Source organism: Uloborus diversus, chromosome 4 (genome assembly GCF_026930045.1).
Source record: "Uloborus diversus isolate 005 chromosome 4, Udiv.v.3.1, whole genome shotgun sequence".
Taxonomy (NCBI): domain Eukaryota; kingdom Metazoa; phylum Arthropoda; class Arachnida; order Araneae; family Uloboridae; genus Uloborus; species Uloborus diversus.
The window spans coordinates 188,171,728-188,315,906 of NC_072734.1; the positions used below are offsets into that span (position 1 = coordinate 188,171,728).

General features: G+C 33.9%; 2 protein-coding genes across 3 annotated transcripts in view; one reads left to right on the forward strand and one right to left on the reverse strand.

Annotated features, from left to right (window-relative positions):
- The first annotated feature begins 49,958 nt into the window (after positions 1–49,958).
- On the forward strand, positions 49,959–86,803 carry LOC129221414 (erlin-2-B-like). 2 transcript variants are annotated; one of them, XM_054855897.1, is made up of 14 exons: positions 49,959–50,107; positions 52,606–52,690; positions 59,030–59,130; positions 63,061–63,083; positions 63,673–63,753; positions 65,878–65,924; positions 68,052–68,113; positions 71,078–71,203; positions 72,533–72,665; positions 79,690–79,781; positions 79,865–79,954; positions 83,421–83,500; positions 83,786–83,938; positions 86,552–86,803. In XM_054855897.1, the coding sequence occupies exons 3-14, from the start codon at positions 59,043–59,045 to the stop codon at positions 86,594–86,596; spliced, it is 1,020 nt and encodes a 339-aa protein (XP_054711872.1). In that variant the 5' UTR covers positions 49,959–50,107; positions 52,606–52,690; positions 59,030–59,042; the 3' UTR covers positions 86,597–86,803. The 2 variants fall into 2 exon arrangements, with proteins under 2 accessions (XP_054711872.1, XP_054711873.1); XM_054855898.1 differs by lacking the exon at positions 52,606–52,690 and having other exon boundaries at positions 49,960–50,107.
- Positions 86,804–109,135: 22,332 nt separating this feature from the next.
- Positions 109,136–144,179, reverse strand: part of LOC129221055 (ATP-binding cassette sub-family C member 3-like) — a 140,974-nt gene continuing 105,930 nt past the window's right edge. The window contains 8 exon segments of the mRNA XM_054855492.1: positions 109,136–109,612; positions 109,790–111,204; positions 116,115–116,205; positions 132,079–132,225; positions 133,322–133,423; positions 133,520–133,646; positions 135,232–135,431; positions 142,845–143,155. Coding sequence (XP_054711467.1) covers positions 109,136–109,612; positions 109,790–111,204; positions 116,115–116,205; positions 132,079–132,225; positions 133,322–133,423; positions 133,520–133,646; positions 135,232–135,431; positions 142,845–143,155 — 2,870 coding nt within the window.

The window sequence follows — 144,179 nt, forward strand, 5'->3', positions numbered from 1 at the left end:
TTTATTTTTGAATAGCAGCATAAAATGAAGTCTACAGAAAAGCGTCTGTTTGTTTGAACGCGCAAAACTTGAGAACTACCCGGTCGATTTGGCTGAAAGTTTCTCAGTATCATTCTTTCAGCACCGAAAAAGTTTACAGACCAGTTCGAAAAAAATTCGATAAGTAGTTCTTTTTTTATTCCAATTTAGGCCCAATTTTAACATAAATTCCTAAATATGGTTGTAAACAATTACTTCTATATATTAATATTATATATCGTTGAAAAGAGTAGAATTTCCCGCGTTCTACGCATTTTGTTTCAATGCTCTAACTCAATTACAACAGGAGTTATTTGCGTTTTCAGCTCGAATTTTTTTAGGCTTAGCTGAAATTTAGGCACTACTTTGTTCATTAAATCTATCAATTCAAAGTGAAGGAATTGTCCCACAGTTTTCTTTTTGACACCATTGGAAAAATCGACAGTTTTTGCTCCAGATCTATCTCGACCTATGGTCGAAAACTAAGCTTCTATCTCCAAAGGAAAAAAAGCTACAAGAGTTTTTAAATCAAGTTCGAAAAGTGTCATCTTCATTCAAGTTGTTAACTATTTTATTTTCGCGTTTCCACGATTATGCGTTTTGAATCCATTGTTTCTTTCCGTATTTTGTATTTAATTTCTTAAACTTATTTTATTCTGTATTTCCATGGTTACGCTTTTAAAATTCATCTTTCGCATTTTAATGTCTTAAAAGTATTTTAATATCAGTCGGCATTGTTTGGAAGGGAAACTTTCCATGATGTCTTTTTTTCCCCTTTAACTTAATTCTGATTATTGAATATACGTTACTTGACACAATTTTCATTTTCAATTGAGACCGGAAAAAGCCAGGCAACGCAGCGAGTGAAAAACATAAATACCTTGTTTTTCTTACTTTGACGACCTGCCATTCGTCTGAAAGAGCGATTAGTTCCAATCTCAACCTCTGTATGGTCCCCAAAAACTTTGAACTTGAATATCTCCTTGAGTTATGGTCGCACAAATGTCAAACTTTTTGTGTCAGTTTTTGTTTTCAATGGAGATTATTTCCCTGAATATATGCTAGGGGACCTAGGGCCCGTATAAAAAATTAAATTTGTGTTTCTTGATTCGTTTTAATTTTTGCTTCAAACTTTCAATGTCTTAACTCTGCATCTGATTTTGAACATTTCTGCAATAGGAAGTATGCATCTAGGACAAACGGTTGCGAAAATAAAGGTCTTGAAGTTTAAAACGGAGCACCCTGTATAATGAATCACACAAGGTACAGTTTTAATGAACCAGACACCAACTAATGTACACCAACCATGTTTAGACGTACTTATTGCTTTAAGTTATTGAAAAACAGATTATTTAAAAGGTGTAAAAGTAAGCATTGTCGGTATCAACGTCAGATTTTTTGTTTCTTTAATAGGTTTATATCTCAATCTCGATTGCGAAAATTGAGGTTTAATTATGTCAAAAATGAATTTATATGAATTTTCATGGTATTTTTTAAATTTCTTATTAGTTTTACCTGGGAGTTTTCGGGATTTAGGTCCCTACCAGCAGATATCAAGTCATCTAATTCTAAACTTCCTCTACTTATTACTTTCTTCTATATCTAATATATAGAAGAAAGTATTGGATTCGTGCAAATTTTCGAATTTTGACGGATTCGAACGTTTTGAGGTGTGCTGAGTCCATTTCGACCATTTTTGGAAAATGTGTGTATGTGTGTGTGTGTGTGTGTATGTGTGTGTGTGTGTGTGTGTGTGTGTGTATGTGTGTCACGTCTGTGTGTGACCAGTTTTTTGTGGCCGCTCTACAACAAAAACTACCGCATGAAACCGAACGAAATTTAGTACACATATGTGCCCCTATGTGAACTTGTGCCCATTAGTTTTTCGCGTGAATTCCTCCAAGGGGGGTGGAGCAATGGGACGTTTTTCGAGTTACGCGTGCTTGCTATTCCTCAGGAAGTAACTGGCGGAATCAAACAAAATTTGGTCCATATGTTGGTATTAACAGGAACAGGTGCTGATTCAATTTTGGTGTCAATATCTCAAACGGGGGTTGAGTTATAGAACGTTTTTTGTCGTCAATTTTGACTGCTGTATCTCAAGAAATAACGAACGGAATCAAACAAAAAATTTTTGACTAGTAGCCCTTAGTGGGTATACGAGCTGATTTTATTTTGGTGTCAACAGCTAAAAAGGGGGTAGCGCAATCGCCCGTTCTTTTTTTCCATTGTGAGTGCCCTATCTCAAGAAGTAATGCTACGTTCTGGATGAAATTTGGAATATATGTGAATCCATATGTAAACAGGCTTTGGTTCAATTTTGGCTCCAATCGCTTCAAGAGGTGTTGATTTTTTTGTTTTTTTTTTTTTGCGAATAAAAATAGTTTTATTAATGCAACAATAAGAAAGATAAATCGTAATAGATTGTCGTCTGCGTATTTCTCGTGATTTTAATTGTATGGAAATGATCGGAAATATTATCTCAATGATTTAAAATTTTTAACTGTTGCCATCTTACGTTTGTTAACAAATAAAATATTTGTAATTAATTCAAGCAAGGCTTTTAAAATAACTTTCAATTTTCGCTCTTTGCTTTGCTTTTGCAATAATTCAGACATTGGGATAGTCGTCAAGTTTTTGCATGTGTCATTTTGTTTTTGTTGGGAATATTGCTTCCTCGTCAAGCATGGGGAGGGATCAGAAAAAAAAAAAAAAGAAAAATATAGAAGAAAGTTTCGTGATGGCCACAACATACTAGTTTTTGTGTTAGCGTACACATATAAGCACGTAGTCACGGGTTGTTTAAGTATTGAAGTTGTGGCGTGATATTGCTAGGAAGTCACCAAATGACATGCATAAAAACAAAGGAAAAAATCCTGGTTACAATTGAGACACTTTCTTTTTGCGTAGAATGTTAGTATAGCAGAATGATGAATATTGATGCATTTGCGTAATGTCAATGATTATGTTATTTTCACACAAATTAACTCTTAATGTTTTACAGGTTGCATTTGTTCCGCAGCTATTGGCTATCATTTCTTGCGCAGCGTCTACCAAACGAGCCATGTTGATTCACTACACGGAACTGAATGAGAGTCTCAGTTTTTCGTCCAGCGGAGGGATTTTCTGTTTTGCCTACTGCGAAAAACTCAATTGCATTACAACTGGCGGAATTGATCACGCAATTAAGATATGGAATCCCACAGTCAATACCTCATACAAGGTAAGTACACTTGACGTTAAATCCCGGTTATCACAAATTTGCCATTTCAACTGCGCTTGCGCGCGGACTTAGCTTTTTGGGCTTTCTGTTTTAAGATTTCGTGTTGCTTGTTTATATTTAAGCTGAGCGAGAGTCCCACCAAATTAATGAATGCGATTAGAATATTTTCACAGCGACTTCGTGATATATTATATGAAACTACGGATATGAATAACTGGTAATCTTAAGAGAAAAATGACACTTCAATATTTATTAGTTTGGAAATATTTATTTAACATAAATGTAAAACACGTTGTGTACTTCAAAAATGATTGGAATATTAGTACAGAAATCCGTCTTTTGCGGGTATTTTACGTTAGGCGTAAACAACTTAGTATTATACATTTTTATTTAGGTTGAGGGTTCGGCTTTGTATTAGAAGTGATGCTGCAATTCTAGTACGCTCTTCTGAGGTTAAAAATTTGGTCCTGAAAAGGGACAGACGATTCAGACACCGAATCCATTAATAATTAAGACGCAAAATTCAATCTTTACCGAGGCCTAAAAACTGAATCAGAAAAAAACTTTGTGATTTCTAATTTTTATCTTTTGCCATCTCATATTTATTACCAAATTTAAAATGTGTGTAATTAATTTAGCAAGAGTTTTGAAATCAGCTAAGTCCGCGCGCAAGCGCAGTTGAAATGGCAAATTTGTGATAACCGGGATTTAACGTCGAGTGGTAAGTACAGCCGAATCCCGACTTACGCGAGGAATGCGTTCCAAGACCCCTCGCGAAATTTCGCGTTGTAGAAAAAAATGTGTAAAGGTATATAATAGTACACAAACACAGCTATGTTCAGACTAGCACGGTGCATGAACTTCCGCTGCCAGCGATGCTAAAGGGATGAAGGACCATTAATATTTTTAAGAGCCAATAACAAAGCCGACATTTTCACACTGCGATTCCCTTCTAAAAGTTCTCGTGCTGCGGGCGGGGAATTTGCGTCAAATATTAATTAGGTCAAATATTATTTACTAAAGAAAAACTCGCGTTATAGCCACTTCGCGTAAGTCGAATCGCGTCGCAGCGGGAGTCGATTGTACTACCACAGAGATGTTTTAAAGTGAAAAATGAACATTTTAAGGCATCCGACTAGGTTGAAACGGTGCTTTTTGACCAAAATTCGCTTTTTCTTAAAAGAATTTAATGGAACAGCTCAATTTTTACTTTCTTCTATAATATATAGAAAAAAGTATTGGATTCGTGCAAATTTTCGAATTTCGAATTTTGACGGATTCGTACGTTTTGAGGTGTGCTGAGTCCATTTCGACTATTTTTGGAAAATGTCTGTCTGTCTGTGTGTGTGTGTGTGTATGTGTGTGTGTATGTGTGTGTGTGTGTGTGTGTGTGTGTGTATGTGTGTCACGTCTGTGTGTGACCAGTTTTTTGTGGCCGCTCTACAACAAAAACTACCGCATGAAATCGAACGAAATTTTGTACACATATGTGCCCCTATGTGAACTTGTGCCCATTAGTTTTTGGCGCGAATTCCTCCAAGGGGGGTGGAGCAATGGAACGTTTTTCGAGTTACGCGTGCTTGCTATTCCTCAGGAAGTAACTGGCGGAATCAAACAAAATTTGGTCCATATGTTGGTATTAACAGGAACAGGTGCTGATTCAATTTTGGTGTCAATAACTCAAACGGGGGTTGAGCTATAGAACGTTTTTTGTCGTCAATTGTGACTGCTGTATCTCAAGAAATAATTAACGGAATGAAAGAAAAATTTATCGGCAAGTAGCTCTTAGTGGGTATAAGAACTGATTTTATTTTTGTGTCAACAGCTAAAAAGGGGGTAGCGCAATCACCCGTTCTTTTTTTCCATTTTGAGTGCCCTATCTCAAGAAGTAATGCTACGTTCTGGTGGAAATTTGGAATATATGTGAATCCATATGTAAACAGGCTCTGGTTCAATTTTGACGCCGATCGCTCCAAGAGGTGTTGATTTTTTTTGCGAATAAAAATAGCTTTATTAATGCAACAATAAGAAGATAAATCGTAATAGATTGTCGTCTGCGTATTTCTCGTGATTTTTACTTTCTTCTATATCTAATATATAGAAGAAAGTATTGGATTCGTGCAAATTTTCGAATTTCGAAAGATTCGAACGTTTTGAGGTGTGCTGAGTCCATTTCGACTATTTTTGGAAAATGTCTGTCTGTCTGTGTGTGTGTATGTGTGTGTGTATGTGTGTGTGTGTGTATGTATGTGTGTCACGTCTGTGTGTGACCAGTTTTTTGTGGCCGCTCTACAGCAAAAACTACTGCATGAAATCGAACGAAATTTGGTACACATATGTGCCCCTATGTGAACTTGTGCCCATTGGTTTTTGGCGCGAATTCCTCCAAGGGGGGTGGAGTAATGGGACGTTTTTTGAGTTACGCGTGCTTGCTATTCCTCAGGAAGTAACTGGCGGAATTAGACAAAATTTGGTCCATATGTTGCCCCTAACAGGAGCAGGTGCTGATTCAATTTTGGTGTCAATAGCTCAAACGGGGGTTGAGTTATAGAACGTTTTCTGTCGTCAATTGTGACTGCTGTATCTCAAGAAATAACGAACGGAATCAAACAAAAATTTTTTGACAAGTAGCCCTTAGTGGGTATAAGAGCTAATTTTATTTTGGTGTCACCAGCTAAAAAGGGGGGTAGCGCAATCGCCCGTTCTTTTTTTCCATTGTGAGTGCCCTATCTCAAGAAGTAATGCTACGTTCTGGTTGAAATTTGGAATATATGTGAATCCATGCGTAAACAGGCTTTGGTTCAATTTTGACTCCAATCGCTCCAAGAAGTGTTGATTTTTTTTTTTTTTTTTTTTTTTTTTTTGCGAATAAAAATAGTTTTATTAATGCAACAATAAGAAAGATAAATCGTAATAGATTGTTGTCTGCGTATTTCTCGTGATTTTAATTGTATGGAAATGATCGGAAATATTATCTCACTAGCCTGCGTGCCCGGCGTTGCACGGGCTACTTAAAAAATGAAAGAGCTGTTCAATTGATGTTTTTGTATTATTCTGACATCAGTTTCTAAAGCGCTAAGGAGTAAATAATTACTCGTAATGCAAATTTTGCAAAACACCAGTTGAGCATATTTTTGGCAAAAACCTCTTTAACGTTAATCATATTTTTCAATAATACAAGTTATGAGTATTTTCAATTAGCACAAAAGATGAAAATATATGCATTCTCAACTATAATATGTGCTCACTTTAAACTGAATTAAATCTGATAGAATACAGTGGCTCCCAAAAGTGTTCGTACACCTTGAATTTTTTTAGAAAAACCAATATAACTCGAAACTGAATTCGAATATGAAGTTCAATATTTTTTCACATCATTCCCATGTAAATTTAAATACAACCCATTGGTTTTTTCAAAATATTGACGGATCTTCTTTTTGAAATGGGTCAGAAAACGGAGAGACAGAGAAATAACACGCCACATAAGTCATCGTACACTCTAATATTTTCGAATAAATTCATGATTAAAATTATCATATGCCGTTTTATTAATATTTTTGCATTGTGTGGACCCTTAAGAGTCATTTGGCTTTGATTTTTTGTTTATTTATTCCTTAATATTGTGCTTATTACTGTAAAATGGCTGGTATTCGTAAAAACCCACAAACACAATTCAAAATTTAAATTTTTCCCCCACAAAAGTGGTAAATTGGTTTGAAAGGTCTCTAAATTAGTTAATTTATTTGTTTGTATAGTAAAGTGCTTGATAAAATGCCTTAAAGAAAGGAATCGGACCGAAAACAAGGTAGAAAAGGTCAACCGGCAAAGTTGACAAAACATGATCGGAGATTTAAAGTTAAAAAAATCATGAAAAATACACATTTGAATGCTGTAAAAGTTTCTGCAGAGTTAAATGAAACATTTTACATTTAATTTTCACTTAAAATTGTTCGCCGAGTTCTCTGATTAACTGGATTAAATAAGACCTCTTCCCGCAGAAATTTTCTTGGTCGTGCGAAAAACAGAAAGCTTACGCTTTTCGCCACAAAATCAATGATAAATAAGCTAAAAACGTTTTAGAATCACGTCTTACTTACAGATAAAAATAAATTTAACATTTTTGGTTAAATTGTTGTATAACTGTAAGTAGAAGAAAAAATTAGGAACTTAATCTTAAGAACTTATTTGGATCAGTTAATCAGGACGGTGGAGGTTTTCTAGTGTGAGGGTGCATATCAGCATCAGGACTTCTTAGTTTGTAATTTTTGATGAAATAATGTATCATGCTGTTCCTTTAAATATTTTAAAAACCAATTTTGAACTCTTAGCCAAAAATTTGGTTATTGGAAACAACTTTGTTTTTCATCAAGATAACGATAAGAAGCACACGGTTTTCAACGTTTGCGTCTAGTGCCTCGAAAATTGTCCTGAAGTTTAGAAAATACCCCCCTCAATCTCCAGATTTTAACTTAATGTAACGTATTTAGAGATACCTGGAGGCTAGATTACGAAAATAGGGCTTTAAAATGAAAATAGAGCTAGAAACAGTAAGCCTGGAAGTGTGGTTGAACCCTTACTCAGAAATTACGCAAAAAAAAAGAAAGAAAAAGAATGAAATCTATTCCCAGACGTTTTAAAAGGTGTTATGAATACTGTATGATATTCTACTAATTAATAACTTAATCAAAAGTTAGATTATTCAATAATATATAGACATTTTATAAAGTGTACGAAGACTTTTGTGAGATAAAATTTCCGGCACTTTTTGGTTTTTGATTTTTAAAAAATTAAGTTTTAATATTTTTTAAAAACTTTTCATGTAGTTTTGTTAAAAATTGATCATAGATCTTATAATTAAATACTCATTCCGAAATATTAATTCTAACCAATGGGTTGGGACCTATTTCGTTGAAAGTCATAGGTGTACGAAGACTTATGGGAGCCACTGTATATCTGAAATATCTATGTACAATTACAATCAGCTTTTTACATAAAATGACACACACTTTTTTATTGATTACGTGAAACTAAAACACTAAGACTTATTAAATACCAATAAGCATTAATTTAATATCAAGCCATCAAATTCCAACTAAGCTTTAGTTAAAATCCTTAAAAACAATCTTTTTTGTTCAACTCTGTTTTACTTAAAGAAATCCAAACAATCTTAATTTAACGTGTTCTTTTAACGATACAAACTGTATTGCAAAAATCGAAACAGGAAGGAAAAAGAGATTTATTACAATTCGAAAACTCACCCATGTGACGGAAAAAAGTCCAACAAAATAAACATAATTAGTCGCACATCCTAAATGTACCCAAATATGAGGCCGGTGAATGATAAACTTACATTTCAATCAATTAACATTACTAAAGAAACATTTTTCATATGCTGAAAAGAGTTAAGAACGTTGAATGTGAAAAAATAAGAAAGGACAGACGATAAATGTCCGAATAGAGCAACCAATTTTAAACTAATTAAAAATGAAATTCTAGATGGAAACGTTGTTTTAAGATTTGGACAGCAGCCAAAAAAATCTCTTTTGACACAATTATTAGAATTTTATTTGCTCACCCATATGCAAAATGGCAACAGGAAAGAAATAAAAATTCCTGAATAGCGTTATGTTAATTAACGTTTTAATTAATATCTCCGCTAATTAAAGTCGTACAATTATGAAATTGGTCCTATTGTTTTCTTTGGAAAATTTTGAATTGATCGGTATCTCGTTTGACTCCCGATTCGCAGTGGTTCTCGAGAAGATCGATCTTCAGACAGACAGACAGACAGACAGACGGACGCGAACAGATTTTAATATTATAGTGGATTATCCATAGACTAATAATAAGAGTAGACCGAGCTTTCTCATTCTTGCTGATGAAGAAAATTGGTTCATAGATGTATCATGTGACTAGTGGAAGGGCTTGGCGAAGACTTTGGCAGCATGGTTGCTAGATGGCAGCATTATCTACAGTTTGGCACTCGACATGTATTTTAAGACAATGTGTTTTCATTAAAAAAATCTTCCATGTGCAGAGATTGAACTGTTTTTCTTTTAGTTATGCATTATTTTGACATTAGTAATAGTTTTTGATCAGTTTTCGGTAACTTTTATTTCATTTGGAGCTGTCAGCGTTGGCGTGAACGAAATGGCGTAAACGCTTTTCGTTAAGGCAAAAATGTACTAATCGGTATCTTAAATTGAAACTGTAGGTAAAAATCTTACCGTTTGCTGATTCTTCTTTGTCGCTTGCATCTTTTATTGCTTAGAGAGTTATTGAAATTGACTAAAGAAAATGCACAATACTATCTAAACGAAAAACTCACTATATTAACAAAATATTTACAACTTAGAATAACAAATTTACAAATCGGACTCCATAAAAGATCATTCTTCCGTGTTCCATAAATTCTATTTATTTTATTTCGCGCTGGCGTTGATCGTCTGCTACGATTAACGCCAGCTGTTGCTAGGCTATCCACCAGTCACATGGTTTGGTTTATGAGCAGCAAAAGGGTTGCCATAGCTCGGTCTACTCTTATTATTAGTCTATGGGATTATCTCAATGATTTAAAATTTTTAACTGTTGCCATCTTATGTTTGTTAATGAATAAAATATTTGTAATTAATTCAAGTAAGGCTTTTAAAGTAACTTTCAATTTTCGCTCTTTGTTTTGTTTTTACAATAATTCAGACATTGGGATGGTCGTCAAGTTTTTGCATGTGTAATTTTGTTTTTGTTGGGAATATTGCTTCCTCGTCAAGCATGGGGAGGGATCAGAAAAAAAAAAAGAAAAATATAGAAGAAAGTTTCGTAATGGCCACAACATACTAGTAATTGTATGGAAATGATAGGAAATATTATCTCAATGATTTAAAATTTTTAACTGTTGCCATCTTATGTTTGTTAACAAATAAAATATTTGTAATTAATTCAAGCAAGGCTTTTAAAATAACTTTCAATTTTAGCTCTTTGCTTTGCTTTTGCAGTAATTCAGACATTGGGATGGTCGTCAAGTTTTTGCATGTGTAATTTTGTTTTTGTTGGGAATATTGCTTCCTCGTCAAGCATGGGGAGGGATCAGAAAAAAAAAAGAAAAATATAGAAGAAAGTTTCGTAATGGCCACAACATACTAGTAATTGTATGGAAATGATAGGAAATATTATCTCAATGATTTAAAATTTTTAACTGTTGCCATCTTATGTTTGTTAACAAATAAAATATTTGTAATTAATTCAAGCAAGGCTTTTAAAATAACTTTCAATTTTCGCTCTTTGCTTTGCTTTTGCAATAATTCAGACATTGGGATAGTCGTCAAGTTTTTGCATGTGTAATTTTGTTTTTGTTGGGAATATTGCTTCCTCGTCAAGCATGGGGAGGGATCAGAAAAAAAAAAAGAAAAATATAGAAGAAAGTTTCGTAATGGCCACAACATACTAGTTTAAGATTATAAAAGTTTTTGGATTTTTAATCTACGTGAATTGGAACTGAAATCATGACCATTTGAATGCTAAGTGTCTGCAGTGTAACGCGTGTTAAGTCTAATCTTTATTTACGTTTTTTGAAGAATGCAATTTCCGATACTGGAAATGGAAAACATGATTTTACAAATTATATTCAATACTAGCTCTTACCCGCGGCTTCGCTCACGTTGATTTAGTTTTTTTCAATTGATTTAAGTTAATGGTCATTACAGGCAGAGGACAAATAGTTACCAAAAAATTGTTTGTCTCTAGTTTCGCCGACATTTCAAATTGTCTGTCCCCTTAAATGTATCAAAAGGTATGATTAAAACTGAAAATTAGGGGGAAGGGGAGTAAATGAAATGTCGGCAAAACTGAGAAGACACCCAAAAATCACAAAAAATAAATCACGAAAACGTTCAGGAGTTGTAAAGAAGTCATGGGTAATTCCCAAAAAATCCTATTCGAGTGAGGTCAACTATTCTTGAATAAAGTGAAACAGTTCCCTTATAATCCCGATCTCCATCAAATGCATAATATCCAGCGCTACACCGGCAATCTAAATTATTGTATAATGTATAACTTCTTACCGTAGAAATCGTCCCAAAATGGGATCAACAATGATGCTACCCGAAATGTTTCCAATAAACAGTAAAAATTTGGCAATTGTTTGAAATTGTGTGCAAAGACAAAGTAATGGAAGTTTTTGCGCTGTTTATGAATTTGCGAATTAGTTGGCAAATTATTTACATGTTAACAAATTTAAAGAAAGAAATATTAAAGAAATGGCGATATTTGGTTACATGGTGAAAACCGAGAAACACAGTACTGCGTATTCTTTAGCTTCAAAAACAGCGACAGTTGAAAAAAATGCCAAATGCCTTAGCTATTGAAATGATTCCACAAAAAAAGTTTGGCTAGATTCCAGCTGATTGATTAAATACCCAGTCAATACAAATAATTAAAAAAAACCATTAATTGCCTCAAAGTTGCATTAAAATGGAAAAAAAATCAGCCAAATCCATGTATTATTTGCCAATCTTGTGCAAAAATCTTACTTCAAGATTTGACTTGAGAAAAGCCTTGAACAGTCACGAAAAGCAAAGATAGTCAACAATACAATAGTCGCTATCGACAGGGAGTTGAGATAATACACTAAATATTGTATTGAGTTAAGGAAAGCCTTCGAACATCGAACTAAAAAGCTCATAACTCGTTTTTTATTCTACTTAGAAATTTCGAACAGGTGCCATCTTCAGCAGAAAAATCAGAGCTTTCGATGGACATATAATGTCAATATGTGCAAGTATTTTTTCATCCCCATATTAGAGAATTTATACTAAAATTGTGTTTTATTGTCCCCCCTAAGGGGGTTTTGCACCCCATAATGGGACGAAAACTACCCTATGTGTTATTCTGATGCATAAGCTATACTATTGTAAAGTTTCATCAAAATCCATTCAGTAGTTTTTGCGAGAAAGAGTAACAAACATCCATACATCCATACAGACAAACTTTCGCATATATATTAGTAGTAAGATTGAAGCAAGAAATTTGGCATGCCTCCCTTGTAAGTACTTATGAGTGTAATAGACCGCAGATTATGTAAATTATTAAATGTATTCTGATATGCAGCCTTTTTACCAAAAAAAAAGGTGACTAATTTTCGAGAAATTTCTGGATAAATTCCCGTAATTTCTCATAAATCTTAAAATACCTGAAATATTTCTCTACCTGCGGTTTGTTTCATTTGTAACATTTATAGATGTGAAATAACCTAAGCATATTGTATGTAACTATTTATTTATTTTTTTTTAGCACAGTGTTTCTCCTAACTGGTAACTTTCAGTCATTTTTACGGAAAAGTCACCCATTAAAAAAAAGAATTATATGCCTTTTTTAAAGCAAAATTGATGTTTTAAAATCCTTCTGTTTCTAAAAAAAAATTAATATTATTTCATAATGTGGTTTTAAAAAAACTGCTTCGAACCTAGACGGATACCATAAAAGCACTACCCGATCAGTGAACTTGCGTTACTGCCTCAATTCCCTTTTGCAATCACGAAACTCCAAGAAGACATGTCACTTTCCTCATTGTCACGTGATAGCTCTTCGCGCACTCATGAGCTGATTAATCGATTGTTACTTTAATTGTTTTAACTTCAGTTGAACATTTCTCGCAAAACAAGAAAGCAACATTCCATGAGCAGTAATTTAGAAACATACATTTGAAACTTGATAAATGAAGTTCAGAGAACAAAGCAATCAACTTCGATTTTTATAATACTACTAGCGTTGCAAGGGCTACCTAAAAAAATGAAAGACATATACAGTTGATTTTTTTGTATTACTCTGACAGTTTCCATAAAGTGTTAAGTAATAAATCAATACTCGTAGTGCAAGGTTTTCAAAACACCAGTAGAGCAAATTTTATGCAAAAATCTCATTAACGTTAATCATAGTTATCAATGATACAATATATGAGTATTTTCAATTAGCACAAACGATGAAAATATATGCATTATCAACTACAATTTGTGCTCACGTTAAACTGAATTACATCTGATAGACTATATCTGAAATATTTATGTACAATTAAATCAGCTTTTTACATAAAATGACACGTACTGTTTGGCTGATTACGTGAAACTAAAGCACAAAGACTTAATAAATACCAATAAGCATTAATTTAATACCAAGTCATCAGATTCCAATTAAGCTCTAGCTAAAATCCTTAAAAACAATTTTTTTATTCAACTCTATTTCACTTAAAGAAATCCAAACATAGAGTTACAATTCAAATATTACGATTATTCCGAGGAAACAGACATACTAATTTTGCGTCTACACATTTGCTCAACTGTTACTTTAATATATTAAATTTTCTTAAAACATCAAAAGCATTCGTAAATTTTAAATGTAAATTTATTCGAACGCAGATGATTTATTCTCAAAATGTATACATATAAATGTATACGCATAAAATAAGCTGTTTGCCGCTATTGCACAGATGCATTCCCGTAGACAATGGTAGGATCTCGAGCTGAAATTCGGACTTTGGGCAATTTTTCGGTGTTTTAGGGAGGTTTTTGCCTTTTGAACTTTGGAAAATGATTGAAAACTTGTAGATTGGAATTAAAATATATTTGTTCTTGCGCGGGAGATGTGTGAAGACCGTTAAAACCCATTTTTTCAAAGGAAAAACCTGAAAAATAATGTTTTTTATGACTTATACGGTGGAAAAAAGCATTTCTAAACACCCGGCAGCGATCAAAAGTTGTGTTTTATCATCCGATTCCTCGATTTTTACTAAGCATTGAGCCACATATCAGGAAAAAAATATGGTCATACTTTTAGTTTTCAAAATCGCGACTTGAGTCCATTCTGAGCTCTTCGGGGCTTAGGGGGTTAAGAAATTCAAAATTGTAGCACCACTACGAAATAGTCGAAGAATTTTGCCGCATTTTGAGCCATAATAGAAGATCCTAGCTCAAAACCCGCGATTTCGGTGGATTTTTGCCCACTATGCCACACTGTGCGCCGTTTCGGCACATTGCTGTTACTCAGTAAAGTTCTATATTACGCGTTACTCATTTGTCGAAGAATTTCTACTGTATGTACTGCTGTCAGAAATCGATAGACAGCATGAAATTCACACTTTACTGAGGATTCTTTTGTTCAAAGTAGGTTCACGTGCTCACTGCGAACTCAGAAATGCCATCTGCTTCCCTAATGTGATAGATCATAACCCCACTAATACGCTTACGGGCCTTGACAATTTTTGACTTTTCTGTGTGAAACCGATGCAGCTCATGCATCCACCAATCATAATCAATGTTTCAAAGATTGTTTATATTTTTGATTGGACGTCCCTCATTTTGACCGCAAGAGGCGCCACTGGGAACCCATGCATCCACCAATCAATGGCAAAGTAATGGAAACAGGGTTGCCCTGTAGCGCCCTCTTTGTTGCCAAGGGTTTCAGCGATTTCCACGGCCTATAAGAATTAAGTGGGGCCATGGTTAGATGAATATGCTAGAAACACTGCGCGACACATTTGTGCGCAGCGCCATTTGGTTAATGCGGTAGTTTTTATTTTGCTATCTTTCGGACTTTGAAAAAACAATAGCGCTCGTTGATGGAATTGTCTGTAGTGTTTTCCTTTAATATTTTAGTTACAATAAAATAATTAGTACTTAATCGAAACTTAAAATACCACCATGTTTACAGGAATCGTTAAACGGTCACACCTGTCCCGTTAACCACGTATTGGTTAATGAAAAGGAACTCTTTCTTATTTCTGCTGATCAAGAGAATAACATACGAATTTGGGATCTTTTGCATCCAAACTGCATGCAACATGTGAAGTTTGGTGAAAGTAACATTCCTGTTAGGCACAGTTTTGCGGCTATTTTCTTCGATTCTGAAACAGGTAAGATCAGCTGGCTAATTTAGCTTGCACATTGCTTCCCACTGCAAAAGTTTATGATTCTATATAGTTCAGTAGATTTTTGAACGGTGTATCATTTGGAGGACTTTACCATGAGCCTCTAATCTATCTAGTCTTTAAATACATCACAAATTCTCCAAGATACATACAGGATGGTGCAAGAGAAACTTCTCCTATTTATGAATCCCTATCTGTCTATCCGCTGAATTAATCAACCGAAAATTTCACATATGGTTGTTGAAATTTATGTGCTTGTTTTTGTGTTACTTTTAAGCACTGAAATGTTCACGGTTACTGTTATAATGAGAATATTTCAAAATTTTCGAATGGCAACACCCACTTTTTCCTTGCGCAAATCAATCAGCGTATTTAAAAAAACAGAAATGGTGCTATAACGATAGGCATCAGACGAAAATTGTCAGCATCAAGATTTTTATAGAACAGCATTATAAAAGACAAATGATAACATGATAGAGGAGGATTATTGACTAACTAGCACGGTTAGACAATAGTAAAAGCATCAATCACACAACGCCACAAGCAAAGCATTATTTGGGGGGGGCGGGATTTTAATAAGCAGTTTGGACAGATTGTTTCTTCAGTCAGATGTTCGAATGTGCCAACAAGTAATTTTCGTCTCAAATCAACCGTTCCAACACCATTTGTAGTATTTTAATATGATAATCCATTTGCACGTGGAAAAAGTGGGTGTCGCCATGCGAAAATTCTAAAATCCTCTCACTGTAACTGTAACTGGGAGCACTGCATTGTTTACAGTTATAAGCACCATTTTCAGCGCATACCTTCAAACAAACTTGAATGAAATTTTTACTCCAGCGGATTGTCCAATAGGGCTTCATTTAAAGGTTAAGTTTCTTGCACAGCATCCAGAATAAAATTATTAATATGAGTTTAATCTTTTTACTAGGTAATTATAAGAATTATTTTAAGCTACGTCTTTTTAAGCTGTTATTCTCTTTCGATTGGTACTTATATTTAGATTTTTATTCATTTATTTATTCATTAATTTTCATTATTACCCAATTGTAAAGTTTCCTGGTTAGCTCACTTGCTTTTCGGCTATGAATATTCAGAAAAGATCAGCTCCAATGATAACGCCCACTACATTTCCGCATTTGAATGACATTATTATTTGGCATGTTTGTGGAATCAGAAATATTTGCTGCGTTAGGCTGCGTAACGTACCGTTTCAGAATGAAATCGAGTATAACCGCGGATTGAACCAGAGAATATGTAGAAAGTTTTTCTGCGCGTTAGTGCCTCCTATCGGAGACATTTTGTACTGAATTTCTTTTATTCAATAAATCACAAGCGCATTATTTGGAGCATTGATGCCCATCCTTTTTTTTTAACTGCGGGCCACATATCATATTAAGAAGAGTCTCACGGGTCAGAAGAAAAAAAAATTATTATACTATTTGAAGTTTTTCTAGATAACACGAGAAAACAAGGAAAATGAAAGGCAATTACAAACCAAAAATTGCTGCCATCATTGCTGCATGTTTATTTTATTAATACAAACTTCGCACATGTTTTTAGAAACCATTTTATGACTGCAGTCGAGCCCGTTGGATGGAATAGCCAATTTTCCACAAAAAAGAATTCTAATAAGCGGGATATTCCATTAACCGTGACCAAAAACGACAAATTACAATGGTTTGGCACATTGAAAACGTATTACATTAAGCAGCATATTCTTTTAACAGATAATCTAGTAAGCGTGCTCGACTGCGCTTGGTTTTAAATTTGAAACAATCATTCGTAACACTGAATAAAGATGATCCGTAGTTTTGGAAGGATTCTGAATATATTTTTCGTTTCATAACTTTGAACACAATGACGAGCCATATAAAAGAGCTTCTGAGGCTACATTTGACCCGCGAGTCGTAGGTTGGGTACCACTGGTTTGGAGTGTTTGCTTTCTAAATTCCATATTGTTATGATCCATATGAAGAAAATTTAGGCACTGTCCAAAATCAACTATCTTTATTTTCAGTCTTGAATTCTAGAAAGGGTTTCCAAGGTGCTCCTACAAACTAAAGTTGCCAAAAGGCGACGAAGATCAAAACATCAATGACCTGAGACATTAGACGAGATTGAACAGAACATTTACGTTCACTGGCTCATTTATACAAAATGGGAAAGTTTAAATCGCCTTTTTGTGTACAGGAAAAACTAAGATTAGAATAGATGGATATTTTCTTCAATAAAGAACTCTAGTCAAGTGACTCAACTACGACGAATGATTGACACGTTTTGCGTGAATACTGGCAAAAAAAAACTTTTTTTTCCGGTGCTTCCCTTTAAACTCTATCACGTAACATGGAGTCATTCCTTCACGAATAAAAATCTTCACTCCCTCCCTATTTTCTCCCTTCTCGATGATATTTTCCACATCATGCAAAGCCTAGCACATGCCCTCTGAGTTGGGGAAGAGTAATTTCGACAGCCCTATACACATGCTCTTTATTGCGCGGTAGAGCCGGATCAAACCTCCTATTGGCTTCTGAATTTTAAATATAGTCAAGTTATTGTAAAAAATCAATTGCATAGCGAACTTATGGGTCAGTTTTCCTTGCATGGTAAAATAAAGTTAAGGGCATCCGTCGTTCTGTGATAGAAGCTTCTTCTTCTAGCCGGAGGTCGTGTGTTCGATTCCCGCTGGTGCCCTGGGTGTTATTTCCTTCTCTTGTGTTGTAAATCTTTCCTGTGTGTGTCCCGAGGCAAGGTGCTTTGTATGCAGTCCTCTATGCATGTGAAACTGTTTAGCCTGAGCAAATAAATAAATAACAAAGATGAAAATAAATTAAGCTTTAATTGCTTTTTTTTTTCTTTTAAATTGTTGCTGACGTTTTAACGTGCTTCACAGTCAGTACTACACGGTACAGACAGCATAAGTTCGAAATACACCAGAAAAGGAGCAAATAACACCCAGGGCGAAGACGAAAATCGACGAAAACTGTGTGTAGGCAGTTGACGGAGCTGGTACTTCTGACCGCTCGGCCACGGAACTTATTTTAATTGCAACATCATAATTTATTTCAGTTATGTTTCATTAACTTCGGCTTCTTCTTTTCAACAGGAAAATTAATTTTAACCACTCACCGCATTGCAGTACTAGAAGTGAGGCCGTCTGCTCTCCGAAAAAAGACACATCCTGGAAGCGAGCTGATAGTCTTCGCAGGATACGTTGGCATTTTCGACTGCATCGTCACCGTTGGAAGCGCCTCGTCTGTTGGGCTGTGGGATTTCAAGTCAGGAAAGCTCATCTACGAGTTTCAAAATGCTCACGAGTTTCTAGACGCTGACGGGTTTCCAATAGAATACAACGTTACACAAGCAGGGTTGGATCCATCTAAACGCAGACTTATCACAGCAGGTTAAAAAATTTACCACTTTTTTTTAACATTATTTCAAAGTGAAATGTTTTGAAGCACAAAAATTGCAGACACTCTGTACGCACCAATTTTTGGTGTATTTATAGTCGATTTTCCATAAAATGCTGGGGCAACCTCATTATTATAATAAAAACATCGCAAACTTTTAATAAAAAACTAAAATAGAGAATAAAACCGAACAGAATTAAAAGAAGAAGAAGAAGAAGCAATGGATTTTGTAGACTAACAGGGACAGATTTAAAGCCTTACCAGTTGACCCGTGCAAAGATTTGCTTTAATGCAAAAATTTGGGTGTGTTTTAGAATTTTATTTCAAAAAACAGCCAAAATATAAATTTTTTGTTTATTTTTCGCCTATAGTAGTGAAAAGAATCTTTAAAATGATGTCTTACTTATATAGGGTGATGAAGAGTTAAGGAAGGTATTGCGTGCCCACAAAAAAGCATTCTTGAGAAACAATATATGCCCAGGAGTATCCCAAAATAATGATATTCAGATTTTCACCCTTTCGATGTACTGTTTCCATTTTTCTTGGAAATACTGAGATCAATTATTACTCACGAACTAACTGAGGTAATGACTTAAAATCACATAATTTTTCGTAGTGGTATGTGCTTAATGGGCGTATGAAGTTTCAAGAAGTTGTGTGCATTATTGTTAAAGATGTATTAAATATTTCACTTTTGTTAGTCAACTGAAAAGTAGGAAAAGGTATGAAATGACTAAAAATTAACCAATTACTATATCAACTCGAAAAATAAGTCTAAATGTAAGCCATTGGAGCTACTTATAATATTAAAGTTTACGCGAAGTATTGAAGAAAAATATTTTTATTCTTAAAAATTGATTAACTTTCCCGCTTGATATTACTTTAACCGTTATTGCTAATCCCTTGGCAGCAACCAAGTTCTGATTTGTAACAATACAAGCGGAAATTTTTAATCTAACGGAACGATTTCATCGAAAATATTGTTTCAAAGGGTAACTTTTCAAAACTAGAGACAAAATGGGAAGTGTTTGTTTATTTCTCGACAATAGTTGTGGGTTTTATTGATCAATTACATTGCTTATTGTTCTCATTTGACGGTTTTGATGTTCCTATGATTTTATTTCTCCCCCCCCCCCGCCTCCCTCTACAGCACCACCGTCGACCGGCCCCCTCCCGATGCTGCTCCTCTAGCGAAAACAGTCTCCAGGATGCGTCCATATCCTACACACACGCGCTACACAACTACAAACACGCACACATACACGCGTACACACACACACACGCATACACGCACACACATACACACACGTGATTGCGAAAAACATAATTTGAACACAAGATGTCAAAATTCAATTTTTTTTTCCGAGCAATCACGACTGCTTATTGTTCTCACCTTACTGTCCTTGGCGTTACGCTGATCTTATCCCCTCCCACCGCCTCCCTCTGCAGCACTCCCGCCTGCCGCTCTCTGCAGGCGCGGCTCCTCCGGTTCCGAGCAATGTCCCCCGAAATCCGCTTCTCCTGGTCTTTGGCGTCTATGTCCTACACACGCACGCTCATACACACACACACACACACACACACTCACACATCTACGTGCATACACAAGTCTATGCACACACAAACCTACACATGCACGCGCACCTACACACGCACAACTATACACACGTAACCGCCCAGGAGAAGGAGCAAGTTAGGGGGGACAGGAGCAGTTTCTAGAAACAATAACTCCAATGAGTAGGGTCCTGTCGCAACTCGTGATTGCAAAAAACATAATTTGAATTAAAAATATCAAAATTCAAATTATTATTATTAATATTTTAATGATGCCTTGCGTGAGAGTTTGATGACATAGTTAGGAAGTTATGACGTTACAGCAAAAAAACGCGGTCCTGAAAAATAATACAGACGATAGTTGCAGAAAGAGTTCATTGCTTAAAAATGTAATTTTTCACACTGACAGAATAAATCTCTCTCACCTTGAAATAACAAATTTTAAAATGTATAAGGTGTGTTCAGAAGTTCCTCCACCTGTTAAAAATCTTCATAATAACTGAAAATGAAATTAAAAGATGAATTTCTTCTATGTTGCTTCGAAAAACTTCAGAATGTATTTTTGCTTTAATGGAATTGCGTTAGATCCGTAACAAAAGTGAAACAACTGAAAATTTTTAAAAATCTCACTAATTACTGATTTAAAATCCAAATTCAATACGCTTTCTTGCCTCAAAACTCCCATAAAGTTTGCTTAAATTAGAAGAAAAGTTTCCGACCTTTAAGTATAATATACTATTAATTAAAACTACGAAAACCTACCATTACATCACAAATGTTTTGTGCGCGTACTGTAGTGCATTGGAGAATAGTAGGGGTAAAGTTAGTTTTCAGTAAAGCACCTTTCTCTCTCTGTGTATGTGTGTGTATTCCAGGGTCATATCGCAATTTGTGATAGCGAAAAACATATTTTGAATTCAGGAGGTCTAAATGGGGTCGTTTCCGAAATTTTAAAAGTATGTTTTCTGCAACAGCTTGCGTAAAAACGTAGGATTTGACCATTTTTAAAATCATTTCACAAAGTTCAATATTTTTTAACAATTATTGCAATCGGTGCGCAGATTCATTTTCATATTTTACGCTTTTGCACATGACATCACAAGTGATGAATTGGTATTCACTGATGCCATTGAGAGCGCAATATTTAATTCACTTCTTTACTCACATGTAGTGGCAGCAATATGGTTGATAGCAAGCGTAGAGCGCAATATTTAATTCATTTCTGAATTATCATAACCTGGAAACGCGGTAGACAGTAAGCATAAACATTTAGCTCGCCAGTGGAGATGCGCCAAGGTTCATCCTTTGTGACGTCATAAAGACCACGCCTTATTTGAAAAATCTACGCTTTAAAAAATTAATTAAAAATTGAGCGTTTAAAAAAAAAGATTTTTTCATGCTCCATGTTTTTTTTTTTTTTTTTTGCTTATTCCATCAACTTTAGTGACTAAAACTTTTGACTGATGGAAACAACTCAACACTTTCTTTCTTTCTTTATTTTTTGCTTTCAGATCGAGTGGGAAACATCAAAGTATGGAATTACCATCTCGGTATTTGCCTTCGCCATTTTGAGACGAAGATTCCAGTGCTTGCTTTGTCTTTCGTTGGTTTCCATCTGTACATTTCAGGAACCTCCGGCGAGATAGTTGATATTTACGACAACGACGAGGATGAGATAAAATCCACCGTTTGGGACAGAATGCATGAAACCACCGTAGTCAGCATCGACTGCTACAGACGAACTCTTTTAGCGTCTGCTTCTTGTGATGGAAAAATTGTGGTGTGGCTGAGGAAGAGCGCCAAATCCAAGTTTAAACTGAAAGACTTTAAAAGTAAGTACAAACCTGTTTCCGTGCGGTCTTTCTTTTTTCTTAAATACAATTTTCATTTTTATTTTTACTTTTTTTTTTTTTTTTTATTCTTTCTTTATTTATTTATTTATTTTGTGCGGTATATGAAAATTTCAACTAGATTGGGACTCAATTGACGAAATTATTTGCAAAACGAGTGTGAGGTAGTATCTTCACGTGACGACAGGGGTACATCGATGGGAAGTCACTGGGACCTCCCGGAAATTTTCTTATTCGGGAAATTTTGTCTTACTATTCGTCAAAAATTTCGATATTAGACTTGCTGCGTACGTAAGAGAGCACGTAACCTAACTTTGACCCCGAATATTGAGGATTTTTTGGTCCAGTGGTTAAAGCACTGGGTTAGTATCACAAAGGTCTGTGGTTCAAATTCCGACCCGGACAATCATCTTCCACGTTATGATGATCATGTATGCCACAGACTAATACTTGAAAGAAAATTTCCAGTTGAGATCATACAGAGCCCATGTCGTCAAAGATAACTTAAAAGTGCACTATTAAGACTTTAATTTCAAAAACTTTCTGGAGGAAAGCTGATTACCCGCCTATTCTTCTATAACTTGGTCAAATATAGCCTAAAAGGAGCCTTTAAGGATTAAGTATTCAAGCAATTTCCAGGTAGAAGATATCGCCCCTCTCGTCACCTGTCTAACTTCTTCAAAGGAAACTTCAATATAAATTTAGAAAAGAGATATCTTAAACTTCCTACGTGCTCCCCTCACATCGTCAAAGATAACTTTAAGTTGCGTTTTAGAGCCTCATTGCCGAATTATTTCCGGGAGATTTCTGAAATCCAGTTCCTTTCCCTGACGTTACCAAGCATAGCCTTGGTGCATTTTTAAACTTTCAGTTTTAAAAATGATCCGTGCGTGAGCCCTTAATCCTCGGTTTAACCTTATGCTTAGAAATGTGTTTTAAAAGCTTCAATGTCGCAAAATATTTGGGAGCAGCTCCCGAATTCTGATCCTTAGTCTAACGTTACTAAAGGTAGCATAAATTGCCTTTTTAGGACATTAATTTCTAAACTTTCCCGGGCGAGGGTTCCTAAACCTCTGAGATTTCAATTTTGAACAATTTCAGATGACGTTCATCCCTAACCGCCACCTACCACTTAATGCCTGAAAAATATCAATGAATTGAATTTTTAACTTTCGAAAACCGTTCGGAGGAGGGCCGACGAACCGTTCCTTCCCAAATATAACCTAAAATTGACTTAAAATTCTGAAAACAATTGGAGGGAAACCCCCACTTTGTCCCTTCTCCTCTATCATTACCAAACACATGACCTAAAGTTGCCCTTTAGTATCGAAAAATTTCTGGGGAGAGCCTTGTAGTCTTATTTTCTTAACGGCACAAAGATAGCCTTAAAATGAGGATTTAAAACTTCAGTTTCAGACAGCTTTTCAGAGAAGTCACGATCCTCTAATGTCTGCAAAACTTTAAAATCAGCTTTAATTCTGAAGAGTTTCGGCGGGAGCGTAGGTTTTCCTTTTTCCTATCTTTACCGAAAATTGCAATTTTCTACTTCAATTTTGAAAACTTCTTACAGGTAGTGCCCTACCCCTCCCCCACTCCTCCTTCTAACACCACGAATGCTTGACTAAAAAGTATGCTTTTAAATCTTTAATTTTGAAAATTCTCCGGACGTCTTCCACAGCTAACCCTTTTTTCTCAACTGTTTTCTTTCAATTTCTTTCACTAGATTCACATTTTTGAATTTTTACATTAAGGTTGTTCGGACAAAGAATCTAAAACTTTCTTGATCATTTGTTATGGCGTCATAATTGTCAGTAGAGCTTGGAAAAGGGGGTAAGATGAAATCCTATGAGTATTGTGGAACACATCAATATTTTACCGCAATTTTTAGTGAGTAGACAGTAGCTGCCGCAACTTGTGCTTGTTCTTCAACTGAAATCATATGAGTTTCTTTTTTTTCTTCTTTAGAAGGTGATAAAGTTGAAGTAGATGAAGAATTTCTTGCCAAAAGTATAGTTGATGAACGTCGCCAATGCAGTATAAGCAAAATTTTGTTCCTCCAAAACCGAGAAATGGATTCCTTCGTAGGGAATTTAGTATCTTGTGGCTCGGACGGCAAAATTCGTTTCTGGAACATTTTGTGCACTAGTAAAGTCAACAAAGGGCAGCTAACGTCAAAATTCCAAGGCGTTGACAGAGACTGTGACTGGGTAACAAGTATGGCAACTGACAGTAAAAACAATTTTCTCGTCACCGGTGAGTGAATTTATCACTAAGGATTTTTTTTTTTTTTTTTTGGAGGAAATATCTGATGGGAAACGGGCTTTAAAATCCTCAAGTGGTAATGGCTGTCCGCCGATAATGATGCACGTGAAGAAGTGAAACCCAATCCCTAAAGAAAGCATAAAGTGTATTCAGCTAGAAGTGACACGACGACGACGCAACGAGACACTTGGCGATACCATTGTCTGCTTGGCGCTATGATGACTAAAAACAGCGCGAATCAGTGCCAATGTTAATTAACCGAATCGCCAATTAAATGCATAATTCATGAAAGTGGTAATTGTTGGCCCCAAACAGCAACCCTCTTTGTTTACTTCCGCTATCACTTCTTCCTGAATGCACCATAAATCTGCAAATAGCGAGGAAACGTTACGTGCCCTAATTTTATATGTTTAACAAATGTTAATTTTTACTTAAAAGCGGTTTTCGTTTTCCATGCAAAAATTTCATTACTGAAAAACATAGATTAAAGAATGCTAAAAGCACATCGAATGCTAAAAGCAAACAAGAAAAAAAGGAACTGAAAATTCCCGGTATTGTTTATATGTAAAACCCGATAATGGCCCGTTAAATCTGTTGTAGCCACAAAATCCTTAACATTCCCATTTCAAATCAATACCTCTGGGGTTGCTCGGCTCCTGATTTGGATTAAAAAATACACCTGTCTTCAGGGCTCCATCCAACTAGTTAAACAACGTACAGTGGAAGTTACGGGGTACCCTGGAATGTTGAGTAGCGTAGCGTAGGGTAAGTGGAACGAAATTTGCAATTTTTCTATGATAAAATGTTTCTTCAAAATTTTATTGAACAGACATACATATAAAACTACTAATTTTTTTCTGGCAAGCTGCATGGGTAATATCCATGTACCTGTTCTTTAAAAAAAAGTCTGAACCAAATTAATTTAACCTTCTGTCTGACCACCGATGAAATCTTTACTCTGTGGATGAGATGGAAAGACAAACATCTGGTTTACAGGTGGAAATGGACGCATCTATTTGTTTTAAGGGATGTCAACTTTTACAGATGTGTGTGTTTTAGCCTCTAAATTAGACACAGCCACATTGAAATGAACTAAACACGCGCATTTATGCTCCCCCCCCCCCTTCATTCAAATTGACTCGTCTTAGCTGGCTGATCAGTAAAGCGTCGGATTTATGACCGGACGGTCCCAGGTTCGATCCTAGCTGGTCGAATATCCACCGTCTTCATTAATGGTGACTCGGGGACGTTAAATATGCTCGTGGCCCCAAAGTCCTCCAAGTGAAACGATACCTCTGGGGGTGCTGGACCAGGGATTGCTCGGTTTCTGGTCTGATTCAAAAAATCAGAGCTGTCTTTAGGGTCCCATCAAACTGGTTAAGTTACAAATAGTGGTAGGTACGGAAGACTCTGGAGTGAAAAGTGAAAAGTAGTATTTCTTTCTCTTTTTTTTTAAAAAAAAAACCCTGGTTTGGCATTTTTTGGAGAATTTTTTTTTTTATGTCGTGTAAGATAGACATTATTAACAGTGTTGGTGAGAACTTGATGACGTCTGCACTATCACTTGTTATCAGGATAAAGAAAATTTATGTGTGTGTTATGTTTTTTCTTGTTTTGCTTCAACTTGATTATAAGATTTATTAACCTGTTACACAGGGGACACACTTGGTTTCATCAGAGTGTATGATCTGGGTAACTACTATTCTAGTTACGGCTCTGTCCCCAGAACTGATCTGGAGTACTGTCCAGAGCAAGAGAAAAGATTTCCTTTCCTGCGACTGAAGCGTTTGGTTAACCAAAACTTCCCGCACCTCTCCAAGTCCAGCGATGATTGTTCCGTGGGTAACGTTCCATTCCTGCTGAACCGGTTTCGAGCTCACTTAGGATCAGTTCTTCGAGTGGAATACTCAGACGAGAAAGATCTGCTCATCACGGCGGGCAGAGAAGGCTCCGTACGTTTGTGGACGTTGGCGGGAGAGTATATTGGTTGCCTAGGATCTAGCGAGGAAGAGTGGGGGCTGAGGAAAGCAACGACCAGGCCGGCGAACATGCCTGCAGATGTAAGGGCTGTTGCTTCGTCATTTACACTCTGCGTAAGTGATGATTTTGAGCAAGGATTTGTTGATTCAATTGATTTATTACTGCTTTTCGTCGGAGAGAACTGTTTTTTACTTCCTTTTACAAAAAAGGAAGTATTGAATTCGCGAACAAATTTTCACTCAAAAATCGACCTTTTGCTCGCCCCCGAATGAACGTTCAGTTTTTTTTTTTTTTTTTTTTCCCCGATCCGACCACACGTGCATGTATACCTAAGAAGTTATAGACGCCCGAAATATCCATTTTGACGATTCCCGAGTTAATTACAACGAGTTTTCTCGTGACGTCTGTATGTACGTATGTATGTGTGTATGTATCTCGCATAACTCAGAAACGGTATGTCCTAGAAAGTTGAAATTTGGTACGTAGACTCCTAGTGGGATCTAGTTGTGCACCTTCCCTTTTGTTTGCATTCGGATGTTCCTAAGGGGGCCTTTTCCCCTTTTTTTGGGGGGAAATCATTGTTAATTTCTGTATAAACTCAAGTGGTGTTATCTTTACTAATAATAAAGCTGAAAGTCTCTCTGTCCGGAGGATGTCTGTAGGATGTCTGTGACGCGCATAACGCCTAAACCGTTCGGCCGACTTTCATGAAATTTGGCACAAAGTTAGTATGTAGCATGGGGGTGTGCACCTCGAAGCGATTTTTCGAAATTTGGATGTGGTTCTTTTTCTATTCCAATTTTCTTTACTAATAATAAAGCTGAAAGTCTCTCTGCCCGGAGGATGTCTGGATGGCTGTAGGATGTCTGTGAAGCGCATAGCGCCTAAACCGTTCGGCCGATTTTCATGAAATTTGGCACAAAGTTAGTATGTAGCATGGGGGTGTGCACCTCGAAGCGATTTTTCAAAAATTCGATGTGGTTCTTTTTCTATTCCAATTTTAAGAACAAAATTATCATAGGATGGACGAGTAAATTACGAAATTATCATAACGTGGAACCGTAACATGGGCACAAGCCAATTGGCGAGATACGAAATTATCATAACGTATAACCGGAACATGGGTACAATCCAATTGGCGAGAAAATTCACCATACATTATTTGTAAATATACAAGCGAACCAAAAGACCTTTTAACTTTTCTATTACGGGCAAAGCCGTGAGGGTATCACTAGTAATTAATAAGTCATGTGATGCACACATCAGCCCACATCGTGATCATCGCCCTCTGACGGTCGCAGTTTGCATTTTCGGCCACAAGTTCCCTGAAACAGTTCAACCACGGATTGTATTGACGTCCATAAAAGACGAGTCTTTCTGAATGAGCGGAAAAGTAAGAGTTTGACGCGCGTGTTCCGTTCAATTGAACGAGACTCTTCTTAATTTGACATCCCTAGAAACTAATAGATGCGTCCATGTCTACCTTTAAACCAGATGTTTGACTTTTCCACACAAGATTTACTGTATGACGGTCATACAGTAAATCTTGTTCATCATGACATGAACAGCTTGTTAAGTTTGTAAGCGATCTTTTGAGACACCCTGTGCATTTACGTTCATTTATTTATTATAGGCAATAAATAGCGGAGCAACACCTTTATGGAGCCGAGCAATTGTAGCCTTAAGACGCTGCCGTCTGGGTCAGCAACCAGAAGATGCTGTGGAGGAACCCTTTCAGTGGAGAACTAAGAAATTTCTGCCGGAGCTAGAAAAGGTAAGTCAATCTGTGCGTCGTTTTTATTTTTCACTTTTTTTTTTTTTTTTTTTGAGATGGTATTGTTTCTAATTTCTGAATTATATAAGTATCATTATTTAATATGTTTTAATATCCATCAGTTTTCAAAGTAAGACTATGGTAAGGTCAACAGTAAAAAAAAGTATTGTACTTTTTTTTGCAATTGGCCTGGAATCCAAAAACCTCCTCTAGTTGATTGGTTTATTTAATTTTTATGGCACAAGAGCCCTTGAGGGCTATACTGCGCCAAACGTTTTCTTTATTTAATATTATTTATATGAAGTCATGGCATTGTAAAAGTAAATTTGTTTTGAGGTAAACCTCCTCTACATTTTAAAATATGCCTAAGGTAAACACACCGGTAGTGGCCTATGCTGCAGAGTGCTTCGGTAGTGGCTACTTCAAGGTTTATTTTTGAAATAATTAGGATTCTATGTTTCGCAATGGTTTCAAACGTGCAAGAGGTTACTCTCACCGCTTGATGCACACTTGATGACTCTTACCAGGAGGTTACTGACACCGCTTGATGACTCTTACCCGTTTGATGCACATTTGAATCCATGTGGAAACCTAGAATCCTAGTTTTTTCAAATATAAACCTTGATGTGGCTACTTCTGAAGCACTGGCCTCTACCGGTGTGTTTACCTTATTCTTTTTCGGTTCACGGGAAATCGAAATATGCGAAATTCGTCCTTTGTAGTGCTTGAACAGTTTGGAGCTGAACAACCAGTCACATTTCAAGCTAAATATTTTTAAAAACACAAAAAAACCTATTCACTGAGTTTAATTTTTGGCTTTGACCAATTTGGCGACGTTTGGTAAGGTCCCGAAGCTTTACGCTGGTATCGATCCTTATCTCTGCAACAATGAAAAATTCGATCCAAAATGCGTTGTGTGTTTGCTCGTCTATATATTTTGTCTTATCCAATCGCTTTAAGCAATTTTTCTACTGTCACCAAGGTAGAAAATAAACAAACTGACAAACCAAGTGACGTACCTTTAATAGTAAAGAATAGAGAAACAACAGAAACACAATCGAAATTTAAATTTACAGTGCATATTTTTCTTTTTTTTTTCTCGTGTGTGTGTGTGCGCGCGTGTGTTTGACAAAATTACAGATGAAATGCTTTTTTTCTGAACAAAAAAGTTCAGAAAAAAAGCATTTCATCTGTAATTTATTTAGGGCAGAATTACTTTTCCCTAGTTTAATGAATATAATAAATTTTCCCCAAAAAAATTTTAAGTTTTAGCATATAACATGGAACTTAAAACAGTCCGAATACAATTTTGTAAAAATCTACTCATACAATTTTTCTTGGATTCTATGAATAGTTTTAAATCACGTAACTTATGGTGTTTGCGTCATCGCAAAATTTACTCAGAGCTGAACTGCAATGACTCAGAGCACACTGAAGCAACTCTCTCGGGAGCAACTGGTCTGAAGCGTTTTGAATGTTGTCAGCGGTAACGTCGCCTGGGGAGCAAATCATCAACGACATCAAAGACTTCTTGGCTACAAATTTCAGTCAAATCTTGATTTCGAGAGTTTTCCGCCAAGCTGCTAGTCAGACAGTTGCTTAATCGACTAAGAGCTGGCTACACAAAAAAAAAAACCATAAGGTACATTTAAAAAAACTTGTATGAAGAGAATGTATATGCAGAGACTACCATTTATCGCCCGGGCGGGTAAGGGACGGCGTGGGGTGGCGACTGGTCAAAGATCGCAGATTTTCAGCAGAAAAACTGCAGATTTATTCATAAAAACTGCAGGTTTTTTTTTTTTTCTTAAGGTACTCAATCCTCAAATCTTTAAAATATCTGCAGAATTCTTTAAATTTTCTTCAGGTGTACTTTTGCAGATTTTGTAAGGAAAACGCAGCACATTTGGCTCTTTCCGTTTAAAATTAGGCATTTGGGTGCAAAACAAGATGTTGTACTGGTAAGATTAAATTGGTTGCATTAATGTGTTTACATACTTGTATTTTAGTTACAATTATGTCATAAGATGACGTATATGGGCGTGTTTCTCCTACTTTGCAGAATGACAAGGGGTCGTCTCTTAGTAAGCGAGAGGGGGGGGCTTGTTCATTTCACTCTTAAAATTTTTAATGGAGGAGAGGTAGGGGAGATTTTAAACTATTAATAGTGCGACAGATTTGGCTATGGATTTTAGAAAAAAAATGCTAGAATGATTTTGGTGATGGCAGATGGATTATCCCTATTGCATGCCTCAGATTTCAGACGATTTAGCTAATGGTCCTTCCCCGGAAACGATATCTCCCCCAAATGTTGTAGAGCACATCCCCCTTCCTAAAAATATAAAGTAACTCCAAAAGATGTAGACTGAAACCACGTTCATAAATCGCCACAAAAATTTAAAACTGAGCATTCTGCGTCATAACCAACTCCCCTCATCCCCCTCCATTGCCGCCATTTTTGGTCGCCAATGATATTTAATGATCTTTAACCATTATTATTGGAATAAACTGCTCAAATGATTTTCGAGATGGCCGATGGCTAATCTCTATTACATTTCTTCATATTCAAATACTTTAGGAAGGGGTACTCCCCCCCCCTCAGAAAAGACCACCCCCACACATTTTGCAGCACTCCCTCCCCCCTAAAATTTAAAGAAACTCCAAAAGAATGAGACAAAACCACGTTCGAAAATCGCCATACAACTTTTGGAGCACCAATGCTCCTGAGCCATTTTTAATATTACAATAATGTGCTGGTAAGCTTTTCGAAATGGCTGATGACTGTTCTCTATTGCATGTCTTAATATTCAGATTCTTTTAGAAAGGGTACTTCCCCCTTAGAAAATGCCCCCCCCCCATTTTTCAGCCCTTCTTAAATATGAAGAAACACCAAAAGAATGCGACAAAACCACGTTCGAAAATCACCATACAACTTTTCAACTGCGTATTGTGCGCCATGCCCCCCCCCCCTTCTTCAATGTCATTTTGGAACACCAAAGCTCTTGAGCCAATATTATTATTACAATAGCATGCTGGAATGCTTATCGAAATGGCCGATTTCTCCATTGCATTTCTTAATATTCAAATACTTTAGGAAGGGGTAATTCCCCCTCAAAAAAGGACACCCCCCCCCCACTTTGCACCTTCCTCCGCTAAAATACGTAGTAACTCCAAAAGAAAGAGACAAAAATTGCTTTCGAAAATCGCCGTACATCTTTTTAACTGCGCATTTGGCGTCATGCCCCCCCCCCCCTTCACCGCCATTTTGGGGCACCAATGCTCTTAAGACATTATTTTTAGAATAACGTGCTGGAATGATTTTCGAAATGGCCCATGGTTGTTCTCTATTGCATGTCTTAATATTCAGATACATTAGGAAGGGGTGCTTCCACCTCCAAAAATGCCCCCTCCCCCATTTTGCAGCACAACCCTCTAAAATATAAAGAAGTTTCATTGGCAGTTCCCAAACGTGGTCTTACTCTAATTTTTCTGAGGTTTCCTTATTTTAGGGGGGAGAGGGATGCTCTGCTAAATTGGTGGGTGCACCATTTTTTGAGGGGGAAGTACCGCTTCCTAAAGTATCTGAATATTAAGAAATGTAATAGAGATTAGCCATCGGCCATCTCGAAAATCATTCGAGCACGTTAATCTAATAATAATGGCTAAAGAGCATTAGTGCCCAAATATGGCGGTGAAGACAGGGGCGGAGGGGGGGAGACATGACGGAGAATGCGCTGTTTTTATTTTTCAATCTGATTTTTAAATCTGCTTTTATTCTCAGCCTTTCAGAGGGTCTTTCTTTTTTGAGGAAGGGAAGGGGGGTTACTATGCAGCGTTTGAGGGGTGCATAGTAACCCCCCTTCCTCCTCCCCATTTTGGGGAGGAGGAACCTCTGCTAAAGTGTCCGATTATTACAATGCGCAAAAAAGATTAGCCGTCGGCCATCTTGAAAAATATTCGAGCAATTTATTCTAACAATAATGGTCAAACAGTATTGGTAACCAAAATTGGCGGCGGTTGCGGGGGGGCAGGAGTGCTGACGCTGAATGCTCAGTTTCAAATTTTTGTGGCGATTTATGAACGTGGTTGTAGTCTCCATCTTTTGGAGTATCTTTATATATATATATATATATATATATATATATATATATATATATTTTTTTTTTTTTTTTTTTTTTTTGGTTGGAGGGGGGGGGGGGTGCTATGCAACATTTGGAGGGTTATCTTTTCGAGGGAAAAGACACTCAAATAAATTGTTTGAAATGTGAGACACGCAATAAAGATTATCTATCTGTCACCTCTAAAATAATTCCAGATTTTTTTTTTTTTTTTTCTAAAATCCATAGCTAAATCAGTCTCGCCTCTTTATAGTTTGATATCCCCCCCCCCCTCCCATTTTCAAGAGTGCAATGTTCAATATGACAACCACCGCCCCTCATACAGATCACCCCTTGTTGCTCTTCAAAACAGGAAGAAATACGGCCATATACGTGTACTACGTACACGCCCATACACGTACTCATGACATAACTAATTAAAATACAAGTATGTAAACACATCAATGTAACCAATGTAATCTTATCAGTACAACATCTTGTTATGCACGAAAATGCTTACTTTTAAACGGAAAGAGCCAAATGTGCTGCGTTTGCCTCACAAAATCTGCAGAAGTTCACCTGCAGAAATTTTGAAGAATTGTGCAGATATTTTAAAAATTTGAGGATTAAGTACCTTCAAAAAAACTGCAGTTTTCATGTAGAAATCGGCAGTTTTCCTGCTGAAAATTTGCAATCTTTGACCACCCGCCACCCCGCCGGGTCCCTTACCCGTCCTGGCAGACCAAGCGATAAATGCTTCGTTATGTATATACTTTCTCTCCATATAGAAATTTTTAATGTACAGTCATAGAAAAAAAAACGAAACACTTTTAATTATTCGGCCATTACACATGCTAGAAAGGAAAGAAAGGTGTCATCCGACTGGGTTTAAAGTCTTCTTTAAAACTACGTAGGTAAAATTTTGATAAGGGACCATATACAAAGCAAAATGAGCATCAACTCTTGATTTTCAAATAAGAACCCCTATTTTTTCTTACATGATTATGTTTAGACCGCAAAATACAGCCAGGGTACGAAATTTCACTGCATCCCGTGCAGTAGAACAGAAGTTATTAACGAAAAACGTTTTAGGGACCGTCACCACATTGAAAACGCTTCTTTCAAGGTCACGGCTTATCAAGTAACGGAATGTAAACAAAGAAAAGATCGAGATTATCCAGCTTAATTCATTATTTTTTGAAGTTCCCGTTTTTCTCCGTAATTCGATACTTTTTGGCCGATAATGTTGCGCCAAAAAGCAATTTACGGTCGAAAACTTTTTTTTTTTTTTGAAAAAAAATTAAAATATTTACTGATTTTTGTCTATTTGGATTAACCTAAGAAAGACGGATGGGGTTTGACTGGTCCACCGTATAGATCGTTGTTTAGTAAATCTAATAATGACAAATTAAAAGTAATAGAACTTTTTTCCTTTTCTATTATGAACCAATTGGATTGCTTATATAATCATTCAGCAAATTAGCCTCATACAAATGCAAATATCCAACCTTATATCTAGAATCATGATGTGAATATGTTTAATAAATGTGTTGTACCTATGTTACAGGTTTTTTTTTCGAATGAATAGAAAGTCTTTTGATGTAAAATGGAATTGCGAGCTTTTAATTTGGCAGAACATCGACAGAAGTTTGGGCCATCGCACACAAAAATATAAAAAATATACAGCACAACGTGAGAAGACGCAGCATTAAATAGATTGGATACACGAGCGAAGCAAGGTCCATTTATTCCGTGAAAATTTGCTCTAAATACATAAAATGAACGAAGTATCAATCTAAAAAATAAAACAGAACCAGGAGAATACCCGTTAATGCGCAAACCGTTCACACTCGAACTTTATTTGGGAAAAATTTGGTTTTTTGAATAAACAGTGGACAAACACAGTATTTGTTCTAGCGGCTTTTTGGTAATCAAAAAAGGAGAATTTGTTTCAAATCCAAATTTGACTCGGAAGATCATAATGCGTGATATTACTCAAAAAGCATAACACAATTGGCAGTTTTAGTTAAACATGTAATGGTTCTTAAAAGCAATTTAGGAAAGTTATTTCCCAATGCTGTTCCTGTCAACAAGATTCGAGATGGTCCATCCCGAAATTTAAAAAGAGGAATGTTATTTTAGCTTAAACTACGGTGAAACGAAATCAGACTTCTTGTCATTTCTCTGATTTTATAACTTTGCACTTGCAAAAAAAACTTAACATTTTTTTATTTTGTTTCGCGCACTATATACCGGCAAACGACATTTTCTATAGTATCAGGTATTAAGCTCGCGCACCTATTGCAACACTACACGCAGCATACCCGACAGGCGGGTTAGAGGCTACTTAAAGAATAAGATCACAAAGTAGAATTATAGTGCCAGTGTCATAAAGGTGGAGCCGAATATTCAGATATTGGGTTCTGAAAAACATGCATTTATATAATAAGATAGGCATCTAGTAGTTGATAACAATAATTTATTATAACTCTTTTTTTTTTTTTTTTTTTTTTTTTGTCGATATTTTTCCATGTTATTCAAAAAAGAAAATAATTTGAAATTTTATCTTTGTCTTGCGAGAATGTTTTTAATGTGAAATGCACGGACAATGACAGAGAAAGTAAATAGAAAAATAAGTATTTAAATTATAATTAAGAATAGACAAAAACTCAACTTAATCTAACACACAAATTAATGTTTTGTTAAATCTTTGACGAAGTCAAAAAAAAAAAAAGTTCACAATTAGCCACAACTACTACTTTTGTGCAGAATACGACTCAAAGCACGCGGCCCACTCCTGCGACTGACATTTCCTCTCCTAGATCTTAACACATTGAAAATTATTCAAACACTTTTTTCAAAAAAAAAGAAAAAAAAATCCTAAAAACCAGTAAACTTATCTAAGAGCAAATATTACCTATTGACCCATCTGGGATACTGTTAAAGGCAAAACTTCACACTGTCGGCTATTTTTCGAGTGCTTTTTCCCGATTTAGACAAAGCAATAATTTTTCCTTTTTGCAAATTATCACCGGGAAGAGCCATTAATTCTGCACTGTCTATTGCAACATGACTAGCAAGACAATGAGGTTTTATTGTATGTTTCTGTGAAAAAGTTGCGCATGTTAATTTTTTTTCTGAGTTATTGTTTTACAAAAGGCAATGGCTAAACGCAGAAAGAAAAAAAAACAGAAGTATTTTAAGTGTAGCTTTAAATTTAAAAAGTTCTATAAAATATTCTTTTATTAGACAATGAAGTAGTGTTTCGCATTATTTACACATTGACGTTTTAGCGATATCCACAAAAAACTGACGGTTGCAATATTGTGTTGTTCTTCTGCAGTGACAGCGAATAAATTTATGCATTTAAAAAATTCATAGCCGTAACTCTAAAGTAGAAAAACCACGTTATAATTGGTTTGCTTATTTTGTTGAACAATTTTTTACTTTTTTTACGAAGAAACCAACTTTCATAATTTCTGTTTTCAAAAAGTATACGGTCCCCTAAAGTTGGAAAAAATGAACTTTCAAGCATAACGCAAAAACTACTGAATATTTTGAGCTCAAATTTTTCCCACATGAAAGCTCTTCTAGATTGTTTTTCGGTTAAAATTTAATATGGTTTCAGATCATATTTTTTTCAAAAAATATTAAGATAATTCATAAAAAAAAAACTAAAATTACATTTTAGGTGTTGTAAATTATGTTTTTATTATTGGGTCAATTCATATTTTGATATAAAAAAACAATTTTTGCCGTGCCTTATCTAGTTTTTGTGTTATGAGTAAAAATATCAAAATACGTTTTAACATTACGAGAGGAATTTTTCAAAACTCGATTCTGAAGTAACGGCTGGATCGAATTAAACGAAACTTTGTATACAAAGTTAAAAAATGATGCTGATCACAAATATGTGATAAAAAAAGGGGGTTCTCATTGAAAAATTTAAAGTTGATGCTCGTTTTAATATGAAGACGACCCCTTAACAATTTTTTAACATAATTATGTAGAACTTTTTATTCCTGAAACAATAACACCTTAGACGTGTCTCTAGCGTTAATAGTTTTCAAATACGATCGAGTGTTTCGTTTTTTTTTTCTATGACTGTACCTTATGATCATTTTTTTTTTTTTTTTTTTTTTTTTGTGTAGCCATCTCTTGGTCTATAACTTGTACAGCAGATCGTCAAGCTTCGCTTGCAAACTTCTCCCCACAGTGAGCTTTTCTGGCATTATGTCCTGAAATTCAGCCAGCTTCTTTTAACTGGTTTCGTGAACATGCTTGATAACTTGGGTGGCTCTGTCGCTGTCCTTTTAGAAGTTGACCTCGCCCGCTCTGAAGATCTGCCTCTACTTCCTCGTTTTGAAACTTTTGGTAATCTTTTTGCTCTTTTGGCTGCTTCAACTTTGGGCTTTTTGGGCTCGTAATCCAGCATACCACTACTGAAAGCAGACAGCTGCTTCCCTCCATGAGCCACAGCAGGCTCCACAAGCTCTTCAGGGAGCAAATCTCTCACGACATTGACTATTTCTTGGCAGCCGTGTTCACTTAAGTCCTTATTTTGCGATTTTTGTGCAACGTTGTTTACTAAGTACTCATTTAAGTTATATGTATAGCATATCGCTAAGCTTCGATCGAGAATTAAGTCTTGTGAGCTTTTGCGAATTTTGTGAGCATTCCTGGATTTTGCAAAATACGTAACATAATTAAAAATCATCGTATTTAGAAGCAAAAGATTTGCATATTAAATTCCTTCGCTGTTTGATAATTAATAAAGTTCAAAAAAAAGTTACCTTTTCCGAAAATTACATTGTAAATAATTTAAAATTTATTCAATTGTTTTAATTAAGGTTTAAAATGTCAATCCAGGTCACATTCGAAATGTGGATTCAAAATTTGCTTGTAAAGCATTAAGATATAGTACCTTGAAAAGGTAAATACATTTCTAAAACGCTCTCGCATATTTGTGATGTTTCGACGTGCGCAAAGATATCAATACGTTGTAACGAGTATTCAAGTAAATAACCAAAAAAAAAGTAAGTAACCAAAGGTATTATAAAATATTTTTCAAAAAAGGGAAATTTTGAACTATATTTTAAATTTCAGGAAATGAAGAAAACCTTGAATTTAGGAGCAGAACTTTCAAAGAGATTATCTCGAAATACCGGTATGCATCTCAGTAAAGAGAAATTCCGGCATGACTATCTCCAAACAGATTCATAACCTGATACAATTTAAGTTTGAAAAAAAACTCTTCCGTCTTAATGTGATAAATAAAAAAAATTCTACCTCTGTCTCTTTGTTTTTTTCAGATTATATATTTTTCATATAGTCCATTAAAACTGCAAGCTGCAAGACAAGTAGTTAGAAATCAAAATTTCTACTTTCAATGGACTGAAATTGAAAAAATAATAGTTTAAAAAACTAAAAAAAAACACGCTTTCATAGCAAAATGAACTAAAAAGTGAAAAATAATCTTTGGATGATAGTATTTGACCAATCACTTAATTTTAATGTAATACAAAAAAGCATGGGGTGCTGTCTACTAACATTTTTGCTTGGACAACAAATGGTGGAAATTCAAGACAACTGATAAGAAGCACCCCACGCTTTTTTGTATTACATTAAAATTAAGTGATTAGTCAAATACTATCATCCAAAGATTATTTTTCACTTTTTAGTTCATTTTGCTACGAAAGCGTGTTTTTTTTTTTTTTTTTTTAGTTTTTCAAACTATTATTTTATTTTTCTGTTTTTTAGTCTTATGTTGGAGAATTATCAGGCGACGAAATTATTCATAAAACGAGTGCGAGGTAATATCTTAAAGTTAAAACAAGGGCACCCCGATGGGAAGCTACTGAGTCATCGATGTAGTTTGCGGAAATCATATTTATATTACTTTGAAAATTTGAGATGCATTTGAATAAAAGTTTTGCTCAACAATGGTCTGATCAGCAATGAATTTCCCAATTGAAGGCTCACCTAAATTTTGGCATGAAATTAGTTAAAAACAATTATATTTCATGTTCTAATTACCTTGGAACATTGGAACAAATTTTGTCTGATGCAGAAAAATTAAAGGGGTTTTCGTAGATACTATTTTAAAATAATTTTTGCGAGCATTTTTTAATGTATTTTTTGAAATTTTTCCTTTTTCACATTGTTGGATTTATGCCAAAATATTGATTAAAATTAGAGGAAACTAACAATTAAAAGAGTTAATTAATTAATTAGATTATAGAATATTGCACTGTCATCGGGTCTGAGGTCGCGTGCCGAATTTCAAAAGAATCCGATCGCAGGAAGTAGGCGAAATTTGAGCTGCAAGATTCCGTTACAAGATACATACATACATACATACATACATACATACATACAGGTGAAGCTAATAAAAGCGTGTTAAAAAAAACGCACAAATTCGCTTATCAAAGCAACAAGAAATTCCGTCTAGAACTTAACAAGCCTACTTTCTCGTGTATCGAAGTGTATCATTACATCAATATTGTCCCAACTGCCTAATAGAGCGCATCGGCCCGCGGGCCGAGGTCCAGTGGACCAGTCCACCCCTGCATGGTGTTGTTGTTCCGTCTTTTACGTTCCCATTTCTTGTTTTATTCTACACATATTTTGCAATTTCCTATTGCTGTTTTCTCATCGTTTTTCAGGTTTTTCCTGCATTATATCTTCTTTGCCTTTTCTTTAATGTTAAAATAACCTTTACAGTTTTTACTTCTTTTTACAAACGAGCTGATGTGTGCATCACATGACTTCCTTTTACTCCAATTTAATGTCATTTCCCCATTATTCGCTATTTTAATGTGATTCAATTGTTTAACATCTAAATATCACCAACAATGGCCAAATTGAAACAAAAAAAAAAAAAAAAAAAACTCCGCCAAATTTGTCGCCAAGTTGGCGACAAAACTTGGCGACCAAAAGACTGGCGATATATCGCCAAGTGTCCGACAAATTATAACGCCACTTGAGTTTACATCGAAATTAACAATGATTTCCCCCCAAAAAGGTGCAAAAGACCCCCTTAGGAACATCCGAAAGCAACCAAAAGGGGAGGTGCACAACTAGACCCCACTACGAGTCTATGTACCAAATTTCAACTTTCTAGGACATACCATTTTTGAGTTATGCGAGATACATACGCACATACGCACATACGCACATACATACAGACGTCACGAGAAAAGTCGTTGTAATTACCTCGGTGATGGTCAAAATGGATATTTCGCGTGTCTATACATTCTTAGGCACTTTTCCGCATGTGGTCGAATCGAAAAAAAAACTCAACATTCATTTGGGGGTGAGCAAAATGGAAATTAAGGGCGATTTTTGAGTGAAAATTTTTTCGCGAATACAATACTTCCTTTTTTGTAAAAGGAAGTAAAAAGGAAGTATTGTATTCGCGAAAAAAATTTCACTCAAAAATCGGCCTTAATTTCCATTTTTCTCACCCCCGAATGAGTGTTGAGTTTTTTTTTTCGACCGACCACAAGTGGATATATGCCTAGGAACCTACAGACACCCGAAATATCCATTTTGACGACCCCCAGTTAATTACAACGAATTTTCTCGTGACGTCTGTATGTACGTATGCATGTGTGTATGTATCTCGCATAACTCAAAAACGGTATCTCCTAGAAAGTTGAAATTTGGTACGTAGACTCTTAGTGGGACCTAGTTGTGCACCTCCCCTTTTGGTTGCATTCGGTTCTTTCTAAGGGGGTCTTTTGCCCCTTATTTGGGGGGAAAACATTAATTTCGATGTAAACTCAAGTGGTGTTACAATTTAGCGGACACCTGGCAATATATCGCCAGTCTTTTGGTCGCCATGTTTTGTCGCCAACTTGGCTACAAATTTGGCGGGTTTTTTTTTTTTTTAGTTTAATTTCAGTTTGGCCACTGTTGGTGATATTTAGAGAGTAAACTATTGAATCACATTAAAATTGCCAATAATGGGGAAATGACATTAAATTGGAGTAAAAGGAAGTCATGTGATGCACACATCAGCTCGTTTTATCGACCCGATCACACGTGGATAAGTGCCTAAGAATGTATAGACGCCCGAAATATCCATTTTGACGTTTCCCGAATTAATTACCGCGAGTTTTCTCGTGACGTCTGTATGTACGTATGTATATGCGTCTGTACGTATGTGCGTATGTATGTCGCATAACTCAAGAACGATATGTCCTAGATAGTTGAAATTTGGTACGTAGACTCTTAGTGGGCTCTAGTTGTGCAACTCCCCTTTTGGTTGCATTCGGGTGTTTCCAAAGGGGTCTTTTGCACCTCTTTGGCGGGAAATCATTGTTTATTTCGATGCAAACTCAAGTGGTGTTATAATTTGGTGGACACTTGGCGATACATCACCAGTCTTTCGGTCGCCAAGTTTTGTCGCCAACTTGGCGACAAATTTGGCGATATATATATATATTTTTTAAATCTGGTTTCAATTAGGCCACTGTTGCTGATATTTAGAGAAATAACCATTGAATCACATTAAAATTGCAATAATGGGGAAATAACATTTAATTGGCGCAAAAGGAAGTCATGTGATGCACACATCAGCTCCTTTCTAACATGAAATTGATTACTAATTTATTCATCAACGGTTTCATTTTGTCAGCAAAATTTATTATTATGGGATTTTTGGAGAAATTTATTGCTTGAGGGCTTTTTTTCTCGAAGGGAGTCGTGTGTATCTTTCGTCTCTGAGTTCCATTTTGTCTTGTTTGTTTCGTTTTCGCTATTTTTTTACCATTTAATTTGTCCTGTACCAAGAACGTTTGACTCAACTTATCAGAGAGGCAGATTCAAATGATAATGTCAATGAGGAATGGGATAACATCAAGAATTTGATCCAGAAGGCTGCATCCGAGGCGCTTGGAAAGAGTAGAAAAAATATACAGAAAAAATGGCCTGAGATTTTGGAACGATTACATTGAGGAAGCTGTCAAAGAAAAGCAGATGTCTTTTAGGAATATGCTACAAAAGAATATAGGGTGAACCTACCTTATTTCGTGACATACCTTACTCTGTGATACGAAACATTTATTTTACCACGGAGTTAGGTAGGTTGTGTACACTTAATTTGACATGTTCCTCATAGATGTCAGGGTGTTGTCCAAACCCAGGCAAAGCTTTGGAGGTCTCCGGCAACCGGTTTATTGTGTAGCCATTTTGTCAGTTAGAAGAGAACAGTGTGCACGTGGTGTGACTCCTTGCAATAATTAATGTAAGTTTTTATATGTAATCTCTTAAGAAAATTAATATTTCTTACACTAATATTTAAATTAATACTATAATGAATGTGGTATTTATATTAGTTTCTTGTTTTTGTGTGTAATAATCGTAACGGAGGCTTACAAAAACACAGTTATTTCTTATGAAATTTTGCTACTTTCAGACAGATGGCGCCTATTTACAGCAAGCTAGCCGGTGGGAAAAAAGAGAAAGGTGGGAACAAACGGAAGAAATACTCAAAGGAAACACTTCAACTCTCAGTGAGGAAGGTAGTGGATGAAAATTGGTCAGTGTGCAAGTCTGCAAAAAATTTTTGGTTAAAACCTGTTATCCACAAACGTGGATAACAGGTGTATGGATGAAAATTCCCTGTCAGTCAGCAATGCACCTGCTACAAAGGAAGGCATCGATGATGTGTTAAAACTACCTGAATTTACAGCACGTTCTCCAAAACCTGCAAGGAAGAGGCGTGATCCATCAGCTGCAGTTCATCTTCCAGGGGAGAAATCATGTGGTAATACTTCCACCGCCAGTACCAGTTCCAGTACTAGTGACACTACCAAATCCTGTGTCAGTGCCAGTACCAGCAGTTTGGTTAAAGCCAAAAAGAACACCAATAAGAGCAAAGGTGAAGCTGAAGATGAATGGTTCTGCCCCAACTGTAATGAAAGTTACTACAAAGGACATAACAAGAGCCCATGGATCCAATGTTGTTTTTGTTTAAATTGGTATCATGAAAGTTGCCAGGCAGTTGACTCAAAAAATCCACCAACAGTGTTCATGTGTAGTGTATGTGCACGTAATGAAGAAAATGACAGTGACAGTGATTAAGTCATTACCACGAAGTTAGGTACACTGACTCACGGAATAAGGTAGACTATCACGAATTTAGGTACATGTGATACTTTTTTGGAAAATAATTAAATTACATTATATTATCATGTATTAATTCTGTTTGATGGTTTAATAATTAAGAATAAAGTTTACTATGTCTATGGAAAAAATATCAAGTCAATAAATTCAGAAAAAATTATCGATTATACTGTTTGAATCCTTAGTATCACGAAATTGGGTAGGTTTACCCTACATGAAACAAGAGAAATTTATAAATAGAAAAGAAATGTAGCAAAGAGAGCATCATACGTAATGCACACAAGGAATCGTGGGACAAATTTATTAGTCATATTAAAAATGATGTGCATGGTAGGCAGACATTGGCTTACGAGATCCTTAGAAAACTGATTAAGGAGGAAAGAGACAATGCGGACATTAATCTTATATCTTTAAACGAGCAATTCTTGTGGGTATGTATATATATATTTATCTTTCTTATCTCGGAAACGGCTCTAACGATTTGGTGAAATTTTGTATCTTATCTTATACTAGCTGCGTTGCCCGGCTTTGCCCGGTCTATTTTGAAAAGAAAAATTGTGACAAGTGACGTATATTCAACAATCAGGCATAAATAAAAGAAAAACAATCATCATGCAAAATTTCCCCTCCAAGCAATGACGACAGATATTAAAATACTTTTAAGAAATTAAAATAAAATGAGAAAGATGGATTTAAAAAGCGTAACCATGGAAACACAAAATAAAATAAGTTTAAGAATTGAAAATGAGAAAGATGGAAATAATGGATTCAAAAAGCGTTACCGTGGAAACGCAAAATAAAATGGATGAAAACTTGAATAGAGAACAGATTTTTGAACTTCATTTAATTCGCTTGTAACTTTTTTTCTAATGGAGATAGAGGGTTAAACTTCCGACCATAGGTCGAGTTGGATCTGGAGTAAAAAAGGTAGCTCTTTTAAATGGTGTAAGAAAACTGTAGGACGATTCCTTCACTTTTTATTGATAAATTTAATGAAGAAAGTAGTGCCTAAATTTCAGCTAAGCCTAAACAAATTCGAGCTAAAAACGTAAATAACTCCCGCCACAATTAAGTTAGAGCGTTGGAACAAATTGCGTAGAACGCGGAAAATTCTTCCCTTTTCAACGATATATAATATTACTAATTGCGAGTAATTTTTCACCCCCATATTCGGGAATTTATGTGAAAATTGGGCCTAAATTGGAATAAAAAAAGAACTATTCATCGAATTGTTTTCGAACTGGTCTGCAAACCTTCTCAGGACTTAAAGGAACAAACTGTGAAAATTTCAGCGCAATCGGCCGGGTAGTTCTCGAGTTTTGCGAGTTCAAACAAACAGACGCTTTTTGAGGACTTCATTTTATACTATGTATACAGTGGCTCCCAAAAGTCTTCGTACACCTACGACTTTCAACGAAATAGACCCCAATCCATTGATTAGAATTAATATTTCGGAATAGGTATTTAATTATAAGATCTATGATCAATTTTCAACAAAACTACATGAAAAATTTTTAAAAAATATTAAAACTTAATTTTTTAAAAATCAAAAACCAAAAAGTGCCGGAAATTTTATCTCACAAAAGTCTTCGTACACTTTATAAAATGTCTATATATTATTGAATAATCTAACTTTTGATTAAGTTATTAGTTGGTAAAATATCATGCAGTATTCATAGCACCTTTTAAACGTCTGAGAATAAATTTCATTCTTTTTCTTTCTTTTTTTTGCGTAATTTCTGAGTAAGTGTTCAATCATACTTCGAGTCTTACTGTTTCTAACTCTATTTTCGTATTAAAGCCCTATTTTCGTAATCTAGCCTCCATATATCTCTAAATACGTTTCATTCAGTTCAAATCTGGAGATTGAGGGGGTATTTTCTAAACTTTAGGACAATTTTCGAAGCACTAGATGCAAACGTTGAAAACTGTGTGCTTCTTATCGTTACCTTGATAAAAAAAACAAAGTTGTTTCCAATAACCAAATTTTTGGCTAAGAGTTCAAAATTGGTTTGTAAAATATTTAAAGGAACAGCATAACTCATTACTTCATCTAAAAATTCCAAACTACCAAGTCCTATTGCTGATATGCACCCTCACACTAGAACACCTCCACCGTCCTGATTAACTGGTCCAACTAAGTTCTTAAGATTAAGTTCCGAATTTTTTCTTCTACTTACAATTAAACAACAATTTAACCAAAAATGTTAAATTAATTTTTATCTGTAAGTAAGACGTAAATATAAAACGTTTTGAGCTTATTTATCATTGATTTTGCGACGAAAAGCGTAAGCTTTCTGCTCTTCGAACGGCCAAGAAAATTTCTGCAGGAAGAGATCCCGTGTAATCCAGCTAATCAGAGAACTTGGCGAACAATTTTCGGTGAAACTTAAATGTAAAAATTTTCATTCAACTCTGCAGAAACTTTTACAGCACTCAAATGTATATTTTTCATAATTTTTTTAACTGTAAATCTCCGATCACGCTTTGTTAACTTTGCCGGTTGACCTTTTCTTGCCTTGTTTTCGATCCGATTCCTTTCTTTAAATCATTTCATCAAGCACTTTACTATAGAATGAAATAAATTAACTAGTTTAGAGACATTTCAAACCAATTTACCGCTACTGTGATTAAAAAATTCAACTTTCGAATGGTGTTTGTGGTTTTTTACGAATACCAGCCATTTTAAAGTTATAAGCCCAATATTAAGGAATAAATAAACAAAAAATTAAAGCCAAATGACATTTAAGGGTAAAAACAATGCAAAAATAATAAAAAAAAACGACATATGATAATTTTAATCATGAATTAATTCGAAAATATTTGAGTGTACGATGACTTTTGTGGCTTGTTATTTCTCTGTCTCTTCGTTTTCTGACCCATTTGAAAAAAGAGATCCGTCAATATTTTGAAGAAACCAATGGTTTGTATTTAGAATGACATAGAAATGATGTGAAAAAATATTGGACTTCATATTCGAATTCAGTTTCGAGTTACTTTGGTTTTACTAAAAAATTTCAAAGTGTACGAACACTTTTGGGAGCCACTGTAGATATTTAAACGAGCAATTCTTGTGGGTATGTATATATTTCGTATCTCGAAAACGGCTCTAACGATTTGGATGAAATTTTGGATTTAATTGTAAATTAGCATTCTAAGTTGATCTACATCAGTGTTTTTTCTGTAAAAACGCGATTTTTTACAAAAAAAGGTTTTTTAATACAAAGTCTAATTGAGTTAAGCCTTGAAGTAAACTGTGAATTGACGCATCAGGCAGACGATTTGCAACCATAACAATGAAAATTTGTCTCTTCTCGCTTTAAAGTTTTAAACTTGCTTAGGGTTGCCAGGCTTGGTGTGATATTGGCCAGTTTGGCTAATTTCAAATACACTTGGCTGAAAACAAATTCAAAAGCATTATTTAAGTCAATGTAAGGCTTTTTTCTTTTTTAAGTGAAACTATTGATTGACCATCCTATTTTATTTTATTTATTTATTTTCTTTTTACACTTCGAATAGTTTAACATGTTTTTTAAATCGCTCATCTAAATTTTATTTCGGAAAAGCGTATATGTCTTGAGATTGTTTATGTTTTTTTAAGTCAGTTGTTATCATTCGTTGGAATGGTTTGTGGATCATCAGTTCTGATGGATATCATGCTGTTATGTAGCATTTTCTGGCGTAAAAACTAAAAGTACTTATTCAAAAAGAAAATCTCGATTGGGATAAAATCGTGAAACGCATCATAGTATGAAAGGATTCGGTTAAAAATTGATTTCACCGTAGCAAAACTAAGGTCAAAATATTTTAATTACTGACAAGAAAATTGTATAGTGGAAACATATGTAACAGATAGTTTAAAGCAAAATGTTGATTTAATTGCATTCAGAATCTTCTTTGTTTGTTACTTTAGTGTTATAAGAAGGTCGAGTGCTTAATATTTCGTTAACGTGAAGCTTTTCAAGTATATTTGGAAAAGTATTGAAATTTAAAAAAACACGATTTGACAAAAAATAATTCTTTTAAAGCCGAGCGAGGCTCTGTCGTCTAGGTACTATTCGCAACTCCAACGAACTGTAGGGGGCACTGAAGTCACTGTCTAATGGCGGAATTGAAAACTAAAACAAACGCACATGGTAACGAGGAAAATGCTAAAAGTGTTGTGATTTTTGTTCGTACGTATGATTTTTTCGCTTTATTCTTTTTAAATTAATTTTCAAAGTCTTGTGGATATTCTGCCCCACGTAGAAAGAAATGAGAATTCAAGAAGCATTACTAAACGTCAAAGATTAATGCAAACTACGTAGTTCGTAGTTCTAAGCAGCTATTTCCATGATGTTGAATTCGATATTTATCAATTCTTGATAAAACTAAATAATAATTGTGGCCTGACAAGAACAACAATTAATGCTAGAAAATTCAATATGACATTACAAATTATTATCGAAAGAAGATGATACTTTTTTGCCTTGCTTGGCTAGCGCTTATTGTTTTCCATTTGTAGCTGAGTTATTTCTCTCGAATTCCCGAATCGGTTAATTTAAAAATTTTCTGTTTCGATTTTTCTAATTTCTGAGTTACGATTTAATTGTGTCATGTTATGCAAATCATCAACAAAATTCTCACGGATATATGGTGGTAGTTTTCTTTTCAGTTGATTGACCATTATTTCTTTTCACTTATCGAATTCTGTAATCTTGCTACCATTTTATTCCACTCATGATAAAAATTAAAAATGGTTTAACTAAAAACGCGAAATCTCGCCAAGGCTACTTTGCTCGCACAATACCAAAATTATAACCCTAAACAAATTTGGCGAAACCTTTCAGCTGAGAATAAAAGGAATAAAGTAAATTCTTTCTGGGTTAAACATTTTTCATTTTGTTCTACGATAATAAATCCAAGAAAATATTTTGCATACTGTCCATCCAACTAAATGCTGCTGTAAAATATGATTAGTTAAATTAATTTAAGATTAAAAAAAAACTCATATTCTTACAAATTCATACAATAAAAAATTTTACCTGGTATAACGTTATCCAAATTTGTTAATCCAGAGTTTTCTTGTTTACGCGTCCACCGTTTAATACTTTTTTGAAAGAAATAAGGAAAACTAACATTATTTTGAGAAGCTCGAGAATACTCTTAGGGGATGAATTAATTTCTGTAGCTGAAAGCAAACTAAGACACATCGATTGCGTTAATAAATACTCAGAACAAACTGCCTGTGTTTACATCAACAGACACACATGGAACTAAAACGTGGCAATGTTTTAGTTCCATCGGCAGTTTTGTAAATCACCGCAAGGTAGCGTATTCGAGCGCTGGAGTTCCGAATCTTTAAACGAGCAATTCTTGTGGGTATGTATTTATATTTCTTATTTCGGAAACGGCTCTAACGATTTGGGTGAAATTTCGTATTTAATTGAAGTTTAGAATTCTAAGTTCATCTACATTAGTGTTTTTTCTGTAAAAACCCGATTTTTTACAAAAAAAGTTTTTAAACATAAAGTCTAATTGAGTTAAGCCTTGAAAGGAATTGTGAATTGACACATTAAACAGACGGTTTGCAGCCATAACAATGAAAATTTGTCTCTTCTCTTTTTAAAATATTAAACTTGCTTAAGGTTGCCAGGCTTGGCTGATAATAGCCACTTTAGCTAATTTCAATCACACTTGGCTAAAAACTAATTCAAAAGCACTATGTAGGTCGATGTAAGGCTTTTTTTTTTAGCAAAACTATTGCTTGACCGTCTTATTTTATTTTATTTACTTATTTTCTTTTTTACATTTCAAATAGTTTTATACGTTTTTTTTAAATCACGCATCTAAATTTTATTTCGAAAAAATATATGTCTTGAGACTGTTTATATTTTAGTGTTATAATTTGTTGGAATGGTTTGAGGATCATCAGTTTTTATGGATAGCATGCTGTATCTAGCATTTTCTGGCGTAAAGTGACCAACTACACTAAAATTACTTATTCTGAATGAAAATCTCGATTGGGATAAAATCGTGAATCGCAACTTAGTATGGAAGGAAGTTTTGGGTTAAAAAATAATTCCACTATAGTAAAATTGGCTCCAAGTTCAAAATCTGAAATAATAACATTGCTGATGAAGTGTTTACATGTACAGTGGCTCCCAAAAGTGTTCGTACACCTACGATTTTCAATGAAATAGGACTCTTTCCATTGGTTAGAATTAATATTTCGGAATAAGTATATAATTATAAGATCTATGATCAATTTTCAACAAAACTACATGAATTTTTTTAAAAAAATACTAAAACTTTTTTTTTTAATCAAAAACCAAAAAGTGCCGCAAATTTTATCTCATAAAAGTCTTCGTACACTTTAAAAAATGCATATATATTATTGAATAATCTAACTTTTTATTAAGTTATTATTTAGTAGACTATCATGCTGTATCAAAAACACCTTTTAAACGTCTGCACTGTTAAAACTACAGGTTGCATTTGGCACCTTTCAGGGGTGAAACGCTTGTTCACCAGCGGCACCTAATACGGAGCCGAAATTGCACCTCTAACTAGGGTGAAAAACTATTCATACAAAACAATAAAATTTTTTACCTTGTATAGCGTTATCCAAGTTTGTTAATCCAGTTTTCGCTTTCACCATTTTCAAACAACTCATATTTTAGAAGGAAATAAGGAAAACTAACATTATTTTGAGAAGCTCGAGAATACTACTAAGGGACGAATTAATTTCTGTAGCTGAAAGCAAACTAAGGCACATCGATTGCGTTAATAAATACTCAGAACAAACTGCCTGTGTTTACGTCAACAGACACACGTGGAACGCAACGTGGCAATGTTTTAGTTTCATTTGCAGTTTTGTAAATCACCCCAAGGTAGCATATTCGAGCGCTGGAGTTCCGAATAAATTCTAATTACGTGTCTATAATAAATGACACAAACAGATAAATTTAAACATTTTATTTTTTCGATATAAATATGTATTAGTTACCTTAGTAAGCAAAATGAATGAGGAATAAAAACATGAACAATATTTACATGTATTTTTCTATGACTTTTTTAGAAAGTCTTTTTTGGTTTGTATGATGTTGTAACAATCCTCACAAGTTGATATGATACTAATTTTACAAGTCTATGTTTCAAATGACAAAGTAAGTGTCCAAAATAATCCTTCAGAAATAATAATTTTTAGACCTTTTTGATCATCTAATCAAATTTATCTTTTTCCGGGACCTGAAGTAAACCGGCCGAGACACCAGGGACACCGGGACTTTGCCCGAAAACCGGAAATGTGCCGGTAAAACCGAGATGTCAGGCAAGCCTATTTTTACCGAATGACTTCGCATCCAGAAACAAAAAGCTCACTATTTTGAATTGAAAAGGGGTTATCTGTGACTCCGAAACACGTGTATGCAGTAATCTGATAATTTTGTGCCTCAAAACGTTTTAGAATTTACTTCTCTGCACAAAAGTATTTATTACTTTCTTATATAAAATTTGTCACATCTTGGATAAGATCCTTTAGTCACGTGACCTCAGTGAGCTGGCATAATGATCATTAAAATGTTAATCTATTAAAAAAAAAATAGCTCTTCATAATATTTAAACAGAATAAATACTTATGAGTTTGGCTAATTTAACTCCCCATTATCTTTGAAAGTCAATAAAAGTTACCTTTCTTATCTAAAATCTGTCAAATGTTTATCTTTCATTCAAGTTTGAAATGAACTGAAGTCAAACCTCGTCTACTGCTAATGTTCCGTTCCGGTTTTTTTGTTTGGTGGGTATGGAGTGAAGCATTTCGTTTAAAATGAAGAGACACTTTTCTTTATTTGAGAGAGTAATATTTTCGCTACCATTATGTGTTTAGAATTTTGACAATTTCTAGTCTTTACAGGTAAATATAAGTCTTATTATAGTTTCTTGAAAAATTATCAATTTGAATGCATTGTTGCACAACATTCGAAACGCCAAACTTGGTCTTTTTTATTGTTGTAAACCTCAACAACGTAATAATTTCTGGTTTTAGAAGTTTTTCGAGTTTCTAAGACTTATTACGGGTATGAAATTTTAAAAAAATGTATCCTCCCATTAAGTTATCAAAATATGCAAATCAGTATGGAGCTTATTCGGTCAAGTTTTGAGAAATCGGAGTTCGATAAAATATAACGTGTTTTCCTGCACATCATATGGGAATGAGTGCCATTCAATAGACCAATCATTTTTTATTATTCCCTACTGGACAAAGAATTAAATTTGCTGTTCGTAATAAGATTTAAATCATTAATTTTCTGTTTCATTTGGAAAATTAAAATGGCAAGTTTTTTTTTTTCCTTTTTTAACAAAAAAAATCCTTTCTTTTTTTCTGAAAAAGTTCATTTTGATGGAAATCCTTTTTGATTTGAGTTGCCTAAATGTTTTTTTTTCCTTTCAAATTTTCCCCTACATTGTGTTTTATAAGAAAGAATGAGCGTGACAGGTGAGGCTGAACATATAGAGGGGGAGTTGAGGCATGTTGGTCCGTCTTTCTACTTTTCATTTTTTATCTTATCAAAAAATTTAATGAGCGAGTCCATTTTCTATAATAATTAAAATTAAAAATTTCTCATGATCCCAGATTTTTTTGAAAATGTGAAAGCGATTATTTTTTTTTTAACGAACCTTGAAAAGTGAATCATGTCCCATGCCTGGGATACATTGGTCCGCTTCACGCCTCACAGGGCGTTCATTGAACCACATTAGGCAAGTACCATCAGATAATCTCTTATATAATTAAAAACTGAGCGTATCTATGTATGTCCAAGCTTCTTCTCCCGAAGGACAGTGAATTGACCATCGAACCATGGATTCGTAATCCTCCCGCCTTCATGTTTGGCTATTTAACATAATCCTCCGATAATAGTTAGAGGAGACATCAATTAAAAACTATTCAACTCGACTCTTAGATTTGGACATAAAATTTCTATTTTTCGAAAGCTTTCCTCCATTCAAGTTATTATTCAGTGCTTCATCTCAACTTTCCGCAACAACGCTTTTATTAAAATGTATAGGGGGGTGAAGAAAATCATTGAGATGAAAGATCTGTTGCCATTTTTTTCTCGAATATGCACAGGTAAAATTCTTGTTTTTGTTTTTAGGCTTTTCCTGCAATCAGGGGATTTAAAATGTTTACTTTTTGGGGGTTTTCCGCAATCTGCCGCAACATTTCACTGACTTTTTTTTTTGTTCAAGCCTGAGTGTTGAACTCACGTCGTCACTTGACATAACTTTTATTTTCGAGGTGGACCGTGCAAAGCCGGGCAACGCAGCTAGTTTTAGTGTTAAATGTTGTCCAATATTGGAACTAACTTATTTTCTGTTGTATGTGTTTGAAAAACAAAGATTTAAAGATCAATACTGCCATGGGCAGGTAAAAGACAGTAATTTCAAATATTTCATTGGTTTGTATTTTTATCACCTATTGCACATTTTCGCTTTATTGTAAAATCTTGCAATTTGGTTTCTCCTGAGAAAATGCAGGGGAAAAAAGTCAATTCCAATGTTTCCCTATTGTTAGTACTAAATCCAAAATGTGTTTCTTCAAATGTTTCAAAAACTCATTTCTAATTTGATGTTTACCTGCTCATAGCAGGATTCCATTGTAGCATGAGTGATGCTTTTAAGTTTTTTATTCAGTTTTAATTTTTTATTAGCTTATTATCAAAAAATCAAACATCTTATTATCTTATTTTAGATACTTTTATAAAATAATTACATGCTCACTATAAATATTATCAGCCCCCCTTTCCCCCCTAATTTTACCTTCAAAAGAGATTTGAAAAATTATCAACCTATATGTGGAAATATGTTATTTTGATTTCAGATTTGCTTTAATAAATAATTTGTGAAAGGTCTATTTTGGTTGATTATAGTTCTGCGATGAGTCCGTTATGGTTGATCGGATTTTTGTGAAGGGTCTGTTAACGGGCCCAAATTTCCTCCGGCCAAACTCATGTTTCTAGTTTCCATGCTATGAGAAATGACATTATTAATTTGTTGTTAATCTTCAACTTATTGGCAACTACAATAATAAAGAGATTTTGAAACTTTCAATTACGATTGCCAGGTATACCTTGAAAATTATGATAATGACTAATACATTAAACTATTACTTCTTAAGTCTTTAAAAAGAAGGTGTTGCATAAATGAATTCATTCGTCTTAGCATATATATATATATTTTAAAAGTATTTTGTTGTGAACTGTTAAGTTGTATAAGTACCTAATTGGGAATGTATTTTTAGTTTAAATATTTTTCCATTGGTTTTAGTTGAGTGTTCATTCTTTGAAGTTGCTTTTGTATCAGTTTATGATTTCTCTTTTGTACTTTACATGATTTCTTATTTTTATTTCTTAGAAATTATAAATTTTGAAAATTAGGAAAAAATTCTGAAGAATTTGTCTGACGACTATCGGCAAAAATTATTTGAACTGAGAATTAAGTAAATATTTTTCAATTAATTTATGTGTTCTTTTATGCATGTCTAACATTTTGAAGAATGATTTTTTTTTTCACTGAAATTTCTGAATGTTCAGATTTACTTTGACACTTTTCAAATTAAAATACCATTCATGTTTGTCAATTGTAGCCCCTGCCCATTTCAATGAGTAAGTATGAGTCAAAAATATCAATAAAAATTATGAAATATATATAAATAAGAATATTTCCTAGAATAAAATTATTGCTCTCCTAATTTTCTTCATTAGTTATTTAAAAATCTACTGTTGATCTGAGGCGGCATAAGGACTGAAAAGTGAGAGGCCAAAAAAAAAAAAGCCATAGGATTTTTTTTAGCTGCAGCAAAAAAAATAAAGACAAAAAAAAGGGGGGTGGAGTACAAAATTTTGCTAAGGCTGGTTTTGAGAGCGTATGAGTGGCAATTGATGCAAATTTAACAGTTTCACGTTTTTCTTAAAATTTTGAGAATTATGTACACAATAAATAACTTTCCCCTAAGAAGCACTTAGACATGAATTAGATCTACATCATCTTCTCTAAAGTATTTTGAAATGTCAAAAACACTTGGTAATAATTTCATTAAGCAAGAATGGCTTGTTTAAATAAACAATTGATTTACTAATATCTAAACAATGAATACATAAACTAAAAATTACTGCTTGTGCTAAATAATGTTTCGTAAGCAGATACAAAGTAAAGCAAATAATTATGATCTAAAAATTTTGACGCTTCTGCTTTTATTTACAATTTTTAGTTTTTATTCCTAAATGCCCCCCCCCCCCTCAAAATTGCCGCCACTGCTGTTGATAGATTAAAAATATAAAGTTATTCAACTTTCAAACTTATGTATACGTTTCACAGTTTTGTACTGTATATTGATTGGGTAAGAAAGTCTTGCCAGGCTGCACTGAAGGGCAGCCATAAAATTGACCATGCATTTTAAGTTAAGTACTAAATGTCATGTTGTAATCATAAGGAACTTCTTTGACTAAAGCTGAATGCACAGAGATAATCAAATTTTTAAAAGTCTAGTTGGAACAGGGTTGGCAAGTTTCTGCCGAGGCGGTTAAAAAATCTGGTAGAAACCGGTTAAAACCAGCATGGCAAAAACCGCTTTCTGTCACTTTGCAGAAGAAACTGGCAAAAACTCGCAAGATGAAAAAATAATTAATTGTTACCCAAAGTACTGTAATTTTATTACAAAATTATCACAATTCAAAATCAAATGTTACATTGTTTGGATCCTGCAATTGCCTCTTAGAAAAGGAGGTTTCAAAAATCTAAACAGGTTCTCAATTTACTACGCACAAATGAAAAATTTTAGAATATTCTTAAAACAGAAGAGCTAGCAGACAATGCATCAAGGAGCAAGCAATGTTCATGAAACTTTCATTGTATAACTGGTCCACCATGTAGTAACTGGGGTTGTGGTAAAAATTTGACTGGAAAAATAAGTTTTGAGAAATGGGGCCAATTTGTTTTGCAAAGCTGTGACATTAGATACAGTAAAACCTGTAAAGTTGACCACCCTTGTAAGTTGACCACCTGTCTATGTTGACCGCTTTTGTCAGGAACGGAATTAGTCCTATCTCATATAATGAAGGAAAACCTCTAACTTGACCACCTCTCTATCTTGACCACTAATGTTCGCCAAATCTGGTTAGAAGTATAGTAAAAAACCCTTTGTAAGTTGACCACTTGGTTTATTATTATTTTCTTTTAACTTTCTTCAGCAAATTATCTTATTTTATTATTTATTCTTCTTATTATTATTTTTCATAGCTTTCTAAGAATGTTTTTAATGCTTTGATGACGGAACAGCATTGTACTAACTTAACAGCAGCATTAAGAGTAACGCTGCTCTTTATTCTCCAAACTTGTTTTTCATTTGTTGTTCTATTTGAGATAGCTTTTTGTACTCTGTTCAATGAAAATAGCTGTCAGTAGTAAAGTTCAAAGTCTTTTCTTTCAGTTGCAATTGTTGTGACAACACAGGAACTGTGCTAAAAAGAGAAGGCCCAGATCTATACATTTTGATTCCCCTGCAACAAAATATGTACAGCCCATACCTACAGGCCAGCAGTGTCTCTTAGTATAGTGAAGAAGTCTTAGTACTAGTTTTTTTTTTTCTATTTTTTCTTCAATTTCTAGGGCCGTTAACCCGTTTAAGGACGCAGGCCTCTCGCACTGCGGGTACGCAGATCTGAGCTTGCTAATGAGTAAAGTTACATGTTTCTGGTGCAAGGGATTAAGAGATAGGACATTTTGATTTTGCCTTTATGAACTGGGAGAGTCGAGCTTGTTGCTCTTTGTGCTATAAGTTTTACATAAAAAAGGCTTCAAAAAGAAAATTAGCTGAACTTGAGATTAATAAAAAGTATGAAATATTAAAATTAAGTGAAAATGGAAAAAGCCAGAGAGTATTAGCTGGCATATAAGGAATTTCTAAAACTAAAGTGTCTAATATAGTTAAAAACAAAGAAAAACTAACAAAATTATTTGAATAGTATTTTTAATTATTGTTGTACTTTCAATAATATTAAACAATGAAAATGAGTTGAACAGAAAGAGTAAGGGTGAATTCCTCAAAAAATGAATACATAGTGCAAGAAATGACAAGAAAAAAAAAGTATTACCGCCCTTTATAAGTTGACCACCTGTCTAAGTTGACCGCCAAAGTACTGCACCGAGAGGTCAACTTACACAGGTTTCACTGTACAAAATGTAGGCAAGTAAAATTCTGGCACTTTCTTCTTGAAGCACATGACATGATAATTTCAATCACGAACAATTTAGAAAGAGGAAGCATATAAGTGAGCAAATTACAATCAGTAAATGCCTGTTTAATTCTGTATGTCACTCCTCTTTCCTAAGCACCCCTGTATGATTTTTTATCCTTTGTTAAATTAATCCAAATACTACAAGCCTCTGCAATTGAAAAGTTCCCTTTCTGAACTAAATCAAGGGCACTGGCATTGGATTTTATTTTTTTAAATGATGAAATCATGTTTAATTTTTTAGTTGACTTAAACAAATATCATTTACTAATTACTTGAGTTATTAAAGACACTTTTAAGTTTTTGCCAGTTTCTGCCGGTTTTTACCGATTATAACCAGTTTCTGCCACTAGCACGGCAAAAACTAGTTTCTGCCGGCAGAAAGCCAATCCTGATTTGGAAACATTTCTATGTCAGGTCATCATGAATTTTTATGTGTCCCCAAAATAATATTCAGGAGAAAAAGCTAAAAAAAAAAATCTGAAATCTTAATGAAAAATTCCACCACAAGAATTTCATTTAAGTAAAAAATGATGTATCTTGGCATCCCATTTCTGTCAGGCTCTTATAAAAACTGTCCCTTAACGTTTGATAGAGCATGTATAGTATAGATTTAAAAGATTTTAACCGATTTGTCTGTCGATTGCTTTAATGGGTGATTAGCCAAGTTTTTTTTTTTAAAAAAGTTAAATGTTGAAAAATTCTAATTTTTGGCAGTAAAATATTACAGAAAGTACTTAATCCTTATTTTTAAATTTTAGCAAAAGGACAGAATGAGTTTTTATGATAAGTGTGACAAAAATGGTAATTTTAATAAAATGTTTGTTCAGGAAAAGCATTTGTACTTTCTTTGCAATCACAAGGGACCACACATTCTTTTTTTTTTTCAATGCTGCATGTTCCTTCTCTTACTGCTCTGTTGTCTGTCTTATTTCAAAATTTCTTCTGTCTGGAGCACCTTCCCTACATTAGCTGAAATCATCTGCATTAAAATAAGTAAGGGGAGGATTCAAAGTACAGGGTGACGAGAAATAACTTGGACACACATGATACATCATAACTTTAATGACTAATGAAAATATTATGACCAAACTTCGAAATTAGTATGAATACATTATTTTGTCTTAATATATTTACAAATTTTCAAAGTGGCTAAGTTTAGCTTTAATACAAAGCTTTGAACGTGTCACAAAATTTTCGGCTATGAGCCGCAACTCGCTTACTGATATTTTATCCCATTCATTGCATTAAGGATTTCTTTAGGGATGCCAAAATTTAATGAGGTTTAGCGCACACCCTTGTCTTCAGGATGAAGCAAATAGAATACTGCCGTGCTAAGCGCAAAAGTCGTATCTGCAGCTGAGGTCAAACCGAAAAACTGCTATTTAAAGTTTTACGCCTCCATGTATTTGATCCAGATTTCACTTTTTTAGATTTTTTTAAAAAATAGTTCTAATTCACAAATGACAATAAAACATTGCATAGGGGTAAAACATGTTATAAAGAACCACCTCGTGACAATAACTCAATTTTGACAAAAAGTGTAGATACCACTTTTGTGCTTAGCACGGCAGAAAAATCTATTGGGTTCTAATTTGGGGAATACGGTAACCATTATTAAGGGCCTGTTCACATATCAGCCGTCCGTTCCATCCATCACGTTTCTTTCCTCCCAAAACAGGTTTTCTTTGCTGGTTGCCATGACAGCAAGCCGTCTTGGACGGGACCGGTTTTGATCAGAAGAACCTTGATATCTGACGGCCCTCAAAAGTAGGACAACATTTCATTGGTTCCCGCCAAGCAGCGCGCTCTTTTGTCTAGTGGGTGAGTTCAGCCATGTGATTGATGTGCGGTGACCGTATGTGAATGCTCTCTGTTTTCGTCGGCAGTCCGTCACATCAAAAAACGGGATGGACGGAACGGATGGCCGATAAGTGAACTGCCCTTAAGGAGGATTCTTAACCTTTTGTTTCAAATATGAGTAGCCATAATTTCAAATAGTGTGCTGAATTATTTCATATTCAAAAATGAGCACGAATACCTCAAAAATGAGCGCACATGTTGATATGAGTATTTGATGAGTATTTGAATTTTTCAAATTTGAATACCATATAATCGGAGCCATTTTGAGTAGCGATATGTTCAAATTTGAGTACTTTATTGTCATATTTGAAATTGTTGTTTTTAGAGTGAACAAAAACAAGTGATATTTTCCCACAGTGCATATTGCACCCCAAACCGTTAGATTGGGGTCGTTGACGCTGTTTAACAATGGGAGAAGGTCTTGAAGACAGGGATGTGTGCTAAACCTCATAAAACTTCGGCATCCCTAAAGAAATCCTTAAAGTAAGGAATGGGATAAAATTTCAGTTAGTGAGTTGCGATCCATAGCCCAAAACTTTATGACATGTTTAAAGCTCTATATTAAGGCCAAAATGTAGCTACTTTGAAAATTTCTAAATATATTATACGAAATAATTAATGCAGTCATATTAATTCTGAAGTTTGGTCATAATATTTTTTAAATTATACGGTATTATATGTGTCCAAGTTTTTTCTTGCCACCTTGTATGATTGAGAAACTTTTTGCCCAATAAAACTGTTACACTGTGTAAAAAAACTTTAAGTGTTAATTTTCAAAGGCAAAAGTTACACAAGACAAGTATATCAATAAAAACCAGTGTATTCTTTATGCTTGGGTGATAGTAGTTGCATGCAAAAGAATATTTCATACTTGGTTTAAGAGTGAAGCCAAAAACTTACTTTGATTAATACTTCAATTTTCGGTATAAATACAGTATCGGACCACCATATCTGGAATGCTCAGGACTGTGACCTTTCCAGATATTGAAATATTTCTTATTTTAGATCCTAACTCGGAAAATGGCCAAAATTTTTGTATTGTGCAATATTACACAGTTTTTTTCCAAATTTTGTTTATGTTCAGGTCATTTTTTTCCCCTGTTTGAAATCTCAATGAAAGGCTATTTTGTTACTATGCAAAAAAAGAATAAGTTTGGAATAATTTGCAGCTGCATACAGTACATTTCATCACTATGCATTGTACAAGATACCAAGTGCAATAAATAAATATTTATGTCAAAAACAGCATTGCATTTTTGTTTAATATGTCTCCTAATGAGAATGATTTATGTATACTTATGAAAAAAAAGAACTGTAAAGAGTATGTTAAAAGATTGTTGCGAAACTTCAGCAAGATGCTAGTGTTATGCACAACAGCTAGTATTTACAAATGTAAATATAAACTAAATACTTTGTTACATGTAAGTGCCAACTTTTGACACTTTCAAATGGTTAAAATTGAAAAAAAAAAAAAAAAAAAAAATTAATCTAAAGAATTTTTTTTAGAATTTTCCAAATTTCAGGGATTTTGAAATCAAGGTCCCATGCTGTGTATAATAAAGTTATCTTCAAACTATATTGAATGAATTATTTTAATTACTCTGTAGAAAATTTGAAATGCCCTTCAGTTATGTTAATATTTCCTATTTGCATTCATTTACCCTGATATTTATCATTTATAGCTAATCTTTCATCATGGCTACTCCATCGGCTGTTATAGCTGCTGCTGCTGCATTTATATTATTTATTGTTTGCAACTTTTCTCTTCACAAAATAGAAGAAGGTATGTAAAGTTTTAATATTATTAATTGGACAGGACAAATAGTATATTAAATGCTAACTAATTTTGGATTGTGAAGTTTTTTTTAAAAAATTTCAAGATTTAATTCCAAATATTTTCATAAAACAGTTCTTATTTAAGATATTATCTTATAGGAAATATTTAGCATTGAAAATAATGTCAGTTAAAATTGGCAGTTACATTCCTGTGTTTTGAAAAAAAAAGACTTTATCTTTTGAAAGATGAATAGGGTCATCTTTTCCATTTCTAATGCTTTGTTAAAATGAGTTAACTGTTTTATTGAGATATGATTTCTTTTTTTGGTGTTAAATGATATGCATGTTTTTTTTTTTTGAATGGTTTTTATTGTCATTTGGAATGTTTTATTGAGAAGCATTTTCTAACTCATTTCAATGAAACATTCAACGTGTAGTAGGCGGAAATTTATAACCACCTATATACCATTAGCAATGTACTTGTTGCCAAACCGGGCTTGACTTCTTTTTATATGACCTTGGAAGAAATGTTTTATGAAGAAGGTTTTTTACAATATATATGCATATATAGTGTGCACAATATGCATATATAGTGTGCACATACACTGCCGTAGGAAGGTAAAGGAACTAACGATTAGGAAATGTTGGAATCTGAATTTATTTCCAACCAAAACCAAATAAGCAAGCTTCTTTACTAATAATAAAGCTGAAAGTCTATTTCTGGATGTCTGTTACGCGCACAGCGCCTAGAGCGTTCGGCCGATTTTCATGAAATTTCACCCAAAATTAGTTTGTAGCATAGGAGTGAGCACCTCGAAGCAATTTTTTAAAAATTCGATTTTGTTCTTTTTCTATTCCAATTTTGAGAATATTTTACTGAGCAAATTATCATAACATGGGCAAACAAATTACCATAATGTGGATGAGCAAACTACCATTTGCGACCATGAGCAAGCAATTAAAATAACAAATTGGAGAGAAATTCATCCATTATTTGTGTATTCCATTTATACAGGCAAACCAAGTGTCCTTTTAATTTTCTACTACGGGAAAAGCCGTGCAGGTACCAGCATATTAGATGACAAAAATGGCAAAAATGAAAAATTGAAGATTCTGCCCTTTACTCTTGGCAATATAGTACATCGTAATATGAAGTATTCTATTGTATGTTGTAGAGGTGTTGAATAAAACGGCTATTCCTCAGAAGAAGAGACATTTCCTGTCCTACATTGACAGTTAGTTACATTGTCATGTCATACATTGATAGTTTTTGCTTTAAAACTTGAAGAAATTACTCATAGTTTTATGATTTTTTTAAAAAAAGTTTTTTATTATTATCTTGTTTTTATTATTGCTTGGAGACTCTGCCTTTACTTGCGAATTCTCATGCTCACTGAGCAGGGCTACATTCAGTGGAAACTTGGCCAAAACTTGCCACAAAAAGGGCTTACTCCCTGCTTCCCAAGTAGGCTGTGACAGCTTGGTAGAAAGGCTTTGGTGGCTGCTTGGTATTTGATGAAGACTTGCCAAATTTGATGTCAGAAATATCGATGTCTTGCCAAATATGTAGCTAACCTAAATGACATCTCATTGTCCCCAGATAATAATGCAACTACAGATTTTACTACAAAACGTTTTAATTAGTACCTTCTGCACAAAAAGGTGTGGAGGGATGGTACCAACAGGGCCAGTTACATCCCCCGTAAACTGCTGTCAATATTATCGATCCACACAGTGTTCAAACACTTTATGAATAATTTCAGTAATATTTTCCATTGTTAGTATTTGAATTTTTATTTCTTTTCATTGTTTATGAATTTAATCAGCAAGGTTTATGCCCTATCAGGTGCCTTATTCCTAGCCACTTTGGTGCTTTTTAACCCACCCAAGCAGTTTCAGAAATTTTTCATAACCATAACTGTGGGTTTGCACATAGGGTGGGGTGGGGGAGCTTCAACATGACCTCCCTCCCCCCACTTAAATGACTGTATCCGCCCCTGGGTGGATTAGTTTTCTTGGAATACACAAACTTAAGAGACTGTTTTTCAGACTATATAATCCACAGATAATCTGTTTAAAACGTTGAAATTTGTAGGGTGTGTATTATATGCAAGGGCAGATTGTAAGATAAGCTTTTTTTTTGTTTTTTTAATTAAAGTTTTGAATTTCAAATATTTTATTTAAAACACAAACTATAGGTTGTTTAAAATGATCAATTATCCAACGTTTTGAAGCACAAAATTACTGCAGACACTTGTTTTGGTGTTACAAGGAACACCTTTTTCAATGCAAAGAAGTAAGAGCTTCTGGATGAAATGTCCAGATATAAATACCAGAGTAATACCAGAGATTCAGCATAAATACCAAAAAATAGAAATTTAACAAAACAAAAAAGACAAAATGACACCTTGAGCTGAAATTTATTGTATAATTCCATCAGTAAAAAGCCGTTAAGTAATAAATTTCCAGGAAAACCCATAAACAAGGCAAATTGTCCTAAAATGAAACCACTCTGAATAAATTAGCAATAAATTTACCAACAGGGAAAAAGTATGTATGGATGCAATGTAGCAAATGGAGAAATTTATATAAAAAAAACAGAGTGAAGGATGAACAAATTGGAATTAGTTGATCACAAAACAAAATAAGAAAGCAAAAAATGGAAGAATAAAAGTAAGAAATGTACAGATGTTTACATAAAAATAATAGAAAAACTGAACCAATTTTAAAATGTAGTCCACGCAGAAGCAGAAGAAAAATACGGAATTAGAGTAAGATCGTTAACTAGATTTGACCGGTTCCTCAGGATGTGGAAAGATTCCCAAAAATCAAGATCCAATGAATTGGTGCATTTTTGGATAATTTGATAAGAGTTGAAATCTAAAGATTGATTTGAATCCCAACAGTGTTAAGCAAAACTTGTTTTTATGCAACTGTTGTTTTTTCATATCTCATTTTGTCTTTTTTTTTTTGTTTAATTTCTCATTTTTGGTATTTATACTATCTCCTGTTCTAGCGTGTTGCTTTTCTCGGATGACTATTCATCCAGAAGCTCACACTTCTATGCATTGAAAAAGGTGTTCCTTGTAACACCGAAACACGTGTCTCAGTAGTTTTGCAGTTTTTGTGCTTCAAAACATTGGATAATTGATTGTTTTAATTTTCAGGACAAAGGATTTATTCGTTATATAGGTTGTTTGTTGTAATTATTCCTCCCTTTTATTTCATTAGTTTTGCTGTATTCATTTTCTAATTCATAATTGTATTATTGTTGCATATTTAAATTGTTTTCTAGAGCCATGTTAACTATTCTTTCTAACCGAAGGGCATTTTTACCTGCCCTATTTTTTATTATAATGGGTTTGATTAGAATGAAAGGAATCAAGGTTCATCGTTTCGTAATATGTAAAAGTATCCTTTTTTTTAGAAATGATTGTGTTGATTATCTGCTGTGGAATAAATATGGTGCTAAAAATAATCATGTAACAAATGGTGTAATAAAACATTGTTTTATGTCTTAAATTTGTATGTATGACATATGAGTACCAAAATATATGTAAGTTATCACTTTTAAGTGTGTTTTATTGATGTTTCATTGAATAATTTCCTTTCATATGACTTTATCAAGTAAAATTAAAATCAAGGTGTTGTAAAAGTAATTATTAGACCAGAATTCAGTTGAAATTAATTGCAGTATAACTTCAATTTAACGATTTTCTCAATTTAATGATACATTTCACTGGTCCAGATTTGACTGCATTGAATGTCTTTGCTCCTTGATTTAACGATAACTTTTCTCTGTCCCGTGACAATCCTTAAATCGAGGTTCTACTATAATTTCAGAGCAGTGAAGACTTTTTTTTTTTTTTTTTGTTCTCAATTCTTATCAGTTTCAAATTTCAGTTACTAATATTTTTTTTTTCCCCTTTTCTTTTAGGTCATGTAGGGATATATTACAGAGTAAGTACTATGTAATTTCTCTAAAGTTTTTTTTTTTTAATTTTATTTGCAATCTTCACTTGAATGATTTGTGTTTGTTAATTAATTCTATTAGATATGAGTTAGACTAACTATTTGTGTTGGTATGAATTCCCATCAATAATTGAAATGCACTACTGTCATTTTGATTTTTGAGCACTTGAAAATTTACTGTATGTGATACCTTTTTTTATTTTGTAAGTTGTTGCATCATAACGTAGTGACATCTAACTTTTAATGTAATTTTAAGCTTTTAATTTATTGCCACTCACTCTGTTTTATTTTTAAAATTATGATAGTAACTGCTTTTTTGGTTTTAAAAATTTCTCAACATCCCATGCATTTTTGAAAAATATTGTTTTCTGTTTTATTTATTTTAATCTAGTAAACTTCTTTGCCTGATATAGCCTTTTTTCTTCAGATTTTGTATTTTAAATGCATCTTTAGCTTTTAATAATTGTATTACATCTAAAAAGGATTGTCTAAATCATTGCAATGATCTAAATGATCAAAATCACTTTTAAACATTGAAAGTTCATTGGTCTAAAATAAGTTTAATATTTTATTACAGGGTGGTGCTCTTTTGAAAGATACAAGTTCACCAGGTTTTCATATGATGGTTCCTTTTATTACGACATACCGCTCAATTCAGGTACCTACATTAGCTTGGGTCTCTTTTGAAACATTTCATGTAACTTAAACTGTAAATTGAATTAGTGTAACGGCCGGGGCCGGATTTAGGGGAGGGCAGCCTCCACAACAAAGGGGCCCCCAAGATAAAGTTTTTACAAAATATCCTAACTTTCACGGGTCGAAAATATTGGATATATACATATATATCAAAATATTCGGATATATATCAAAGTATCGGATATTTTCGTAAATATGATCTTTTTGAACCCTGATTAGGGGCCTCCACTCCTTCGTTGCCCCAGGGCCTCCACACTTCCAAATCCGGCCCTGGTAATGGCACCAGTAACAGACAGGGGTCCAGTATCAGACAGTCGTAAGTTGGGATGTAAATAATAAGAATTTTAGGCGAGTAAAACCGATGTCGCTGCGACTCATGACCACGGTGTGAAACCATCTAGTGTTATCAAAGTGAATTTTATAAGCCAGACACAGCAGTGGTGGAATGTTATGAACAGCTACCACGAGGTCTGCCGGTGTTTCATGTTCGTTTGAATTTAATAAGGTTTTAGATCTAAAATTAAACGAAATTTTGCTTATTTTGAAGAGAAAAGGGGAATTCTGTCCATGACTCATCCTTTCTGCATCCTATCTGTTACTGGGTGTCATCAGAATTGTCGATGTCTGTTACTGCGGGGTTCGGACCATTTTTTGAAATTGAGCAAATAAAAATAGAATTAACTCATTCAGAGGATCCAGAAGCAGCTGAATGGTAGATGAGATGTAGTTGCATGAGAGAAAAATAGTTTCAAAAGTCTAAATAGATTAAAAAGCTCAGAAAATTGAGTTAACCTGAGAGTGACGTCTTAAGCATGTCTATTACTGATGTCATTATCCTATTTAAAGCTGAAAAATGATTTTCAAATTATTTTCTGCAATAAAAATCATGGAAAAATTAGTTTTGTGAAAATTTTAAATTATTAAAATTTATGTTGATAGAAGCCATCACCATTGATTTGCTTCCTGTAGACTTTTTTAATTTGACGGACTTGTACAAAAGGGTACTTGATATTAAAATATCAAGTGTGATTTTGTTTACCAATGGCGTACCTAAGGGTTGGTGGGAGTGGCTCCCGCTAGCCGATCAAAAGCGAGAGGGGTTTCAAAATGGCCTTGATTATGTCAAATATGATTTTAAAGTGGAATACTTTATTGATTATATTAATAGAAAAATGTTTTTTCAGATTTGGGGTTTTTTTTCAATAGTTGTTTCGGGAACATTCTTGGAACATTGAAGTGTTATTACATTATCATGACATAATGCTAGTTTTTTTTTTTTTTTTTTAGTGGGAGACTATTTTAGAAATTATTTTCTAAGTTTGAGACAAATTGTTTCTCATATTACAGCCCACTAAAGCAACTATTTTTAGTTGCTGAACTCGGTGGCATCCCTGAAATTAATGCAAGACTTAAAAATTATTCACTGAAAACTAATCAAACTGAACGAATTTACATTGCTTTCAGTACGTCCACCTTGTTGTATGAGGGATTAAGTCAGTAGTTACCGTGGTTTGCACTAGAATGCAGGACTCACAATTATTGCTATATTTTCCAGAGTCGCGCTCAACAAAAGCATATCCCACTCATTTGCAGGCACTTCTGACAAATGAATACACATGATGAATAACTCCTCTTGGTATATTTTCTGTGTGAACCCTGGTGAAAGGATATAACTTTTAATCTGTGGCTGAACATAAAACAATAAATGGGACCTGGAAAACTAAACTACTTAATAGGATCAACTTGAAATTGTAGGAATACAAGAACTCTTATTTTTGTAGTAGTACTGTTTCTCAAACTTGTAGAAACAAATTTATGATCAGAGAAAAGTATATGGAAATAAAGTGTTAGGCATTTTATTTAGCTTATCAAATTACTTTAAGCAAGCCAAGAAAACACTGAACATTAGGTAGAATGTAGTGCAGTAAAAATACTTAAGTTTTTAAAGAAACAATAAAACAAAAATTATGAAAACAATCTTGTTGAAACAGAATTGCAAAAGTGCTACCGGCAGATTTCTGTGATTACAAGAAAACACTTTTTATTAAGAATAAAAATGTATTAAGATGTATTTGATTTTTTTTAGGTTACTTTACAGACAGATGAAGTAAAAAATGTACCTTGTGGAACCAGGTAATTTTCTTCAAAATATCCTTCAAAATCTTGATTTGATTATTCTTGTTTCAATTTAACTAGTTCTTTTTATGATATTGTGCATTAATATTTTAGAAATTATTAGTGTATTTTTTAAACATATAAAATACTACCCTCAGTGTGTAGAACTGGAAACGAACAGCATTCCGGTTAAAAATGTAAAGCATTACAATTAAACAAATTTGGATGTTTTTTGTTTATACTAGCATTATTATTATCATGAAATTAGTTTTATTTGATTGTTTACCTATGCATACAAAGCTTACATTAAGTAATTATTTGCTAACCCTTTACTCGATGCTTGATAGTTCCACAAATTTTAATGTAAGGTTGTTAGATACATGCCCAATTAGCTTCTAAAGTGGCAACTCAATCCATTGCAATTTGTAGTTTAAATAAAAACAATATGTGTGAAAAATGCTGGAGAGAAATCCTTTCAGTCAAATTTTTCAAGAAAACAGAATAATGGTGGTACCTAGGGTGATGACCCCAGTAATTGGCACTTTAAGAGTTTGTCCTTGAACTTACCTCTGTTTTTATTACTTAGAAGAAAAAAAAAATTCACTTGCAAATATTTTTGTATTAAAGAATGCACATCTGTGCACCTATTTCGTTCACTAAAATCAAAAATATTTGAATTGATATTTTTATAAAAATATGTGTATAAAAAGTTACCAAAATCACTAGTAATTGACACCTGATGCCCCAGTGTGTGACATCTTGTGATCCAGTGATTGGCACATGTTAATAGAACTGGAAAATCACTTTCTTTATCACTTTGAGTTTATATAATTTTAATCAATCATATTTTATCATAAGAAACATAATTAATTAATTTAAAGTAGGTAATTTTACATAAATTAATGTTAAATCACACATCTTGACGTTGAAAAAGTATTTCAGAGAAATAAAAATGAATTTGGAGTGTTGAGTGGAAAAAAAATCGAAATTATTGCTGTTTCATTAGTTGGTATGCAGTTTCGATTCTACGAATTGTAGCTGTGTCCACAGAAAAAAGAACATTGACCCGATGATTCTAAGGGACCATAAAGAATGAACCGATTGTCTACAGTTGCAACACCAGACTGATGGCCAAACATATTTGTTTTCTATTGTTTCTCTTAAAAATTTAACAGTATATTCTGTAGGATTCGAATCAATAGTAGAACCCATATAATATTGTTGCTGCAAAAATATCAGAAATCAAACTAGTGACATATTGCACAACACATTAGTGTTTAAAGGCACATGTGCCAATTACCGGAGACTAGCAAAACTGAAGCACCACTAAATGGCATCCATCATTATTTCAAAAATCCAAAAAGGTACAAAAATATATTTACCCACTCAAAATAACACCTTTCAACTAAACAAAACTTTTGACAATGAAAATTTAAAATATATTTTAAGTCAGATTTTAATATATTGATGCGCATGCTTCCCTTAAGCCAGAGAAGAAGCTTTTGCTACAAAAATGGCTGATTTGACACAAGCCACAATTGTTTCTCTTTCCTATGCACTGCTACCATTTAGTAACATGAATTGAAGTTATAATCTTTAAAGTAAATGTACATTCAGTTGGTATATAGCCTTTTACTTTTAAAAGATTGGGTACGAATCTTATTTTAGGAAATTTTTGTTGGAAGCATCAATCACTGGTGACCTGCCAATTACTGGGGATGGCCCAGTACCCTAGTGGTTGCTGAACTATACTTTTCAAATAGTCTTATCGTCTTTTTGTACACAACCCTGTGAATCAGCTGGAATATTTGTTTGAAAATGTGCGATACTGGGGTAAAATATCATCAGCCAAACATTCAAGTGCATTTTTCTCAAAATTAACTTTTAATGTCTGACGAAGTTTTTCCCCTGTACCCTTCATCCGTTTCAGTGAAATGAGAAACCCTTTTCTAAATGTGAAAAAAATCAAGAGCTTCTAGTTACTGAGTAGTAGTCACAATGAAGCAGATTAATATTTTTATCTGTAATTGTTTTAACCTTAAAATTTTTTAATCAAGTCTCCTGTTCTTAATTAAAAAAATTTTAATCTCAAAGAAAAATATTTTCTGCCATATTGCTGATATTTCTTTTTTTTTTTCTTTTTAGTGGTGGTGTAATGATCTATTTTGATCGTATTGAAGTTGTTAATATTTTAAATTCAAATAGTGGTAAGTAGCGCAAATAGTATTTCACAATGTAAAAAATACTTTATCCAAAAAAGTCGTTAATAAATCTCGGTTTTTTAACTAACATAAATGTTGTATGACCTGTAGTTGTCTTTTCTGCATCCAATGCATTAAATGTCACAAGCAGCTCCTATTACTTATTTTTTTACAATTACATATTTATATTATTACATATTTAAATTATATTTTATGTATAATTTTTTATTATAATGTGTATAATTTTGCACGTGCTTGAAACTGATAATAAGTTCGAAAATATACATAGGGTGCTATTTATGATTGCTAAAGTTAAACAGTTAGCGTTTCAAACGTTGTGTAAAAAATTACCACTCAGTAAACATGGGAAATAAATCATTATGATAGTAATTTTAGCAGTATTCAGTATTTGTTTTGCTCAACTACACTTCTTCAAAATAGTGCCCTGCTTTTTATTTATTTTACTTACTGAACCCTGGTGTGAACACACCTAGTGTGTTGCCCATGAGCAAAGTAAGACATCCGTTCAATCACTGATCATGTTTCCCAGTAAAGTAGACCACAAGTTTACTGTTAAAGAAGTGTTGATACGGTGTTTCTGCCTGGAAACATTTTGGGGTACTTTTAAATAACTGATAATGCTTATTACACTTATAAATACTAAAGAGAAAAAGCAATAGTATTCATAAATAAATATTGGTGAGCTTAGTGTAAAATTAAGGTAGGAAGTTTTGAAAAAAGTAGGGTGTGGTATTGGCTGGCATTGTAATGGATTGGCGTTTTGATGGATATATTACATTAAAATTCCTGTATGGAAGATTTATTTAGGCACAATTATGGTCATATAACGGGACTGGCGCTTTAACGGGCAGGCACTAAACCACGGTTTGACTGTATATGTTTTCTGCAAGTTGTTAAATAATTATAAGGGTTGCCATTGATGCACTATAGCATGTTAGGTATTATGAAGTGGAAAATTAGAATACAGATACTCTAAGTTCATGCACAGGGCTCGTGAAATACCATCACCATTGGCAACCAATATAGTTTAAGTGGCAAAAATGTTTTCAGTTTTTTTTTAACCAAATAGCTTTAATTTTAGCCACTTTTATCTTACGTTTATGAAGATTTTAATATGGAAAATTAGTAAAAAGTTGTTTCAACATGAAGATTTTGATGATTATAGAAATTGGAGAATTCTAGATTGCTTTGGCAAAGTTATGCTACACATTTTGCAAATGTCTCAAATAAGGGAATCTCGTTTCAAAACCAAGAATCTTAAGCACTAGATTACATGGGAACAATTTTGTTCCAATAACACTTAGTTTTCTAGGATGCCTGTGTTTTGGAACCCAGATGGAATAAGACCAGTCTCTTAAAGTTAAGTTTTTTCAAAATCAATTGTAATTCAATTGCAATTGTAATTTCAGATTTATTTTGAATTTTCCCTGTAACCTCTTTCAGCTTTTTTTTTTTTTTTTTTTTTTTTTCAAATTAAAATATGAGTGTGTTGTTTGCACTCCTGCCATGGTTATTTTAATTTTGAATCAAAACTAGAGGTGACATAATGCAAAACTACATTTTAAGTTCAATAAATTCATTCAGTGAAGTAAGTGTCTTGTTCTAAGTAAAAGTAATTTGAATTAAAAATAATTTTTCAGCCAATTAATCATCTAAAACTCATTTAGCATAGTTATCTGCTCAAAGCAAAAGTAATTTTAATTTAAAAAAATCAATTGATTTATAGCCTAAAGTTGGCTAATTATAGGCACAGGGCTGCTCATATAGGGTGAGGGGCAAGAGGGGCACTTGCCCCCTCACTTTTCAAAGTTAAAAATTAATGATCGATTTAAAAACTTAATTTTTTTGTGATAGATTGATTTATTTCACATAAGTAAAAACTAAAAATTCTAATTTTATGGACTTTTCTCATCTTATTTCATAAGAATGGAACTTTAGTTTCCTTCTTATTAGTTATAAATGGAGGAGAAAGTCTACAGTGGCTCTCCGTTCCGATTTTTGATGCCATATTTCATATTTTAGAAGTTATTTAATCAATGATATTAAAAGCCAGTAATATAGCCCAATTTTGCAAAAAAAAAAAAAAAAAAAATACAGTGAAGCACCGTTTATACATTTTTGAAGGGACTGTATGAAAAAAGCGTAGAAATGAAAAAACGTATAATAGGTATAAGTTAATGTGTATTAGACTCTGTAGGGACCAATTTAAAGAAACATATAATTGATAAAAACATATAAAAGCGAAACGGATCAACGGTGCTTCACTGTATAAAAATATTACAACTTCAGGGGTCACGCCCTCTTATCCTCACACTTCTTTTGACCCCTCACTTTTTCGGTGCACCAGCTGCCTATGGTTATTGGTAATCAACAAAGTGGCTGATTTCCGGTTATTGCTGATTGACCAGTGCATCCCTAATTCTGACCTTTGAATGTTACGATTAAAGTAACTTTTTAAGAATTATGCCTCTTCTTTCCTAAAGACAAATTAGAAATATGTTGGAAGCCCTGTTATAGGCTATTTCTTGTATTAAGAACAATGAAAAATGATTTTAAATTTACGGATAGTACAGGAACAAATATACAGTGAAACCTGTGCAAATTGACCACTCACGGTGCACTAGTTTAGTGATCAACTAAAACAGGTGGTCAACTTACAGAGGTTGATTTATATGATAAGGGTTAATTTGGTGCCTGAAAAAAGCGGTCAACTTAGATAGGTGGTCAACTTACTAGGGGGTCTACTTCACAAGTTTTATTGTACCTAGAATTAATAGTAATTTAAATTTGCTATGTGGGAGTGCATTTTTCTGTGACTTTTATAGCACTATTCCTCTTAATATTTTCAAGTTTTCTCAAAAGTAAATAAAATTCATGTAGAAAATAGTGTACTTTTAAAGCCATTAACAAATATCCCTTCATATTAATATGTTTCTTCTTTTTTTCCAGTTTATGATATAGTGAGGAATTTTACTGCTGACTATGATAAAGCCTTAATATTCAACAAAGTACACCATGAATTGAATCAGTTTTGTAGCGTTCATAATCTACATGAAGTGTATATTGATTTATTTGGTAAGCTTTGTATATTTTAAATACTTGTATTGAGATTGTTTAAAACGCTAATTGTTGTTTTCTGTTTGCAACAAGTTTTTGCATGCACAATTAATGCTACCCTTTGATGCCTTAAAATCTTTAAAACTATGGCACAACCAGGTTTATCCAGACTTTTTGGTTCCGAAGGCAGTCCAGATAATCCAAGTAGTATGGGTTGTAAGCAAAACAAATCCTTAAATATGCACTCTTATTTATTTATTATGATAAAAAAATCATGTTCGGTAACAAAATTACGTAGAATTGTTTACAAGATGTTAAAAAGCATAAAATTAATTTTTCAGATCATTTCCTAACAAGATCAAATTACTAAGCAGATTTTCAATGTACTTACAATTGCATTCTTACTATCATATTTAAAATTGTCTGTGTGAACATCAACTTTTTAGAAAGGCTGCTAATTAGATCTGGATGATCAAGATTTAAATAAAGAAAGTTCTACTGTACTTCTGTGAGCTAAGATTTGCATGAAATGTTTTAATGTTTTACTTCAGTGTCGTTTAGAATGTGGCATCCCTTTAATCATCAGTCAAAGCTGCAGTCCTCTAAAGTTCGGAATAATGTCATGCTAATTTTCAGAAATTGGAGTCTAAAAATTCACCATGATGAAATTGAAGGTCCATACATAACTTAGTTATTAACATTTAAAACTATTAAGACAGACACAACTTTACCAAAAATTCAAGAAAAGTTTTTAACACACAGTCCAACCTGCTTAATAGAATAGGCATTTTGCCATGAAAAAATATTCTAATAAACGGGATATTCCATTAACCGGGATCAAAATAACACATTACATCGGTTTGGTACATTGAATTAATGTATTACATTAAGCGGAATATTCTTTTATCCGATATTCTAATAAGCAGGCTCGACTGTACAACAAGCATCAATCACACCTCCTCCCTTCTGTTCAACTCTTAAACTTATCATTACAGCTCAGGTCTACCTACAAATAATTTGCTAGCAAATATTTTATCGCATTTAATGATCATTGAGTACTCTATTGCAAATTTTAATCAGAAAATGCTTATGAAATGTTTTCTTTAAGATAACATCTGTAGAAGATTTTTTTACTTTATTCTTTTTATTCACACAGATTCACTCAACTGTACTTTAAATTTTCAACCCAAATTACTAATAAATAAATTATGTATTTAAGATTTACAATGACCTGTGCTATTTTTAATCTTTTTTTTTTTCCTCCTTATGGTTCTGTTTAAACACACCTGCTCAGAAAAATCAATTTTAAATAAAATGAATTTCTTAATGTATGATATTTATTTACAGATCAAATAGATGAAAATTTAAAGACTGCTCTTCAAAAGGATTTAAATAACATGGCACCTGGTTTATTTATACAAGCAGTTAGAGTTACAAAGCCCAAAATTCCTGAAACAATAAGGAAAAACTATGAACTAATGTAAGTATATCTCATTTACTTGTACAAAAAAACCTTTGCCATTTCTAAACCCTATTAGGTAACAATACCTTAAAGCACCACTTTTATAGCTTTTTGTTGTAATTTAGAATCAATTGTAGGACCAATTTAAAAATTTGTGTATAATATGAGGTTTTTTTTTTCTTTTACCTCAATGAAAAGTTTTCAAAGTATCTGAACCCCAACTAAAATTACTTGCCCACCTCTGCCCTAGTGATTGCCAATATCCATAAGTTTACGGATCCTGACACACATTTTATAGAACTTGGGTTAGAGCTGATCTTTGAATGGCAAACTTAGAGCAAAGTTAGCTGCTCATAGTTCAATTACTTCTCAGACATCAGGGGTCGAAGTGGTCCTATATATCCTATATTTCCTATATTTTCAAAAAAAGTATGAAAATCGTCCTATATTTCCTATATTTTTGGAAAATGTCCTATATTTCCTATATTCCTGTTTTTTATCCAATTTATTTCTTTCAAACAACAGTAAATAAACTATCTGACTTCGGATTTTTCGTCAAAAGTACGTGTGCAAACGAATTTCAAATAAAAACACAGAACTCACTAAATCGTGCAACAGACATCTTCTCCCATTGGCTACAACAATATGACGTCACTGTAGTGGGTGGAGTTTCGAGAACGAATTCTGAAGTTGGTTTTAGAATTTTGCGTTTGGCAACAGCAGTTTGTTTTGTTTTCCAGCGTGGTTTTTTTTTGGTTTTCGTTTTTCGCGGGTATATTTTTGTGTTCATTGCATTTTCTGATCGGAATGATTAGTCTTTTTGCAATCTTTTCTTTTTGTGGAATTTTATAGAACAAAATATCTGTATGCTTGTGCTACAAAGCATTGGTTATTTCCTGTTAGTTCTCAACACAAAGACTTTTTATTTATTTATATAAGCTATGTTTGTGACACTTCTATCCCTGCAAAAATTGTGAGTTGCTGTGTTAATTATCAATAAATTTCACTTTGTTTTTTTTTTTTTTTGTCTACAAAGTACACTTTTTTCAAAAATTATTCTTTAAACTACAGGAAAGTCATTTCAGGTGTAAGTTATAATTTTGTTGGAAGGTTTTTTTTTAAACAAAATCATTGATCAGAATAAATAAATAATATGTATGTATTATTTCTTTTTTCATAGCGAAACTATTCATATAATGTGTCCTATATTTGTCCTATATTTTTTGTGGAAAATGTCCTATATGTGACAAGTCGATCACTTCTACCCCTGCAGACATTTATTTCCTTCTCAAATCAAAAGCAGCAAAAAATATGCTATTCAATATTACTTTCACTATTTGAACCTTAAAATAATAGTCCTATATATTAAGCCAGAATTATTAAAATTTCTCAGGTAACTCTCCTGATTCATTTGTAGAAAATGGATAATATCTTTAAATGCAACGTTCAGAAGTCAGATAAATGGTAGATGATATTGTTAAGATTTTTTTTTCTTTCACATTCCATGACTATCTAATAAAGTACTTCCTTTTTATTATTACTTAATTATAATTAGTAGTTTATTCTATGTTCTAAAAGTTAGGCAAAAGCTTACTTCATAAAACTAATATTTCTTATTGTATTTACTAATTTGTTTATTTCTTTTATTTTTGCTCTATCACAAACATAAAAGAAGATTTCAAGTAATTTTATTTTTAATTTCTAGCTGTAAGGTTTGGTTACAATATGGCAAATTATTTTATAGGAATCAATCATCAAATTAATTTTTATTAAGGGTCATTCCACATCAAATCAACACAATTTTTGACAAAATTTTACCTCACCCTCTCAGATTTTGATGAAATTTGGTACAGAGGTAGTGTTAATGTAGACATAATAAAATATAATTTTTTTTTGAAAAATATTAAACGGTTTTGAAGATACAGCGCTGTAAAGCTACCAAAAAGGGGTCAAAAAACGTGAAAGACCCAATTTTCAAAATGACCTAGAATCTTTTCTAATTAAGATAAAGAGTTGTGGTGAGTTTCATGTGACAGCACTTTTAACGACCTTTTCAATAATATACAACATGGTTAGGTTTGAAAAAAATTTATTTTAATTAAATTTGAATTAAAATTTAAAATTTAAATTTCCTCAAAATGTGCGTCCTCAATTTCTTTCAAATTTTTTTAAAAAAATGCTTATACACTACTCAAATGGCTGTAGAAGTTTCAAGATGGGCTTACAATGGGTTATGTTTAAAAAAATATTTGAATAAACCGCTGCTGGACCTACATCACAATTACACCGTATAATATAGCATGGTTTTAGTACCAGAAAATATTTATTAAAGGGATGAAACTAATTCGGTTTTACTTGCTAGTTAAATGCCAAGTAGCTGATTCTAAGAGTTTTTGCAGTCCATTTAATTGTATTTTTTTATTTAGTTACTTGTCAGGTTCTTCATTTTGATACTCAATGAAAATTACACCAAGAAACAGCAAAAAACCACATCCATTTTCATGTAAGTTGGTTAATCTTCCTATTTCAGGAATATCACCCCACCCCGACCTTCCTTAAATGGCAGGACTGCCTGTTGAAACATACTTGAACTGGTAAATGTGGGTGAAATTTGTCAGTCGCATAACCTCAAATTTTAAATCTATCATTACTTCATTTTTTAAAATAAACTAATGTAAGAAATTTAGACAATAAATATTTTGTTCTAAGTATTTTTTATGCTTTTAATTTTTTTTAAATATAAATAAACCTTATGAAATGTAATGGAATTAATTTTGAGGCATGCTTGCTTATTATTTAAAAATATATATATACAACTGATTAAAACCAAGTTATCAATTATTTGAATGGTTAACTTGCTAGATTTAAAAAAGGGGGGGGGGGGCGGGAGTGTGTGAGCTATTTGGTAGTCATTAAGATGACCTCACATAGTTGCGAAAGAAAGATGAAAAAAGTAATAAATTTAGTTACCAGATCTCCATAAGGTTTCATTAGGCATAACCAAGCAAGAAGGAATAGAACTTTGTTTATATTAAGCTACATCTGGCATATGTAGGTCTGACATATGGGCTTCATTATAATGTGCATGTCTGGATAGATTTTGTATATCACCACAGTTCCTTGTTTTAAGCTCAGTGTCAATTCTGATCAGCCCCAAGTCAGATGTGTGTTTTATTGGAGTGTGTTAAAGAGATAGGGAATATATTGAGTTTTTGTTGACTGCAGTATTATAGTGAATACAAGGAAATTTTAATTTAAAATTCTTATTATTTTTAAATTCTTATTATTTTGTACATACCAAATTTAATGTATTTAGTAATCACAAAAGTTGTTTAAGTATTAAGTTTTTGTAAATATAGGGTAAAATGTAAATTATTATGTAAAATTTAAGATATGGCTGATCAAAGATACTTGACTGCACAGTGTTTTAATCCATTTAAAAAGGATAATCACTGCGTTAGAGACAAAAAGAAATTACGTGAAGTTGCAGGCTGGATGACAGAATACTTGAGTGGAGTTCCAGAAAATGCTAAAATTTGCCATACTTGCAGGAAAGAATTGTCTCTTTTAAGGAAAAATGAAGACTCAGGCCAGCATATTGAAGACAGTGGATGTTCTGAAAGTTGTGATCCAAATTTTGCCCCTAAGTCAGAAATTGTTGAAACCTTAAATGTGTCTTTACAAGAATTGGGTGAGTCTCCGATTGATAAAAGGAAATCAGAAAACAAAGGTTATTCAGCAAATAAGATGAAAAAGATTAGTACTGCATTAAAATGCAAACTGTTTACTAATATTGAAACATCTTCTGAGAGTGAGCCTGAAACAGCTGAAGAAACACTTTTAAATAATTTGAAAACTAAATTCACAAATTCTTCTTCTAATGTTAACAAATTGATGATACTTACCTGCCTGCCTGAGTCATGGAGTATACGAAAAATTATGCAGGAATTCAATGCTCCTAATTAAATGGTAAGAAAATAAAAAAAAAACTCTTACAAGATAAAGGTATCCTGGCCAGCCCAAATCAAAAACCAGGGAAAAGTCTTCCTCCTAAAATTGCAGATAATATAAGAGCTTTCTATGAAAGTGATGAAATTAGTAGAATATTACCAGGAATGAAAGATTGTATATCTATTCGCACCGAAAATGGGGATAAAGTAAAAATATCCAAACGGTTGATTCTCTGTAATTTGATGGAGGCATATAGATCTTATGAAGATAAATATCAGAACTTCAAGATAAGTTTCTCCAAATTTGCTGAACTAAGGCCGAAAAATTGTGAACTTGCTGGCCAGAGTGGAACTCATACGGTTTGTGTATGCACCACCCATCAAAACGTAAAGTTGATGATTGAGAATGCAAAACTTGATTTGTTAACTGATGGTAAGCTGAAGACTTATAAACATTGCATAGCTAAAATTATATGTAATCCTGCATCGATAGAATGTTATTTGGGAAAATGCTCTTTTTGTCCAGGAACTAAAGAAATCAAAGACATGCTGGAATATTCGTTTGATGAAAACATGATAGAAAAAATAACTTTTCCTCAATGGATATCAGTTGATCGTTGCAACCTGGAAACTATAGAGAAATCTGTAACAGACTTCACAGATTTATTTTGTGAAAAATTTTTTGCTCTTGCTCGGCATGATTTTATTGCAAAGCAGCAAAGTTCATTTTTGAATGAAATTAAGAGTAAATTAGTAGATGCAGAATTTATAGTAATGTGTGACTTTTCTGAAAACTATAAATTTGTCCTACAAGATGAAGCTCAAAGTTACCACTGGGCAAGTGAACAAACCACAATTCACCCATTCATAATTTATTATATTAGTGCAGGAAAACTTGAACATATGAGTTTAGTTGTTATAACTGAATGTTTAGAACATAATACAGTGGCAGTGTATTGCTTTCAGAAAAAGCTGATTGATTTTCAAAAAGGAAAATTTGATGACAAGATTAGGAAGATTTTTTACTTTTCAGACGGTTCAGCAGCTCAGTACAAAAACAAGAAGAACTTTACCAACCTGTGTTTCCACAAAGAGGATTTTAATATAGAAGCTGAGTGGCACTTTTCAGCTACTGCACATGGTAAGGGACCATGTGATGGTATTGGTGGTACAGTAAAGAGGTTAGCAGCAAAGGCAAGCCTACAGAGACCTTATGATAATCAAATTACAACACCAGTACAATTGTATGAATGGGCTGTACAAAAATGTGTCCATCTGTCAATTTCGTTTATGTCACTCCAAATGAATACATGAACACTGAAAAATTCCTTGCAAATCGTTTCAATAAGTCAATAACCATTAAAGGAACACAGAAGTTACATGGATTTATTCCCGTAGCGTCTAGTACATCAAAAGTCAAAGTCAAAACATTTTCTCATTCAGCAGAATTTGTTATTGAGAAAGTAAGTTCTTCAGAAGATAGGCTCAAACTTTCAGAAATACAAGGTTATGTATGTGTAATATATGAACATAACTGGTGGCTTGCATATGTGCTTGAGAAAAATGAAGATACTGATGAAGTCAAAGTAACTTTCCTTCATCCAGCAGGACCTTCATCTTCTTTTTCTTTTCCAACACAGCCAGATACACTATGGGTATCAGTCACTCAAATATTATGTAAAGTAAACCCAATGACTCCAACAGGTAGAGCATACACACTGCCAGAAATTGAAACTCTACAAGTTATTGAAATATTCAAAACTTTCAAGTAAAGGTATGCTCTGGTAATAATTATATTTAAAATTAATACAAAATAAATTATTTGCTAGAAAAATAATTACAATAGGCTTTATTAATTTTTTCCTTCTATTTCTTAGAGCCTATAGCATGTCATCTAATACCTATTTTGTGCTATCACTGCTTTATTCAATGATTTATTTTAATATGAACCACTTATAAGCCCACTTTCAAATTCATTCAGGCATTTTAGTCAGCACCGAATAAACATTTATAATAATTTATTTATTTTTTATGCATAAATATTTTATTAACACTAAAACCATGTTATATTATATGTTATAATTGTGTTGTAGATCCAACAGTTGTTTATTCAATGATTTTTTTAAACATGAACCCATTATAAGCCCATCTTGAAACTTCTACAGCCATTTGAGTAGTGTATAAGCATTTTTTAAAAAAATTTTGAAAAAAATTAAAGACGCGCATTTTGAGAAATTTAAATTTTAAAATTTAATTCAAATTTAACTAAAATATTTTGTTTTTAGACCTAATCATGTTGCATATCATTGAAAAGGTCATTAAAAATGCTCTCAAATGAAACTTGTTTCAACTCTCTATCTTAATTAGAAAAGATTCTAGGTCATTTTGAAAATTGGTTCTTTCACGTTTTTCGACCCCTTTTTGGTAGTTTTACAGCGCTATATTTTCAAAACCATTTCATATTTTTCAAAATTTTTTTTATATTTTATTATGTCTACATAAAGACAAACTCTACCGAATTTCATAAAAATCTGAGAGGGTGAGGTCTGATCGCTGTGTTGATTTGACACGGAATGACCCTTAAGTGCAACGGAAAAACATATCTTACAAGTCAAAGCATTCAACTCTTAATTTCTTTTTCACTGTGGGGATAAATTTATCTACTGTTAAAGTCCAGAGTATGTCCGAGAAATAAAAAATAATCAAAATTTAAAAATTCATCTATACAATGATGTTACTGAGCAAGAAATGACTGCTTTTTCACACACTAATTACATGCTAGAATTTAAAATTTTCTTGAGGAATTTTTTATAAATCTGCCAAAGAACGGGTGGATACATTGTCAGAGTTACATAGAAAGTAAGTTTTGTTATGTTTTTGCACAAGAAAGCTTGATAAGAAACAAAAATATAATGGCCTAATAGAATACGAATTGTGGCTTTTTTTCCACTCTAATAGAAATCCGTACCAGTGATTTAAGGACATTCTCACCCAGTTTTGTTCCTAAAAATCAATACTTAGCAATTTAATGTTTACGACGTAGCACATGATATAAGCAATTCATAATCAGCATGTTTATTTGCGTTTCACAGGGAAAGTGAGAAGACAAAATTGCTAATAGCTGTTCAGAGGCAAAAAGTTGTGGAAAAAGATGCAGAAACAGATAGAAAAAAAGCTGTTATTGGTAAGGAATCATACTATTTCTTGCAGTTGGCTTTTATATTGTTGCTAATTTTGTGTACGCTCATACATATTGATGTTTTTTAGATGCTCAAAAAAATGCTGAAGTTGCAAAGATCCAATACGAACAAAAAATAATGGAAAAAGAATCTTTGAAAAAGATGTCTCTGCTTGAAGGTATTTATTTAAAATTAAAAAAAAAAAAAACTATAATATATTAAAATGAATGTTGTATGTTTTCCCCCTCTGTTATTGTTATTTTACAACAAAAAAATAAATGAATTTCTCAATGTAATTCTGAAATAAGGGATGGTCTATAAATTAACTTATTTGTTTACTGATAATGTAAGCTAATACTGCCAGTAATTGATCCTGTAGGATCTCATACCTTCTCTTAATTGTAAAGCTGTCATTAAATATATTATCTTTGTAAATTTTAATGAATGCAGAATACTCAACAAAGTATTTCTAGATTAAGTTCTTGATTTGAGTTTCTGTGATTTCTGTGTTTACTACATTGTGGGGGAATGTGGGGCAAAGTGAAATAGTTAAGATGACTGAGCTTTTTCAAAATGAACAAATTGGAAATTCATTTTGAAAATTGTAGTATATGAAGAAGGAACATTGTCTTTTATGATAAAACTTGCATTGAAACATAATTTTTTATTTTTAGTAGTAAATTTGCGCCTTCAAAAAAAGGGGGGGGGGGGGAGGGAGTTTTCTTTTTTTTTTATGGGGTAAAGTGAAAAATTAAATATTTTTCCAACAAAATATTTTATATTTGATTAAAAAACATATTTTTGATCAAATGAAACGAAAATAAAACAATAAACAAATTTCATTAATTAATATATGAAGAAAAATTAGTGAGAAAACGAGTGAATGGATAAGAAAATAAGTGAATGACTGAATAAAAGTAAGTGAATTACTAAATGAAAAAATAAATGAATTACAGAAAAAATGAATGCATACATGATTTAGTAAATGATTGCATGAGTAAATAAATTAATCTATTTCACTTTACCCCTCATGTAATTCATTAATTGTACGAAATATTTAAAATACAAATTAGCTTAATGTTAACTAAATAAATACAGCATCAAATATTAGAAGGTCTCAATGTTCAAAGTGTTAATATAACCAGAACTTGATCATTTTATAATAACAAAAATTATTTTTGATTATGGTGATATTGAACTAGGATGTACAATGTACTGTACTTATTCGAAATTATTTTTAAATTAGAGCACACAAAATAGCAGATTTGCTGTAAAGCTATTCTCACTTTATGGGCAATATATTTATACTGCGTGGGGAAGGTAAACAGAGCATTTTAGTCATTTTATGTTATTTTAGCTTTATTGTATAAACTTGCATTTTCTTTTCTGCTGAAAATAAAGTACAGAAAGAATGGCAAATTCCAACAGTTTATTGTAGTTTGTAGGGAATTCAAAACTCGTTTCTTCAAATATCTCAAAATCTCATTTATATCGACACTGCGGTTTACCTGCCCACAGCAGTAAATTACAACAAAAGTGAATACACTTTTGTTGCACTCACTTTTTACTTTCTTCTATATCTAATATATAGAAGAAAGTATTGGATTCGTGCAAATTTTCGAATTTCGAATTTTGACGGATTCGAACGTTTTGAGGTGTGCTGAGTCCATTTCGACTATTTTTGGAAAATGTCTGTGTGTGTGTGTGTGTGTCACGTCTGTGTGTGACCAGTTTTTTGTGGCCGCTCTACAGCAAAAACTACTGCATGAAATCGAACGAAATTTAGTACACATATGTGCCCCTATGTGAACTTGTGCCCATTGGTTTTTGGCGCGAATTCCTCCAAGGGGGTGGAGCAATGGGACGTTTTTCGAGTTACGCGTGCTTGCTATTCCTCAGGAAGTTACTGGCGGAATCAAACAAAATTTTGTCCATATGTTGGTATTAACAGGAACAGGTGTTGATTCAATTTTGGTGTCAATAACTCAAACGGGGGTTGAGCTATAGAACGTTTTTCGTCGTCAATTGTGACTGCTGTATCTCAAGAAATAATGAACGGAATGAAAGAAAAATTTATTGGCAAGTAGTCCTTAGTAGGTATAAGAGCCGATTTTATTTTGGTGTCAACAGCTAAAAAGGGGGCAGCGCAATCGCCCGTTCTTTTTTTCCATTTTGAGTACCCTATCTCAAGAAGTAATGCTACGTTCTGGTTGAAATTTGGAATATATGTGAATCCATACATAAACAGGCTTTGGTTCAATTTTGACTCCAATCGCTCCAAGAAGTGTTGATTTTTTTTTTTTTTTGCGAATAAAAATAGTTTTATTAATGCAACAATAAGAAAGATAAATCGTAATAGATTGTCGTCTGCGTATTTCTCGTGATTTTAATTGTATGGAAATGATCGGAAATATTATCTCGATTTAAAATTTTTAACTGTTGCCATCTTATGTTTGTTAATAAATAAAATATTTGTAATTAATTCAAGCAAGGCTTTTAAAATAACTTTCAATTTTTGCTCCTTGCTTTGCTTTTACAATAATTCAGACATTGGGATGGTCGTCAAGTTTTTGCATGTGTCATTTCGTTTTTGTTGGGAATATTGCTTCCTCGTCAAGCATGGGGAGGGATCAGGAAAAGGAAAAATATAGAAGAAAGTTTCGTAATGGCCACAACATGCTAGTTTTTTTTTATTAATAAGGATGTTTTAAATTTCAAAATCTTTCACCTCAGATTTCCAAAAAAAAAAAAAAAACTTTCAACTAAAATTTTGATCTTAAGAGTATTTTTGTAGGTTTGGTTCACACTAAAAATTTAGTGAGTGTATTATTTCTTGATTACAATTGTCAAAAATTTCATTTAATTTAAAATTTTGATAGAAGAAACAGGGGGTATACAACTAGACAACTTTATATGAATAGCTTTTACTATACTGCCCATGTTTCATCTGTCAAATTTTTATAGCCACTTTGGAATGAATATAGAGGTATTAAGTTTAAATGTAATTTTTGAGTTGTAAGCATTGAGTTACGCGATCACATACACTATATGACCAAAAGTATTGGGATACTTTTCAAAAATTCACCATTTTTAAGGATTTCTCGAGAAATACAAATACAGAAGTGACGATCAGCAACAGACTCTGGGCCCAGCTAGACTGGTCTTGGTCAATTTACAATCCCCAGCGAAGATCAGTGGCCCTCTTAAAACTGTCTACTCCCTTGCTCATTACCACCTCTTCCGGTAAGCTGTTCTAAGGTTCCACTACCCTGCTAAAATAATAATTTTTCCTAATATCCATGTTAGCCTGAGATTTAAATAGCTTAAAATAATGACCCCTTGTCCTGAAGGGAGGGGGGGGGGGACAGTTGCTTTGTAACTTTTGTAACATAAGATATGTTCAAGCTGTCATTTTCCATTGAAAGTTATATTCCCCATGCAGTTGGGGGATCAGCAACAATTGAGGAAAACAAATGTTTTTTAATCATCGAATTTGATAGTATGTGTATTTTATTTCATACTTTTTAGTGCAAGCTAAAAGAGATAATGTTTTGATTTAAAAAACATTTTTTTCACATTTTATGTTCCTTGAACATTATAATGTACACACAATTACTCTAAATGTTTGTTTTTTTGGTCTTTAGATGACATGGCATTTTCAAGACAGAAGACAAGAGCAGATTCTGAATCTTACACCAAAAAGCAACTTGCTGATGGCAATAAAGTAAGTTTTTTTTTTCGTTTTTTCTTAAATGGATTTCATTCCATAATTCTGGATAAAAAATGGGTATAATTTTATTTTGCTGCATTTCTTAGCTTTGCTTTGGTATTTGTTTAATAACTAGGGTAAATGACTAGTTATGGCGTGGTTCAGGGAGTTCGTATTGTTCCAAGTTGTACTTCTTTTCCATCATTTTAGCTTCTCATCCAACAGTTATCATTATTTCACTGAAGCTGTTACCTAATTGTTTTCTTACTCATTTGATGTTTTTTTTTTTTTTTATTTCAGGTGCTTCTCACCCCAGAGTATTTGGAGCTGAAAAGGTTGGAAGCTATATCCCAAAATAGTAAAATTTATTTTGGTACAGAATTGCCAAAAATGTTTATGGATTCTAGTCATTGTGCATCAGAGCAAAAGAAAATGGTTCATGCTGCAGACATTGTTAGTTATTTTTTCTCTCCTTACTTTTTGAAACTATAAATGAAGTAATTCTAATTTTTTTTTTGTGTTAGTTTTAAAAAGGTTGAAAATTTTCTAGTTTTGACTCTTTAGAGAAAATTTTCATTAAAAAAATATGACTTTAGAATATTTTGACAAACTTGCAAAATAGATAATTATTTAAATTAGCACAGTTTGTTGGTGATTGGGATATATTGCAGCAAATATGAAATTAAATTATTAGATTCTTGGCAAAAATAATCCTGTTTAGTTTTAAAGGGAATCAACCATTGAGAGCTAGCTTCGCTTTAAATTACTAAAAGGTCTTTCCTGCAGAGCATATGACAGAGAGCTGGAGAAGGAGATAATTAATAAGTAATACTTTCATTATGTGAATCATGATTTTTAATTACAATTATCGACTAACAAGTAATGTTTCATAGTAAAAGAAAACTGCTCGTCCGAATGGGTGGGCTATCCTTTCCAGTCTCTTCAAAGTAGTTTCTTTGGAGGAGGAAATACTTTTGTTCTTGGGTTAGAGGGGAGGGAGGGGTGCCCCTTTTGTGGGTTAGAGCCGAACAAATTGTGGGCTCTGTACTACAACTAGGTAACTACAAATTTAGCAAAGTAATTCCAATTTGGTTAAAAATTTCTGTTCAAAAGAAGATGTACATACTTCTAGTTAAATAAAATTTAGAAATAGTTTAATAACTTTTAAATCAAATCTTCTTCACACTATAAAAATCCTGAAAAGACATTCATTTATTGTTTCCCTCAAAGCAGTATTAAAAAAAATGAATTGTAGTTATCTAGTTGTAGTATTCACCCCACGAAATGATCTTGGATTTTTAGTGATTTGTATGAGTTTCTCTTTTCTTAGTACCACCAGTATTTTCTTAGTACCAGTTTCATACTACATAGAATTTTTTTTTTTTTGTAATCCTCATATAAATAATAGCCAATGATCGAGTAACCAGCGTGCTTCAACAATGAAACTCCCGCCACGGCATGATAGTCTGATAATATGTTTTGTTGATGTTTAACCCAAGATTGCTCGCTTGACTAAAACAAACAGGAGTGCTCGCGCAGGGTATCTCATACCCAAGGAGGTCTTTTAGTATTTTCGAGTTCAAATTTGGTTTTTGTCTTTTATATTGGGGCTTTCAGTACAGCTTTTGTACATTGACTTTGCTTTTTTTAGCAGGGGATGCAATGTCTTCACTAGATCCTAGTTTTAATTTCAAGTCTCTTGGAAGCATTGCGTATGCTTTAGTTCAGAACTGTAGCAGAAATACTCGCGCAGGGTATGATACATGATAACTTACGATGTTTAAACGAAAAGCCGAAGGGCTAAATTTCGTAAGTCAGTCAACAATGTTACATGCTTATACAAGCAGAGATAATATCACACAGTGGAAGGTGCAGAATCAAATATTAATGTGAAGAAATGAACATTGGAAACTTGTTAAAATCTTACCAAAAATTTATTGGTCCATAGTAACTAAAATGAATAAACTAACAAAACTAAGTTCTTAAGAAAAAAACCCGGCCATAAGTGGAGGCGGAGTTCGCAACTCCCCAACACCTATCGGACCTAACGCACAAGAGGCTGACGAACACAAAAGAAGAGAGAGAGAACGATTGGAATCGTTCACTATTTATACTTGCCTCATTTGCATATGATTGGGCATCAAGGATGCCAACCTAAAACTGAAACTTTACACGTGCCGAAAGAGTTGAGAAGTTATTCTAATTTGAATAAAGTTAATTTTATATTACATTACATTAGGAATGAGAACGCGGATAAATATCGTTTACCGATGTCTATCAATACACCCGTAGAAGTCAATTCCAAAGAAACTAATTTTAGAATGTCCCCACCGTTTCTACCCCTTCAAGGTTATGACCTATGGGTCAGCTACTCAAGGAATTGTCCACTTCCAAAAAAAAAGGTGGGGAGAAATTTGATTGAAAATGAAGAGGTGGGTATGTCATACCCTCGGGTTAACATGCAGGGAAAGGCTTTATTGTGACAAGGCTGAACTCAATCCAGTGACAACTGCTTTACTGGTAAGACTTTCATTTTAGGAAAAGGAAAAAACCAAAACAATTAACGCTATCTACTGGAGTTAAGGTTTAATCCACTGGTGTTAGGGTTAAAATTTCAACTGTAAAAATATCACCAAACAGGCAATGGGTTCAAATGTAGAAACAATTTTCTCCCGTCATACCTTGACTTTCTAGTCAAGAATTAGAATAAGACGTCTGTTTATCCAATGTATTTTTGTTACGTTTGCCAGTACAATAATGTATAACAGAAAATACCAATATTCCACTATCAACATCATTTTTTCAAGCTAAAAATTGTCAGGTAAAATATTTGCATACCTCACGTGATTTCTATTTTATGAATACGAGTATTTCCACAATTTTAAGATTAAAAATTATCTATTTATTTTTTGCTGCATCTTTCATCTGTATTCTTAGCTATTTATTTATTATTTTTAGTTAACAGTTTTTTTTTTTTTTTTTTTGCTAAATTATACTTTTTTATTACCAAAGTTGGCAATTTCATCCCAGTTATTTCTGAGACTCAGAGTTTGTTTCTTTTTCAAGGACACTGAAGACATGCACGGAAGAATCTCTGGAAATGACCTATGAGAAAAGCTGGTTGTGTTTGAAACATTGTTAATGTTATAATACGTTAATGACATCTGCAAAAAGGATTGTAAAAGGGTGTGAGGTTTTTGTTTTGTAAATTGCTTGGGTTTGTTAATTCCTGTGGTTAATTTTTGAAGTCCTTGTAATGCTCCAAATTTTGTCTGAGATTTTATAATTTTATATAAAAATAAAGTGTAAATTCTTTTCTTTTGTGTTTTTTGAGATGATGTCTGGGGTTTTTAAATACTTTCCTCGACCAACATTTTTCATGGAATCCATTGACAAGAGACTACATAAAGAACAAAAATTTGAAAACTGACGAGAGCACTAATAAAAAGCTCATAATATGAAAAACTACGCATAGTACACCAACTTTTTGTGTGATCGGAGACCTTGGATTCTGTGAAGCAATTTTTATCTGAAAGAAAAAAACTTTGTCTCATTCATTGTGCAATTTAAAATGAATGATAAAGAAAATATATTAACAGGAAAAAAATTGGTCATCAGCTTATTACTCATGATTCATGTTAGATGTTATATATTTAGTCATGTTTAGACGTTTTAGCAATTTTTGCTGACTGGACTGAATTTTTTTTTAATTGATTTTATCATGAAGTTCAATTGTTTAACACCAGAATTAAGGCAGTCTTTGCATACCTAGAAATACGGCGGGGGTCATTTCGACCCCTGAGTAAAAATCTGCATAGTTCCGTACATAGTGTTATTTATTTGTAAAAATTAGTTTAAAATAAACATGTTTGTAATAATTGCAGTTTATTTGAAGAATGCAGAGATTTTAAAGTTATATAACAAATTATTTTAAAAATGTTTAAAATAACCAGCTCTGTTTCAGTTGCATTTCAGAAACTTGCAGTTAATGCTGCCTTTTATGAACAAAAGCATTTTTAATTCTTCATGTTCTTGCATTGATATGTTCTAAGAGTTTTTGCTCTGTTTCAGCATCAGTAAATGCATTCGCATCTCTCTTTTTTTTTCTCCAAAGAGTCAAAATGACACCTACCCACGCTTCTAGGTATGAACCTTTAGTTAGAGGTGTAAAAAAATTACAATTTTCTTGAAAATTCTTTATTGTTACACAGCATGATCATTTAGGAAAAGTCAAGGAAAGACAAAGCATTTTATGAAGATACGCGCTGAACAATCTAGTAGAGGATTATTTTAAGTTAAGACACTATTTGATGCCTTTTTTTTTTTGGCAAAACATTTTAAATTTCAGAAAAAAACCGCTTCCCTCGCTAAAGGGTAGGGTTACAGTAGCGTAGTCATAAACTGTACAGTTGGTACTCATGGCCTATTTTGAGTTTTAAAGCAACTGTAAATCTTATGTTTTGGCGAATTGTTTTGAATTCCAAAGAAACTTTAATAGGTTTTTGAAAAGGTGTGTACACATTTTAGCTATAAAAAAATTATTTCACAGCAGAGGGGGAGGGGGGGGGGAGGCGAGGATTTTTTTTTTAAATCAACGGATTTTCTTTCAATTCTTAGCTCGAGCATCGAAGTGCGGGTATTGCTAGTACATTATAAGATGTGATTTTTTTCAAAGTTTGTGGGACCGAATTTAGACTTGAGGACCCTAAGCTACTTCCGGTATACGTCCCCCCCCCCCTTTGTAGTCCGGACAACTTTGTTGGAGGCAAAACAGGCCATTTTTCACTATATGTATCTTTTTCACTGATACAGAGACCATAGCTGGAAATCTCAGAGGATCTTTTATTACACAGGAGGAAAAAAATTTCTTTTTTCTTTGGTGCCCAGAGTTTGAGAACGGATTTTAGATATGTTCGGGGCTCTGAATCGAAATATGAAATTAGTTTTTCTCTAGCAGCTCTACTTCTTCAGATAATTGCTGCTGTGTTACCCAAAATATGCAGTTTTAACTTCATTTTGCGCACTTCTAAAGCTAGTATAGGCTTCTGAAACAAGGATTGCTTTCAGCATACACTCATGTGTGTGAAAATTGCAACAACATGAAGGACTCATTGGAAAGGAATGAAATTTATTGCACATATTACTCATAGTGCTACAAATAAACGATAAAAATTACAGATCAATGACATTAAAATAACAAGCGTTAATTGATATTGAATGTACCGACCCCGCGCAGCTATAAGAGTCTGTACACGTTTTGGCATCGAATCACAGACGTGCAGGATGTCACGATTGGGAACAGCATCCCATATGACTTCAATCTGAAGCCGAAGTTCATCCGTACCCACTGTCGGACGATACACATGGGCGAGTCTCCGACCAACGCAATCCGAGACATGCTTGACGGGCATCATATCCAGAGAACGTGCAGACCAAGGAAGTAGCGTAACCTGTATGTTATGTGTGGATGTGCATTGTCCTGCTGAAATACTGCACCAGGAATGCTCTGAAGAAATGGTAGTACCTCTAGCGTCACACCGTCCCTGAAGTAGCGCTCGCTATTGAGGTTAACCGTAATTGGGACTAGATGGGACTGCTCTTGATATTCAATAGCGCTGCAGACCATGACACCTGGCGTTATGCCGGTATGACGTCGGATTACACACTCTGGAAAATGACTTTCCCATGTGAAACGTTTGACGCGTACACGTCCATCGTTATAGTGCAGATTAAATCAGGACTCATCCGAGACGACCTCTTGCTAGTTCGCACGCCATTGGGTGTGTTGATAGGCCCATTGAAGCCGGAAGTGACAATGGTTAAGGGATTAGAATATTTTCACCGCGATTTCGTGATACATTATATGAAACTACGGATATGAATAACTGATAATCTTAAGAGGAAAATGAAACTTCAGTATTTATTGGTTTGGAAATATTTATCTAACAAATATAAAACACGTTGTGTACTTCAAAAATGATTGAAATATTAGTACAGAAATCCGTCTTTTGCGGATATTTTACGTTAGGCGTAAACAACTTAGTATTATACATTTTATTTAGGTTGAGAGTTCGGCTTTGTATTAGAAGTGATGCTGCAATTCTAGTACGCTCTTCTGAGGTTAAAAATTTGGTCCTGAAAAGGGGCAGAAAAATCAGACCGAATCCATTAAAATTAAGACACAAGTCATACTTTACCGAGGCCTAAAAACTAAATCAGAGACAACTTTGTGATTTCCAATTTTTATCTGTATCCATCTCATATTTATTACCAAATTCAAAATGTTTGTAATTAATTTTAGCAAGATTTTTGAACTCGGCTAAGTCCGCGCGCAAGCGCAGTTGAAATGGTAAATTTGTGATAACCGGGATTTAACGTCGAGTCTCATTTTCTCTCTTTGCAGAATAATTTTTTAAATAAATGATGATATGCTGTTTAACAGATATAAAGTGAAATATTTTAATTTTGCTTTTCAAATCTTATTAAGTGTTGTCTATAAATGCGCAACTTTTGACAGCGGGATTCACAGCTATGGTGAAGGTATGTTTTTTTTTTTTTAATTCCATTTTTAATCTTCGGGATATTTCGATAATTGGGAATCTGGCGATCTTTCTTCATTGGCGTCAATTTTTGGCTCCAGCGCCAGCGCGAGAGGTATTTTTCTTCGCAAATCAAAACAAAGACATCGGAAACATCTATTCACATAGGGTTACTATAAATTAGCAGGGTTACCAAAATAGAATTATTTACGCCAAAAATGAGACGATCGCACTAGGTTCCCGATTATCGAAATATCCCCACCTTTTCAGAAATGTTTCAAGTGTCGATTGATTTTTATTACTGAATACTTCTGGTCATGTTCATCATTGAGCCAGCGCATCATGTTGATTACAAAAGTTTCGGTTTCCAATTCCGAAACATTTCCAGGGTTGAGAACGCCCCCCTTCCCCTAGTACTAAAATCAAAGGTCGTCTAAAATTGCGTTTTTTTAAATCTTAAATGTCGAAAAATTGTAGAGGAACCTCGAACCCCTACCCTCCTAAAATCATCGAAAATCGTCTAAAATTTCGAAAGAGTATTTCCCAACACAATTTCTTTCCTCAACGCAGCCCCGTCATTTCAATTGTTTTCAGGGGGTGTCAAGCAGCGGCGTCACTACGGGAGGGGCGGTCCGCCCTGGGTGACACCCAAAGTGGAATTGCAAGTTTTTGAAACATATAAATACTAAATTCAGAAAACTTACAAATATTTTAAATTATATTTGCTCTATCAAACGCAGTTGCATCACCACGATGAACTTTTCCTCCCCCAAACATTATCGAAGCTCAACTAGAATGCTTTTTTAAGACAACAAATTCGAACATTTTCGGAGGGAGACACCCCCAAACTCAACTTATTCGCCCCCCCCCTCCCCCATCATCGAAAGATTATAATACTCAACACTAGAATCATATTGTTAATACTTGGACCTAGTGGTGACTTCCTCTTAAACCAAACAAGAAGTTCCGTCTAGAACTAGACGAGCCTACTTTCCCGTATACCCATACTACTTTCTAGTACCTGATCAATATTCTCAAAAATAGCTAAAATCGCAAATTTTTTCAAACATATTTTTTTTAAATATTTTAAGCTGATTTCTAGGAATAAAATATTCCTTACTTTTCTTCAAAAAAACGAACAAATAAAATAGCAGCACCTTTTAAACAAAGCAGCTAATACACTTCTTTCCATTAAAAATTTTTTTTAACAGCTTTCAAAACGAAAAAATAATAATAAGTTCATTAAAATAAATACATCATATAAAAAAAAAATCGTTTCTTTTTCCCCTGTTGCCGAAAATAATTTTTTAAACGAATTAATGCACTTACCAAAATAAAAAAAAACAATAAAATGTCAACTTAAAGAAATAATTTTCATTGTCAAAAAAAAAAAAAAAAATCGTCTGCGCATATTTTTCGAGTTTATTCACCGAAAACCATAGACTAATAATAATAAGAGTAGACCGAGCTATGGCAACCCTTTTGCTGCTCATAAACCAAACCATGTGACTGGTGGATATCCTAGCAACAGCGGGCGTTGAGCGTAGCAGACGATCAACGCTCGCGAGAAATAAAATAAATAGAATTGATGGAACACGGAAGAATGATCTTTTATGGAGTCCGATTTGTAAATTTGTTATTCTAAGATGTAAATATTTTGTTAATATAGTGAGTTTTTCGTTTAGATAGTACTGTGCACTTTCTTTAGTCAATTTCAATAACTCTTTTAGCACTTAAAGATGCAAGCGCCGAAAAAGAATCGGCAAACGGTAAGATTTTTACCTACAATTTCAATTTAAGATACCGATTAGTACATTTTTGCCTTGACGTAAAACGTTTACGCCATTACGTTTACGCCAACGCTGACGTAGCAGTTCCGAATGAAATAAAAGTTACTGAAAACTGCGATCAAAAACTAATTACTAATGTCAAAATAATGTATAACTGAAAGAAAAACAGTTCAATCTCAGCACCTGGAAAAAAATTATAATGAAAACACATTACGTCTTAAAATACATGTCGAGTGCCAAACTATAGATAATGTTTCCATCTAGCAACCATGCTGCCAAAGTCTTCGCCAAGCCCTTCCACTAGTCACGTGATACATCTATGAACCAATTTTCTTCATCAGCAAGAATGAGAAAGCTCGGTCTACTCTTATTATTAGTCTATGCCGAAAACTAAATACCTAAATTAAAACTTTAGCGTGAAAATAAAAACAAATCATATCAACAATAATTATTTCACAGTTAACACCACAGCAGCGGAGTCGGAGTCAATTTCATTTTGGGATAAAAGAGTCGGAGTCGAATATGCAAGAATCGGAGTCAGTCATTTGTCCTCCGTGTATAAATGTTTGCCAAAGCTACGAAGTCAGAGTCGGAGTCCGATTAATTGTCGGGAACAGGAGTCAGAGTCGGTGTCAGGTCCCCCTAAATTCTCGGAGTCGGAGTCGGGAGTAGGTCGTCAAGAGCTATTTCCAACAAAGTTTGTTTGAAGTAAATCCGCCTTCAAGTACGGAATCTACATTGACTTTCAGTTTCCCCGTAGGCGCTAATGTTAAGGGATTTGAACTGTTCAAAATTGAACGGAAAATTGTTCAAATCAAAAAGATATCTTATATACAAGTTTTTTATCAAAAGCTTTTTCCTACAAAGTTTGTTTGAAGCAAATTCACCTCACAGTTCGGAATTGCTTTGAATTTCCCCGTAGGCGCTAATGTTAAGTTTTTTTGAACTGTTCAAAATTGAACAAAAAATAGTTCAAATCAAAAAGTGAAATATGGGAAAGAGGTGTCCTCGCCGAGATCTTTCAAACAAAAAAAAGTTTGTTCGAATCGGACTATTCCTTCAAAAGTTATTAGGGGGGGGGGGACAGACCGACAGACATTTTTCCCCATCTCAATACCCTACTTTCCAATTTTTAATTTTTCAATATTTATTTAATTATTTTATTTATTTTTGACTTTTTTTTGTTTTTCACGATATTTTTAAGATGCATTACGCCTTCTTTCATGCTTTTTTCTTCTTTTTCTGACTTTTACTGGGAAAGTAGGCTAAAAACCGACTCATCTTTTCCTGAGTTTGAAAAAAATTGTGGAGCGATCAATTTCCTTCAGCCCCTTACTTTTTTGACCTCGCGACGGCCTTGCACTTAGGCGTTAGGGCAAGCTATGTAAAAAATGTTTTGTTTTCATTGTCTTTTGTGCATTTTAGCTAACTTAAAATTTCGTTCTAAAAGTGTGTAGTTGTTTCCGACTACACTTTTTTTTTTCGATTTGTGGAGGGGGGGGGGGGTTGTCACCACAAATTACCGCTCTGGGTGTCACCCATGCTAGGTACGCCACTAGTGGCAACGGATACTCTTGCAAATTACGCAGAAAAACTATAGCCACTCATATGAAAATACAGTCAACCCTCGTTTTACGCGGTTTAAGATTTGACACCTTTACGCGGATGAGTTTCGGTTTTACGCGGTTTAAGATTTGACACCTTTACGCGGATGAGTTTCGGTTTTACGCGGTTTAAGTTTTGACACCTTTACGCGGATGAGTTTCGGTTTTACGCGGTTTAATATTTGACACCTTTACGCGGATGAGTTTCGGTTTTACGCGGATGCGGCAATGCAATCAGATAAAATTTCCCCTCTTTCAAAATCCGAACTCCTGAAATTGCAGATTAAACGCAATAAACTGCATTTTTGCCAGCTAAGATGGAGCTTGGGCCACTAGAGATATTTTATGCGATTGGTTCTAGAGCTCTAGCCAGAAGTAGTTATTAAACTCACACAATTCAGACCTTCCGGAAGAGCTTTTGAGTGACAAAGGAGGACGAAACTGATGAGGATACCGACATTGGTGACATACAACCAGAAACGCTCACATTGAAAATTTTAGCAATTCCTTGACAATAGCAAAGGATCTTTCTGATTAGTTTGTGAAAAATGATCTCGCTATGAGAAATGACGCGAGTGATCATGGATGCGTCAATGCTCTGCAAAGAACTACAGAGCAAATTCTTAATGACTGCCAAAAGACTATCATAACCAGCTCCTTTCTCTCGGTGATTTCTTTTGACAAAATTTTCAAATTTGTTGTTTTTAAAATGAAGTTTTCGTCTATTTTCGGTGCCGTTAGGGGTTCTGATGACTCTCCTGCGAAAGAATCGAATTTTCGAAAAATCGCTTCGAGGTGCACACCCCCATGCTACAAACTAACTTTGTGCCAAATTTCAATAAAATCGGCCGAACGGTCTAGGCGCTATGCGCGTCACAGACATCCTGGTAGACTTTCAGCTTTATTATTATTAAAGATGTGCATACCTAAAAAATTCGACTGCAAGGAAGTCAAATTGCATTTTTAAAACTATAAATAACAATGGTAAGTAGGGGGAATGTGGGGCAAAGTGAAAGGGTGAAATATTTACCCTGTTTTTTAGCACCACCTATCAGGTATAACACATGTAGGCTACACCAGTCAGGAAAACGTTGTCACAGAAGATCAAGCATATGATAATGCAATTAAAAAAACTTCTTACATTGTAATGTTTTGTTGTAAGTCAAAAATTATTTTTGTTATAATAAAATGATAAAGATATTATTATTAACATTTTTAAATATTAATCGAGACCTTACTAATATTCGGTGCAGTATTTAAATCTGCTGCAAGAGGATCTAGATCGTATTACAGAGTGGGCTGATAAATGGAGTATGGCTGTTAATGTTGGGAAATGTCAAGTGCTTCATTTAGGGCATAGAAATAAGTGTACAAGTTATTATTTGTAAGGTTCAGTCATTAGTCAGGCAGACAAAGTTACTGATCTGGGGGTCTTAATAAGTCAGGATTTAAAGTTTAGCCAACAGTGCAGCATTGCTAGTAAAAAAGCCAATAAGATGCTTGGGTTTATCAATAGATCTATTTCAAACAAATCTAAAGAAGTTCTTCTGCCATTATATAGAAGTTTGGTAAGAACTCATTTGGAGTATGCTGTTCAGTTTTGGTCTCCTTATCTTAAGAAAGACATTAATGTATTGGAAAGGGTTCAAAGACGAGCTACAAGGCTAATGAATGGACTTTCTCACTTAGACTATGATTCCAGGCTTGGAAGGCTAAAAATGTACAGTCTTGAGCAAAGAAGAGACCGAGGGGACATGATTCAGTTGTTTAAATTTATTAAAACGAAAGATGTTACGGGGCTGAAGTTAAGTGCTGAAAACAGGACAAGGGGTCATTGTTTTAAGCTATTTAAATTTCAGGCTAACATGGATATTAGGAAAAATTATTATTATAGCAGGGTAGTGGAACCTTGGAACAGTTTACTGGAAGAGGTGGTAATGAACAAGAGAGTAGATAGTTTTAAGAGGGCCATTGATCTTCACTGGGGATTGTAAATTGACTAGGACTAGTCTAGCTGGGCCCAGAGCCTGTTGCTGGTCGCCACTTTTGTATTTGTATAATATTAAGCTTATTTTTATTTTAAATGTTTTGTACAAATAGTCAAGTGTATGCGGGCAAATTTAAAATAGTTCATTTAGTTAACATCCAATTATTTATTAACTCACATCACCTACAAATTAATTAATTTCCACATTCCTTCATTAAAAAAAAAACTTATAGATATATTTATTTATTCCTTCACTTGTTTTCTTATGTTTTCACTATTTTATTCACCTCATTTATTAATTCTCACGAAATAATCAATTTACTTATTTATTTGTTTTATTGTTTCACTATTCTATTCATTTTTTCTCAAAAATAAAAAAAGAAAAAAAAAAACTGAAAAAAAAAAATATAATGTTTCAGAGTGCAAGTCAAATACATTGTTCTTTCTTTAAGCATTTTGAAAACAAATTTTCAATTTCTTGATTCTGAAAGAGGGACGTTACTATTTCCTTTCACTCCACATACGTTTTTAACAGTTAAAATTCGCTATACTAGTCACAGTATGGCTGTTTATTTATGACACAGTTCTGTTTTGCTACTTTTTAATATTTTTTGTGCTAAACCTTAAATTTTGTTGCATTTTCTAAAATCTTCATGTTTAAAATTTTTTTTTTCTTGTTTGTATTTTTAATACCTCCTTAAAATATGATTAAAGAAATCTCTTGTGCCATAAAAAACGGTTGACTGTATAGCTTATGATGGTTTTATCTTTCTCTAACTATATAGGTACACATTTAATAGATTTGAAGGCAGAAATTAACAATTCGGCAGATGAACAAAAATTTTCCACTTTAAGTATTCAAGATTATGAGACATTAAACGCGACTTCCACAGTAAAATCTCCATCTAAGAGTAAAGGGGAACTGAACAATGAAAACAGACAATGTGATGTTCGTATGGCAGCCAAAATTGCAGCATTGCTGCATTTGTTGAACATAACAGTTAAACCATACAATATCGAAAACATCAAAGTGTCACAAAAGATTATTGATGAAGAAAATGGATTAATAGAATTAGTATTTAACACTATTATCTTCATAAGGCATACCATTCCTGAGGAGTTGACTGAGAAAATCGGCAATAAAATATATATAGCTGATAACAATGCCTCAAATTTGCAAAATTCTTTTCCATCTACTTTTCTAAAGCTGGAGAAAATACAAAAAGTTATTCTACGCCATAAGGGAAGGAATGACAAAGAAAAGAACAAATCCAAATTTCAAGTTAAGATACGTGTTTACGTTCAGAAATATGACTACCTGAAAGCTGAATTCGAAGATTATAACAAAGAAACTTACAACAAAAGCGAAGGAATATTCAGTCAAATTTTTCATTACCGAAAAAGAAAACGTCCTATAAGAGTCCAAAAGTTTCCCGCAACCAGCATTTACTTCGGGTCTACATTAGCACTGATATCAAGTATACTTTGTGGATTAAGCTTCACTCTGAAGAAAAAAAGTTTAATACAAATGACTGAAGGAAAATCTTACTATCTTGATGCACATTGGTGGATCGCCCATTCGTTGATGATAGTAGGCGATATTTTTCATTTTTTCGCTTTCTACTTTGCTCCAACAATAGTGGTGTGTACGCTACAAATGTTGACAGTTCTGACGACAGCTGTATCTTCCACCAAGCTTTTAGGCGAGCGAATGAACAAGCACTCCAAACTGGCATTTGCTTCAAGTCTTGGTGGCTGCTGGGTCATCGTTTTCCTTGCGCCGAATGAACCTCATATTTACAGCATCGAAACACTGCTCATAATGATGTCTTCACCCATATTCATCACGTTTACCATCATTTTGTGCACAACTGCAGCTTTTTTGCTGTGCAGTTGGATTCCGAAATGGGGGCACGTAAATTCCGTAGTCTACACACTTCTAAGCTCTATTTTTGGATCTATTGCTGTAATTGGACTGAAAGGTGTTCTTGTCGGGCTGACAGACACCTTCCTTCATTGGCTTCCGTGGATGAGTTTATCAGTCGTAACAGTTGGATTACTTTTACAACTAAAATACTTGAACAGAGCATTGAAATATTATAACACCCTCGTAGTCACAACTCAGTACTACGTTTTGTATTCAGCATATGTTATACTCTCATCTTCTATACTGTTTGAGGTTTGGAAGACTAGCAGCTATGAAACAATGCTTTCGACATTTTGTGGATTTCACTCAATTGTTTTAGGAGTACTTATATTTACGGTGTTTCATGAAGATAATGCAACATTTGATTTTACAAGATTGCTGGCTGGCCCAGAAAAGAGTAATTTTTGTAAACATTGAGAAAAAAAGTCTGAGATTATACACTGAAGAAAGCTTTTGAAGACAACAACACGTCCTTTATTGAAAATTTCCTTCTTGAAAGACATGAGAAATTTCTCATTTGTAATAATAGTAAGATATAAGATTTATTAAATCATTTGTGTAAATATTAGCGAAATGAATTTTCATTATGTGACTGAACTCGTCTTTGAATATCACTTTGGTTGGATGTACAAGGCGTGTCCGTAAAATAAGTTCCACGAATTTTTTTCACATCAAAAAACTGGTTTAATTGCAAGGAAAAGTACATTTTTGGAAAGTTCAGTCTTTCTTTTATTTTTCTACATAATCGCCATTGCGTTCTATGCACTTCTGCAATCGAGGCACCCACTTCTTCAAACCAGAGTCATAGAACTCTGTCACCTGTCTGTGTAGAAAACTAACAACCGCGTTTTGTACCTCTTCATCTGTCTGGAATTGGGTTCCGCCAAGGTTTTTCTTCAACTCGGGGACCAGATGGAAGTCACTTGGTGCTGAGTCTGGGCTGTAGGGTGGGTGAGACACCATTTCCCATCCAAATCTTTTGATGAGGGCTGTGGATAAATGTTCAGTCAAAATCCTGTCAATTGTGGTTTTGCTGACCTCCGGAATCTTTTCGCACAGCTCCCGAACTGTAATCCATCGATCTTCAAGCATTGCCGCTTCGACTGTGGCAATTGACTGATGGTCGCCCTGCACGGGCCTCATCGTAGACGTCTGTTCGGCCATTTTTAAAGTCCCTAACCCATCTGCGCACCATCCCGGAGCTCATACGCTCTTCTCCATACACTTGACAAAGTTCTTCGTGAATTTCCTTCGCCAATTTTTTCTTAGCGGCCAAGAAACGAATAACAGACCGCAACTCGCAGCTGGTGGGAGAGGAAGCTCCATTGCTGACGGCTGCTGAGCCAAGACTAAACGTCGCAGCGACTTTGGCTTGGTGAAGGATTGGAGTGGGGGAACCAAACAACCTGCCTCTGTTGTCTGGCCGTGCATAGAAACGATCCTAGCGCCAGCAGCAGCCTGTGGAACTTTTTTTACGGACAAGCCTCGTATATTCATATTTCATCCACAATGATACTGAAATAGAGCTGAAACTCAAAAAGGTTTCTCAGAACCTGTCATTTCAAGAACTGAAAGCACACATAATATTTTTGTACATAAACAGGATCAATAGCCACCAGGGCCTGATTAATGTATCAGGGGGCCCTAGGCTAAACGCTGTTTTGGGGGCCCCTAAGTAGTTAAACCTTACAATTTTAGCAATTGCATAAAACAATTTTGGCCATTTTGGGGCCCCTAAAGAGAGTTGGCCCTAGGCCATGGCCTAGTTGGCCTATTCAGTAATCAGGCCATGATAGCCACTAATTTCTGAAATGCAACTGAAACAGGCCCGGTTATTTTAAATTTTTTTTTAAATACTTCATTATATATACTTAAAATGTCTGTGTCCTTTAAAAAAACTGCATTTACTATGAAAATGCATATTTTTAACTAATTTTTATAAATATGCAACATTATGCAGGAAACTATGCAGATTTCTTCTCAGAGGGTCAAAATGAAACCCCGTTGTATTTCAAAGACCACAATATGTAATTCTAGTGTTAATCTATTTCTCCAGATAAATGAATATTTCCAGCCATTTGGCGAGCGTTGACGATACAGAGTTTTTAGCTCTTTTATTATGTTGCTATATGCAGTTATAAAGAAGTAAAAATATTCATAATTTAATAAGCATATAAAGTTATCTGGCCTACATCATTTTTTTTATTATTCATTGTATTTAAGTTTCGACACTATGTTGACTAACCAAAAGATTGAAAATATGAAGGTCACAATTTTATTATAAAAATATTTTGTGATATGCATGTAAGAATACAGAAAGCAATAACACAAAATTGTTCACTTATTATAAATTTTTGACTCAAAAAATAACTCAATTAAAAATTATTTTTGTTTTAACTGAGAGTTAAAACAACAATGGACATCAAACTTTTTAAAAACGTAAGAAAATGAAAGCATTTTTATGAAAATGATTAGGGCTGTGGAAACATATAAAAAAAATAGTAACAAATTAGATTTTGCAATGTACATTATCACAATTGTAGTATATTTACATTATCACAATTACAATGTGTAGTTTTTATAAATGACTTTTGCAATGAATTTCATCTACCAACATAAATTACACAAGCAATGAAAACAAAATAAAATTAAAAAATAAATAAAATAAATACTAAGGACATCTTATTAAAAATATGTACAAGGAAAAACCATAGACGTTAAACAAGCTAAGCAATTATTTACAGTTATTCTCAACTTCATATTGGTTGAATATAAACTAAATTTGAATTCTTTCAAAGCCAAACTTTAAAACATAATGCTTCATAAGAATAATAATTCATATCAGATTTTCATATGCAACTTATCATTAGAAAAATTTAAAAATAAAAAAATATTTCAGGAAGCTACTTGCACCTCAAAAGAAAGACAAAAACATTGCTTTTATAACTTACGACCAAAGGGCACGATCTTGAGGGTCACAGATTGGGACAAAATTCTAGATATAAGTCCATTCCTACTAGATATGAGCCAAAGCAAAGTGGTTTGACTGCATGGGCCCTAGTTTGGCTGCAATGAGGGTTCAAAGTTGCTAGTTGGGCAATACAAATGCAATGGCGTTTCCATTTGAATTTCAGACTTCGACACTATGTTCGTTCTTCCTACATGTTTGGCACCTTTTTTTAGTAAAATGCGTGGAAGGGAGAATACCTAGTTAATTATGTGCATTATTCAAGTTACCGAAATGAACTTGTATTTTTGTTTTATTTTATGAGTGTGGAATAAATTAGAGCTTTTCCCCCTCTCCCATTTTTTGCCTATCGTTGTGGAACATGTATGATGGCAGACGATAAATATCCTGTAAATGTTTTATTTATCAAACGATAAATACTTTTTACTGGCAGACGATTAATATTAAACAAAAATAATTAGTTTTCTTTGCAAACGATAAATATCCTGTAACTACTTTATTTCTGCTTTCAAAGTATTGAAATTAAAAGTAGTATTCAATTTAAATTTGAGAGGCACTTATTAAAAAATTAGTATTCAAAGTAATTAATTCAAAGGTAAGAGCATACAAATGGCTCAAACCTCAGTACAATAGCAGAAACAGTTATAAAGATTGTAGTTCTGAAGGAAATTCTATTGCATTTCTAGGCAGTGTTGCCAGATTGGGGGAAATTTCCCCATTTTGGGGAAATCTGGTGCTCTCTGGGGAAATGGGTTTTGAGGGGAATTCTTTGGGGAAAATTTTTTTCCTTGGGGAAAACCTGGGGAAAAAATATTTTTTTCGTATTTAAATTCACGTCTTGACATCTGGTAGTTACATTGTTTGTATCAAACAGTGTTGGTTTAGCTTTGCTCAACTTTATGGAATTCGCATTATGTGGAATATTATGCCACAGAATTCGCATTAATAGTTCGGCGTGAGTAACTAGTTGATACGGGAAACAGGCAAAAATAAGTGCGATGAAGAATGTTCTTAGATAAATATATACAAAAATCATAGTTTAAATGTACATACAGAAGCAGAGTAGTAAATGCGAGTAGAAAGAAAATATTTGGTTATTTCTTATCTTTCGGTCAGGCGCTTGTATTTATGACAAGTGGCACCCGCACGGCTTTGCCCGTAGTAGAAAATTAAAAGGTATTTTGGTTCCCCTGTATATTTACAGATAATGCATGATGAATTTCTCGCCAATTGGTTTGCCCGTGTTACAGTTCCGCATTATGATAACATGGTAATTTAGTTGTCCATCTTATGAAAATTTTGCTCGGGAAAATGTTTATAAAATTGGAATAGAAAAAGAACAAAATCGAATTTTTGAAAAATCGCTTAAAGGTGCACACCCCCGTGCTACAAACAAATTCTTTGCCAAATTTCATGAAAATCGGTCGAACGGTCTAGGTGCTATGCGCGTCACAGAGTTCCTGACAGAGAGAGAGATAGATCGGGTCAGAGAGACTTTCAGCTTTATTATTAGTAAAAATAAAAAAAAGATAAAGACAAAAAAAAAAAAAAGCGAAAATGGGAAGAAAAAAAGTTGGGGAATTTTATAAGAAAATTATACTATTTGGGGAAAAAAAATTTTTTCAAGAGACAAAAATATCAGAGGAAGTCGACTTATTCTGTGAAAATATTAGTGGAAAAATAATTTTTGAATCTGGGGAATTTTGATAGAAAACATCGCTTTTTGGGGAAAAGTTGGAAGGAAATTGGAGAAATCTGGATTTGATCATCTGGCAACACTGTTTCTAGGCCCAAATTAGCAACTTTGGACCCCCGTTGCAGCCGAACTAGGGCCTATGCAGTCAAACCGTGTTACCTGGGCTCATACCTAGTGGGAATGGACATATATCTAGAATTTTGTCCTAATCCGTGACCCTCAAGTTTGTGCCGTTTGGTCGTTAGTTTAAAAACGAAAAAAAGGTAAGCCCCTTTAACTTTAAAGTGAAATGACAAATGCCTGTGTTTTTAGTTTTTATTCCAACGTTCAACTTTTCACATCAAAATATATGGGGGGGGGGGGGGGGGAGGAATCTGCAGAGCATTTAAATGCATCAATAAATATAATCCATTTTACTTTTTGTTTGGACAAATTATGTTTGATAAAAATTGTAGAAAAAATTAACAAATTCATTTTTACAGGTGAAATTTATTTCCTTATCACAACACCAACAAACAGCACGACTTCATTCAAAATCCAAATTTCATACAACTACAAGGGTGGATTCAGAGGAGGGTCAAATGGTCAGCTGATCCTGCAGTGACAAGAATTTTACTAGGACTATTACCCAACTTCAATTTTTGGATCTGAAAAAGTAGTTCATGGAATCAATGTTTTTTTACCAGATGTCGTGAAATTGTTGCGTGTGCTTTCTCCAACTAGTTTATAGCTGTAATCTGGGGGGGGGGGGGCACCCTTGAGAAAAGAGTCATGTGAATAGCTGGCACAATAAAATAATTTGCCCCTTATGCAACTTAAATCAAAGTAAGCTATCTTCTTGATCCCTCAATAAGAAAAAGAAATAAAAAAAAAAGAAAGAAAAAGAAAAGGTGAAAGGAAATTTTCTAGAACATTGAAGATTTTCCAAAATACAAAACCAGAAGACAAAAAAAAAACATTTCTGCATTATTTAAACCCATGTTCAAATAACTCCCTCATTAAAACCCCTAACTTTTGTTTTTGTGTTATCACACATCCCTCTTTTCAACAATTGTTTTTAACTTTAAAACTAGTCTAGTTCAAAAGCGTAAGAAACGCTGAATCATAGAAAAAAAATGACCTTCATCTATAAGCTCATTTCTTTTGCATTGAAAAAGGCGTTCTAATTAACGCTGAAACATGCGTCTGTAGTAATCTGCAATTTGTGCTATTTGACGTAGCTATTTCTTATTTTACTTACAACTTTAAGTTTTGAAAAAAAAAAAAAAGTTTTAAAAAGAAGAAGAATGAAATAAACGTGTTCCAAAAATAATTGGTGATGTACAATTTGCATATTCCTGAATGATTGGACATGTACAATTTTCATACTGGGACATGTACACTTTTTTGTACTTCTAAGTAATTGGACATGTACACTTTTTCATACTTCTGAATGATTGGACGTGTACTACAATTTTCATACTCCTGAAAGATTTTGTTTTTGTGAGCATTTTATCATAAGGATTTTTCTCTAAATTCTAATTACTGTAAAATCTTATTTTTGGGGGGAGTTTCATTGTCTTCATAAAATTCGGGAGATATTAACTTCATGGGGGAATTCAGGAGAAGGCAACGAAATTTGCGAGTCTCCCAAACAATTTCAGGGGAGGTGGGTTGGGGGTAGCTATGTAATACATGATTAAAGCTGCTTGAATTAATTTAGAGCTTTCTGGAGAGGAGTTGACTTTGTTTCCACGGCCCAATGCACAGCATACTCTTTCGTAACCCTGGTTACCTAGAGGTCGAGTTAAACTCATTCTTTGGTTCCTATAAATTCAGTGACAGTACGGCTTCAGTCTTTGGCTCTGTTCTTTTTTCTCGTACCTTCAACAGTATCTCTAGAAAAAAAATATTATGTAAGTACGCACAGCAAGATAAACAAATTAAAGACTTGGTTATCAACAGACAGCAAATTACATCCAAAGACTTGTGTCTTACGTTTTCAAGTGGGATGCAAAGAATGAACGTACTCAAACACATGATGCAAAATTTTCCTGAACATGAAGTTAAAATAACATTTATAATCTAAACTCAAAATGGCTGCTCACAGGAATAGCTTAAACAATTACTTTTTAGCAGTACAGAAATCATACCAGGTTAAAAAAATGGTAATAAATGGTAATACCATTTATGAAATTGAAGTGGATTGATTCCACTATTGAAGAACCGAATAACCACTATACCGAAAAAGTATATTACCAATAATAAATGGTAATATACTTTTTCCATTTAGTAATTTAACAATTCCCTTGCCTGTCATGTTATTTGTTTACACAAAAAACAACAGCAAAAGAGATGGTATTATTCTATAATCAAGGATTTATTAGTTATGCAATCATATTTTGCTAAAATTTGAGTAAGATACAGTCAATTCACGATAACTCGAATCTAAATCGACCGACGAAAAGCTTCGACTTATCGGAAGTTCGACTCATTGCTAGTTTCGGTTTTCGACATTTTTAATATTAAAAACCATTGACTATTTTAATTAATATGCACATATAGCAGACAAAACTACAGAACTTAAAAGTTTTTAAGCAAAATCTGCACATTTTAATCAAAAAATATTGAGAGAAAAAAATCAAAAAGTATGGTCTTGAATTCGATACTGCTGGAACCACTTGAATAGAGCTGATTCTACTTCAGGAAAGGTGCACATCTTCATTCGTTTCAAATTTGGATTCATGGATTATACCTCTTTAGAAGTTTCCTCTTTTTCTTTTAATATCATTGAAAGAATGTATTTGCTTAGACATCCTTTAATAGTAAAAAAAACTCACTCTGTCGCTCAGGAACTTATCAGCCATTGATCAAACTAAAGAATGAAGGGGAATGCATCTTAACTTAGGTCAGCCTTTGAATAAAAGTACAACCACTTGACTTGACAACTTGACAGTTTAAAAGCAAATTCGTAGTCCAGTAACATGTCAAAGTGTAAACAGTACAGTACAAAACAATTCTTTTTTTTTTTCCCTTTTCGTTCTTTTGAAATAAACCACAAGTCATCTTTGAAAAAACTTTGAGTTTAAGGAAGTTAACTTCCAGATATTGAGAATAATTAGCATGGAATTAAAGACAAAGGGGTTGGGACTTGATAAAAACTTTGAGTTATAATATTCGAGTCATCGCGAATTGACTGTATTATTTTATTTCAGGTATTAGACTGAATTAAAGAAGATTTCCTGACAACATAAGGTTGTCAAGATATTTTGTAATTTTTCCTTAAACACATAAACTCTGAAGAATTCACAGCTTCTACATACACCCTGTAGTTTGACTTGAAATTTGAAATGCTTTTCTTTTAAATCAGTGGTGGTTGAAGATAAGTTCATTTGGATTAGAGGGTTGACTGTAATTTCTCTAGTAGTCAAATATAATAAGCAGGTAAATAATATTATAATGTCTGCAGTTCCATGCAAATTTATATAATTTAATATTGTAATATTTTTTACTTTTCGGTAGAAAGGCATTTTTTTTACTTCCAATAAGCAGGACTCAACAAGCATTAGCACTAGGATCTCAAGACACCTAGATTTTCAGCACACTAGAGCCTAAAAATGCTGAAGTAATTAAGGATTTACTGTATTCTGCAATTAAAGTATGCATTCTTTGTGATTCTAATCCACATTTACCATAAATGTGAATCAATTTTATGCCTTTTTATGATGTTCAATAATAGTTTGAAATAGAGCATTGCAGTTTTTAATAGCTGCACTATTTTTTAAGAATGCTTCAGCTATTACCTGAGAAGATACTAATAAATATCATTTCTTTAAAAAAATAGATTGCTTTTAGTTCAAACATTGAGTCACAAAAACTATTAATTTCAAAACCTAAATTGTTAGGAAAACAAAAGTAAAATAAAGCCATCTGTAATTTTTCACTAATTGAATTCTTTTTCTTTTAAATCTTTATTACTATTATCTAAATCAAGTACCAAAAACTTACTTTTTGTACATTAGAAACAAAATAGGTAGGTTTCATCAAAACATACTAAAAAAAAATTATGTTGCAAAATATTCAAAATTATGCTTTAAAGTATAAAAAGACAAAATATTTTAAACTTTAATGATCAAAAAATGACGTGGTAAACAGAAAACATATGTTAAATATCTAACTAAATCCTGTTTTATGCATGCAATAACCACAAGAAATAAATTTATACTCTTAAGACTTAAAACATACCACAGCAGAGATTAAGGAAGAAATAATGATTAGAATTATGTTCATGAACAATATAGTAATGATTGAATCATGTTCAGAAGTCACAAATTTAGAATGGATATAATGTGTTTTGGAATTAAAAGAACACCTATACAAATACAAATACAAAAGTGACGACCAGCAACAGGCTCTGGGCCCAGCTAGACTGGTCCTAGTCAATTTATTAGTCCCCAGTGAAGATCAATGGCCCTCTTAAAACTATCTACTCCCTTGCTCAATACCACCTCTTCCGGTAAGCTGTTCCAAGGTTCCACTACCCTGCTAAAATAATAATTTTTCCTAATATCCATGTTAGCCTGAGATTTAAATAGCTTAAAACAACGACCCCTCGTCCTGTTTTCAGTGCTAAACTTTAGCCCCGTAACATCTTTCGTTTTAATAAATTTAAACAGCTGAATCATGTCCCCTCGGTCTCTTCTTTGCTCAAGACTGTAGATTTTTAGCCCTCTAAGCCCGGAATCATAATCTAAGTGGGAAAGTCCGCTTATTAGCCTTGTAGCCCGCCTTTGAACCCTTTCCAATACATTAATGTCTTTCTTAAGATAAGGAGACCAAAACTGAACAGCACACTCCAAATGGGGTCTTACCAAACTTCTATATAAGGGCGTGCAAGGGAAATTAGCTATGTGATACGAAGTATGATCAAAACTATACTCATTGTACAAGGAGCACTGCTTTTGCAGTAGGTTAGATACAGTGGTGGTAAAAAAACTCGCATCACGCGCACCGCAAAGGAGAGGAATATCATCCCGACTGCATTCAACACACAGTCAAGCATCCCGTATCCCAGATGATTTGGGGATGTATTTCTCATCAAGGAGTTGGTGGGCTTCACTTTGTGCAAGGAACAGTAAACGCTCTGGTGTATATTGGCGTTTTGGAGGAGAAATTGCTTCCGGGATCACTCTACTTCAGTCCCAAACGTCATTTTCCGAGATGATTCTGCTCCGTGCCACAGGGCAAAACTGGTAAGTAACAATTTAAAAACCTTTACCCTGCCATTAGACTTAAATTGACATGGGGTTAGGTAATTTTTTTTTTCTCTGAAGTCACACGCAGGTTCAGAAATGGAAAAATGAGCATGGGGTCAGCAGTTTGCCTTGGCCCGGAAACAGCCCCGAACTACTTAAACAATTACCGGATTCCCGCCGTTAAATGTTTATTTCAGAAGTTTTGCAGAATTTCACATATATTCATCGTTTATCGGTCGACCAAAACTTCTCACATAATCCCATTGTTGTGAAAATGCAAGAGTGATGCAATTTTTTTACCAGCACTGTAGATTGGCAAAAAACTGGCTTCCTGATACAAAATGGGAAAAGTTTTTGCACCAGCAATGGAAAGCACCTTGAAACGATGAGGTGAAAATGCCAAGATAAAAATTTAGAGATTACTAGTACAAAGGGTAAAAGAATTTTTTCATGTGTTTTGGGGCAAGAGTTGGTACTAGTAGCACTGATAGGTGCTGCTATACAGCATGATTTAGAAAAAAACATTCAATGAAAGCGTAGCCAACGCTTGAACTTCATGCTCGTTTTGCTCAAAACTTAAATTCACTTACATCCCTTTGTTTTCACTGCCTCAATTAATAACTGAAATATAAACAAGAGCTAAAAATGCCACAATTGCTAGGTGTAAGATAAAAGTTGATGATCTAGCTTCTCTTTTTTCCCAGTTCAGTTGCATTGAAAGAGCTTTATATAGGTTCTAACATGCAAACTTTATTTTACTTTAATTTTTATCGTAAATTGTAACTTTCAAAATCTTCGAATCCTTTTGTCTTGCATATTTATTAAAACTTTTCACTTTTTATAAACTCCTGGAAAAACCGATGAATTAAGTCAGGTAGCTTCTAATACCAGCAGGGTGTAGTAAATCACCTCAGATGATATGCAAGAAAATAAAGTAACAGCAGAACTGTGTAGGGGACATGGTTTAAGCCGAATTCAAAATTTCTTTAGCTAAAAAGTTAAAATTGTAGGAACAGCTGAGGCATAATAAAGTGTCAAAGATTAATGAATATTTTACATATCTTTCTAACTGCCTCAATGTGATTTATTCCTAGCTGAGAGCAAAATTGAAATTTCAGCCATGACATCTTCAAAGAAATAAATACACAGTAAATATTTATTTTTTTTTTAAATTTGAAATAAAAAAATTTCATTGTGCTTGGCACTCACTGAAAGAACACAAGTTTGATAAACGTCAAGAATGTATTTATTTGGGTGACGTAATGCACATGATGACAAAGTATTGTTGAACCGAATAGTAATTGAAACACAATAACTAAGATTTGAAAAAGATTATATTGAATATCACCATGCCTGTTTTCTTTCTCAGATTGTGCTTTTTGTTAAAAATTTTTTTTTTTTCTTATTTGAGCAAAAAAGCAAAAATGCCTTGCTGCGTTTTCATAATTTAGATAATATTTTCGTATTTTGCAAAAAATGAGACCGCGGCGGAATACCTGGTAAGGGGTATAATTGAATGAAACAACTCACCAAAATTTTCAATCATTGGTAGTTTGGGTGCCCTGAAAACATACAGTATAACCTCGATTTAAAGATTGTCAAGGGACTGGAAAAAGCTTTCATTAAATCAAGGATATCATTAAATCGAGCAGCATAGATATTTGATACAGTCGAATCCGGACCAATGAAATGTATCATTAAATTGAGGAAATTGTTAAATTGGGTATCGTTAAATCAAAGTTATACTGAAGTTAATTTTAATCCTTAAAAGAGTGCATGCTATTTTCATAGTAAATTAGCACATAAGGGTTTTTTATTTATTGATTTTTTTCAAATATATGGTTGATGCAAATAATGATTTACTTTATACTCATATTTAAAATCAAATAACAAAAGAATATGAACTTACTTATCAGTTTTAATTTTCTTTGTATTAGGTAAGGCATCTTTTGATTCATCATGTTTTCTTTTACCCCTGAGTTGGACACTGTCCGATTGACAGGCAGATTTATCACAATTATCATCTTTTTGATTGATTTGTACACCAGTTTCAACAGAGTCTTTATCTGGATTAACTTTGAGATTCTCTTCTGAAATAGTTTTGCTTCCTTTTAAACTGCACATTTCACGTTTTATGTCTAATCTTTTAAGTTCAACTCGAAATTCTTTGAGTTTATATTTGGCCTCTTCATCACTTTTCCCAGATAAATTCGAACTATTGGGATTCAAGTGAGTTGCAGAAGCTAATGCAGTATCACTTGTAACTGATTTCTCACTTTTCGTATCCAAAAGCTTTTCATTGCTAACACTTTGTTTCAAGCTTTCCTTTCTTAATTTCTTTAAATCAGGTTCAACAGGGCTGATAGCTGAGTCCTTCTCAACCTTTTTATCCATATTGGCACCATCAGTTTGAGTGTATTCTATTTTACGTTTGCGTTGTCTTGTTTTGGTCTTTCTTTCTAAAGGCAACGCATAGTCCGATGGAATTTTGTTAAAATTTTCTTCAACTTTTGATTTTGAGTCAACATTTTTTCTTTTTTTCCCTTCTGAATCTGTTACTTTCGGTTGACTTTGAGTTTCTGATGCCTGACAGGTGACTCCGGTGTTTTTACGAAGTTTTTCTTGATCACCTAGATGAGACACAGGCGGAAGTTGTGTTGTCTCTCTTTTAAAATCTGTTTCTTGAAGTTGTGGAAAAATGTCAATATTTCCTTCAACTTGTTCTATCATTGATTTTAAAAGTTCTTTTAAATCACATTTTTCCAAATCAGATGCAGTATTAATAATGCTTAGACCTTTGTCAGTCCTAAGCTCTTTGACATCAGACTGTTTCGCATGCTCTAATAAGGACTTTGAACCTTCAGCGTTTTCTTCACGTATTTGTGACTCTGATGTAAAAGATGTATCTTTTGCATTTCTATGACATTTCTCTTTATCAGACTCAGACATAAGTTTTGTTTTTTCCCTTTCTAAAACTGTTTCTTGAAGTTGTGGGACCCTTTTTTCTCCAGCTTCAGTACGAGGTTTTATTACTCCACCACGTCCTGCAATTGATTTTGAAACTTCTAGCTCAGTATCGAAATCTGACGCACCACCAGTAATGTTTTTATCTTTGTCAATTTTACTCTTCTCTTTTGCATCAACCTTTTCCACATGCTCCAGTATTGATTTTGAACTTTCAGTTTTTTTCGGCCCCAGTGATTCATTATGACATTTTTCTCTCTCATCTAAATAGGACTCAGTCATGAGTTTTATTTTCTTCCTTTCTAAAACTGTTTGCTGAAGTTGTGGATCATTGTCAATTTTTTCCTCAGCTTTAGTACCAGGTTTCATTACACCAACACGTCCTATTATTGATCCCAAAATTTCTCCTAGCTCTGTATCAAAATCTGATGCCCCACCAGTAATGCTTTGACCTCCATCAGTGTAATCCTTCACTTTTACATCAGAATTTTCTTTTCTTTGCAATTCTGATGCAAGACGTATATTTTTAGCATTTTCGAGACGTTTTTCTTTGTCACCTGGATGAGATCCAGGCAAGAGTTTTGTACCAATTTTTTCTTTAGCTTTATTACGAGTTTTCATTGCACCCACACGTCCAAGAATTGATCCTAAAATTTCTTTTAACTCTGTATCAAAGGCTGATACACCAGCAGTAACATGTTGGCCTTTATCATTATTGATCTCCTCCTTTAAATCAGCATCATTTACATGCTGCATTGAATCTGCAGCTTTTTCTTCTTTTTTTAATGATTCTGTTAGAAATTTTTCTTTACCATCTGGATGAGACTGAGGCAGACTTTTAGATTTCTCCGTCAAACCATTACCTTCAACGCTTCCTTTTTTAAAGTTTATTTCACTTGAGTCAGTATCCATATCAGTGTGCTTTTGATCATCCCGAATATTTGCTCCATTGCTCTGAACACTTTCCAGTCTTGGTTCCAATTCATTACTTTCAGATTTCGACTTGCTGCCTGAGGGTAAATATATGAAGTCAAAACATGAAACAAAATACCTTAATTGGATTACTTAAAAACATGTAAAGGAAAAAGAAAATTAAACATGTAAGCATAAAATATTTTCATCAATGTCAATTGAAAATATTATATACTTTAAAACCATGACCATACACAGATAATGCATAAAGTTTGGAATTCAATCAGAATTCCGTTTGGTACTCAACTTGTGATGCCCCTTCCTCCAGATTGAATGATAAAACGACTATAAACAAAATGGTACATACCAAAACTTCATCCAATTTCATCCAATCACAGAAATCAAGATCCTTGTCTTAGAATACTGGTAACTCTACACATATGCATATGTGAAAAATTACTCTTCCCTATGACTTACTTTTCGCTACATAGTCTTCGCTTGACAGGGGCGTAGCTAAGGGGGGGGGTTTGGGGACAACCCCCCCCCCCCCAAAAAAAAAGTTAAGTCTCAAAAAAAAAGAGAAAAAGAAGAGAGAAGAGAAAGAAAAAAAAAAGATGAAAAGGGAAAAATTCCAAGCGATTATACATATATATATACATATATAATATATATATATATATATATATATATATATATTATATATGTATATATATATATGTATATATATATATATATATATATATATATATATATATTATATATGTATATATATATATGTATATATATATATATATATATATATATATATATATATAAGAAGTAACCCCCCCTGAAAGTCGGGTCTAGCTACGCCACTGTCGCTTGATACACTGAAACACCTGAAAATAATTGTAGGATGGCTTCTACACTCTTGTTCGTGAAAATTGCAACAACACGAAGGACTTAGGCGCGAGTGAGCTGAAAATTGCAGGAAATGTAAAGTAGGGCATTATATGCAAATGATCAGAATTGCAGACCGGTAGCAAATGTGTATGCTGAGCAGCAAGTCCTCTGAATGGCGGATCGAACCGAATATAAATAGATGGCTGTAGTGAGGTGTGTATGATTATCGGTGGTTATATGCTAGAGTAAAAGTCAACTGAATCTTTACTATGCCTCTTCGACGAAAGAAAGCGAAATTTGAGCAAATGTCGGAGTTTGAACGAGGCAGAATCGTCGGCCTTTGTGAAACTGGATTGTCTTATCGTGCAGTAGCCACTCGCATGCAGCGTAACAGCAGCACAACAGTGGCGTACCCAGGGGGTGGGCTGATAGGGCTACAGCCCCCCCCCCCCCCGAAATTTTCAAAATTAATTATAAAAATTATAATAAAGAACAAGTTTTTTTTATGATGTATTTTTGAAATCTTACATTCGTATTGATATAAGAAAAGCGATACATGAACTTTTCTTAGCTACAGTTTATAAGTACCCCCCCCCCCCCCCAGCTCAAAGACTTTCGAGCTCAGCTCCCCCCGAACTGATTTGTCTGCGTACGCCGCTGCAGCACAATCATGTGTGTTTGGAAGCAGTGGACAGACGAGGGTAGGACAGCTCGGAAATCCGGGAGTGGACTCCGAAATGTGACGTCAACTCGAAATGACAGACACCTGGTGCATATGGCGCTGACGGACCCTTCTAGACAATTGGCATCATAGTGGTCATCAGCTACAGGTGTTTCATTGAGTGCTTCATCAATTTGTGTTGGCATAATTAAAGTTAAGTTTAAAATCCAAAAGTTAAGATATTTAAACTAAGCCAACATTAACTGGCCGTGTAATGTCAAGTTGGAGACAAGCAAAAAACATGTTTCAGAAAAATACATTTATTAAATATGACTAGAATAACATCCCCATAAAATACACCCCCAAAATATCATAACAAAAGTGGTTCCAGTAAATAAAGAAAAATGTCACCAAAATGTCGATGCAATCGCTTGCTACTCCGAAGGATCAGCTTGAAGACTCTCAAAAGGTCCGCCGAATCACACTTCAGGAATGTCCATACTGAACAGGCAACATTACACAATTCGTAGATCGGTGAACATCACAGGTAGACACGTGGAACACACTTCCCCGACATTTTAATTGGCCGGACACAACACAAGTGTTTCTTCACCTGGACTCACTAATTCCAGGACTTGGAAGATTAAATATCACATACCACAAAAACCCCCGCTAGCATCGCGGGGAAAAAACCCCCCACACGTGAGCCGGACTAGGCTTCACGTTCAGAACCAACAACTGGGGATCGTTGAGAGAAGAGAGACGAGAGAGTGATCGCTGCCACTCGCCACAATATATATGTTTTATCAACCAGTGAGATTCCATGCCTCGATGACGTCACCACACTAACTTCTACTTCGACCATCACTCATTTGCATATTCCACTGCCGCGAATATTCGTACTCCTCTCCATAGCACGTGCGGTCAACAAGTGGAATTAATTCGAATCAGTCAGGTGACAACTCAACTTTTCTGAATCGACACATCGAGACATGCAATCTCCGATGGTTTCAGTAAACAGTCGCCATTAATTATGGCGTGGGGGAATCGTCGATTGAAGTGTTAGCACCAACTAGTTGACAAGTTCTACTTTTACCAGACTGGGCTTAAAGTAGGTACACTTAACTTTAAATGATTTTCTTTAAATTATCGGCTGTGGACCGAGAATAAAAAATAAAATAATATTTTATGCCAACAATTTGGAGACGTGGGCTGCGCGCAAGGATTCCTTTATAAAGGATTCCTCTCACGCAAAACCATTGCCGCCTGCGGCTACAATGGGCCAATGTGCATAGAAGCTGGAGTGCTGATTGGAAGCAGGTCGTCTTTTCTGACGAATCCTGCTTTAATTTGTGGCACCATGATGGCCGAATTCACGTCAGGCGCTATGCCGGTGAACGGCACATTCCGGAGTGCATTATCGAACGCCACAGCGGACGAACACCCGGAGTTATGGTCTGGGGTGCCATAGCATATCATGGAGGATCACAATTGCTACGAATTGTGGGCAATTTGAACAGTACCCGATACACAAACGAAGCTTTACAGCCCCAAGGTATTCCTTTCCTGCAAGGATTGACAGGGGCTGTATTCCAGCAGGATAATGCCCATTCACATGCCGCAAGGACTGTCAACTTGATTTGCAGCAGGTACAGCTTCTTCCTTGGTCTGCATATTCCCCGGATATGCCACTAGTTGAACATGTGTGGGATTTCGTTGGGCAGCGTCTCGCTCGTGATTCAGGGGTGATTCTGAGTTCACCAAAAAATACCTGAAAGTTTCAAAGCGAGAACTGGGGGGGGGGGGGGGTAATCTTTGGCCCCTATTACTTAAGTGCACCTATGCCATAGTATTAAATAGTTCAATAGTCAGAGTCGAAATAGTGTGTGTGCATTTGATTAAAATTTTAACGGGTTACAAAGTTACTTTTGAGCTGGTAATATACAAAATTATCTTGACATTTGTCCATCTTAAGGGATAGGTGTCCATCTTAAGGCTCTTGCAGGTATATTTGATGAGTATTATATAATTTTTAAAAAATTTGCGGAGGTAGGGAGATAAAAGCATAACAAAAAAAACATAATTCCGGTATTTTCGGACATAAAAATACCGGAAATACGTCCGAAAATATCGGAAATTCGGTAAAATACCGGAACACAATCACCCCTGGTGATTCTCGTCCTGTTGCTTCGACAGACGAACTTTGGTTGCGCATACAAACAATGTGGAATACTCTTCCGCAGGCAGATATTCAAACTTTGTTTCACTCCATGCCGAGTTGTGTAGCAGCTCTTATTGCGGCAAGTGGTGGCCACACAAAATACTAATTTCTATCTCTTTTTATTGTTTGTTTGGTTTGAAAATGTAATCATTTATTTGTACCATCACCACTCAACTGTGTATTAAATTTCATTCAACTATGATGCTTCCTTCATGGCATTGCAATTTTCACAAACAGGAATGTATTTTACCTACAGACACCATCCCCACCTCCACCAAAATGGAAATATACAAAGTATTTCAAGAAAACGAAAAACCTCATTTAAAATGTGTAGCAAATATTATCTCTTTCTAAAACAAGCAAATTTCAAATTTATGCACTAAAACATTAAAACAAGCAGGCATCAACACTTTATAGGGAATTTAAAAAAAAAAAACGTTTTTGGCAAAATTGGCTTTTCAAGGTAAATATGCAAGAAAGCATATTTTGAGATTAATGGTCCATGTACAGTAAAGAGAATACTCTTTCTATAACTTATGATTTCTAGAACATTTTTTAATTATTATGAAGGAAAAGCAGTCATGGATGTTAAACTTGCATGCGCTCACTGATTTCAAATGTTGCACAATTGCATCATTTGAAAGTTTCCTTTTCATTATTAATACACCACAGAAGACAATTTAAGATATTGCACATATATTTATATAAAAAAAAAAAGAAATTTTTTATACAATAAGAGTTTAAAATTCACTATGAATTTGATGATTGGTAGAAACAAAATTATACTTCAAAATTGGAGAAAAAGGAAGATAAATATTAAGAACATAAAACATACTTTAAAAGCAAAATCAAAACACACAGTGTAAAAATCATGATAATGAAACTAGTTCTAAATAATTATTTCCCAAATATGTTTCAAAAACCTAAGCCAGACTTGGGATCGAACTAACAGTCTACAAATTCACAGAAAGCAATCCAAAAATATTGCATATATATTTACCTAAAAATTCAATACAAAAAAAAATTAGACATTACAAACTCCAAACTATCTATTTTAAAAACGTTTGACATTTGTTAGTAATTTTAATCATAAGCTTTAAATCAACATTAAAAAAAAAAAACAAAGGAAAACTAAAAAAACAAATTACTACCCATTCAGAAGTTTTAAGCAAATTACTGAATCAATATAAATTATTAGGTTATTCAGTTACAACAATTTAAAGTGTGCTTTAAATTTTACTTACCATTTGACGAAACATTGTGAAGATCAGAGTTTGAAGTCATATCCGAAGAATCAATTCCTTTTTTGTATAACTCGATCATTCTTTTCAAAATCTAACATTTGAAAAGGGGAAAGCAAAAGCTATAAATTTCTTCTCTCAATTGGACCATATGATATAATTTGCTCACTTAAAAAAAAAAAAAAGATCTTAAAAGAAAGAAATTAATTTCAGTTATTTATTATTATTTTTTCATTTAACTCTCATTTGATTTTCATCGAATACAACCTAATTTATTTAACTTGTTTTTGTGTATTTGTAATGTACATCTATGCCAAATATGATTTGAATCAAATGAATTTATATGAAATTGGATTTGCATTTTTGCATGGGCTATAAAATATTTCAGAGACGTAATAGTACTCCAATGCATTCAAATTAATTGCATTAATGTAGGAAAATTGAAAGTTTCTTAAGTCTTAATTTAAAAAAAAGATATTTTTTCTAAAAAAAAAAAACATGATTTTTTTAAATACCCTGAATAGTACATTCCCTTATAATACATTCAATTACAATTTATCTAAATTTATAATTTTCAGGAATAAAAATGCAGTTTGTTGCTAAAACAAATTACATAAAGTTATGCTTTTACAGCAGAAAATGCTTTAAGGCACGAGTTGTATTTAAAAGAAATCGAGAAATGAATAAAAGAGAGAGAGATAGATCTTTACATTGCAACAAGTATTAAAAATGGCAAAAAATAAAAAATAAAATAAAAATAATAATAATCACACCACTGCTTCAAATGATTTTCTTTGGTACAGTTAAATATGCATTTTTTTCCCAGGGGTGCCTCCACCCTTAGAACATGGGTGAACCCCTCACGAAGACACTCCCCAAAAAAGAGTAAAATACCCCATAAAATACCTCCCTAAAAATTTCAATAGTACAGTCTGTGCCAGTGGCGTAGCGAGAAAAAATCGTTGGGGGGGGGGGGGGGGGTAATTTTTTCTGAAGTTTAAAGTAAAGCTATGCCCTCAAGTTTATACACACACACACACATATATATATATATATATATATATATATATTGTAACGGATTCGGTGCGACTTCCACTTTCTTGAAATGAAGACACAGTTCTTGATAAAGCACAGGAAATTTATTTACACTATGTACAGGAAAGATCGTCAACAACTGCTAAATTATTCATCAGCAATTAAGCAACTATCACACAACACCGTAAACTCAACGTTTACACACGTATTTACTTCCAAATACGAAAACAACACAGCGAAATGCTTCGCTATAAGCAGAGCTAATACACTCTCAGTTCGAAATCCTCAATCGAAACTAACTGTTTATCACGTGGGACGCCTTTATAAACATCGAAAGAAATCTCTCAAATATTCCACAACATTCTTTCGGCTTCCCGAAATGCGTAGACCGTTATCAAATTTTATCAATGAAAAGAAAAGGAAATAGGGGGTCGTATACTTTAGCGGAATGAAAAGGGGTTGTATATTCATTACGGGAAACTATTTACAGGTTACGTTACTACAATAATTACTATTTACAGAATTTGTAACAATATATATACACACATATATATGTATGTATATACAGTGAAGCACCGTTTATATGTTTTTGAAGGGACTGTATGAAAAAAACGTATAATTGGTATAGGTTACTGAGTATCAGACTATGCAGGGACCGATTTGAAAAACATTTAATTGATAAAAACATACAAAAGAGAAACGTATAAATGGTGCTTCACTATATATATATATATATAATTTTTTGGGGCTCATGGGGGGGGGGGGGTTCTAACCCCCCTATGGCTACGCCTTTGAGTCTGTGCCATGCCCCCCCCCAATCCCCTCTAGACAGGCACCTCTGATATACCTTCACATATTTCTTATGAAAAAAGTACAATTTTATGTTTTAAACAATACCTTGCTTTTATTTTGCATGAATATATGACTGAATTAGCATATTTTAGTATTTTTCATGTAGCAAAATCTAAGATTTTGAAAGTGCACAACCTATCTTCAAAAAAGATATGTTTTAAACAATATCTGCCTTTTATTTTGCATGAATATATGACTGAATTAGCATATTTTAGTATTTTTCATGTAGCAAAATCTAAGATTTTGAAAGTGCACAACCTATCTTCAAAAAAGATATGTTTTAAACAATATCTGCCTTTTATTTTGCATGAATATATGACTGAATTAGCATATTTTAGTATTTTTCATGTAGCAAAATCTAAGATTTTGAAAGTGCACAACCTATCTTCAGTGCTAATCAAGAGATAGAAGTACAAAGGAAGAACTATGCAGAACAAAAATTTGTTCTTTGTTCATTTATTTTAGACATAAATATTATTATAAAAATACCTCATGTTGTAATGGCCACTGCAAAAACAATTTGTAATAATTTATATCTTCATTAATTAAGAACTCCAGAACAGTTGTTTGGTTGGGCCTCTCCAGATAATTTTCACATATTGACAGTGGTAGGGTTACTTCTCTGCTGAACCCCTAGAAGAAGAATTACACACACCACTTACTATAATGTTTTTAAAAGCAATTATAACAAAAAACTTCGATTAATGCCAAATAAATACTTGATGTATTGCAACAAAATCAATAAGCTATTATACAATAAGCTATTAGGTTGTTGAATGAGTTCTGTTTTCTAACGGATGGTATTACTGGAACTGATTGCGCTAGCTTTTGATACCCACTCTTCTACCTACAAATACTATAGGTGAGCTTGAAATCCAGTGCACCTAATTTTATAGAAGTGTAAACAACTTGATTTTTCATAGAATAAATACATCAAATCGGTGGACCAAAAAGAAAGAGTACAGTTGCCTCTCTGTTTAACAAGTTTCAAGGGCCACAAAAAAAAAACATCCTTAAGTAGAAAGCGTTGTTAAATAGAATACTTTTAAAACTATATTGAACCATCTGGGACAGTGAAAAGCCATCTTTAAATCATAGGGTATCATATTGATAGGTTGCAATCAATTTTGCGAATACATAAGTGTATATTGGCTTAACTATAAACTTGATTTGACACTTTTCTGACATAGGTAGGGCATAACTTAATTTCTGACAAAAAAACAATGGTGGAGCTCTATATTCTTCACAATGTATATTAATACATAAATATTCTGAATTCTGACAAAAAAATAAAATAATAATGCCGTAATTCACACTGCAAGAGAGCGCCCGGCTGGCTGAATGCAGGGTTCATACTCTATTTGGATGAAAAAATTCCATGACTTTTCCAAGACTTTTTCATGACTTCAATGAAAATTTTCATGACCTCGTTACACGAAGAGAATAGCACTATTAAATCTCAAACTTGGTAATATTTGGAAATGAGCATTAAGCAAAACGTCTATATGAATGCCACAGCCTCATTGAAGCACTTACTCGTAATGGAAAAAATATAAGTGCACACTTAAAAAACTAAACTATTCTTATTCGTCTTCATCATATAAATTTAAGTAAAGTAAAAATTCAGTGAAGCGAATATGATGATGCTTAAATGTCTGATTTTTTTTTTAAACAGGCAGAATGATATTGAATGGGACAAAGGTTGAATGTGTCATCACTAAGTTTCAATAAATTTGCTTCAAAAGTTACCTTCTAGTGTCAACAGTGTCTTTAATCATCCACGTAACTTGACAGTATTTTGGTTCTTTGAAGTAAAGCCACATAGTTTAGTTCTTTATGTTTCTAAACCAGATCTTTTTTGAAAAAACCATTCAGTAATGAATCAATCTTCTAATTCAAAAGTATATTTGTTTTGTTTACAAATTTGCATATTTTCAAATGCATATAAATTAATAAATTCAGAATTTCCAGAACACGTTTAATTCCCGACATTGAATGTAGCAGTGGGTCGCATGGATTAATTTTGCGTGCCGTATATTGGGCACTACTGTTTTAGAGCATTAGAATTCCTCCTTTCTGTATTCTATCGCCTGACTTAGGATCTTTATTTTCTAAAACATTCAGCAAATTAAGATAAACTCTGATAAATTTAATAATAAAGTCCTTACGAGCGATGGAATCGAATTCGCATGCAATTGAATTGCTTTTTTTTTTGAGTGGGGCGTGGCAAAAAATAAGAACGTGAAATTTTGCTACTACAGAATTTGAAACATAAGAAGTGTTGAAAATAACAGAAAATTCAAAATAAGTGATGTCCAGGCAGTAAAATCACATCGCAAAAAATGGCAAGTGGCTGTGACAGAAGTGGATGCAATGAGATTTCAAAATTCAGATTTGATTTTAGGATCGTTCAATTTTCCACTTTTAATAGCTTTTATGTGCTATACTGTTAAATCACTCAAGATTTCTAATGCTCCTTTAGCTACTGTTCCTTCCTCTTTGTCCAAGAAATTTTTCCATGACTTGAAATAAATTTCCATGACTTTCAATGAAAATGTCAATTTTCCATGACTTTTCCAGGTCTGAAATTCTGTTATATTTTTTCCATGACTTTCCAGGATTTCCATGACCCGTACGAACCCTGTGAATGGTTAGCACACCGGAATGATAGCCCAAAGCTTGTCAGTTCGAGCCTCAAGGTGACTTTAGTTCTCTTCCTCTTTTACTTTCTTTCCTTTCTATAAGTTGTAGAAGTACAGGGTTTGTCCGGAAAGTAATGAGCCTCATTTTTTAAAAAATACTTTTAATGATCAGATTCTTACAAATACTTAAAAATCTTCAAAGTACGACCCTTCTGCGTCGATACACTTTTGCCAGCGCGATTTCCATGAATTGAAGGCTCCCTGGAAGTCCTCGACCGATAAGCTCTTTAGAAGTGACGTCGTAGTAGACTGGATGGTTTCCACGGTGTCACAATGTTCCCCTTCAGCTCTCGTTTCAGTTTGGGAAACAAAAAAAAGTCGGGCGGGGCCAAGTCGGGACTGTAGGGTGGCTGGGGAAGCGCGTCGACCCGAATTTTGGTCAAGTAGGAGGTCACAACAAAGCTGGCTTTGGGCACAAGTTTTGCGCAAATCTTTCGCATGTGTTGGATGGGAAGGTATGATTGAAACTAACTCTTGCCCAAACAACGTAATATATTTAGCAGAGTGAGTTCGTGAATCAGTATAATTGAAGACTAATAGCTTATTAAACATCAATTAATTTATTAAAAGATAAAAAAACAAAGTATATGGCTTTGACAAAAAGTAAATAAGGATAAGTATATCATTATTGCAAATACCCCGTTGACCTAGACTAATAAGTATTATCAATTGACCCGACTATCGTTCATGAGGAACGAAGTCTTCAATGGACAAACGTCATACTACTTCAATTAAACAAAAAAAAAAGGCTAACAGCCTAAGCTTGCTGAACAGACAGCAAGTTGGCTTTGCCTGACATGAGCCAACGCGTCTAGGCTGTGCAAGAAGTGAGAGAGAGATCAACTGATAACAGCTTTGCTTATATTCAGACTCTCATTAGCATATCTTCACTTCAATGCTACCTGATCGTGATCTTCAGTGGCCAAGCCCGAAGCGTGTGCACGTGACGTCACATGTTCTAGAAGAATCGACGTCCAAGTAGTCACGTCATGGGCAACGCCCACTACACGTGCCGTTCTCTATTCCAAGACTAGTTACGTCACGGATTCTAGCGTTCGTTAAGGAACAATGATATGAAAACTGCAAATATGTAAAATGTTATCTAACATACAAAATGATAATAAACCTTCACTTAGATTGACATACTATGTCTATCAGCATGCCCAATTCTTCCGACACAATCTCATGGACAATTGTTTTCGGCAAGTTCAACGAGTCCGACAACAAACGAACACTCATTCGGCGGTCTGAGTTCAACAATTCGCGCACACAACTCACATTGTTGTCCGTTTTCGAGGTCGAAGGGCGTCCAGACCGGGCCTCGTCGGTGACATCCTCACGACCCTCTTTGAAAGCTTTGTGCCACTTTTTTGCCTGTGAATAGGACAGGCAAGCATATCGAAAGTTTCCTTGGCAGTTTTGTTCACTTTGACACAAAATTTTATCGCGTATTGTTGTTCAATCGTACTTTCCATTTTTGTTATGACAAGGGCGCGAAGCAGGGGTCTCCTTAAAATGACGTCCTCACCGTTTCAGAGCTCGGAGGCGACTGAGGCATGGCTCGCTGGAAAGCTTAGGGTTCTGTTAGGCATAAATGCCTGTTAATAACAACAGTAAATAATCCTATCTCATCACCTCACAACACCAATAGTAAAAGAATGTTTTTCCTTACTTATAATGTATTACCAATCATTCTGCATGACTGGGGTAAAAGAATCTTATCAGCACTCATTCACGTTGGTCGAATCGACCGAATGTTTGTTTCACTTTCGTTCACCCTTGGCGGGAACTCCGTTGTGGATGACGTCATAGAAAGCTTTTAGAAGAAATCTGATGGCACGTGTGCTTAACGATAGCAGTGATGTGTCCGTTCACGTGACTCGGATATGCTAATGACCCGGGGGGATATTTAAACTTGTTAGAAATAGAATTTCTACAAATATCTCTACACTTACTTTTGCCCAGGTAACTGAACTTCACGATAATCAACCGATGCTTTTTCGGACCAACGATCCGAGTGAATCGGAAGTGAGTGATCGGATCGGAAGGGTGACGTAACAGACTCCCGCCATTGGCTTAACAGGGAGGCGTCTCTGCCACTTGGTGCATCCTCATTGGTTGCGTGGACGTAAGGGCATTGATGTGAATAATGATGAGGACAGACTATTTAATAGCGATCGGAGCTGAGATTCGCTCTCTCTTTTTTAAGACTCGTTCGGTGATGTCTGTCCTGTAAAAGGTAGCTAGGGTAGAGCTCGTATTGTTCGGCGGATTGCGACTGTGCTTGGCTGATCGTAGTAATAGATTAGCGAGCCGTATTAGGATGAGCTTAACTTGCTAGTCATATTTAATTAATCTTTTTTACCTTTGGCTTCAGTTATGTTTATACAATTATATTTACATTTTTTCACTTGTTAATAAATTCTAGTTATTTTTTAAAGAAGTCTCTTCATCAGTTATTCACAGAAAGTAGATGAAATGTTAGTTCTTTCATTAACTCTGCAAGAAGTATTACAGTTAACAGGTGGTATCATTCATCAATGGTATCAAGAAGGTTATGGGCTATTCTGCCATAACTGACATTTCACGCGCAAATTTTTTTTTCAAAACCTTGCTTTCTGTGAGAAATTGAGACTGTTGGTGAAGGAGGGGCCGAAGATTTTTGGAATTATATTTTTAGAGAATGGCGTGCTCTAGCATAATGATAGAAAAATTGAAAGACGACAACTACTCTTCTTGGTGCAGTGATATGAAGTTTGTTCTCATCGACCGGAATCTATGGAATATCGTCACTGGAAAAGAGACCAAGCCCGAAATTAGCACGGATAGAGGGGTTACCGCGAAAGACGTCGCAAATTTCGAAGCTAGGAGACAATCTGCTGTTGCCGTGATATATCTACACGTCGGAGATGAATTCAGGAAAATTATTGAGAATACCGAAGATCCCCACAAAGCGTGGAACCAATTGAGGGAAAACTACTTTCCAGACAACAGAAGTATCAAGATGAAGCTCTTTTCGGAGTTAACCTCATCTAGAATGGAAGAAAACGAGAAAATCAATGTATTCGCAGCCAGATTGAGGAGAATTTACGATCGTATGAAGGAGTTCAAGACCCCATTTTCGGAGGAATTTCTGTCATTCCAACTGCTCCGGTACCTCCCATCCTGTTTCGACGGAATTGTCCAGAGTATACTGCGGAGAAGTGATGAAGATTTCATTTTTTCAAAGATTGTGTCCGACCTGGTAGCTGAGGAAAATCGTCTATCTTTGAGAAATGATGATTTTGACATTCAAGCCAAGACAACTTTCGCAGTGAACAAGGACTACAACAAAAGCGTAACGTGTTTCCGTTGTCGAAAGACTGGTCATACCAAGAGGTATTGTCCTGAAGCAAAGAGTCGTCCCTTAAGTTCAAGGAGAGGTCGTTCGAGATGGAAAAGGCGCGGTTCTCAACGGCGAAGTGATGACCACCACCGTTCTCCATCGGCTGATTTTTGTGAGTATGAAGATTTCTTTTTAAGTGAGGCAAACTGTCTAATGGATAGATCGAGTTCATATATCTTTGATTGTGCCGCCACCCACCACTTCTCAAAGGACAGAGACATTTTTCAGAACTTTGTAGAATTAAGTAACAAAGAAATGGCTGTAGCCATTGAAGGTAAAACATTCCCGATTGAGGGAAAGGGGGATATTTATTTAAGATTTGGTTAAAAGAAAAATTGTTTTAAAAGATGTACTTTACTCCTCCAAATTGAGACGAAATTTAATTTCGGGATCTAAATTTGATAAAGGTGGGGCAAAATTTGAAGCTTAAAAATGGTATTTTGACGGTATCAGACCAGAAAGGTGTTATTTTTAAAGCCTTTTTTAAATAATGGTATATATTATGTAAAACCCCAAAATGTTGATAAATGTTTTCAACATTCAAAGTCTAGTCATGATAACGTAAATTTGAAGGATAAACAAAACTCTAGTCATTTTTCTCGTAATATCGTTAATGTTGAATCTTCAAATGTTGAATCCTTAGAAATTTGGCATAAAAGATTAGCCCACGTAAATGCTGATTGTATAAAGAAAACCAGCAACTTAGAAAGTGTACGGGGTTTGCCGAAATTCAAAGGGGGGAAATTTAATTGTGAAGATTGTAAATTGGGAAAATTTAAGAGGGTATCCTTCAAACCCATTAATAAAGTTTAAATCTGAAAAACCTCTTGATTTAATTTATTCTGATGTTTGGGGACCATATCCCGTAAAAGGAAGAAATGGGGAGAGATACTACGTGTCAGTCATTGATGACTATTCCAAACGAGTTTCGCTGTATCCGATCAGAGAAAAGAGGCAAGTAACTGGTATCCTTATTCAGCATATCAGGAGGGCTGAAAGATTTTTAGGAAGTAAAGTGAAAGCTATAAGAACTGATAACGGAGGGGAATATGTCAATAATGAATTTCAACAGTTTTGTAAGAATTCTGGTATTTCTCACGAATTAACAAACTCTTTTTGTCCAGAACAGAACGGTGTCAGTGAAGTATTTAACAGGGTAGTTGCTAATGGGGCCACTGTATTGCTTGAGGAAAGCGGTCTAGATAAAAAGTTTTGGCCAGATGCAATGTTGCACTTCGTTTACACCTGGAACAGAGTTTGCCATTCGGGTCAAAGAAAAACACCATTTGAGCTTTATGGGAGAAATATTCCTTCAGTAAAACACCTTAAACCATTCGGGAATCGTGTCTTACGTCGGAATTCCGAAGCAGAAACGTAATAAACTAGACTTAAAAGCTAGAAAAGGTGTTCTCATCGGATATGCCTTTAAGACGAAGGGTTATCGTGTTTATTTCCCAGAAACTGATAAGGTTGTAGAAAGCATTAATATTTCCTTTAATGAGAATTTATTCTATAAAAATGAATTTAAAAGTAATCGCAGTGGAGCGGTGATGGGCCATTGTCATTTTGACGATAAATCTAATTTTTCTTCAGACGATGAAAGTTCCGTGTACGAAGATGCGAGCCAATCCCAGAACGTAGAAAATTCTACGGGTTCAGATCGCGAAATCGACACTACGTCGGAAGATGAAAGTTCCATTGATGAAGAAGTTAGACCCCCTAAAAGAAACAACTTGGTTTTAGAAAAATAGCACCGCGGAAAGATGGATCGCGAACGGATGTGTATTATTACGAAAAAAATAGTTCGAAACGGTTTAAGATCCATTCATGATATCAGAAAGTATTGTAACAGAAATGCTATAGTTTTTGAACCGCATATTTTTAATTTCCAAGGTAAAAATACGTATGAAGGGGAAGTTAATGGTCAATCCACGAGCGCGAATTTTTCTCAATTATGACTAGATGAAGAAGAGATAATTATTCCCAATACTTACAAACAATTTTTTAAAGTCAAAACAGAGGGGAAAACTGAGAAAATTCCATGAAGGAAGAAATGAAAGTTTTTCGGGAAAGAAAGGTATGGACTTTGACACCACTTCCAGAAAAACGCGAATGTAATAGGATGTAGATGGGTATATACTGTTAAACGAAACGAACAGGGCCAAATCGTAAGGTGGAAATCAAGGTTGTGTGCACAAGGTCACAAACAAGTTCAATTTGATTCGTACGATTTAACATTCAGCCCAGTTGTATCATTTAGTGTAATCCGTTTCTTTTTCGCATTTCTTGTAATTTTTCAAAAGTGGGAAAAATGTCCAGTGCGATGTAAAATGTGCATACCTTTATGCTCCCTTAAAAGAAGATGTGTTTATGCAACAACCTCCCGGTTTTGTTGAAAAGGGGAAGGAAAACTATGTGTGTAAACTTCAAAAGGCAATTTACGGACTTCATCAAAGTGGTCGAAATTGGTATTATGAAATAGACAGCGTTTTAGCAAATATAGGTTTTAACAAATTTCAAAGGTGTAATTGTGTTTATATTTTTCAATCCAAAGTAATACTTTTATTATATGTTGATGATATTGTGTTATTCGGGAAAAATAGTAAAAATATTGAATTTGTTTTAAACTTGTTGAATAAACATTTTGACCTTAAAATTTTGGGAAAAACCAAGACACTACTTGGTGTAAATTTTGAAGAATATGAAAATGAAATTAAAATGCATCAAACAAATTATATTACAGAAATTTGTGACCGTTTTAGGCATTTTAACTTTCCAATTTCTTCATTACCTATAAGTAAAGGTATAGTTTATTCCAATTCAAATTGTCCTCAATCAGAAAGTGAAAAACTTGAAATGTCTAAAATTCCTTATAGAAATTTGTTAGGTTGTCTCGCATTTATTGCAAACCGGACCAGACCGGATATTTGCTACGCCGTAAACATATTCAGTCAATTTCAGTCAAATCCTGGAATGTTTCATTGGGGAGGATTACTTAAATTATTAGGTTACGTGTCTCACACTAAAGATTTCAAACTCAGTCTAAAATGTAACAAATTACAAATCGTGGGATTTAGCGATGCTGATTTCGCCAGTAACAAAGATGATAGAACTTCCTTAGGGGGACAAATAATTTCACTTGATAATGCTCCGATTTCTTGGCGTACGTTCAAAGAAAAAAGCATATGCTTGTCAACAATGGAATCAGAATTCGTTGCACTTACGGAAGCAGCAAAAGAATTGCTATGGTTTGACAGAATTTTAGATGAGTGCATTAACTTTGGAATTACCAATAGCCAGAAAGTAAAATCAATATTGTATGCGGATAATCAGGCCACGATAGATTTCTGTAAATCCCCAATTGAAAATTATAGAACGAAGCACATCGATGTTAAATTATTTTTTGTGAGGGACTTAATTTATCAAGAAATTTTCTGCATTAATTTTGTAAGAAGTAAAGAAAACCAAGCTGACGTATTTACAAAACCACTTTCTGGAACTGAACTTGTAAAATTTTGTGAAACAGTTTTTCATTAATCACTTTTGCTAACGATGAATATTCAATTTTAAAGATGTAATTTCGACATTGTATCAGGAAATTTTATGTATTTGGAAATACTTTTCTGTATTGTGTAATTTTCTCAAAAATGAAATATTCGCGAAATTTTATTATACAATCGAATTTAAATGAGAAATTTTAGGGTGTTGAATTTTCATGTTAGAATTTTTTTTGCAAATTACAGCTCTAATATACACTGTAGTAATGAGCTAAAAATTTAATATGTACACTTTTTTTGCATACTTTATTACGAATGTGTTTATACTTGTGTCTTTGCAAATGTTTTTTTTCTTCTCGAGTTTTAGATTAAAGTCTGGATTGTAATTTGCGATTGGATGCATGTATTTTCGTCCTGATGGAATGTGTTATATTGCCGAACGATGTTTTGTATTATGCTTAATTATTGTTATATTTTCACTTTTCTATAAAGTTATAGAATGGATTTGTGAAACTAGAAGCCAAAGATGTTTTTTTTTGAAAAAAAAATTTTATTAGCTGTTTCTTGTAAGATGTAGAGAGGAGGGGCATTGTTAGAAATAGAATTTCTACAAATATCTCTACACTTACTTTTGCCCAGGTAACTGAACTTCACGATAATCAACCGACGCCTGTTCGGACCAACGATCCGAGTGAATCGGAAGTGAGTGATCGGATCGGAAGGGTGACGTAACAGACTCCCGCCATTGGCTTAGCAGGGAGGCGTCTCTGCCACTTGGTGCATCCTCATTGGTTGCGTGGACGTAAGGGCATTGATGTGAATAATGATGAGGACAGACTATTTAATAGCGATCGGAGCTGAGATTCGCTCTCTCTTTTTTAAGACTCGTTCGGTGATGTCTGTCCTGTAAAAGATAGCTAGGGTAGAGCTCGTATTGTTCGGCGGATTGCCGACTGTGCTTGGCTGATCGTAGTAATAGATTAGCGAGCCGTATTAGGATGAGCTTAACTAACTTGCTAGTCATATTTAATTAATCTTTTTTACCTTTGGCTTCAGTTATGTTTATACAATTATATTTACATTTTTTCACTTGTTAATAAATTCTAGTTATTTTTTAAAGAAGTCTCTTCATCAGTTATTCACAGAAAGTAGATGAAATGTTAGTTTCTTTCACTAACTCTGCAAGAAGTATTACAGTTAACAGGTGGTATCATTCATCAATGGTATCAGCTTCGCCTGCGATTTATCTACGTGCTAACCTTGTCTGTTTGTTGCTTTATTGATGTTTATACACTGCTTGACATCAGAAATGCAACACCAAGAAGGACTGGTCAGAAAGTGATGAAAATTTGAAAAAAAAGACTGAGACAGCAAGGAATAATAAATGATCTTAATTTCAAAATGATAGGCAGATTACAGAGCGAGAAACGGCGTCAGCTCATTAGGATGTAGGACCACCATGGACAGCGATACACGAAGAAACACGTCTAAGCATAGAGTCAATAAGGGTGTGGATGGTGTCCAGAGGGATGGCTCTCCATTCCCTTTCAACCATTTGCCACAGTTCATCTTCTGAACGAGGCTAGGACAGAGTCTGCAAACGACGTCCAAAGGGTGGTCCTTATTTTTGAAGTTGCAGATATTTTACATTTGGATTGCCATCATCATGCACTTGAAATCGTACTGCAGAGTGTGTCCTTAAAAAAGTTCTTGCCTTTCCGAATCAAGATGACATATTTCGAAATTGATTTTAAAACGCTTGTAACTATTTTTCCTTTGAAGGTAGAAGCTAATATTTCCGACCATAGCTCGAGAGATCTGGAGTAAAAAATCTCGCTTTTTCCAATGCTGTCAAAAAGAAAACTAAGGGACAATTCCTTCACTTTTTATTGATAGATTTAATGAAGAAAGTAGTGCCTAAATTTCAGCTGAGCCTAAAAAAGTTGGAGCTGAAAAAGCAAATTACACTGGTCGTAATTACGTTAGAGTATTGAAATAAATCGTTTAGAACGCAGAAAATTCTGACCTTTTTAACGATATATAATATTGACATGCGCAAGTAATTTTTCCCCCCTTTAATAAGCAATTTATGTAAAATTTGGGCCTAAATTTTAATAAAAAAGAACTATTTATCGGATTTTTCCGAACTATAGCCTATGTTACTCAGTAAGAAAGCATTTTTCATATAGTGAAAGAATTTTTCAAATAGGTGCAGTGGTTCCAGAGATTACCTCGAACATATAAACACACAAAAATCCGCCCTCTCTCTTTATAATATTAGTAAAGATATATATATATATGGGCAATTCCACGAAAATGTCAACCTGAGCATCAAAATTTCAATATTAACAAAACTATAAATATTGTATATCATTTAAAAGCTTGAAATATATATTTTTAAAGTGTACCAAACTAAATTTTTATTTATAATTTTTGGTATTGAAAATAAGCTGTAACAGATGCCTATATCTTTTCCAGATTTTTAGGGGAAAATTTGACACGTAGTAATCAAAGTTTTTTCTAAAACAAATTCTAACTAAAAGGAAAGAATGTAGTGCATTTTGTTGTACTCATAATACAGTTTTATACTGGAAGCTTATATCAATAAATATCTTTATAGTGTTTAGTTCAGAAACAATCTTAAAATCAGTTTATAAAAATGTCAGTCAGTTACCATAAAAAATCAACCTTTTTCCCCTCAACATGAAAATTATTGGTGGAAATTTTCCAAAATTCATATTCTTTGCTGACTACATAGAATTGGAAGTTTACATCCGGAACTCCGAAAATTCCTTGGTAACTGACTGACATTTTGTTTAACTTTAAAATGGCTGCAATGTATTTAAGTCAATAGCCTAAAAACTGAATTATTTTATTTTTAGCCCTTTAAGTGATAACCAAACAACCCAACTCTCTTAATATTTAAGAATGATAACATATTTTATTGATTTTATTCATTGTTCATTCTTACATAATTTAGTAATGTCTGAGCCTAAATTTCAAAAATTAATTACCTAATATTCGAAAAATATATCAACTCAAAACAAACTCACTCGCCTGGCTGGGGTCGCTCTTCTCCACGCCATCCCCGCCATTCTAGAACCACATTAGCTGTCTCCCAACATTGTTTTTTCAGTCTGCATCTGTCAGTATTTATCTCAGTAAACTATTATTTACTTCAATCTAGCTGTTTTAGTTCTGCACCTTTTGTAGTTTTCTGTCATGATATATGACTCTGCAATGAGCAGTTTGTCTCTTCCATTTCAATGAGTTACCATTCCACCACATGTTTCAGCTCTTGGATGGCAAGACAACAATGCCTAGTACCTCTCTAAAGGATCAATTGGGGAAAAGTTAGCAGACTGCCAGAATCTTCTGGTAGTTAACTTTGAGAGTATTTATTGCCAATTCCCAGAGATTGACCAAAACATGTTCAGCAAAGATCAGCATCATTAATTTGATATTATAAAGGCAATTGAACCAGGGACCTGTAAAAAAGATTTGGCTGTACGAAATCCTCGGCGTTTATCACATTCGAGGTGATTGACAAAAGCAAATAGAACTCTCAAATTGTGTATATAAGTAAAGAAAGCCTCGCATCTAAACTTCAAGAATTAGTATAGTTTGCATTGAAAGCATTCATGCCAATGTGGTTTTCTATGAAACCATCTTAAGATGGCCCAAAACTTGTTTACCAAACAATACAATACATCAGGTACTTGCCAAAACCTTTGCTTTATGTTGTCAACCCTGCGATCGAACAGAATTTTTGCTCACCCATAAGACTTACTGTTTAGCCATGACTCAAGATGACAATAAATACATAAATGTTTGGGGTTGGTAGAATTCTCACGTCAATGCAGATAGATTCAAGAAGGAAAACAGAACATTTACGCAAAAGTCAACTTCTATATGCAAGAATACTCAGAAATAGTCAACTGGATGTACTGTGAATTATCTTCTTCCTCATTGTTGGTACAAATCAGTGACGACGACAACATCTAATCACACATCAATAGTGACTCAATCTCCGACTTCAAAGACCTATTTGCTGGTGAAGTTAGGCATGGATGATCTGGACAGTAGGGAGGTTCTTATAAATCTGTCTCCAGATTCAGCTCCACAAACTTTTCCTGAGACTTTTCCGTGACGAGTTTTACGCAGCGTCATTTTTTTCATATTTTGCAAACTTTAGGTCCCATGTGGGAACGGAATATATATATATATATATATATATATATATATATATATATATATATATATATATATATATATATATATATATATATATACATATATATATATATACACATACATATATATAATCGTCATTGAGTCTAGAACTATAACTTTGACTTGAGATTCCATTAACAACCCTAGATGTTCTCTTTACACAAGTCTCTTCTAGTCTTAAGTCAATACAGACTGAACCTGAATTGAATGCTTGCATTTGTAACTTGAAAAGTTTTGTACAATGTAAGGTACACATTACTTACCCTTTCATTTGGATTAATAACACAATTTATTCCTTTCAGAACTAATTCAAGACCTTCTCTGTATCTTGTTGAATATTCATTAAACTTGATTGTTCCATCAAAAGGCCATTTGTCATCAGGTTTATTTTGCTCATTCACCCATTCTGCCTGCAAAGAAAGGTAAAATAGGGTAGCTGCTCTTAGAAAAGTAATCAAGAAATTTTAAGAGCTAAATGTAAAATGATGACACAAACAACAAAATTCCTTTTAGAGTTGGAAAACAATGGCAATTGTTGGTTAGAATGAGTTTTAGCTTAAGTGTATCATCCAAAGCAGTAATTCATGACACCACTGTTTCTTGCATTGTATTTTCCCTCTCATTTGTTTCATTAAAATTTGTTGAAGAAAAAATGACCTGCCATTTTTCCTCTTAAGTTTTTTTTTTTTTTGAAACCAATATACAAAGAAATACTCTAAAAAATTAGCACAAGTGAAATCTATTCAATCTCCAGGGGAGTCTATTTACAGTCCATTCCTAACTACATATATACTTGAAGAATAAAAGAAAGAGCGAAAAGACCCCTCTCCCTCCAAAAAACCCCTCAAGACAAATGATCAAGTAATCAAACTGCAGTGAAATTAAAAATTATAAATGGTAATTCAAAAATATTTTTAGATTCACCTAGTATTGATAATACTGAAAATAATATTTAAGCTCTCTTTTAGGTGATCAATCATAAGTACATTGCAATACTTTTATTGATGAAACTATTGAGCAAATATATAATGTTACACTCTGGTGAAATATTAAACCATGTATACACAAATGCAACTTGTAAACAATATCATATTTTTTAACTTCAGTTCAGTGTGCCCCCCTTCCCAAGACTAAGGGTGCCCCCCCCCCCCCAAATATTCCAAAGCCCCCTCTCTCAAAATAACAAAAATACCCCTCAAAACACGCTCCCCCCCTAAAAATTTCAATGGCGCAATCTGTGCCATGACCCCCTAGGTGGGCACCCCTGCAGTGTGCTATTTTACTGGCAACACATTTCAATTTAGTTACAATGAGAGTATTGTTAATATCAAGACCAAAGGCACACAGAATTAATCACTCACAGGTTTCAGTTAATGAACATCTTATAAATTGTACTATTATTATTTTTTTTTCTCTCCAAATTTTTGGAAGTAATCTGACGCAGGTTAAAGGTCTCTCCAGTGACACAATTGAAAGAAGTATTTTCAATCCAATGTAAATACTTACTTCTGTTGGTGTTTTAGTATATTCCAAGCAACGCTCAACAGCAACTATATTTGTTTCTACATCTGCAGTAGCTCGAACTAACATGTTAAGAATTGCAGTTATCTGTTAAGAAAAGATATTTCAAACATTTTTCATTCACAAAATGATCCACAAGCAGAAAATTTTTATTTTTAATCCTAAATAGTAATATTAATGCACCTGCAAAGCATAGCTGACTGAGAGACCAGCAATTCCAGGACTTAAAGTACCACGCGTTAAAACTGCAATTAAAGCAGCCAAGAAAACAATTGTATACCCTAGAAATTCAAGTCGGATAGAGAGCCATCTGAAAAGAAATAAAGGAACAATTTTTAACTTCAAAGAAATAACTAACAAGTCAAAATGTGAATATATTTGTCATTTCCATTGATAATGAGATTAAAGGAACTGAATGAAATTTTTGATACCCTATAATTTCAAAAAATACCAGATTCCAAATAGAAAGTTCGAATGCAATCATTGGACGGAAAAAAGTAATTTTTAAATTTTTAAATTCAGCCTATAAATTGCAAAGACAAGCCAGAAGCGGACTCACACAAGATGTCAGGAGGTGAACAAAGAATCACGACCTCATCCTCTTTGCAATAAAGTCTTAAGGGGCTGGACTAGCCAAACTCAAGATTCTGGTCTTACCAAAGAGGTTGCTGCAAAATAACAAGTGACTTTCTGAACAGCAATAAGAGTTTTAGACGTGGTAAAAATAAAGAAAAAAAACCACTGTGGCATGATCAGTAGTGATGGAAAGAATAATGAAAAATAAGGTAGCATTATACTAATCCCTGATCTAGACTAGAGCCAACATTTTATTTCCTTGAGGAAAAAATGTGACACAGTCCCTAAATAAGATCAATGCTCCCTTTAAAAATACATGTCACAGTAAGAACAGCAGTGTATAAACAGTTTCATTTGAATGAGAATAATAGTACCCAAAGTTCTGCATTAGTAAAAAAAAAAAAAACATTTTCCAAAACACTCATCAGAATAAAAGACGTCCATGTCTAAACATTCCCAATACAATAAGGGTAAGAGTTTTCAAATGACGGATGCATCAATCGTCTGTCGGCTGCACGAAAAATTAATAAGAGAATAAAAATAATTTATTTATTAATTTGCCAAAACATAATCAAAAAGGAAATGTACTGAAAATGCCTTGCATACGAACAAAGCCTCAGAGCCTTAACAAACAGAAATAAGAAATTTTATTTCTAGATGCTCAAGCGAGGCAACAAATAATAATGTTCAGCTTTTCTTTAAGATAATAAAAATCTGGCAAAAGATGATCTTTTTGAACTTTATTTTTACTTAAACTTGTTTTGGAGTCATTTTAGGCTCTTGAACTTTAAAGAGATGATAAAATTTTGTAAGGGGTTACTTTTTACAAGCTTTCCAATAATACTAAGCTTGGAAAAAATGGGACAAGTGCTTCAGATAGAGTCATGCTCAGGTGGAGGTAAAAATGAGTTTTTATTTAATAACTTTAATAAATTAATGTTCTAAAAAGATGAGAACAAGCTATTTGTAATCCTCAAAAAATTTCAAATTTTTTGATACCTGGTTCAACCCTGAACTTCAGCTCTATCTTGAGCATTTTGTATAAAAGTGTGGAAAGTTCTCATTTTCTCCGAGTTCCATGTCATCCCCCCCTCCCAAAAGTCAAAATTTCCAAAAATATTTTCTTGGCATGTCCATCCCAGTGTTATAAAATAAAGCTATTTTCGAAATTTCCGCTTTTTAGACTAATTGCTTTGACTGTGCATTGACAGATCAATCAGCACATGCAAATGGATTGAGCAAAGAATAATTTTAAACAAATAAAATAATAATGTTAAGAATTTTTATTACTATTATTATTTCAAAATATTCTAACAGACCTGCTAGCTCCTAAACTTGGATAGTATGATTCATTGTTGATATCAACAAGTTCATCTGAGCGATTCTTGAATGTATTTTCAGCCCCAAAAGCTCTAATGCAGGTCGAGCCAGCTACAGTTTCTGAGAAATGTGAATAAATAGGTGATCTAGTGGTTGATTCTAATCTTTTCAACTGACGTGATGTAGGAATATAAAATTTCTGTAAAAAAAATTTAAAAAACATTACTTTGTATGGAGAAAAAAAAGACTGCAGTTACTTATTCTTCAAGATGAATGTACAGAGAATGGCAACAGTATAAGTAAAATACTAGGACTCGACCAATGCATCGGCGCCGATGGTTCAAGAATTTAGCCAGCGGCATCGGCGGCCGATGCTAACTTGCAGGAAACATCGGCCTTAAGAAACATCGAAAAGCTGATGGAATTGGCCGATGTTTTCGAGAAAAAGGACCTTCGCTGTTTTACTTTTAATACAAAGTAAAGGGAGTTATTGTTTTCATATAAAATTGTTTACTTAAATTTCAGTATGAATTTGTATTCAGGTACTAAACAAGCTAATTATTGCGTTGTTTTTTGCAGCTGGATGTACGTATGTATCTCTTATAAGTCGTAATTAAAAAATGGTAAGCTGTAGAAGGTTAAAATTTCGCATGGGGAGTGTGCGTACATTCCAGTTGTGCACTTCTGTTTCTGTTTTCGATGGGGTGTTCTAAAAAGCCTATTATCCTCATTTTTTGTGACTATTAATTACTTATTTCAATGCAAAACTAATATAGCGTCTCAGACTAGGCGATCATTTGGTAATATATTGCTGGATTGGAGACCAACTTGGAAACAAATGCGAGATGGCAAAACTGTTTTTGTGTCATTTTGTTAGATTCCTGTTGAACCGAAGGTAATTTTTAATTTTTCGATATTTGTAATATGAATCACAGTAATGCAGTCTTTTCTGTACCGCTTCAGCGGATATACAAGTATGGGGCCCATCGAAATACGTTTCGAGGCCCTATTTCTCTATCACGGAAGTTTTAAAACATTTATCATAAGCATTTTTGCAACTCCTACGGTGATTCTATGGGTATGGGGCCTCTTGAGCAATTGCAACATTTGCTATATTTTAAATCCGCCACTGCACATCAAAACAAACTCGTGTGCAAGTTCTAAAAGGGTTTTTCTGCTCAATGCTTATGATTATTTTTAACTCAATTTTTTACGACTATTCTTTGTATTTCCGAGAACACTTGCGTGTCCCCCTCCCTTTCCTTCTATTCCTGAAATCAAACTCTAGTTGTACTTCTGAGTTCTTTAAAACTAACACCATTCATAAACTTAGAATTTTTTTTTTCAAACTTTATCTATTGTTTAGGGAAAATTTAGAACATTAATGTAAGAAACTGATTAAAGACGTTTTAAATAATGACATAATTCGGAAATCAAAGAGACTTCTGAATTTTTTCTTCGGAAGTGTTGTAGTAAATTCAGAAACCCTTCTGATGCGTTGGTGGTAGCGGTTCTGTACTAAAAAAAATGTGGCCGAAGTTGTGTGTGTGAGGCTGACGTTTAATGTTGCAAGTTACTTCAAAATCAGAGGGTGACTCCCCCCCTCCCTCAACATTTCAAGCATTTCCGAAATATTTAGCGATTATTTATTTGCTCAAGAAATGTCATTTTGCGTTGCATTTCTCATATTTGTTTCACCTATATTTCGTAATGTGCCATCTTTTTTGCATCATTTATAGTGATCGATTTTTTTCTATCGTAAGTAACTATTTATATGTATTTTTATAAAATCAATAAATAAATTATTTTTGTTTCCATCAGATTTTTAATAATATGTTATCAGAAAGTTGCAAGGATTTTCTATTATGCAATTCTTTAAATTTCAGAAAATTATTGTTGAATTGAAAATTTTAATTAGAACTTATTTATAGGGCTTCATAAAAGATTAAACAAATTGTTCAATCTTATGTGTACAAACATCAGATCAATTAGTATATATATATTCAGTTATTATTAACTTGATATAAATATCGAGTTTATTTATTGTAGCTGCGTATTAAGAACCTCGTTTTTTCCATGGCTATTTCTTTCTTCAGCAAAAAAGTTATGTCACTGTTATAGCTTTTATGAAAAATGCAAACTTTTCTATTCATAAATTTTAAATAATTATAAAAATATTCCTATCATGATTTAATATTGTAATTTATCTATTATCCTTTTGTTTAATTTGATGACTAAAAAATTTTTACGTGCAAAGGGTACAGATGTGATATACCCCCCCCCCCCCCCCTTGGCGAGGATAGAATTTTTAGCCCATTTCGAAAATCGCCAACGTTGGCGATAAAACGTTTTCCGGTAGCCATAGTAACCCTGCAGAATATACCTGGGAAGTACAGATGTGAACTAATTCTTTTCGCACGTGTGTCCGTGGAGGTAGGTGCACATATGTTCCGCTCTTAGGGGGATTTTATGACGTGGTGTTGTTTCGTGCAATATACCCTACAGGAATGCTTATTTTGTGTTAGTTTAAATTCAGTAGTTGTGTTTTGAAGTAAAAACATTAGAAAATGCCAGTTTCTTCAAACTTGAAGGTTAAATAAAAGTTAACTCCAACGTGGTGTGTATCTGTAACGTGCCATTATCATATGATGTATTGTTTTAGACTGAGTGTGAATATTTATACCATATAAAAAGGTAAGTTCTTTATTTTAAAATTAAAAAAAAACCTCTCACTTCCAAAATTCTTTGTTTTTACAAATCCTTGAGGGGTTCTTGTAGTATACATAACTGTGATCATACTCCGACTGTAATGTATATTAACAGTCGGAGGGATAACGGACCGAGCGAAGCGAGGTCCTGGCGAGCCAGAGGTCTCATATCCCGGAGAAATGATGAAAAAAAAATTAATGCATTAATTTCGACTTGTAATTAATACAATAATTTATTTCATTGTATTTTAATATGTTTACAAAAAACCCCGGCCCCGTACATTTTTGAAGCATATATTTGTGATGTTTTTTGTTGTGCTTTTATGTTGTTTTTATGTATATTGTGTTCTGAAGTGCTTTGATCATGTTTTCTTATCTGATTTTTTCCTGTTGGCGCTAAAAAAGCATCGCTAAGAACGATGTATGACATATGTCGTCATACATCGTTTTCTTGGCGACGCTTTCTTGGCGCCAACAGGAAAAAGTCGCCAAGGGTGGGGTATATCACATCAGTTCCGTGCAAAGCTTTCCATTTTAATTGCATAATTTGTTGACAATTTCATATTTTATTCATATTATTATTATTTTTTTGAATGATTAAACAACATAATTTAAATTTTTTAACTATGTATAGTGTACCTAAATCCATACATTATTACTAAAATCTTAGTTATGTGTTCAATTAAAAAAAAAAAATCAATTGGTTATGTTTCTTTTTTGGCTGTTGTTTTCTTTCTCTTTTATCATACAGCAGTCAAAAACAGGGGCGTAGCTAAGGGGGGGGTTTTGGGGACAAAACCCCCCCCGAAAAGTTAGTCTCAAAAAAAAAAAAGAGAAAAAGAAGAGAGAAGAGAAAGAAAAAAAAAGAAGAAAAGGAAAAAATTCCAAGCGATTATATATACTATATATATATATATATATATATATATATATATATATATATATATATATATATATATATATATATATATATATGTATGTATGTATATATATATATATATATATATATATATATATATATTATGTATATATATATATAAAAGAAGTAACCCCCCCCGAAAGTCGGGTCTAGCTACGCCACTGGTCAAAAAAGGAGAAGCATAACTACACCTTATACAGATTGTACGTAGTATGATCCAAAAGTTTGGGGACAAGCTGTATAAAACTTGTTGGCCTTCAGGTAGACCAACGGATGTGGAATGGTGATTTCGGGAGAAATGAAGCAATGGAAACTGAATTTCAATTTAAATAACAATTTATTCAAAACATGTGTAAAATGTAAATAGGCAAAAACAATCAAACATTTATAAAAAGCATATCCCCTATTAACAATTCAAATATAATTATACCCCCCCCCCCCAAACAAACAAATATCACAGAGAAATTTCACAAGATTCAGTTACTGAAAAAAACCATCAGCAGTTCTGAAATGTTCCTAATATTTTTTAAAAAAATTTACCCTACGCTATGCCACAACGATGATAGCTGTCCAGAAAACTATTTAAAGATTCATACCACTGGAAGTCCATACTTTAAACTTGGCACACATAACAACGAAGGCAACATCCATCTGTCGGATGTTCAGACGAGTTGAAAACGTCCACTCATGGACAGCAGACCAAAATCCATGGTCAATCAATCCCAGGCACACCCATGCCACAGTAGAGGCAGCACAGGAAATTATTTGCCCAACTTCATCAAAACAGGAACCTTCCACTAGCAGAGGCTGCCGCACCATATAGTGGATTCAAACCAGTCCGATGGGCTCCGTAATCGGGTATATGCCAGACGAACCTTCCGGCACTGTTAGGCCTAATACTTAAAAAAAACATCAACTCTTCAAATTTATATTCCTTAAAAAAACTCCTTCATTACTTTTAGGGCGCTGTTTTAGAACATCCTGCACTTTTAGCAGGCTATCGAATCTTGTTACTACATATCTCAACACCTCCACGTCCTCTGCGTGGATAAATAAATCTCTTGAGCACACATGCTCAAATCAAAACACACCGACTGCAGAATGGAACCAAATCATTAGAGGACGATTGATTGATTTACATTCTATTTAATCCATCTCAGTTACCCCCAAGCAATGACGTGACGTTGTCAAAATTTACATCTGTTGCATCTGAAAGCAACTCACAGTTAATCCTTTTAACAGTTGCTATTTCTTAAATTTACTTTCTTGACTGCTACCAGCAGAAAGATCCTCAACTCTTGAGGCCTGAGGTCGTGTCCGCCGATGGGCGAAACACGTGATTGACTTGTTGGGTGTTTAGTCACTGGGGATTTCAACACACGTTCGGGGTTTACGCACGCCGGTTTTTCAACGACATTTAAAACAGGAATGTATTTCTAGGATAGTTTGAATGAACAAGTAAGTTTTAAATAATTAAAATACATTCTAGCTTTTTATGAATCTCTCCAAGAACCAAAATAAATGGCTTTTGCCAACAAAACTTTACCCAGAATAGTTCACATTACCAAAGCACATCCACCTTCAAAGGGTCACCTTGAGGGACTATGTACTTCTGCCAATGTTCATATAACTTTTGGAAACACTCCTGGAAGCCATTTTTCGCAACCTTCTGTGATGCAGCTTTATCTTCTCTTGACGGAAGAAAGCGGCGTCCATGCAAATGTTTTTTCTGGAACCTGGGAACAGGTAAAAGTCAGACGGAGCTAAGTCCGACGAAAAGTTATAGTATTAAAATTAGTAGCTAATTATGGTAAAGCTATACAAACAATGGCAGAAGTGCATAGTCGTTCAAGATAACTATTTTTTAGATAGATGTGCTTCGGTAACGTGAACTATTCAGGGTAGGGTTTTATACAGCTTGTCCTCAAATTTTAGACATACTACGTACGTATGAGTTTTCAACTTGTTATTTCATAACGTTTTTGAGGGACGCAAATCTATGCGCTTGAAGATTTCACAAGACAATTAACTGCGATAATTAACTGAGGAGGTGTTCAAAATGGATATTTCGGTCATCTATATGTTCTTAGATATGTATACATGTACAGATGTGCCGAAAAAACTTGTGAAGTTTAAATTGGGTAATCGTAAAATAGAAATTTAGGTCGAAATCTGATTTTCTTTTTTCTGCTTTTTTTTGTGATTACAATTCTCTATTCGTAGAAAGGAAGTAAAGTGAAATGAATAAATGACCCTTTAAATCCCTGACAATCTTAGCAATTTATTTCTGTTAGATTTTTTTTTGCCATCGTCCAACGGCATCGGCAATCGGCCATTTGAAGAAAAACAATCGGCCAACAATCGGCATCGGCCAAAAAATGCTATCGGGCGAACCCTACAAAACACATAAGTTTATGAACACAGAACATATTAGATAATCAATAATTTATAGGATATAAATTTAAAAAAGAAAAATAATAATGATAAAAGAAGACTTAGGATTTTAATGATAAATTTAAATAATACACTTAAACAAAATACTCAATCCCCAAAAGGGCTTTATTTCTCCCTTTTCATAGAAAAAAGAAATATTCCTCATATTAAACCTTTAGTCAAACTTTGAGGAGAACGGAGGGGAAATATTTAACTTGAATAAAGACACAGTGGAACAAATACATAATTCAAATTTAGAATGGAAATTATGTTTAGGTAGGAAAGCTGAGACCAACAAACCCAGAAACCAGTTTCAAAATTCTTCTGTTCATCACATTTCATTGACTAAAGTAGCAAATTTAGAACTGACAAAACTGAATGAAAATAGTCCCTGAAGTGAAAGATAAAATCTTATTTCAAATTAAAGGTACTTTTCCATCTTTTAAAAGGATGTCTTTATACTTATCACATAAATTTAGGTCAGGTATACCTAATAATGCAAACATCTACAATTATTATTACTCATCAACTCTGAGTAATTACTATAGATTTCTTTAATCATGTAATTAATAGTAAGTGCACTTATTCCCAAAGTAAAAATTAAGAAACCACAGGGTACACACACTATTTGCAGAGTAAAATCATGCACTTTCTAGAATTGCAAACATCAAAGATGTGGTACAAATGTAACAAAGTTAAAAACAAGTTACTTTATAAGATATAAAGATGCATTTAAAATATTTAATGTACATTATTCTAACTGTAATAAATAAATTTTATATTCAATGCTGTCAAAAATACTAGACTAAATTTAATAGATTTATGTGCTAAGATAAAATATATAAAACACATTTGAAAACTTCATTTTACATAAAATAACTTTTTTAGCAATAAAAACGATTGTTGTGAAGCAAGGATGATTATTCCATTCATCCCAAACAGCCAATTTTTAAAGATTACATACCAAACATAAAATTTAATATATATTTGATACTTTAAAATGAGCATATTTAACTTTGAAAAATGTTCAACTTATGCAGTTACATCCCTGTAAATAAAGCATGTCTATTTTTGCCACTTTAGAGGCAAAAAAAAAGCCAAGATGATTTTGTCATCTTTAGCAGCCTCTCTTTTTTTGGGGCAAACTTTCTAATGCGTGTTCTTGGCCGGTGGAAACGAGAAATTCGAGGATTTTCCAGCTGTTTTTTCACAGTATCTTAAATTTTCTATGACTTTCAAGGCTTTGAAAAAAATAATGAGATACATGAACTTTCAAGGTTTTCCCAGATTGCATAACTTAAAATCATTTCTTTCTATTTTTTTAATTTAAGGACCCATCAATGACTCATTGAAAATTAGCTCAGAAAATTGTCTTAAATGAAACATCACAATGGAATAGGACACTAAATTAACTTGATTGATAAAGTCGCAATCATGAATTGTCTTCAACAATGTAAGCCCATATGATTTTGCTGAAAATTTAAACTTTTGTTTTATTTTACCTCTGCTAAAGCATAGTAAAGAAAGTTGTATGAGCAAAAACTAAAATTACCTGCAGAAAATAATACAATATTGCAAGGGGTATGCACACCACAATAAAAATTGGAGTTTCCAAAGATATAACAATCACAGTGATGAGGGCACGGAAACCTTGGATGATGAATATTCTGATGTTGAAACCAATGGTTACATCTGCAGTATCAATGTCTTTAGAAAATCTGTTGAGTACTCTGCCCAAAGGTGTTGTATCAAAAAACGACATTGGTGCTCGCATGACTCGAGCCAACATTTCATCGTGAAGATATTTGGCTGCTCTTAAAGCAGCTAAATTCATTGATATTGATGTAAAGAGGGTGCTTATAACTATAAAAGACAATAGAATATAGATGCTTTTAAAGAAAACAATTTTGAACTTATTTATGCGAACAAGTATGTATATGTACATCTTAATACATAAAAATCAATGTCCTGAGATAATATATATACATATATACATAGCTGCAAACATATCAACTTTAAAAATCTTACAATGCATGCCGTGGGTGTATTCATACACTTTTTTAACCAACACACAACCAACCCTTAAAACTAAAAGTATTATATTTTCAAATCTTTACTTGTAATTAATCAGCACAGGAAAAAAAAAAAAAACTGGATTCACAAAAGAGAAACATAGGATTACAAAAAGCAGTTTCAAAAAGGCAGGCCTGTGCATTTAAAAATTTAAGAGTACAAGTGTGCACTTTTAAAATATTGTCTAATATTTTTCTGTAAGATGCATCATTTAATATTAATCTTTAAAAATATTCTTTTGGAAGAAACTAATAACTTGCTGTATCATCTTACTTTTTCTTTTGTAAATTAATGCAGTCAGCTGCTTTTGCTGAAACTACTTTAACTGGAACCTAAGCTTTCTTAAGTTGCTGACTTAGCAACATTCAAAAATTATATTTCAATAATTTATTCAAAACAATAGTTTTTTTGTGTGTGTGTGGGGGGGGGGGGAGTTTCTTAATGATTAAAATGTTATCCAGGTTATTATCAGACAGAGAACTGCACAGCTCTGTCTTTGCCTTTCTGACACTACTGAATATTCTTTTGCATTCTGCATTGCTGTGAGGTTGGCTAGAATGGAAAGCATAGCAAAGGAGAGCCTTTAATACATCAATGAACCATTGACTAATAACTAATTTCTTCAAAGCAGCCTATTTTTTATCCGTCCTCTCCTTTTCTAGCACAACATTGGGCAAATCATCTATTTGTACAGAAAGAAATTCATTTTGGAGCTTATCTTAGGCTCTTCATCTGCAGTTTCTCTATTCTTCTAAAGCAACATAAAAGGAAACTCAAAAAAAAAAAAAAAAAATCAATACCAGAGATCTAAAAC

Excerpts from the sequence above, each read along its gene's own strand:
- LOC129221414 (XM_054855897.1), top strand. The coding sequence starts at position 59,043 with ATGGCTACTCCATCGGCTGTTATAGCTGCTGCTGCTGCATTTATATTA. Across the intron at positions 68,114-71,077 it reads TATTTTAAATTCAAATAGTG|TTTATGATATAGTGAGGAAT; the intron begins GTAAGTAGCGCA and ends CTTTTTTTCCAG. Across the intron at positions 83,501-83,785 it reads AACTTGCTGATGGCAATAAA|GTGCTTCTCACCCCAGAGTA; the intron begins GTAAGTTTTTTT and ends TTTTTATTTCAG.